We start from the raw sequence: 144,179 nt of genomic DNA on the forward strand, positions 1-144,179 counted from the left end.
ATTACCGATCTCGTACCTATCAGATACCCGTTAAAAAAATACTTGCGTGTTTTTTAAAACTTGCAAGTATCCATGGATACTCGCAAATATTTAAAAAAATAATAATGTATAAATTTTTAAAATGAAATCTAAATAAAATTATAAAATTATAAAATATAATGTAAATTAAATTAAACATAAATTAAATTTTAATTTTAGTTAAATTTAACATAATAAAATATAAATTAAATCTAAATTTTAATTAAATTTAACCTAATAAAATATAAATTAATTTTTAATTTTAATTTTTTAAAGGTAATGATACCCCTGGATATGGGTACTATGACACTCGTACTCAACTCGTTCATAAGCATATATTAAATTATCTATTACCTGTTTGAAATACCCATATACTCTTTATAGCATATTTTATTCGCAAATATCGCGAGCATGTCCACGACCTTATTATGTCACCCTTTAGGACATCATCACAACCTTATTGCATCAATGACCTCCATCTAAATTCTTTCTAAATTCATTCTCCTTGAGAAACTGGGTAACCATGACCTAAACTTCCTGACCTTTTTTTCTTGCCTTATAATTAATTCCAATTATTGGGTTCTCAAGAATCACAAACAAACAAAAAACAAGAATAAAATTGAAAGAAAGTATTTTGTTAACATTAAAAGGTTTTATGTATAAAGTCTAACACAATGTAATTTATCATTATACCTATAACAATTTTTATATATAGAACCCAAGTTAAGGGAATAACAAGAAACTATTCAACAAAAAACTTAAGACAATTATAATAGGACACATAGACGATTTACCTAATCTCACCACTATTAGAAAATCTCTAGTAAAAAGTCTTTTATTCCCTTCCATCCAATGTTATCGATATCAGATAACGAAAAATATCATAGAACTAAAAATTCTTTATAAAGTTATGGAGGAAACCGTAACGATTTATGATGGAAACATGGGATTAAAAGATATATAATATATGATATAGATAATTTAAAAAAAATATACATAAACATGAAGGGTGACTAGTGGCCAGATGGAAGAAGGTGACAATGGACTACAGTGGACAACAACGAACTAGGGTAAGTAGCAAGGGAAGTATAGTGAGGTTGAAGAAGAAGAGAGATAAGGTGGATAGGGTTATAGGAGTATTAGGGTAAAATAAATTTTATTGGGTAGGTTAACCTAATTTTTAAAAATATCAATTGTGCTTTCTAAACTTTGTAGGTATGAGTTGCCATCCAATTAAGGTTATGCTATATGCACAACTGCCCTCCTAGGTAGGGTTGTTGCCCTCCTAGCTGGGCTTCTTCACTGCCCCACTTCTTCTCCATGTCGCAACCAATCTTTCTTCTTCACATTGTTGCCTTTTTTTTCTTCCCTTCGTTGCCCACCTTTTCTCTTATAGTCGTTATGTGCCTACCACCTATTATGCAAAAAGCGGCCACCATAGAAAACTTGCATCGCCACCACCTTCTTATGACAACAAGCTACAAAACCATCACTGATTTACACAATGATGCCGCCATAACTGAGTTTTGACAACACTACTTTTATCAAACAATTTAATCATCTTATTGAGTTCTTCAATAGATCATCTGCTAAACATGATTTAAAGTCAATCATCACAACTATGTTTGAAATATCTACTAATACTTGTCAATTTTTTTTCATCAAATTTTTGGATTCTCTTTTGTCGATGTTCTTGTAGAAGAAATCACACTACATAAGGAGATCATGTCATTACTCTCCAATGCAAATAATAATAAGAACCAACATTAGAGATGGTTTAAGTTCAAATGTAGGGTAACAGAAAGGGTGGTCAAGTCTCCCACGGTAGAAAATAATAAATCTACAATAACTTTCATGCACGAATACCTAAATCGAAAATGATATTTGAACACCTTTTTTTGACTTACTTTTAACACTGCTGACATGTCACCTCATTTTCACTTTAAATTTGTTTTTTTGTTTTTTTTAAACCATCACAGGTATGATTGGAAAAGAGGCAAAATATTTGGTTTTGGCAGACGAAACCCAAAAGTTGAAACCTTTAGTAGAGAGAACTAATTTTGAAGAACAGAAAACCAGGGCATGTGGTTTGCATTCTCCAGGAAAATCGATGGTTTTTTAGTGTGCTTGTGTGTTCGGTCCTTTCCTACAAGCACAGACGATTCTTCCATTCCGTCGTTTCACCTTCTTCACGACATTCAATGTTCTTAAAAGGAAGTTGTGTGTTTGTTCACTTGCTGCAAGCATTGGTGAATCGTCTTCTACCTTCATCTTCGTTCACAAATTTGTAAGGCATTTGTGCGTTGATTGCATCTTTCAATTGGTGGGCAACGATTTCGTGTTTTCCCTTTAGTTGTTGTTGGTGTGTGTGTTTTAGGGTGTGATGTTTTGTTTTTACGAGTTAGGTTCGAAATGTGTTGTGGATCTATTTGTTATTCTTTATTTGAAAGTGTGTTTAGTGATTTGAACGTGTTACTGATTGGTGTTTGGTTTTTTTTGTCGTCAATAGGATATCTACAACGATGGTTGATTATTGTGCATATAATTAAAAGGTAATTTGAATGTCATGTTGATTTCGGTTGTGCATTTTGTACAGTTTTAAGCATCAATCTCCTTTATTGTGACTAAAGAATATTTCTTTGTGCAGAAAGAACTTCAACATACTAGACAATAATATATATGTCAATGGGTACTAGATGGAAACAACAGCCACAAACAAAAAGTTCTTGAAGACTATGACTTATTACTTAGAAGTTAGAAGATGTATAGGCTATAGAAAATATAATTGGAAGTTGAAATCAATTGTATTTTTGGAATTAATTTTAAATGACATAAGTACAGGATGAACAAATGTTGTGACTATAGAATGCATTGTAAACAGATATTGTATATCAAATATCTTTAAGAATATGTTTTTGTACAAAATGTGCACAAATTCCTTGTTTGCCTTTTATTTACACATTTGTAGCAACACACTTTGATATGCATTGTGGGATTTAGTTGGATTAAATGAGGTTTCTTAAAGTAGTACAAAAAATATGCTATAGTGATTTGGAATTTATGTTAAACTTGTACAAAAATTCCAACACAACTCTCCACTTATTTGCACATGGCTTTCCACATGTGTGTAACAATTGGTGTGACACTTTTTTTCTAAAAAGAGTGCATAAATCCATTATTTTGTTGTTTATAATCGCTTCGAAATTAGTATGGTTCATTCCATGTACACAAAACATGTGTGTAAATTTAAAACCTGTCCAAATATGTACCGCAACTTACTTATTTGCATATGATTCCCCACATGTATGACACTGATGTGACACTTTTTTTCTCAAAAGAGTGAATCCAATCCATTATTTTATTTATAATCACTTCAACATAATTAGTATAAAGCATACTAATTACATAGACCATGATGTGTATAAAAAAATCCCAACGCAATGCTCCACTTTTTTGCACATGACTTCTGACATGTGTGTAAATGTGTCATTTTTTATTCATGAGTAAATCCGATTCATTATCTGATTCATAATCATTTCAACATAATTAATATGGTCCATTTCGCATACACAAAACATGATATATAAATTGGAAACATATCTGGAAAACATATACAAAAACTCCAAAACAACTTCTTACTTGTTTAAACATTACTTCCCACATGTGTGAGACAACTGTTGTGACTTTTTTTTTAAATGAATCCAATTCATTATTTTATTGTTCATAGTCATTTCAACATAATTAATATTTGCCACGTGCCCTAATTCTCTATTTGTCAAAATCAATTATCCTGTCAAAGGATTCAACTTCTAGGTTTCGTTTGCCAAAACCATTGCCTTCTTTTCTACCACACATGTGACTGTTTCAAAGAAAAAATAAACAAAAATTTGAAAAATGAAAATGAGATGACATGTCAACACTATCAAAAGTGAGGAAAAAAAGGGGTTCAAATATCAATTTCGTATCTGAATAGACGTTTGGGCTTATACATATGACAAGAAAAAAGAAACGGCATCGTTTTTACAAGTTTTCATATTTCACCTTTACCCAACGTATTTAAGTATGTATAGATTGTTGCCTCATTTGTGAGCTTGAGCAACTAGCACTGCTCACGAATTTCAACATTGTGCTGGGTTGCTAAACATAATCAATTCTACACACTTACCAATTCCATTCTCCAGTTCAAAAATATTTTTTAAGACAACTCCACCTAACTTTAAAATTAACAAGCTCAAAATAACTTTCTAACATGCTTTTAATATTAACTATTTAGCCTGAGTTTTTAATGACTAAATTGCAGAAGAAATCAAATAGACATTCTAACGTTTTTCTGAGATAAGGACATATCAGGGAGTGATAAATATGAGCTAACTGGATTACCCTGTCACAGATGTTTCATTTCATACAAATACCATACCCTTAGTGACCGTGGGGAAACCTAAAAAAAATTGAGCTAATTCATGAATCCCCCTCCACCAATGTTTGTTGTTCCCTGGGAAGAAACTTGTCCCTGAGAAACCATCTGTGACCGCCCAGGGCCTTGAACATAGGCTTGACCCATTCCTGCCCCAACCATCTGTTGCTGCTGAGGCTGCAGTTGCTGTAATTGTGGAAGCTGCTGCTGTTGCTGTAGTTGTGGAATTTGTTGTTGAAGTTGAGGTAGCTGTTGCTGTTGCTGGATTTGAGGAAGCTGCTGTTGTTGCAACTGAGAAAGCTGCTGCTGTTGGACCGGAGGAAGCTGTTGCTGCTGTTGTAGCTGAGGAAGCTGCTGCTGCTGTTGTTGCATCTGAGGAAGTTGCTGCTGCTGCTGGAGTTGTTGCTGCTGTTGTTGCATCTGAGGAAGCTGCTGTTGCTGCATGTGAGGAAGTTGCTGCTGCTGTTGCAATTGTGGAAGATGCTGCTGTTGTGATTGCATCTGCTGGTGCTGTTGCTGCATTTGTTGCTGCTGCTGGCTGGACAATTGTGGCTTAAATACAACCATATCCTGCCAACATTCAAGGCTTCAAGTAAATAGGCGAGGTATAACAGGCCCATAATTATAATCGAGCCTCAATCAAATCAGCAACTAAATGTTACCCCGGGAAAAAGCATCCCAATCAAGCGAAAGGCTTTGTCAGAAACAGATAGTAGCAACGTCTGTGATGGTAATTGAATGACTGCACACTGAAATCAAACAATAATTTAGCACCACAAAAAATTTCCTCCTGCAAGAAATGAAACCAGTGGTCCACAACCATAGGGTAATTCTTCATATGCAATGTGTTGATAGTAAAGGAAAGCAATCAGAATCATGGGATTTGATCTATGGAAATCAATTAAAATTATTTGATTTATTTGTACATCATCTAATTATTAGGAACTGACTTGATCAGAATCTGTTTTATTTCCCCTTTTGTTTCTTTTAGACATAGCATTTATAGGAAAGGTTATTGCCTAATATTCTAAGGCCTTAGTAATAGTGTACAGAGTTAATCTTCTCTTCCTATTTATACTTCCCCATTGCATCAATTTCAAAGAATTAAAAAATGTTCACTTTTCCTCATAGTATAATGCAAAATCTGAACCTCCACTCTGATATACTAAGTTTCAACCTATCTTGTGTGAATTTCAGGCTTTGAAATTGGAGGAGACGATTAGCATTGCTGAAGAATATGGTGAACTACCTCATTTGGAAAAAAAAACTAACTCTATCCCGTAGCAAGTTTAGGGTAAAGACCCCGAGATGTAGCAATTATATTCCAACCACACAGCAATGAACGGCAAAACTGCAATTCCAAAAATTTCAATCTTCCTTTTTGGCAAACCTTCAAAACAAAGTATCCTCCTCCAAAGTAGAGAAACACATCTGACCATCTCCTAAGGGATTTATTTAGATTTAAATAAAAATTGTCTCAGATCTTTTGCAAACAGCCTAAACCTATAGGTTAATTGACCTTTGACAGGTCATTAAGTCAAATCATTACGAGACAGACATGAATGTAACGCAACATACAATAATATTCCGACTTACAAGTATTATTAATTCAAAATTGTTTGCCAGTAAGTTGTTAAGTTCAAATGCTCATAGTACTAAACCTGAATTACATCCATCTTTCACAAGAAACCAGAATATGCCACCTAAAGATAACATACCAGCTTCTTTTCCTGCAGCTGACCAAGAAATCCATGCGGATTCATTGCCCGAAAAACTAGGAAATCTGCCTTTCCTACATATTGTCTACAAGAAAACATTAAGGACCAATATTAATAAGTCAGTGATTGTGTGTGTGCGTAAGAGGGGATGAGTATGACAACAGTTGAAATAAGGAATTACTTGTTATTCATGTGGTCTTGAGATATAAGCCGGACTATTTGCATTACAGAGGGCCAGTTTGCTGCAAGTCTGACATCAAAATCAATAACATGTGAGAAGATCAACAAATTAATGAAGTTAACAGAAGATACGAAGCATTTCAATCAGATAATAACATCAAAATCAATTCATAGACTCTAACAAACATAACAAAAAATCTAAATTGATAATCAAGAATTGTATATATACATTTGTTTGATGATGACTGTGTCTCAAAAAATAAAACATTCATATCTTTTATACTTAAGCAGAAATCTTAGAATTTCCAGAAGAAAAAAAAAAGTTGAAGCTTTTTCTCTACTAGTGAAGTCTATTACAATCAGAATTGCTCTTACTCTAGCTATCTCCTATGGATGGAAATTGTTTCAACTTGATGTCAATCATGCCTTTTTGAATGGTTTTCTTGATGTCAATCAAAGCTAAGAACAAAGGTAATTCAGAATAGAGAGGATATTGAAGGGTGGGTGCCACTGGAAATAGTATTGGTTGCACAAAATGAAAGGTAGGTGAGTGATGGTTGCACAGTCGGACTGTAGTACTCCCCCCTTTCAAAAATAAAGTTTCAATTTCAAGGGTTTCTTCAAAAAAATCACGCTATAGCTGCCATACTATTATGGATGCAATTGTAGCAACTGTGACCGCTATATGAAAACAATTTTCAGGCTATAGTTGATAGCAGTTCCAAATATTCCAAAATGTGCTGTTTAAGCTAATAAACTTAATCAAGTAATCGAACTTTCTTCAGAAGTTGGTGATGGGGGACTGAGTCAGTGGAAAGGTACATCTATAACTTATTACCTAATACTTGATTTAAACCAATATCAATTCAACCAAAAATAAGAATATTTTGGAAAATTTTTAGTATAAATTTCAAGCACACAATATTTTCTATACTACTGGGAAGAGATAATACAATGTCCTAAACTTACGTTTCAGAGGCCGAAGAATTCCTGTAACCCTGCACAAAAAAATTGAGCATCAGGATTATACAATAAAGAGCTAACGAGTTTCTATAAAATTACATCAATCTCCATTACTAAGAATGAGACCGAAACGGCTATATAGGGCTATGAAAATAGACTGTCCAAATTAAAAACAGAAATAACTGATTAAAGTAAGATTAAAATAATTTTAGCATGCATATGGAACATACTTCTAGCTTGGTGATAAAGACGGGCTGTCCTTGTCTCTGCCCAGACAAGCTTCCCTGTAGAAATTTCAAATTATTATATATATAAAACCAATACAAGCACGCCAGAGTAATCCAAATTATTGCCATCACTTTAAAACTTTCAAATTATTCTTCATTTCAGAATTATATAAATATAATTATAACCAACATACAGTATAAATATGATGTTTTCTATACAGTATTTGACGACTTAAAAAGATAACTTTATGAGATTTTAGAAAAGTTCCTATTGCTAATTTAAGGTATTTGTAAAGAACGAAGGAACTAGAAATCACCTGTTGTGGACCATAAGCTAAGGGAGTATTAGACTAGGTATGGTAGTGTAAATGCAAGAATAGTACAAGTATGTGGAAAGGCACATTACTACCAAACCTTCCATAAGCAGTAATAATCTTCCCACAGCCACTCACTATCAACATGGTAGCAAAGCATTGCATTTAAAAGTTTCTCATTAAAGAACTTTAAAAGAGGTTGATATTTTGTCAGAGGAAAGCTCGTACAAATAATGATTAAGTACTGTAAGGTAATTAGCTGGAACTAGCAGACTTTTGACAACCTCCAATGTTACTCTTACTCATTTTAATCATAAACAGCGGTTGAGAGTTTGTCTGAGGAAAGCTGGTATAAATAATGATTAGTATCATTCATGCAAGTTAGGTAATTAGCTTGAACTAACAGATTTTTCACAACCTTTCAACCACAACACCTGTATACTTCTGCTATATGCTAGGAAACACCAAGACTTCTACAAAATAGAATGCTGTAAAACATAATTTTGACAAGGGAATTTCCATGGAAGAAGGGAACATACCTCCCAGACTTTGACATATTTCGATTGAGCCGACTGCATACCACCTGATGTTTGCTGTGACAAAGGCATATTAGCTGCAGCATTGTTCCCAATGGGCTGCATGCCTGATGGTACTTGTTGAGACATTCCAGGAGTAGGAATCATTGTGCCATTCCCAGAAGAGACAACTGACGGACCAAGACCACTCATTGCATTTTGGCTCATGGGAACTCCACCTTGCACCATTTGGGGCCCTGAAAGGTTTCCTTGGCTCATACCAGATGCCTGTTGTCCCATGCTAACAGCCCCTTGAAGATTACCCAATGGTTGTGAAATCCCAATGTTTGAACTTGAAGACAAATTAGAAGTGTTTGAAGTTAATGAACCGAGACCTGCATTTTGTCCAACCTGTGCAGGAACAGAAAGAGGCCCAGAACTAGTTATTGATGTTATTCCTGGCTGTCCAGATGAAAATACATTTTGAGCCGCAGGTACAGAAGATGTCATCCCACTAGATATCATGTTTGACATGTGCATGGCAACAGGAGTTTGGCCCATTGATGGAAGTCCCATAGAGGTTCCACCACTTAAGGCAGCAGAGCTCATCACCTGCCGGGCTTGAGAAAGATTATTCAATATGCTCACATTTGCTTGAGTGGGATTCACTGGACGAAGGGGCTGCAGCATTGACACTGTAGGCTTTGTATCCTGTGTATTTTCATTATTTGTTATAATATCTTGAGAAACTGAAGATGGAGAAGACGTCTGCAAGCTTGGAACTCCTTGACTAGTACTGGTAGCACGAGGAACAGATGAATTATGAGGAAAGGAAGGCCCAGATACCATGGAGGTTACAGGAACTTGCTCCTAAAGATTTATTACACAGAGTCAAGGATCATGTGAAAAATTGAGTCAGAAAAAAACTAAAACCAGTCCCATAGTTTAGACACGCTAGTGTATAGTCTCAAGGATCTTAGGTTTACCACTTTTACAGTAGCAGGAGGAGCCACATTTCCAGCAGGAACTGGTTGCCGGTTCGCAATAGATCCATTAGCTAAAAATCCATAAAAAAGTCATGTTAAATGTATAACAAATCCTCAACCAGAACATAGAAAAATAATAAACCACTTATGTATATTGTAAACTGCTGACCAGTGACCAACTAAAAATGACAAACTAGTAACGTAAAGAAACTATCTGATTCTGAATTCTACAAATTAGTACCCTAAAACAATGTATTATAAACATAGATCCACAATGAAGTTTCTAAAATTAAATTTTCCACGCAAAAAGTGAAGATAAAAAAGAGATATAAACTAACCAAGCAAACAAGAAAGATTGCAGTACATGAAAATGCCTTGATTAAAGGAAGCATACACAGAATGTAAAAATGACCTGATGGCATAGAAGTTGGGGGTGCCCCAGTAACCGGCGTTACAGAAACAGAGTCTACTTTAACCGGACTTTGATTTGAAGGCAAACTAGTGATCCCAGAACGACTCAGAGCACTGCGAGCTTCCCTGAAACCTTCTGATATTAAAATAAGAAAATGAGGGGTTTTAGCCTCAAGTGGTGGATCAGCTGCTCTATTACTTCGTTTTCCCTAAAATTCCAAAGGAATATAATCAATATTATAACATCTCCGTACAAGTAAAAAGTAGGTAGTCTCTCTTTGAATATTTGCAAAATATTTCATAATATATGCATTATATCTTCAAATAGATTAGCAATTTATAATATCCGTTGCAATGTATAGAATATATTGTCATTTAGATTTTTTTCAGTAGCAACCTTTCCTTGTGAAAATTATTAAATGACAATTGTTCATTTTAGTATATATAAATTAACTTACTATTTTTTTCAATTTACAGATCCATAACTTAAAATGAAAATTATTTCAAACATTACAACCTTACATCATAATTTTTTTTTAACTAAAAATTCAGTGATGAATTTTCAATACTGAACCAAACACATTTTAGTAGAAGAGTGAGATGTCATCCTTACCGCATTGTAGATGGCTTTAATTTTGGGAAGTTGTTTTGGGCAAATAACTGACAGGGAAATAGAAAACTGCATGGACAAGATTTCATACCATTAATCAAAGTGTAAATGCTTTCATCACTGACACAAAGCATTAAAACTGACAGATATTAAATTCACAGTTCCATTAAAATAAATAAACAAAGAATACCTGAGGAAAAGCTTTGGCCACAGCTTCAGCATCATATAAACGGTTCCCTGAGTCAGAGTCAATGGTTTCACTCTGCTCTAGGTTCTGTGGTCTTGGAACATAAACTGGTGTCTGCAACGGATAGGGATTACTAGCTGCAATAAGGATACAATGTTTGTGCATATCCACACTCTGCTGATTAGGGCCTCCACTTTGAGAATTTGGGAACATCTAAGCATTCCAACATTAGGTGTGAGGATCTAAACAAATCTTTTCAGGTCGAAGAGATACGCATAAAGTTTACACTATCTAAATAACAAGTTTAAATTATGTACTTCACTCTAGAAAAACCTACCACAGATTATGAATAGTGGTGTGTATCACACTAGAAATGCAGACCTTACAAACAAAAATGCATTCTAGCTATCATAAGATCATAAGATATCCAAAAGAAGTGTACAGAGAGCCAGTTATATGTGTACTAATGACCTGTGTAGTAACACAAGGAAAGGCATTTAAACAAATAAATAGAATCCCTACACACTAGACTATCCATAACTGGAAAAGAAAAGCACAAATTCAAGAAAACTGTAGCCTCAAGCCCTCAAACAAAGTACTAGCCTCAAAGAACAAATCTTCCGACCTTCAGTTTAATTAAACTCTCTCACTTTAGGTTGTTTAACATTTGTTTTAGATTGTAATGATTGTAATGAAGTTTTTCTTCTCTAATAGGAAAAGACATTGGATGGCTTTCATGCATTGTTTTAGATTAAAAACAAATTCAAGAGAAAGAAAGAGACAGAATTAAAAAAGGTTGAAAGATAAGAAATCCACAATGACAGCAAAAGGAGGGGGAAAGGATAGAGTTAGACTAGGTGCTAAGACCTTGGGGGAGGGGGGGGGGGGGGGGAGGACAGAGAATAGAACAGAGGGTGTCTGAGAGTTAGGGACTCACAACAGAGAGAAGAGTGAAGGGTGGTTTCCACTAGAAAACTGCACAAAATGGTGCAGCTTCAAGGGTCAAAAAGGGTTTTCAAAACCCCCCACTATAGTACCACTGCAAAACCATGCAGGACTGCTCTTGGGCCACTCAATGTGGCCAGATGCTCGTGCACACAGCCACTCCACCATGATAACACTGCAAAACTGCTACTTTCAGCTATTGTGAAAATTCCAACTCAGCTTGTTAACTCAAATAATACGTATTAAGGAGCAAATTGGCATAAATGAGCCAATATGAACCGATCAAGCCATTTAGCTCCTGAACATGTTAATTCGATCAGCCTCGTGAAATTAATTAGTTCAAAATGCATTCATCCAACCAATAAAAGTGCACAGAAATATCACTATCACTGTTATCCACCATTAATGTACTGAAATACTTGAATTTATCAGGGATGTTATATGCACTTATAAGTATAATTAAACATGGGGGAATTTCCAAGTACAAAAAATTTCAGTGTATCTGTCATGTATCCCCCAAATGTCAACCCACATTCAATCCATCGCATAACAATATTTTGATCAAAATAAATAAATCCAAGACAGAGTAAGAGAGCAAAGAACAAGTGTGTTTCTGTAGAAAGAGAAACAAAATATGTAGAGGGAAACAACAAACAGGAATGATCCAGATGAGATACATAGACATCAAATGAACACTGAAAGAATACAGGCAAACAAGAATCTAAATGTAGACAACATGCATACCATCAGGGCTTCAGAAAGCCCTTCAGCAATTGCTGCATCATTAAAACCACCACCATTGAATGGTATAGAAGATAGCCACAGGAAGAAAACATCTGGGTCTCTAGTCCAACCTGTCCGTTGCACAAGGCAACCTGCATGCAATGATGCTCAACTAAGTGAATATACTCAATAGACTAGTCAATTGAATATAAATGCACCAGTGTAATAGCCAGAGCTCAAGCAGCATATTTCAAGAGATTATATTTTCAATAAAAAGTGGGTAGATAAACTTTGTAAACTTTCTAGTTTAACTTCCAATTAAGAAAAAAAACCACACACAATGTACAAATTCTATATTTAGAAACTATTTGTCCTTCCAGACAAACAAAATCAGCGGAAACTTTAAATTTAGAAATTATTTTACCTTTTCTGTTTTTTTTTTAATATGTAAGGTAAGAAGTTATTTAAAATAGGAGCAAATTAAAAAGAAAATGAACTGGCAAGGGATAGATGCAACAATTAGCTTAAAAATTTTGTAAACAATCTAAATAAACAGCCAACATGTAACATGAAAAAAGAAAACTAGCAGAACTATACCAGAATAACATCCATGAGTATTATAGGTGATTAGAGCAAACTCAACATTGGGAGCCGATAACTTCTGCAAAAACAAAAGGGGGAAATGTAAGATTAATAGATAAAACCATATGATCATCATTCAGTAAGATAGAAATAATATCACATCTACAGGTATATCATCAAATTCAGTGCTGACCTCTCTAAACAATCAATAATGACATAACAAAACCATTTTACTGTTCGTAACTAATAATACTAATATACATAACCACATCACAAGGAACTTTAGACTTGAAGCATGGCTCCTACTGCTGGCAGCCATAAGGAAAGAATAAATTTTTTAAGTTAATGAAAATGGCCAATACATTCAATAAATATGATATAAGACAACTAAATCATAAGTGTGCAATGACAAGTTAGATACTGGTATATTCTTTTACTTTTGTCAAAAGATTATGAAATTTTCCGGAAAGAAAATGTGTATTACCTGCCCAGTTGGATCATTTCCACCGAAAGACCTGCACAAATACCATAACTGGTTAAGATAGGCGATGACGGTATAGAACCTTTAAAATAACCTCATTAGTAAGACAACATGAGAAAACTGAAATTTACATATAAACAAAAAATGGAAACTTTTGGCATAGTGGCCAATGCATGGCAATGCATGGTTTACCAAAGTCCAAAGTAGGTGAGGAACATGACTATCTATTTTTAGCTAAGACTTCTGTTGGATTCCAGTTCAACAAATATTATTTATATGTACAGGACTAATAAATATATTGTCCTACACTTTGGTACTTGATCAGAAACCTTTACCTACTTACCATTGCAGAGCAGTCGCATTGATTCGTTAAAAAGAAATTGGATTTTTTAATTCTTGGTGAATTCAGTTTTGTAATTTGTCAGAGTTGAGCAGGTTCTTTCAGGCCTTCGTGCCCACATGTACCTATTGGTGTATTTTAAGTGTTCTACCCTATCTTCAGGTTTCTTGTACTACAGGATATTTTGACCTTCTTTTGAAATATCTGCTCATGGCCGCTAAGGGTCAGGATCAGAGAGCACTAGAGTATTCTTATTTTGGTAGAATTTGGTACGAAAAGGAAATATTTTAACAGTGAAATATGAAGAAGAAAAAAAACAGGTTCAGATAAGAAATCCTCCAACTGAACAACCGACAAGACAACACAAAGACATAAAAAAAACTTAAGGATATAATCAGTCTTTCTAAGTCTTAGTGACAGCAACATCCTTGGAACAACCATGACCTTAAGCAACAATAAGGAAAATAGAATCTAAACCATGACAATGGAAAAATGTGAATCATAAATAAGTGATCATTCTGCTCCAAGTGAATAAGCATAAACAGCAGCTTCCTTTTACATGTTCTTTTTATATCTCTATCTATGTCTCTATGTAGGAGGGTATATTGTCATCAACAAAAAGAGGAAAGGTGTTATTGGTCACCTATGGTCGGAGAGAAATTTTTTCTAGCTGAGTACATCATTTTATATATTTGTACAGCCAATGAAAATATTAAATTCGAACAACGACCCTGAAAGTTCATCTTTATAAAATTCTGACAATGTTTTGGTTTATAAACTTTTAATATATGCTTGACAGGGTTTTGTTTTCACAGTATGATTAGGAACCATAATTGGTATCCCACTTGTTTTAAATATTCCTTTGAGCAAGGAAAACTTGTAATGACTACCATTAAGGATTAGCTCAACTGCTAGCATCAAATAGCGTCGACAAAAAGGCATGGTGTTGGATTCAATATGCCGATCCCATAGGTCGTCTATAAGTCGTTATGTCCTATGGTAAGCATGCCCTAACTCTGGAACTAGGCGACCTCCACTTTCCCCAATCTAACCCAGTGCAAGCGGGAGAAGATCAACCCCAAAATCAAAAGTATTGTACTCCTAGAAACTAAAATGACACAATTAAGAAAGAAAGACGGTTCCTCAAGGACCTGCAAAGGATTATCAGTTTACCGAGTAGACATCTCGTACTCAAATAAACCCAAATAAAGACATTAGTAGTTTATTGCCACTAAAAGCTAAAACATCTCTCAAACCAGAAATTCGAACCGTGGTTAAAGTAAACGCTATATTACATCTTGATAAAAAAAATCAGTAATAATATTAAGAGCAGGGTTTCACCAAGAGCAACAAATGTGTTCTTCTTTCTGTAGTTCAAAATCAATTAACAACCAACCAGAACAAACCCCACTCTGAGCAGCGCACGATTAAAACCAAACTCAGAACCTCCACAGACACACCAAAAGAATAAGAAAAACAGTAATCCCTAAATTTTATCCAAATGAAACGAAAAAAAAAATACCGAAATTAATATTAAAATTGGTGGAAAAAGAGAGAAGTGAAACGAAACCTGATCATCTTATCGAGATAATCCATGAGAACAGTCTCCCAATAAGGTCCCATAGCAGCGGTACTTTCAACGACAACGATGAGTTGGAACTCCGCCATCTCCAAAACTCTAGGTTTCGATTTGGTCGCGTGGGGAAAGTTTGGGTCTCGAATCTTAATTTACGTCAGAAATTGATCATGTTACAGAATTTGTGTAGGAAATTCAATACTCGAGTCAGAGAACTGTAAAGTAGAAGGGCGCGTTCAATCTTTCAAAAAATAATGAATATTCACACTTGTTCTTACCGACCTATGGAACTATGGAAGACACAGGCAACAAGATTGGAGATCAATTCAGCAAGGAAAGTTTGAATCTTTTTACAGTAAAAAAGAATTGACTATGAAAGGTATGTATTTCCTGATAAAATACTATTTGTATTTATATAAAGTTTTTGAACTCTTATTTATGCGATAAAAACGAAAAATATCGAATAATATAAATAAATACAATAATTTACTTTTATTTTTATGTTTAAAATTGGCGATAATAATATAATACATTATCTAATATATTAAATATTTTATAAATATATATATTAAAAAATATGATTAAATATGTTTTTATCTTTGTAAAAATTAGAATTAGGTTCTTTTTCTAATTTTAGATCAATTTAGTTTTCATATTTAGAAATTTATATTTTTTAATCAAATTTTGCTAAGTTTTATTTGACATTTCAAATATATCTTTCATAATTATATTTTAAGTTGTTTATTATGTTTAACATATTTTTACTTTAATAATAAAATAAATATTAACATAAAATATATTTAAAATTTCAAATAATATTAATATAATTTGATTAAAATAATTAAATCTATCATATCCTTAAAAACTAAATTAAATCAAAATACAACTAATTTCAATTTTTAGTTAAAAAAACCATATTTAACTAAAAGTATTATAAAATAATCAAATTATTTAAATTTAGTCACTTATATTATTAAAATATAAATATTTTATACTAATAAATATATTTCAAAATATCTTTGGATTTTATTTTATTTTATTTATAAGAGTATATTTCGATTTTCAGGTTAATAAATCTAAAAGATTTTATTAGATCGCATCACTCCTCATATTTATTACATTATTTCTTGATAATTTCGGAACTGGCCAATGCAGTGAGCAGCAAGAAAAGTCTTAGGTTTTGACTGCTTTTGAATCTGATTCCTTCAGATTAACTACGATGCGCCAAAGATAAAAAAGCTAGAGTCGTTTGTTCTTGACGCATGTCGTTGGTAACTATTTTTTAAACATTTTTAACCAGTGGGGTAGAAATTTATTAAGAAACATAGTGTTTCGAGTCATGGAGCATACAAAAATAGGATAGTAGGAGCTGCTCTGAATTCTAAAGGGGCAAACATAGTCTATATTAAAATTGAAATATGAAAGAGTTAGAAAAAAAAAAAGTGCGCATATTAGAGTGGAAGATCGTGTCATCTATGTATCACGAAAGACACTTTTACACCATTAAATAAATTATATTTTTAACTCGTAAGAATGGATAAATATGTTTATTTTTTTCTTTGTATTTTTTTCGAACTTAATTTTGATTCTTATATTTTAAACTTGGACAAATAATCTTCAAATTCCAACAACATGTGTATTTAGTTTCTTTATTAATTTTATGATGGTAAAAAGTTATTACTAAAATGTAAAGATAGAAAAATGCACATCTTTATTCCTATTTTTTTTCCATTTAGTTCTATCCCATATAAAAATTAGTTGAGAGTGTGTTTGGATAGGGTAATTTAATGAGTCAATTCATTTTTTTAAAGAATTTAAATTTTTTTATAATAAAATGTGTTGTTTGGACAGAGAAATTAAAAGGCATTTGAAATGCAAGTATTTTTTTAAAGAATTTTAATTAACTAAAACAATAGTAATTGAAATGCCCTCAAAATAGTTAGAATTTAAAATTTTTCACCTCATACTTTGGACTTTCCTTGCTCACGAGACAATCCTAGTACTCTCTCTGTCTTAGTGGTACTCTCTATGCTCCTTTCTCACTGGCTCAGCCCCCTCACTGCTCCTCTCTCACCGGCTCAACCCATTCTACTCCTCTGCAAGTACACACCATTCTTCCTCTTTCACCACATTTTTGTTTCCTTCACACCATCACAGCTTGTTCTCTCCCTTTTCTTCTCTACTTTTTGTTTTATCTTCATTGTTCTTCCTTTTTTGGTTGTTGCTTTTGGGATTTAGGTTTCAATGTTAGTTTAATATTTGTTGTTTATCATTTTTTCTCATATGCCTACTACATATTTGATGAAATTTTCAAGTCAAAAAAAATTGTGAAACCATTTTAATAATAGCTATAACTTCTTGCTTTTTCTCTTTCTCTTTCATCAAAATTTATGGACTGTGTGCATAATGTAACGGGAAATAATTGTGAAACCATTCCAATGCTATTTATCAATTGATATGTCTGATATTGTAGGCATGTCTACGTATAATGGGTAGGACTCACCCTCAATTCTATTTTGGTTCCTGAAAATGTAGTAGTTTGCAGGAAAAAAAAGTGAATTTGAACAAGTTTTCTTTTTTCTCACATATCCCAGTTGAATAGGTTAGCTACTTTTTTCTAGTGTTAAACTTAAGCAAGCAACATCAGGTACACAATATATTCACATAGTGAAAAGAAGATTGGATGACCAGCCATTGCTAGAGTCTAAGTCATAACAGGGTAGACATGTTAAAGTGAGCCAACTCGGCTCATACGGGTTGGCTCACCACGAGCCGGGTTGAAAATGAGTGAACCCAACCCGACTCACTTTATGGTGAGCCAGAAATTTTGCAACCCGGCTCAACCCACCACGGGTTGGTGGGTTAAGTGGGTTGGCTCACTAACCCACATAAAAAAAATTATTTATGTATTTATTTTTAAGTATTCAAATATTTAAATATTTTTTTAGGCAACCCATGAGATGACAATCACAGTAAAATCAAGAACCAATATTTTCATCATGCACACCACCAATATATGATTAATTGTTTCCAAAAAAGTGTTCATATAGTCAAAAAAACATGGCTAATATTACACATTTGCTATCATGCTATTCAACAAAATATAAATAAAAAAATTACACATTTTTATCATGCTAATTTAGAAAAAATTATTTATAAGACAGTTGTTTGAGTAATTTACTATAAAGATTATAGTTAAAGATTAAAGTATCAACGTATATAACTTACATCAAATTAATTAAATATTCAAATTATTCATATATTATTGGACAACATTCTAGCATTTAAAAATATGAAATTGTGAACATATATAATTAATAGTAGTAAATAAAATTATTTAAAAAAAATTGTAAAAAAATGTTGGTGGGTTAAGTGGGTCAACCCACCTTTAACCCGTGGGTTAAGTGAGCTGGGTTGAATTCAACCCACTTTTGAAAAAACTGATTTTTTCTCAACCCAACCTGGCTTGAACCCGTGGTGAGCCTTGGCTCACAGGTTGAAACTCATTTTAACATCTCTATAACAGGGTATCTAGTCATATGAACACCATAGTTTTCAAAATGCTAATATTCACTTCGATGAGTTAAAATATAATATTGATACACATTAAGTACCTATCAGTTGGTTTTGATTCATCATTGTTACAATTATCATACTTCAAATAATCAATACCCTACAAAAAAACAAACCAAAACAACCAATTGTCTGATTGCACTGAATACGATTATTCCAAGGAAAAAGAAGAAGAAAAGAGCACAATGTGCAATACCCGTGATGCAAAAGTCTTGGCATCTTGAAACTCGTGACCAAGAGAACCAGACATCAATTTGCTACAAGTAAAATACCTGCAAAATTGACCATCTTAAAAGCTTAGTTAAGAATGTTACAAAGAAGTACATGGGACTGCATTGGCTAGTTGTTTAGTTAAGTCTATGTACCCAACATCTGAATAAATTCCAAGTTTAAGACCTTTGCTGTGAACATAATCTGCAAGAGCTTTGATTCTAGAAGGAAATGTTGACTTTTTTGTTACCAGATTACCTTACAACAATACAACAAACAACAATAGCCTATGTAAAAAATGTTCCAAAAACAAAAATTAATTGAATGTGAGAACTTTCAGGTATAAAAACCATAACAACTTTACATGAGCATCCCAGTTTAATTCAGGCCAACAATCATCTGCAATAATAAAAAATTGTTGATTAAGTTTAACTGCTTGTGCTTATGACATTTTGCAAAGTAAAGAAGCACAATGTTAATTAATTAATAAGAAGAAGAAACTTTAAAAAAATAGATGTTTCCATGTACCTATGTTTGACATATGTGTATCCAGGCTTAGAAAGACTAGTAGAAACAAGGGCATCAGTTGTAAACCCATATGAAAAATTCACAATCAAACTGAATTCTCAACCAAGTGAATCTTTTCTAGAAAAACTAAAATAAAAGCCAAAAGCTAGTTTAATTTCAGTTGTACACATAATACTATATGTAATCATAAACTGATGACAATAGATAGATACAAAATTCACATAACACACATACAACTTTTAGATACTATATTCAATATGGATTTTGATTCACAAAACACACACATTCATTCAACCCAGCTTCTAGATTATGATTGACTGAATTTTGATGTTGTCACATGGTTAATCTCATGAGTTGGGTTCCACGAGTACATACTTAACTAACTGTTGTTTCTTTTTACTCTTTCAGTGCCAACATATTGTTAAGAAATGGATACTAGTATAAATGATGATGCAATTATTTCAAGGAAACGTAAAAGAGAGGAATTTAAGAAAGTTATTATGATTGTTGCTGCTTATGTCGTTTATATGTTTATGAGTGTAGCAGTATGGTATCACAATAATTACTTAGATAAGGAACCTGCTCATAATTGGGAATTAGAATGACGTAATTTCCTTAATCGTCTTTATAGAGGGACAGAAAAAGATTGTATTGAACAACTAAGAGTTAGTAAAAGTGCATTTCTCAAACTTCGTAAAATTTTACAAGAGAGAGGTGGATTGGTAAGAACAAAAAATGTTCCAATAACTGAGGCAGTGGCAATGTTTTTACGTATCCTGGCTCACAATCTTAAGTACAGGGTGATACAATTTAGTTATTATAGATCAAAAGAAACAATAAGTAGATAATTCAATAATGTCTTAAGAGCGATAATGAAAGTGAGCAAGGATTATTTGAAGTTTCATACTTATAACCTGGAAGGTCTTGATGCAAGTAGATGGAGATTGTTTGAGATATGTTTATTGATAATTATACTAGATTAATTAACTTTACAATTTGTATAGACATATATATTAATAAATGTATGTTGCTTGTAGAAATGTGTTGGAGCACTTGATAGGACTCATATTCCGATAATAGTTTCTCCATAAGATAGGCCTAAATATCGTAATAGAAAGGGTGATGTCTCTACAAATGTGTTGGCAGTTTGTGGTCCAGATTTAAGGTTTATTTATGTGTTACCTGGGTGGGAAGGTTCTGCAGGAGATTCTCGAGTATTACGAGATGCTTTACATCGTCAAAATAAACTTAAAATCCCAACTGGTAATATCTTTTAAAAATAATATTTAATTTAATTTTAATTGAAGCCTATGATTTTACTTTAAATTGTTGTAGGTAAGTACCTTCTTGTGGATGCGGGATATACTAATGGTCCTGGATTTTTAGCACCATATCGTGGGACTAGATATCATCTCAATGAGTGGATTGGGAACACCCCTCAAACTTACAAGGAGTTGTTTAATCTTTGTCATGCAAGTGCATGAAATACAATAGAAAGGTCATTTGGGATATTGAAAAAACGATGGAGCATATTAAGAACTCTTTCATTTTTTGATATAAAGACACAAATAAGGATTATCAATGCTTGTTTTGTGTTACACAACTTCATCATAAATGAGGGACTAACTAATAAAGTTTTAGAAGTTCAAGACCTAGAGCTTTTAGCTAATGTAGATGAAGAGTTAACAAAATCAAGGGAAATAGTTCAAAACAATATCACAGATTAAGTTGCAACTATTCAAGTCACCGAAGAATGGATAAGATTTTGAGACACATTAGCAATGAATATGTTTGCTAGTTATCAAAGATGAAGTCACCTTTTATGTCATTAGTTGGCTTATTTCATTATGTGATTATTTCATTAGGTTGTCTTGTGGCTTATTTCATTAGGTGATTACTATAAACACCATTTCTTTATCTGAGATTCAGAATGTAGTTTTTGAGAACAATTTGTTAATTTCAGGAAATGATTCTTGCTTTGAATTACATAAATGTTATGCTAATATGATCTTTTGGTTATAATGATTGTTGTGGTTTATATAACATTATTATGATTGATATGTGACTTGGGAAAACCATAATATCAATGCTCAATAATTGGTATGCAGAACTGTGAATTGAATGCTTGTATAATGCTCATAGTGCTCCATTAAGCTGATGAAATGCTATTTCCATTTTTCTATTAATTTTGTAGAAGGGTTGCCCCATCTCTTGAAACGGTGAGAAAATGATGTCACATCAGTACGTTTTAATGAAAATATTTTATGATACTTAAATTCAAACTTATGATCTTAAGTATAGTTTTTGAAATAAAAATGTGCTAAAGTTTTTCTTTGAGATTCTATTCAATAAATAATCACATAAGATGATAACATGATCTTTTTCTTGATCCATTGCCTTTCCTACACATTATTATGCTAAGAGGAAGTTTTTGAGACATTCCCAATAAGACTCTGATTATTTGTTTTATTGATTTTGTTTTCTTTACGTGGCCGCACATGAATTAGTGGTGCTACATTATTATTTTAGTACAAGAAATTGTTACACATGTGGCATATGCAATATTAATCTAAGTATATGTACATTTGAGCATTGATAAGTAATTGTAGATTATTAGTGTTAGATTTAGTAAGCAAAAATTATTGTCTTTATGATAATCACAGTAAATTGAGAATTCTACTTGAATTGATAAGTTTTGTAAATTTCTTGCTTATCTTTTAGAATCACTTCTGCAAGTTATTTGTTATGTGTAGGTTAAGAAAATATGAAGCGTAAAAAAAAACATGACAGAAAGAAGCAATGATGAAATAAGAAGTTATTTTTCATGGAATTTGGAGATGGAACGTGTGTTAGCTGAAGTATTAAGAGATCAAAGAAACATGTGCAATAAGAGTGACGGAGCTTGGAAAAGGGTTGCATATAATGCTGCAGTTGTAGTGGTATCCAACAACTTCAAAGTCCAAGTCACTTGGGAGAATGTTAAAAATCGAATCAAACTTTGGAGATCATGGTATGGAGTTGTTAGTGACATCCTTGGTCAGAGTGGATTTGATTGGGATGGAACCAAACACATGATTACAGTTGGTGATGAAAATGTATGGAATGAATATGTCAATGTAAGTACTCTTTTACATGCAATCTTGTAGCAATTATTTTTTGTATATGCCATTATATCTTTGAGTAAGTAGTGATTGTACAGTCTAATTCCTTTCTATGGAATTGTAGTTGTGTTATTATTAACTTCTTCCTTTTTATTTTCAAGTCGCATAAGGAGGCTAGACATATTCGATTCAAAGCAATTCCAAATTGGGATGATATAGTGGATTTATGTGCTAAAGATAAAGCTACTGGTCATGGAGCTGAAACTGCTATGGATGTTGATGAAGTCATGAATAGAGAGGTAAATGAAGTAAATTTTGTGGGTTTGGAGGACTTGAATGCTACTATAGATTTGGAGGAACCGTACTCTAACTTAAAAAGAAAAGCATAATCTACTTCAAGTTCTACTAGTACACAATCTCAAAGGAGAAAGATTAATGAAAAAGAGCTAATGGCTGCTTCAATGAAAGATGTGGTCGAGTCTTTTAATCGATTGACACATGTATATGGTGAAAAGGTTGATGAAAATGAAATCAAAGAAGTGTTAGATAAGGTGCGTTTAATGCCAAATCTTACTAAGGAACAATGGGCTAAAGCTGTTAAATGGTTAGCTGACATGCCAAAACAATTAGCTATTGTGAAAGCCATTCCAATTGAACAAAAGTAAGATTATATTTTAATACATATTTCTACAACTTAAATCATGGTATGTAATATATATTTTCTTGTGATTGATTAATTTCATGGTATTTGGTTAAGTCTGTTGCATATTCACATTAATTGTACAAAACTATGATTGATAAATTTTCTTGCACTTTTGTAGGTCAAGCAAATGTTGAAGAGGACTGTAACAGGATGTTGAAGAGAACTGAAGAGGGTGTTGAAAGACTTATTAGTTGGATGAGGAAAAATTATAAAACAAACATATTAAATAAGAAAACACTTGTTTTAACATGTTATTTAGTTTTCCTTTCTAATGGTAAAATGCTTGACATCATAACTTTAGATAATGAGTTTAGTTAATTGCGATATCAATTTATGGATTTATGTTATATTTGTTGTAAGACCCGAGAAAATTAAATAGTTAATTAAATAATTATTTAATAAATGCAGGTAAAAGGAGCCTTTAAGGCATTTAATGCAGAGTGCTATGATGTGGAAAAGTACTAGCTTAAGTGATTGAGAGTACTTTATTGTGTGAGAGGACTTGGGTTCGAGTCCTATGTGTGCTAATTGTATGTTATTTAATTGTGCATTATTTTATTGATATATTTGAATGTGAGTCGTGATAATGTAATCCTAAAATTATAGGAATTATCACGAAACATGATTGGTTGAATAGGTTGAGCACTTGCCTTTTGATTGATGGATTGTGGGTTCAAACCTTGCTAAGAACAAAAATAAAATTTATTTTTGCCTACTTTTATTTTTGGCATGGAATTGAAGAGACAAAATAACCCTAGCTGCCAAGGGAGGCAGCCTATGGGGCTGAATGATACAGAGTAATGGTTAATGAATAACCATTAAGCCACATTTTTAACTAAAATTCATTTTAGTAAATTAAATGGGTAATTAAGAGGGCATTAAGATTGAGAGAGGGAGAAATTAGAGAGAGTGAGGTCTGGAACTACGTGTGAACTAGGCAGAGGAGTTCTAGTGAATTGGTACTTGTTGCAGAAAGGATTGGAAGTGAAGCCATTGTTGGAGGAGAAACAAAGCTTAAGAGAGTCATTGGGTTAGATACACACATCAATCTCAAATTTGGAGTGAGGAATCCAGGTAAAGGGAGTTGTTTGTTTATGTTTTAAATTCGCACATGTTGTATTGGACATTGCTTGAGATAATTATATGAAATTCCTGTGTATTCATGCTGTTTTTCGAGGTTTCTAGGTTTTTGCCCAGAAACTGCCCGGCGGCAAGGCCTGAACTGCCAGGTGGCATAACAGATTTTTACTACGTTCTTGGTTTTGGCATGAATCGCCTAGCGGCGATGAATATCTGCCAGGCGGTGCGACAGTATTCGCGTTTTCTTGGTTGTTTTGGGATTTCTCGTGTGGGAGTCAGTGTGACTTCTGAATTGTATTGCATGCATTGTTTGGGTGAATTACTATTATGTACTTTATGATAATTACGTATGTGGGATACATAGTCAATAATCTTGTATGATAAATCCTTATTATAGGTTTGAGTTCTTGGAAGGGAAGGAGTGATACATTGATGTTAATTATTCTAATAATTATAATACGTGAAAGGGATGATATTGGACTGTGTGACCTTGGAAAATTGTAAGTGAATTGGTGTGGCTTTGTGTAATTTCATTGTGGGTCAAAACATGGTAGTAAAGATTTCTGGGCAGGTGTGGAAATCTGGCTTGTGCCAATTACTGATGCACCGCCTGGCGGCACCTTGCTAGCCGCTAGGCGACGCCTAAAACATGGGCAGTTGTGTGTTTTGACTGGATGGTTGGGAGAGAGGCTGGTTGGAGTGAATTGGGACAGAAAAATTGGTCAAAAAAATAGGAAGAATTGGTGCCAGGAAGTTATGGTGATTAAGGCTAGGGAAGGAGTTGGATGGTATGCTATGCTAAGAGTGGTTTGGTAATGAGTGTGGAAATTTATCCTGATGGTTTAATTAGTTAAGTGATAAGAAGGAAAGAGATAGAGCACAAAATAGTAAGGGGTTGAGAATTCATATATCGATATGTGGGGATTGGGGACTTTTTGGCCTATAAATAAAAGAGTGAATGGGAAAGTTAGATAAGAAGGAAATAAGAAATAACTAATTTTAGTGCTGAATCATAAACTATGATTTCAGATTAGTATAGAGGTCATGGAGTGTGGTCAGTGGTGATGATTCAATGTGGATAGGGGGCAACTGGAATTAGTGGTATAAACATGGGAAACAAGTATATACTATTGAAGGATTATAGAGGTGTTTATGAGTAGAGAGTGTGATATTAGGCATAGTAATGGAATATGGAAAGGATGCATAACTAATTGGTTAAGTCTAGGATTGTAATGAGCTGAACATGGTACAGGGACTGAGCAAGACTTGTTCGGTTCTAAGTTGTTTAGTAATTGTGTATCTAAAGTGTTGTGGGTAAAACACCTAGTTTGAGATGGTTGAGCGATGAATTTGAATTATAAGGAATTAGATCCCGTTGTGATGGATAGGAGATTAGAACCAAGTTCTGATACGAGAGTATGCCATTTCGATTTAGGAAGCAACTGGATTAAAGGACAATCTAGTGAGTGCCAAAAACCAGTAGGTTTTGCCACTGTCATGGCGCCTGGCGGCTTGAGTAGGTGCACCAGGCGATAGGACCTCCAGGGGAGTCCTTGCCCCGTGTGGTGCCTGGCGGCAAGGTACGGTTCGCCAGGCGGAAGACCTTCATACAGAGACTCTGAATTGACCTGGCGCTTGGCGGTAGAGATGTCCCGCCAGGCGGTCTAGGCAGATTTCACCTAACGGCGCTTAGGCTGCGCTAGGCGATAACGCTGTTGTCAATGACTTGTTTGTGTATTGTTTTACACAATGATGCTATACTTGGATCAGGAGATGTTGTGCCATGAACGGGTAGGTTCATGGATGGTGGTGAACATGTGATGATATGAATGGGAAGGTTCATATCTAGTTACTCTCGTGTGGGGATACGAGTGAGGAGGTACGTAGCTGGTGGATCACATGTGTTGGATTATGAGCAGGTAGGTCCGTAGAGCAGGACTACGAGCGGGGAGGTTTGTAGAGTAGGACTACAACAGGGAGGTTCGTAGAGGCAGGACCACGAGCGGGTAGGTTCGTGTGAGCATCATGAATCTTGAATTTGAGGCTAACTATATGTGTGATGTGAAGGTTGAAAAGCCTAGGGGGTTAAGGTCTTGGCCAAGAACTAAGTAGAATGAATAAGATGGGTGTCCTATTTATATATTATGTTAATGTATATGTTATTTCTAATTTTATCGCTCACTCTTTCTGTTTGTGATTGGCGATGATCGTGTGATTCGTTACACGGGAGCAGATGATGATACAAGTGATGTTGTGGATGCGCAGACGATAGAGTGAAGGCTGGCTTGGGATTAGAGCTAGGGAATTTTATTATGCTTTCATTTATGATTAATGATTTTGGAAATTGTAATGTTTTATTACGACTATTTTATAAATTTTTGGCGCGTTGTTAAAACATTTTAAATTTTCCCGCGTTGGTAATAATAATGTTGTGACGTTTGAACTTCTTTTTCTTTATTTAATTATTTAATTAAGTAATATTCCTTAGGGATGTTACATTTGCGGGTTAATTATATCACATTAATGATATTTTGTTTTTACGTTATATATTATTGTGATTTTTATACTTAATTATTTTATTGTTTATAAATGAAGTAATTAGTAATTAATAATATATTTCTTTGATAGAGTGAATCAATATTGATATAAAATTATATTATTGTTGATCCAAAATTTTTAATATTAATTAATATTAGAAAGTTGGCTAATATTTTTAAATTGAATTATTAAATATTATTTAAATATTTTAAGTTCATTAATATTTTTAAAATTTAATTTAAAATTTTTATACATAAAAATAAATATTGTTAAAATAAAATTTTATCTTATAAGAAATTCAATTGTCTTATCCAAACAAGAAATTCAAATGTATGGTATTCCAATTACCCTATCCAAACAAGTTATTTAGAAAATGATGAGAATTCAATTGCAAGAATTTCAAATGCTATACATTTCAATTTCTTAGAATTGTTAAATTACCTCATCCAAACACAAGGTGAGGAAGATTGATCTAGTATAACTACAAAGGATAGTCAACTAGAGAAATTGCTTGCAAATTAATCATGTAAATTTTTTCAAGACTCTAGTTACTTAATGAGAGTATACATCATTCAAGGAATAGTTTATTCATGTATAAAAACCATCTTTGAATCTTGTGAGTTTGTTATCTTGAGCATCTTCTTGAGCATCCAATATGATATTGGAGTTATCTTATAAGATCTTTTTTTGTCTAATCTTTTGATGCTTCATGATTAGTCATCTAGTATTTCTTTATAGGCTTAATTACCATTTTGGTACCCTAATTTGTTGGTTTGGTTCATTTTGGTTCCCTTATTATTTTTTGGTTCAATTTGGTCCTCTAATTCTTTAAAACGGTTCAATTTGGTCCCTGTTGTTAAGTCTACGTTAACACTGTCTTTGTACATGCCACGTGTCATTTTGTGGAATTTTCAATTTTTATTTTATTTTATTATTTAAAAAAGTTAAACTGTCATGTGTCACGTCATGGTTATGCCACATGTCAACTTGATAAGTTTTTTTTTTTATTTTTAATTTATTTAATTTAAAAAAAAGGCCACATGGCAGGTCACGATTGTGGCACATGTCAAACTAACATTGGTTGTTTTCAATTTAGTCCCTCTATTTACAATTTTGATTCAATTTAGTCATTCAATTTTTTAAAATGATTCAATTTTGTCATTGATACCAAATTAGTAATTAAGTTTAATTACAACTTATATATACATGTTAAAATAATTTTTATTACATTTATAGATCAAATTACTCCATCTAACTATTCAAATTATTATTTTTTTACATGTGTACAAAATTTCAAGTGAAAAATGTAAGAAATGAAATAACATGAGTATTTAGGGGGTGATTTGATGTATAAATATAATAAAAATTATTTTAACATGAATATATAAATTGTAATTAAGCTTAATTATTAATTTTAGTCTCAAATTGGAGAGGACAAAATTTTATCATTTTTTTAGGACTAAATTGAATCAAAATTTCAAATAGAGGGACTAAATTGAAAATAACCGATATTAGCTTGGCACAATCGGGACCTCCCACATGGCAGTATTTTTTTAAAATAAAAATATCTCAAATTGACGCGTGTCACAACCATAAAGTGACGTGTGGCAGTTTAATTTTTTTTTAAAAATTCAAAAAATTTTAAAAATAAAAATTTCACAAAATGACACGTGCCATGTAAGGACCAAATTGAACCTTTTTAAAGAATTAGAAGACCAAATTGAACCAAAAAATAATAAGGGGACCAAAATGAAGCAAACCAACAAACTACGGGGCCAAAATGTTAATTAAGCCTTCTTTATATTACATTTCAACTTGGGTTATATAAAAATAAGTCAAGAGACTTCTTGTGCCTCTATATGCTTATCCTTAATTTTTGGTTGCTTATTGATTTTTCATAAGACGTCTGATGAATGATAGATTGTCTTTTTTTCTTTCATTTTATTTAAATTTTGTAAATAATTAAATACATATTCTATATATAATAATTTTTATATGTGTTAAAAAAGAAAAATTAATATTAATACATCATTATTCCTGAAATATATATTAAAAAATTAAAATTTAATTTGCTCTTTAATCAATATATGTTAAGATCATTAAAGATGAAAGAAGTATTCAATTGTAAAATTCTAGAAAATGACATTTTATAAGTGATAGTGGTTTAAAAGTAGTGAGACTCGATTATTTTAATATGAAAAGGTTTTAGTATAAATAAAATTGTTATAAACGAGCTTTATTATTTTAAAACACATCATCTCTCTTGAAACCACTTTTCTAGATTTCTGTGACTTTTATCTAAGGGCTTTCGTCCTATGTTCGCTGGATTGAAGATCTGAGGCTGTAGAAGTGATGCTTGCAACGAGCTCTTCAATTTAGATCTATCACTTTCTTCGTTCATGTAAGCTAAGTTTCAACCGCTTTTTCTTGATCTTCTTCTATTTTATGTTGCATGTGAGGCTTTTTCAACTTTTATATGTCTTGTTAGTCTTCTATATAGTCTTTGTTGATCAATGATCATAACGGTACGTCCTGATCGTTCTTGTGATGTTTCTATGTGTAGATTGAGCATCTTGTGGAATTTGATGCGTTTTGGTGTTTTTAGAACTCTTTAAGCTGGATAACAGGAAAGGGAAGCTAGTTTTTGTCTTTGTGTGAGTTTGATCAAATTTGATGTTTGTACATTTGTGGTTGATTGAGCTTGGTAATGATTAGTGTTAGTATGGATGATTTTTGTATGTGAACTCTTTGATGAATTATGTATGATTGGTGGTCTTGCTGAACGCTAGCTTTTACAAGTCGATTGGCATTGAGCGCTAGCCAAGTGGTGTTTAGCACTAGAGACCACTACAGGTTTGAGAGCATTTTAGCTCCATGGAATTGAGTGTTGGCATGTTGGCGCTAAGTGCCCCTTTTATGAGGCAAATGGCGCTAAGCACTAGCATTGAATGCTAGATGTTCTGTTTTGTTTGTTTTCATGTCTAGTTTTTTTAAATGATATGTAGTTGGTACTAAGCATATTTACTACCTTTTATTATTATGGTTTAAGGTGAAAATATTGTTGTAGATATATAGATGATGATTGGTATGGATTGAGTGTAGGGATGTCAAAGTGGGCCAAGCCCGCCAGTCCGCCAATAAATAGGCGAGCTAGGTTGGAATTTCCAACTTGCCAACCACTATAGCTCAGCCCGCCTAGCCCGCCAGCTTGGCAGGCCAAAACGGGCTAGCTCGCCTTGGGCCACCAACTCATTTTTTTTAGGTTTAAAATTCAAAATAATTAAAAAGTAAATCTTTTTTATATTATATATATATATATATAATTATAAACAAAAATTTAAAAAAAATTTAAAAAATTTAAAAAAAGTGCGGGCCAGCCCGTCCTGAGGTAGGATGTGTTGCAATATCCACTTGTTTACTAGTGGCGGGCCAACCCGACCCTTCCCATTTTTGGTGGGCCATGGGGGGTCGGGCCAAAATGGGCCAGGCTGGTCCTTTTGCCACCCCTAATTGAGTGTGAACATGTGAAGTTGTGATGTTTAAAGAGTTTTAAGGGAAATTCTTTGTGATGGTATTATTAGTATATGCCTTAATATAGGAGATGTATGGAAGAAGGTATCGTAAACTCTAGTAATTATTCACACTCAAATAGAGTAAAGTGAGTTATGTGGTGAGAGTAACATGAAATCCTAGCCTTCAAACTTCTTCTATAGTCTTAGGCACGAAGGAGATTAACCTTGTGCATTTAGGTTATTACTCCTCGTGGCTTTGTACTCTGCAAAGTCTAAAAACCATCATAGGTGCACACCTCCAGTGAATCCAATATCAAGTGCATGTATCCGGATAATTGAGTTTAGTGTCAACTACTTTTGTAAATTTAGATAATGATATGATTTATACCATGTTTGCATCCTTTTGACATGAGTTAACTTGTTAAACTACTTGGAGCCATTGCTTTGCAATCATTCCTTCGTTAGTGAAGTTATGGAGATTTGATGGTATTCATGTTTGCCAAGCCTTGAACACGTGCCCTCCACATGGATCAATCATTAGGAAAGTGTGCTTGATGTTTGTAATTAAAGGAAGAAGAAAACATAAAATGGAAAGGAAAGAAATGGTAAAAATGTGAGAAGCACGCCACTACAAGGCTAGGCTAGAAGCCATGACAACCTTGAAGATGAGTGGATGTGTGTCGTCACTTGCTATGCAAGATAAGGCTTAAAAGTATTCACTCCCAAGAGAGGAAACTCTCACAAATGGTTGAGACACAAGAGTGTTTTACTTCAAAATGTTCAACCCTTTTACATGTCTAAGAGCACCCCTTATATAGAAGAGTTTAGGGGCCTCTAAGCAAATAAAAGGATGTCTCTACAAAAACCTAACCCTAGCTTCTAGAAACTAGGTCAAATAAGGTTACAAAAATGAGAGACAAAAGAGCTAACTATCGTGTGTGCAAGGCTAATTTCGTTCTAGCACAAAAGGAGACAAAAAATGTGTCTCATATGTCTCCAAAAAGTGGCCATAGTATGCTAAAAACAAAGGAGACCAAAGGTACATAGGTACACTTGCTTTATGCCTTTTTCTTTATGCTTTATGCCTTTGCTTTACCCTCTCCTCCACATCATTTATGCTCCCCAATCATCATGCGCCACCTAGCATTGATTTCTTACTCCTAATTAACCTACAAAGCAAATAAACATAGATTAGCATGTTGGCTTAAGTCAAGTCAACTATAGTCAACAAGTCAAACCTAGTCAAAGGTCAACAAGTCAACTAAAGTTGATTCAACTAAGTCAACTTAGGGAATCAAAAATAACAAACACAAATGGAAGGGATGAAGGATTAGTGAACTTCCTTTCTAAACATGCTTAGTCTTCTTAAGCATGTGCCTCCTTCCTTGGTTGGGGTCAATCCTTCATCAGAATGCATCCACCAATCATGTTTCTTCACTTGGCCGAGACTTCACTAGCTTTAGGTTTCTAGGGTTTGCTTGTTAGTCCATTCCATGTTTTTGTATTTGCTAAAGGACCCCTATGAACTCCTATTTAAAGGGTGCTCCTTGTCTTGTAAAAGCGTTGATCATTTTGTTTCTAAACTATTGTGTTTCAACCATCAAATTTTCGTGAGCTCTCCTTCCTAAAAGTGAACTCACCTTTGCCTTATCTTGCTTGCAAGTGGCGGCACCATCACTCATCTCTAGGGTTTGGTTGGCTTAGATCCCCCCTATGAGTGGCGTGCTTCTTCCATGCTTCATCTTCTATGATTTCCATTTTTAATGTTTGTTCTTTCATTTTTCTCTTTAAGTGTTGTTAATGTCGTGTGAGTTTTAAGTTTGAATCCAACTCTCTTCTTCCTTTCATGAGCTTGAGAAATGAACCTTCACATCTAGATAGCTTGCTATCTTAATGTCCAGTGGGAATTTTCAAAAAGCTTTCTTAAACAACTTCACCATATTCATAACTCTAAAAGAAAACAAGATAATCCTTCATCATTTGGTATCAGAGCCTAGATTATCTTGAATATGGTGTTTTTCTTGTGCTAACCTTTGTTTTGGTGGCTTGTTTGGATTGGGGAGCTCTCGGCTTTTTGGTGTTCAAGATGGTGTGCACATAAATTTTCCACTTCACTTGAGGTTAAAGTATCTAAAAACCCTATCTCTTGATATATGTTGCTTGGTGAAGTGAAAACATGAAATTTTGGTGCTTATGTTTCCTTTGGCTGAGAGCTTGCTAAGATGTTACCATGCCAAAATTTTTCTTCAAATGTTAAAAGTCTTCTTAAAATGTTCCTAGCTATTTTTGAGTCTCTTGTCATATGCTTCTTTGAGTTTTCTTGTTCTTGTTTCTAAATTTTTGAGCTATTGCATGAGATCTATGCCTTGTGTTGTTGTATGCTCCTTGAAATTGATTTTGACCTAATTTTAAGGAACTAAGTGTTCAAGACACCCTAAAACATCCTTCTCATCATCTTAAGTACCTAGTTTTGAAAAGAAAAAGTGTTTTCATGACCAAAAACAGTTTGGCCGAGAGCTATTACATTACTTGGTGAATCCATTTGGCCATTTTTACTAGGTGTTATGCTACCAAATTTTATACTTGGATTTTGGGTGATATTGACAAATTAGTTCCATGCTTTAACTTGGTTATGATCTTTCTTGGTGTATGCATAATTTGAGGTATAATCTTGGCTTGTTCAAATGCTTTCCATAGAGTCTTTAAAAGTGATTTTCATTGCTTTAGTCTTGTTCAAGTTTTCTCTTTAAAACAAATTTCCTTAGAAGTTAAACTTTCTTGTTTTTGAGATTTGCTTGCTTGTCTTTAGGTAATCCTTGTTTTGTCTTAGTAGTTTTCTTTTCCTTGTCATCCTAGAAGTGTTGTGGTCGAGCCACTTGTTTTGGCTTTTGAAAGGTTTTCATCTCTTAAAAGGTGTTTACACTTGTTTGGAAGGATTTTGAGTGCTAGCATTGCTTGTGTGCTTTGGGAGTGTGATAAAAAACACTTGGGTGCTTGAGAAGACCACACTTGGTCTCGGGTTTGGCATTGTTTGTTATCTAACCTCTTTCTTGTCTCGGTTTTTTGGTGAGTTTTGGTGTAGGAACATGAATATGGATCCAATCTTGGAGGTAGAAGAGGAGGAGGAATCGGCCTCCCCTTATTCCCCTCCCATGGTGACTCCTATGGCCCAAGAAAGTGAACAAATGACCCTTGCCAACATCTTACGTGAGATGGAAGTGAGTAGGAGAGAAACTTTTGACCAATTGAGGGCGGATAAGAGGCAAAGTGAGATCTTCCTACAAGAGCACATCCATAGACTTGAGCTTTGGGAAGATGAGAGGAAAAGGAGGAGGTCCTCTTCCAAGGACTCTAGCCATGGTGGAAGAAGAAGAAGGCACGACCATGATGGTAGGGGAAGGCATAATCAACTCCCACAAAGACATCCTCCACCAATCAAGATTCCAAAGTTCAAGGGAGAGAATGATCCAAACCTCTACATTGAATGGGAGCAAAAAGTGGACCAAATCTTTAATATTCATTTAGTTATTGATCAAGAACAAGTAGATTTAGTAGTTTTAGAATTTGAGGATTATGCCATGACATGGTGGCATCAATTGTGTATGGACAATATTAACCAAGAGCCACTTGCGGCCTCTTGGATGGACATTAAGACTTTGATGCACGCTAGATTTGTTTCTTCCTACTATAGGAGGGAGACTTTTTTGAAGCTCCAAAGGCTTCAACAAAGGTCTATGTGTGTGAATGAATATTTTAAAATGATGGAGTCCATGCTTCTCAAAGTAGGACTCCAATTTGAAAGTGAAGAGGAAAAGGTAGATAGATTTGTGAGTGGTCTTAGAAGAGAAGTTCAAGATGTAGTTGAGTTGTATGAGTACTCCACTATTGACAAAATTTTACACTTGGCCTTAAAAGTTGAAAGTCAATTGAAAAAGAAACAAGAGGCCAAGAGGAGTACTCCTTACAATGACTACTACTCTAGGACTTGGAAAGGAAAAGAAAGAAAGGATGAGAAACCTCCTTCCAAAGACCACCCACCTAGGACCAATTCATCTAGAACATCCCATGAAAATACAAACTCTTCTCAAGGTTCAAGAACTAGTTCCATCAAATATTTTAAGTGTTTGGGCTATGGTCACATTGCTTCAAATTGCCCAACAAAAAGGAACATGATCTTGAACCCAAAAGGAGAGATTGAAAGTGAACATTCTTCTCCCCCCTCCCCAAAAAGTTCTTCCTCCCACACTTCTTCCCAATCTTCAAGTGAGGATGAAATCAAACCTAATGAAGGAGGTTTGTTGGTGGTTAGACGCATGCTAGGCCAAGTGCCAAAAGAATTTGAAAACCAAAGAGAAAATATTTTTCACTCAAGGTGCCAAATCAACAACAAAACTTGCTCCCTCATAATTGATAGTGGAAGTTGTGTTAATGTGGCTAGCACAAGGGTGGTGGACAAGCTTGACTTGAAAACCATCCCTCATGCCAAGCCTTATAAGCTTTCTTGGCTTAGTGAGGAAGGTGAGATCAAAGTGGACAAACAAGTCCTTATTAACTTCTCCATTGGAAACTACAAGGATGAGGTGTTATGTGACTTAGTGCCTATGGAAGCAACTCACATTTTATTAGGAAGGCCATGACAATTTGATAGAAAAGTTTTTCATGATGGTCATGCCAACAAGTTTACCTTTAGCTTCCAAGGCAAAAAGATCACATTACTACCTCTTTCACCAAGAGAAGTCAATGAGGACCAATTGTAAATGCTAAAGAAAAGAAAAGAAGAGAAGGCGCAAAAGAAGGTGCAAGGGCATGGCAATGAGCCCAAGAAGAGCATGATCACCCTCAAAGGGGTGAAGAAGGTAATGCTTGCCCAAAAACCCATCTTCTTAGCTTATCCTAGTGAATCTTCCCCCTCCTTCCAAAACCCTCACTCTAGATGTCCCTTAGACTTGTCATTAGTCTTAGATGAGTTCAAAGATGTTTTTCAAGAACCTCCAAAGGGTCTACCACCCCTAAGAAGTATAGAACACCAAATTGATTTCATACAAGGCTCATCTTTGCCTAATAGGCCAGCCTATAGGACTAGTCCCGAGGAGGCTAAGGAAATTCAAAAATAACTGAATGAGTTGTTAGAAAAGGGGTGGGTGCAACATAGCATGAGTCCTTGTGCAATGCTCGTGATTCTTGTCCCCAAAAAGGATGGAACATGGAGAATGTGCATAGATTGTAGGGCTATCAATAACATAACCATGAAGTATAGGCATCCCATTCTTAGGCTAGATGAGTTACATGGTGCAACCATATTTTCCAAAATAGACTTGAAGAATGGGTACAATCGAATTAGAATCAAAGAAGGTTATGAATGGAAAACCTCTTTCAAGACTAAGTTTGGATTATATGAGTGGTTAGTCATGCCTTTTGGCTTGACCAATGCACCTAGTACATTCATGAGACTCATGCACCATGTTCTTAGAGAGTTCTTAGGGAAGTTTGTTGTGGTGTACTTTGATGACATTCTCATTTATAGTATGTCTCAAGATGACCACTTGCATCATTTAAGGAGTGTGTTAGAGACCTTGAGGAAGGACTCCTTGTATGCTAACATGGAGAAATGTGTGTTTGGGATGGATCATGTGATCTTCCTAGGTTTCAAAATAAATCAACATGGGGTTCATGTGGACCAAGAAAAGGTGATGGTCATCAAGGATTGGCCTCCCCCAAAGAATGTAAGTAAGCTTATATCTTTCCATGGGTTGGCTAGTTTTTATAGGAGATTTGTGCCAAACTTTAGCACCATAGTTGCCCCTCTCAATGAATTGGTCAAGAAAGGTGTGGTCTATAAGTGGGGCAAAGATCAAGAAAAGGCTTTTGAAACTTTAAAACAAAAATTGATCAGTGCACCACTCTTAGCCCTCCCTAACTTCTCAAAAACTTTTGAAATTGAGTGTGATGCATCCAATGTAGGCATTAGGGTCGTGCTTCTCCAAGAAGGACACCCCATAACCTATTTTAGTGAGAAACTCAAGGGGAGTCACATCAACTACTCCACCTATGACAAAGAGCTTTATGCTCTTGTGAGGACTTTGCAAACTTGGCAACACTATCTTCTTTTAAATGAGTTTGTGATACATAGTGACCACGAGTCACTCAAATTTTTGAAAAGCCAAGGCAAGTTAAACAAGAGACATGCTAGGTGGGTAGAGTTCTTAGAGCAATTCCCATATGTGATCAAACTTAAGCAAGGAAAGGCTAACATTGTGGTGGATGCACTTTCAAGAAGGCATTCCCTCCTTTCCATTCTTGAAACCAAATTTCTTAGTTTTGATCATATTAAGGAATTGTATCCAAAGGAGGTTGATTTCTCCCCCATTTTTAGTGAGTGCCACCAAGGGGCTTACAAAGAATTTTACCTTCTCAATCAATATCTTTTCAAAGGTAAGAGACTTTGCATTCCCCAAGGTTCCTTAAGAGCCTCACTCATTAGAGAGGCACATGGGGGAGGATTAATGGGGCATTTTGGGCCAAACAAGACTTTGGAAGTCTTAAAGGAACACTTTTATTGACCTCACATGAGGAAGCATGTAGATAGGCATTGCAAGAGTTGCATAGCATGCATGAAAGCCAAGTCTAGAGTCCAACCCCATGGTCTTTATACTCCCTTGCCCATCCCTTCCAAACCTTGGGTTGACATTTCTATGGATTTTGTCTTAGGCCTCCCAAGGACAAAAAAGGTAGGGATTCCATTTTTGTAGTGGTGGATAGGTTCTCTAAGATGGCCCATTTCATTCCTTTCCATAAGATTGATGATGCAACTTATATTGCAAATCTTTTCTTCAAGGAAGTGGTAAGACTACATGGCCTACCTAGGTCCATTGTGAGTGATAGGGACTCCAAGTTCCTAAGCCATTTTTGGAGAACCTTGTGTGGGTAAACTTGGCACCAAGCTTCTTTTCTCCACCACTTGCCATCCCCGAGGTGATGGCCAAACTGAGGTGGTTAATAGAACCCTAGGGCAAATGTTAAGATGTATGATAGTGCAAAACATTAGAGAGTGGGAGGAACTTCTTCCCTACATAGAGTTTGCCTACAATAGGGTTGTGCATTCCACTACTTCTCATTCCCCTTTTGAGGTTGTGTATGGGTTCAATCCCCTAACTCCTTTATACCTCCTTCCCCTACCCACTCATGAGGCATGAATTTGCCAAGATGGTGAGGCCAAAGCCAAGTACATCCAAGACTTGCATTCACAAGTCAAGGAAACCATTGAGAGGAGAGTTAAGAAACAACAAGAGGATGGTAATAAGGGAACAAAGGAAGTCATCTTCCTAGAGGGAGATTGGGTTTGGCTTCACTTGAGAAAGGAGAGATTCCCTACTCAAAGGAAGTCTAAGCTCCTCCCTAGAGGGGATGGCCCCTTTCAAGTTATTAGGAGAATTAACAACAATGCTTATGAGTTAGACTTACCCCCAAGCTACAACATAAGTAACTCATTCAATGTTTGTGACCTTTCTCCTTTTGATGTAGGGCTTAAGACTTCTTGGTCGAATTCTCTTCAAGGAGGGGAGGATGATGAAGGCGTGATCACCACCACCTCCTTAGAAGCTCCCTCAAGAAGGATCACTAGAACCATGTCTAGAGGGGAGTCTTCTATTCCATCATCTTTATCTTTGTTTTGCATCACTTTAGTTTAAATTCCCTAAGTTGGTTTCTAGTTGACTTATTTTGGTTGACTTGTTGACTTTGACCTCAAAGTTGACCTTTGACCAAGATTAGATTAACTTAAACCAACATGCTAATCCTTGTTTGTCTTGTTTTGTAGGTAATTAAGAAGAAGTAGAGCATGGCAGGTGGCACATGGTGATTGGAGCACATGGATGATATGGAAGAAAGAGGAAAGCAAAAAGCATAAAGCAAAAGCAAAAGTAGACATGTACCTTGTCTCCTTTTGCCTTTTTGGTTTATTCCTTTGAAGGCTACTTGGTCTCCTTCCTCTTTTGGCCTAGAATCCTCATGGGAATGCATCCACCAATCATGTTTCTTCACTTGGTCGAGACTTCACTAGCTTTAAGTTTCTAGGGTTTGCTTGTTAGTCCATTCCATGTTTTTGTATTTGCTAAAGGACCCCTATGAACTCCTATTTAAAGGGTGCTCCTTGTCTTGTAAAAGCGTTGATCATTTTGTTTCTAAACTATTGTGTTTCAACCATCAAATTTTCGTGAGCTTGCCTTCCTAGAAGTGAACTCACATTTGCCTTATCTTGCTTGCAAGTGGCGGCACCATCACTCATCTGTAGGGTTTGGTTGGCTTAGATCCCCCCTATGAGTGGCGTGCTTCTTCCATGCTTCATCTTCTAAGCTTTCCATTTTTAATGCTTCTTCTTTCATTTTTCTCTTTAAGTGTTGTTAATGCCGTGTGAGTTTTAAGTTTGAATCCAACTCTCTTCTTCCTTTCATGAGCTTGAGAAATGAACCTTCAAATCTAGATAGTTTGCTATCTTAATGTCCAGTGGGAATTTTCAAAAATCTTTCTTAAACAACTTCACCATATTCATAACTCTAAAAGAAAACAAGATAATCCTTCATCAGAGAAGGTGTTTGTGGTAGGCAGGGTTATGCTACAACTGAGGTTTGATCTTTCTCAAGCTTTGTGTGTGTGCCTGATGGTTTTCCAGGTCTACAAAAGAGTTCTTGTTGTGCTGTTGTGATTCTTGTGTGATTAAACAGTCTTTGGTGTGTGTTTTGCTTATTTAAAAAGTGTAAGAGTGTAAACTTTGTAAATCTTTTGAAATAGTGCAAAGTTAGGCTCAGGTTGCCTTGAAAAAACTAGATGTAGCTCAGGTTTGAGTGAACCAGTATAAAAATCTTGTGCTCCAATATTTTCTTTAACCTTTCTCTCTTGCATAATCATTTAAAGTTTAAAGAACTTGAATCTAAATAATCTTTTTCATTTTCTTGAGTGTTTTGATGGCATCTGCAACATAAAGCATGTTTGCATAATCAATTAGAACATGTCTTGATTGTTCTTGGTTCAAATCTCGAATATGCATTTCTTCATTTTTCACAGTATTTTAGTCGATTGTTTTTCTGTTTCAATCGGTTGATTATACCAGTACAAAATCTATTTAGTAAAATCAATCGACTAACTCTATTTTTTACTGATCGAAAGTATATTGTCTAGTAGTGTTTGCATCCTAACTTGGTGATTGAATTGATTCAATTAAAGAAGGTTTTTAGCTTTTAAAGATAGCCTAAATTTTTAACTAGCCAATTCAACCCCCCTTCTTGGCATTTCAACCATTTCAAAACTAACATTAGCTATCTCTGTCTCTCTCTCTCTCTCTCTCTCTCTCTCTATATATATATATATATATATATGATCTTTTTGATACGCTAGCTTAACCTGTTTTGTGGTTGAGTTGTTTGGTTTTGTTTTATTGTTTGCATTGATCACCTTATCTGTGTGAGCAGATAAAGTTGTAGGTTTATATGTGCCTCTAGAGGATGAGGAGTCATCAATTAGTTTAGTAAAAGGTCTTTGGGAGTTTTAATATTTTATTAATTTTGTATAGAACTTGTTGGTTTAGTTGAGTGTATAAACATTATATTTTATAGTCTTATCTCTTGTAAGACTATACTGATATACTTTATACGCTAGATTACTTGTTTTGAATATTATGATGAAGGGTCCTATTTTATTAGTTTTAAGCTGGTAGAATGGGATGTTACATTTATGGTATTAGAGTAGTTCATTCTTAAGATGGTTAGAGGGTTGTGGGTTTGTCATGTCTTGCTGGTATTAGATTTCAAGTTTAGTAGGGTCTTTTTTTTATGAAACTGGAAGTATTAAGAACAAAAATTTTCTTGATAAAGCACTAAGGATGCACACTTATGACTATATTAGAGACAATTTTATTTTCTTAATTCTAATGGTTTGGGGAGTGAAGAATGGCAGACAACAGGTAGTTGAGATAGTACGTAAGAAAGAGTTAGGTTTGTTAGAGGGAGAGTTAGAGTTGTAGATTGAGTTTCTTTTTCTATCTATACCTTTTATCGTCCTATTTGTGCCTCTGTGGTTTGTGTTCAATGTCTACAGTGATAGAGGAATGCAGATTCAAGGTCAACTTGACGTGCTCACCTTTACAAGGGTTGGGTAAAGCCTTTGAGATATTCTCTTGCCTTGAAGATATGAAGTTATAATAGGTTGTATATCGGTGGGCGAGGAAATTTAAGTTTTGGTTTAAAGGGCCGAGAAACGATATTGGAGTTCAGATGCAACGCTTTGGACTGAGGAAACTCAAGAACAGGTTTTGAAATCGTATACCACAAGTTTTATGAGAAGAGTTGACTTTAGAGGTTAGAATAAGAGGAGATATTGGAGCGTGCTTGTGTAGCAAGGTTTGAGAAATCAATTTGGTTCTACATACCGATAATGTCTGATGTGGAAAGTTGTGGAAGGTTTTAGGTTAAGGCTAAAATGGGTAGAGACAATGAAGTGTAAGGTAAATCTCTAGTGGGAGGCTAAGATGTGACAAAGCTTGAAGAACAATTAGGAAGGATGTGTTAGATTATTGATAAGTGTCTAAAATACGTAAAATTTTCATATAAACTTGATACTTATCATGCTTTAATTGATCATATTTTTTAAGTAAACAACTCATTTTATCTTATAATTATAGAATGGGGTACTAAAAAGAAGAAAAATAAGAAATTGAGAAATTTTTTATGATTTTGCAGCAATTTCTTAGGAATTAAAAATGATGCAGCTGAATCCTAAAATTCACGGCTCAGCTCCAATAAGGCAGTTAAGGAAGGATCCAAAATTTGACTTTCGGAGCTGAGCCACAACAAAATGGTGCTCAACACTAAAGGCGGTGCATGGTTGAGCCACGAGAGATATGCTTAACACTTAAGGCAGTGCATGGCTGAGCCACAAGAGAATGTGCTCAACACTTAAAGCGGTGCATGGCTAAGCCACAAGAGAATGTGCTCAACACTTAAAGCGGTGCATGACTAAGCCACAAGAAAATGTGCTTAGCACTTAAGGTGGTGCATGACTGAGCACCAAAAGTTGGGTTGAGCACCGCCCAAAAATTTCTATAAATCAATTCATAACCCCTACTCCACTCAATCTATCTAATTACTACTATTTATTTTTACCCGCACTCTTTATGACAAACCAGAAAAACCCAAAAATCAAACTACCAATATACTTGTTAAGTCCTTGTAGATACGAAACTTGTTGATATAACTACATACTAGTACACTTGCTGGGAAATTGTTGTTGAGAAAAATCATCAATTATGCATAAAAAATATCAATCATAAAAGATCAACAAACCCTAAATTAATTGAGTAGTTCCCAACACCAAATAAAAAAAACAGAACGTAGAAGCGTACTTGATCATTGGAAGAGTAGCTGAAAGATTGGTACTTGTAGACCACCCAAAATCAATGAAGGATCCATCTTTTCTATATGTGTGTATGAGACGATGCTGCTCTCTTTCTGGTAGGTTATTCTATAACGTATCTCACAATTATATTTTTACATTGCTCTAATTAAGATTGACTAATGGGGTATTAGTTTTATATCCTTAGCAGCAAAGATCGGGAACATCTCAACAAGTTCCTGAATACTTAAGTCCATCACAGACTATTCATTAAACAAACAAACCCATCACGAAATGTTCATCAGAAACCCAATATCTATTATCCATAATTTAATAACAATTGTGCAATATCATTGATACTAACAAATAATTTAATTTATTGATTAATGTTAATCCATAACAATAACAAAATCCAGAATAATAATTTTATATAATGAAGTTATATAAAATACAACAATATCCCACTTGGATAACATTAATAAATTAATTAATTATATCAATTACTACACAAGCACAACTACCAATTAAAAAATATAAATATGAATCACAAAGATAATATCTGACAAGGATACATATCATATGCTTAGATTTCATAAATAATTGATAATAAATAAAATAAAAACAAACATAAAATATATGTGATCCCAAAATGATTCATACATTTTATATGCGAAAATAGATGTAATGAAAATGACGTCCTTGATACATTTAATCTCATGAAAACCAAAATGATATAAAGTATAAATTTCATACTCCCACTAACCCAATACATCAAAAGACTTAAGCACACCCATATGAGTTACACTATTTTGAAAAAACTCCAATAGCTAAGTTTTTAGCCAATGGATGTACTAACATATTTTTGTAGTAGTATGCTCAATCTAAGTGTGAAAATCCAAAACTTTCTCTCTAACAAACAAAATTTTATATAATATTGCTTTGAGTGAGTAGAATTTATGTTGTTTTGAGAGAAATGCACAACAACAATACTATCACAATATATTACAAGTGACCTATAAATACTTTCAATAATTTGAAAGTCAGAAATCAAAATTTTTCAGTCACTCAGTTTGACAAGTGCTTCCTAACAAGCAACATATTGCCTCGATGGTAGGAGTAGTTGTAAGAGTTTGCTTAACACTCTTCCTAGGAATAACTTCTCCTGCCATCATAAAACCAAAATTGGAAGTAGATTTTCGGTCGTCAGGGCAACTAGTAAAAGCATAATCAGACTAACCAATGACCTGAAGTTGATCATACTTCTTATATGTCAACATGTCAACATATGATCCTTGGTTCCTTACAAATATCTAAGACCATTTTAACGGCTTTCCAATGACCTAAAATTGGGTCGCTCAAGTATCTCCCTAAAGCATTAATAGCATTGCAAAAGCAATATTGGGACGAGTACAAACTTGAGCATACATTAAACTACCAACATTGGAAGCAATTATACTACTAATAGTGGAAGCATATGGAACTTTTTTCATTTCAACTATATCATTGTATGTCATTTTGAGGACATCGAAATTTAGAACGTTTGTCACCTTTTGAACAGGTGCAAGCAAGAATGCATGTTAAACATTTTGAGGTATGAGACAATCCAAGAATGTCACGTGACCTGTCACGAAAAAATTGAATGCCTAGAATAACATAGACATCACCAAGGTTCATCATATCAAAGTGACTAATTTTATATTTGTCACAAATAATATTAACAATAGTAACAAAATTAAAAAGTTGTCACAATAAATATAAAATTAATAGTGATAAATATTAAATTTGTCACTAATTATATATAGTATATGTAATCATTTGCAGTTTATCATAATTTTTTTAAATGATAAAATGTACATGTCACAAATAACTATTTAATAATTAAAAATGTCATGCGATAGAATTATTTTTATTTTGAAAAATATAATTAATAAAAAAGTATGAATGTTTAATAATTAATAATAATATAATATTAATTTTTATTATAATGATAATATTCCAACTGTTAAAAAAAATAAATTATTTTTATTTTATATTATAACAACATAATTAATAGTCGTGAATATAAAATTTGTAACTATTTATATATAAATTGTCATTATTTTTTAATTTATTAAAAGTGACAAAATATACTTGTCACAAATGATTACTTATTAATATAAATATGATAAAAGTATTTTTTTATAAAAATATAATTAATAATAAATTTATTTACTTTTTGTAAATTAAGAATGATCATATAATATTAATTTTTATTGTTATTTCTATATTATTAATTTTTGTTAAAAAAGAAAAAAGAAAAACATGTTTCACAATATGAGTTGAACCCAGGTTTTTTCACTAGATAATTTATTTCCACTATGCCACTTTATAATCACCAATTTTGTTATCGTAATGTATTAAAGTATCTACTAATTCATATTTTTATACTTTTTATTATTATTTAATAAATTACATATCCACTTCAAATTAAATTTAACATTTAAATAGTTAAATAGGTAAATGGATAAAAATAAATAAATACATAACATTTATTAATCTAGATAATCAAAATAATAAACATAACTAATAAGAAAGTTTGTTTTACAAAAGGTATAAAATAATAATCAATTATCATCACTATCATCTTTCTCAATAATATTATTTTCTTCATCCTCTGATAAATCAATACTTTCATCATCACTTTCTTCGTCGTCGTCAGAAATAACCTTCACAGATATCATTGGATTTTCATTAGTTGTGGATTGAACTAAGTCATTTCTGTGCAATGGAAAATCATGCTCGTGTGACACATTAGATATCAATGAGATTGAGCCAATGTCTTCATTTTCTTGACACACCTCATTTGTAGATTCCATTGGCATATCATACCAATCTTGTGGTTTTGTTTTTACTACTACTAGCCAATTAGGATATTTGGTGTCTTTAACATAATACACTTGTTGAGCTTGACTAGCTAAGACATATGGCTCATTGGTCCTCAATTTACGCTTACTATTAATGAGAATAAATCCATATTTGTCTTCCTTGTATCCTCTCCCCTTAGAATGCACATCCCACCAATCACATTTAAATAAAATGACATTATTTCCATTTAAGTAACTTAATTCAATAATATCTATCAAGACACCAAAGTAGTCTAAATTACCAGTATTCTCGTCACCTCTAACTAAAACTCCACTATTTTGTGATTTCAATGACATGTCTCGATCTTTGACATTGAATCTCCAGTCATTTATCAAATAACTTGTGTATCAAAAACACGTGAATCTGGTCCATAAGCCAAGTGGAATAACGACTCATTCATTCTTGTGTCACATTCTCTTCTCAAAAGTGCAACCTGTGAAACAAAAAATAGTTAAATGTGCTCAATCTATGTAATAATAGTAAACATTTATTTAATTAATTCTTACATATTTTTTGAACCATTCGAAAAATTCTCTTTGATGCCTTTGTTCCACATTTTGTGAATTTGCTTTCTCCAATTCTTGTTTGTGTAATCTGATAATAAATACATTGTTATAAATATATTTTATACGGTTATGTTGTTTAAATATTTAATGATTTTTTCACTAATATAATTATATTTATTACGTTTTTATTAATGAAAATTATATAAAATTGATTGTCATTTACAAAATATATATTATATGGTTAAGTTGTTTAAATAATTAATAATTTTTTTATTAACAGTATAATTATACTTATTAAGTTTTTATTAATGAAAATTATATGGATATAAAACTAATTTGGTTAAATATTAAATTTTTATATATGAAATTAATTTTTAGTAATTCAATAAGGCGCTTGTATTTGCCGCTTTTGAGAGCAGTTACTTTCATAAAATTTTTACGATAGTTCTGCAGATTGTTTATCGCTTTCACAGGACTCCACTTTCTGGTTTCACCTCCTTCCACGTCTCACCTTCATCGCCATTTTATTTTCATCTGCGTGTTCTGCTCACGGTGCTTCAACTCCAACGAATTTCATCTCCAACGAAAGTCCATCTCATGCTGCATTTGATTCTAATATAGGTTTGTCTGATATATATATATATATATATATATATATATATATATATATATATATATATATATATTCCAGATTTTGATAAAATTGTTTATATATGGTTTCTACTGTGCTGTTTTCAAATTTGTTATCTATCACGCTCCAACCATATATCTTATTTTCAAATTTGTTCTATCACCTCCTACTTGCTTATGTTGCCGTTTGTTTTACTTCACTGTTATTGTCGTTCAATGTCTAATTTTTTATTGCTCCTATAATTTGTGTAATATGAGTCAATTGCAATGTAAATGCCAATTAGCATAAGAAGTTCCGAAGAGGGTGCTTGCAATTGGGTTTATTAGGTAAACGTTTTCCTTTTTTTTTTCCTTTACTGATTGTTGCCGTTCAATGCCTAATTTTTTATTGCTCCTATAATTTGTGTAATATGAATCAATTGTAATGTGAATGCCTTAGCATAAGAAGTTCCGAAGAGGGTGCTTGCAATTGAGTTTATTAGACAAACGTTTTTCTTTTTTCCAGAATGTCGTATGGCTTAAACTGGCAGACCGAATCATGATGTTTTCTCTACATTAATATATGAAATAAAGACATTTTAAATGCACATAAAAGACTAACCATTTTTCTATTGTGATTTATTTTAAATATGTTTTAGTTTTATTCAAGTGATAGGAAAGTATGTCTAAGTATGAAGAAGAAAGACTAAAAAGAATTGCAGAGAATAAAGCAAGATTAGAGGCTTTGGGATTACCATGTTTAGCTTATCCTTTCAAATCTTTAACCCAAAATATCAAAAAGAAGAAGGAAAAAGAAAGAGGTGAAGAGGATGATGAAGAGTATAGACCTGAAGAGTTCAAAGAGTATTAATCTTCAAGTGAACAAGATGAAAGTTACAATAAAAAGAAGGTATTTAATGATATTCTTAGAGTAATGTAAATGCTTTGTTTAATTTGAACACAAATGTAGCATTTATGTTAAATTCATATTAAAAGTGTAAAAACATAATATTTTGTTGATCGTTTCGTTTTGAAGAACTAATTTATATTTTTCTTTAATTATTGTTTAATTTTTATTCTTACATGTGATAGATTACGAGACCATTCAAATTAAATTCTAAAAGGGTTAATGCCTCCAAGTCCATTAATGTTGGACAACTTGAAGCAAGTACAGGTATATATGTAACATGCTTTTTTAAAATTAAATGATCATTATGAACATTGTTATTGATTGACTTTTACTCTTTTTTTGTAGTTGAACATGTTGTTAAGAAAAGACGTGGACATACTATTAATTCCAAATTTCCAAAGAAAAGGGAAAAGTTAATGGTATTGGGGAAATGTTTTGACATCCAATTCCCTCCCCCATACTTTAAGCTTTGCGGAAAACATGCAAAGTATTTTAAAGCGGTATGTTTACGTCAAAAAGCTCCATTACAAGTTATGACTTGGAAAGATATATGTGATGATGATTTAATTGCAATGTGGAAGCATATGAAGGTTAGTATAGTTTCATTAATTTAAGTGTAAATTTGAATTTATATATTTACATATTTGTAATGTGTTATAAAACTTATTTAGCAATTACTATTTCATAAATTTATGACTTTTAGGATGCATTTGGTTTGGTGGAAGAAAATAAAGAGTATGCAATGAAACAATTGCAAAAGCAATTTAGAAATAAGCACCATCATCTTTATCAAGCATACCTTCAAAAGAAAGGTAGACCACATGATGTACCTCCTGAAGATTGGAATTGGTTAATACATAACAAATGGAATGATTCTAAATTTAAGGTAAAGTTATTTTTTATTATATATCTTAAATTTGAGATTTATTTTTTATTTACTTTTATAGTATAACATTAAATTATTTTTTTATCTATACAGGAAAGGAGTTTGAAAAACAAAGCTAGTCGGAGTAAGCAAGAAATTAAGTCAGTTATTGGAACAAAATCAATTATTCAAAAAGCATATGAAATGGTAATTATACTAATTTATATGTTTTTATTTTATTTAATCAACTTAGTTTCTTCATTATTTAATCTAAGTTTGTGTCATTTTATTTTATTTATTTTTAATAGAAAGAAGAATTAGGAAGTGATGAATGGCCAAGTGCAATAGACGTGTGGAAGGCTACCCGTATGAGAGTTGATGGAACTTGGTGCATTCCAAATGGAGAAGAAATCATGGTAAGTAAAAAAATACTTTTAATTTTTATGTCAATTTTCTTCTATTAGGGGTTATAATTGTTGTAATATTGTTATTAGGGGTTAAAAAAGTTTTTTTTTTTATGGTAGGAAGAGTACATATATTATGAGAACTAGTATCTCGAGTGATTGGTTATTTGTGTTGTAATATTGTTACTAATTGGAAACTAAGTAAATGTATTAAAGTGTTATGCATAACTATTTTATGATGTGACTTTTAGAGTGTCATTGTATCATTTAAATTGCTTTATTATTTGAATCTCTATTTATTTTGTTTACTAATATTCATAACAATTTTATGTTGACGTTATGACATTTATAGTGTTAATTATTTTGAAAACATTTTGTAGGATAATTTGAAGAATGTGGGTGAAGTGTATGGTGAAGAAATTGAAAAGGCGCATATCCCAATGGTAAAGCATTTTCAATTTGTGCTAGGAACAAAACCAAGTCATTCCCAAGGTCAGGGTAATATATCATTGGCAAAAAGGCATGTGGACAAACAATTATTTCAAAGTCAAATTCATAATGCACAAGATTTAGAATTAGAAGTGCTCAAGTTGAGTAACATCATACAAAAGCAAGAAGAAACTAATATGCAATTGCAAGGAGAATTACAATCTCAACGTGAGTTACTTCAAGTTCAAGAGCTTACTATGAAAAGTCAACAAGATAAAATGAAACAAGAAATTGAAGTGGAGATGAAGCAACAAATGAATACTTTGTTGGGAGGCTTATCATTTAGTGGAGTGTCTAACCCTTTAAGTATTTCATTCAATAAAGTAAGTTGTTTTAATTTAAAATTTATCATTAATAAGTATATAATTTACATCTTTACATTTCTAGATATTAATTATTTCTTCTTTTTTTTTTCAGGATCAAAATCTTTGAAGATATCACTATTTATTGTTATTTGTTAAATTCTTATTTCATTTAAATGTTTTGAAGTAGATGTAGCTACAATGGATATCATGTTTGGAGTCATCTAATAGTTATTTTTTTTTGCCATTTACAATGTAATGGATATTTTATATTTCTTTATTCTAATTGATATTTATTTCAACGTCTTAAAATAATTTGTTTATTTATTATGGCATGGAAGGGATGTGTAATTACACAAACATGATTCATAATGATAATAATAAAATATTTTTTATAAAAATAATTAATAATTATCGTAGAATATTTGAAATTGTAATGAGATTTTAAAATATTGTACAAATATAATAGTGAATAAAATACAATAGTGACAATTAAATATTACTACTATTAAATAATGATGATTATTAATTTTTCATTATTACCTTGTGTGTGTGATGGATTCTTGTCACTATCAATAGAATTACTAGTGACAATTATTATTGTTACAATAAAGCTTAATTTTAGTGATATTATATTTTTGTCACAATTACACAAAATTATTAGTGACAATTATTTTTGTCACAACATAGTTTAATATTAGTGACACTCAAAAACATTGTCACAAGTGCAACAGTGTCAAAACTTATAGTGACAAATTAATTATTGTCACAGGATATTATTAGTGATAAATTTATAAATTTTGGTGACAAATATTTATATCACTAGAACTGATTTTTCTTGTAGTGCTTGCAAGAAGAATATCATCAACATATAAGACAATAATGATGAATTGACTTTCCCTAGTCTTCAAGTAAATGCACTAATTTGAGGAATTTTCCTTGAAGCCAAAAGAAGTGACCATCCGATCAAATTTCAAATTCCATTGTCTAGAAGCTTGTCTCAACCGATAAATAGACTTTTTCAACCTGCAAACCAAAAGCTCTTTGCCTTATTTAGCAAAAGTCATTAGGTTGAACCATATAGACTTCCTCATGGTGTATTTCAACACTATCAAACACACTTTGTTTGAGTGTTCATTCCAATTTCTTACAAAAAGATCTTTGGACAGTAATGGTCTTAGGAGTAAGAGCTGGAGGCTCTTCTTCCCTCAAAGAAGAGTCCATATTGGTAATTGTCATATACAAGTCCAACGATTCTTTCCAGTCCTCAAAATTTGTCTCATTCAAAGTTTTGACCGAAGTCAATTGCATAGGCAAAAAATTGATATCAAAATGACAAAGAAAATCTAATATGCACAATTATTGTGCAATAAAATTTTAATGTTTCTAAATACACAGTCAAACATGCATGCCTACAATACCAAATTTCTCATCCATTAGATCCCACCTAAGGGTCTCAAATCATAATAAATAAGAAATATAAGTAAGAAATAAAATACAATGTTCAACTCATGACATAAAAATATCTAATATCTATAGGGTACAAGACAAATAATTGACATTAGATAAAATTCAAAGTACATTATATCAAGAAATAAAATAAAATACAAGCGTGATTGACATTAATGTAACATAAAATTAATTAATGAGATAATTAAATTATCTCATTCACACAAAGTTTCATATAAATGGGCTAACGATAAGTGAGTTCATAATCATATAAAATTATATTAATCATGATTAACAAAATATAATAAAAGCATATTATGCTTGAGAACCATTTAAATATAACTTTTACAAATAAGGGTCAAAAAATTTAATTCAAGTATAAACATGCTACCAAAGAGAGCATAACACAAAATTAAATTTTATTTATGAAATAATTAGAATAAATTATTTCATTCACACAAAATTTCGTACGACTGTATCCATGATAGGCGAGTTCACAATCGTATGAAATTATATTATTCATACTTAAACAAAACATAATAAAATTATATCGTGCATGAATAACACATTAAATAACCACAAAACATGTAAATATTGATAATAAAAGGTTATTATTTATTTCGTTTATTTCTTTATTTAATCACCAGCAACCTAACACATGAGGTCCAAACTAGAAATGGGCTCAATGCCCACACAACAATAGTTTTGGGATTCCACTTTTAATGCCCTGCCCGAAACAGCCTATTCAAAAGTAGGTATTACTTGGTCATTCAAAGTGTGTAAGAGGATTGTCTACAAAACTAGAGATGTAGAGCCTAAAAATAGGCCATAATTGAGAGCACTTAATATTCTTGAATCTTAGCATTTGGTAGTAATGTCCATTGGCAATATCAAAATGAAGCAGTACAACAAGAAGTGTGACATAAAGGATATAACTAAGAACTATTTTAAGGCAGACAAGGAATTAGTTTTTCAACCAATTGTTTTAGTAAGGAGTGGTTAATTATAGTGAATTAATAATTATAGTGAATTCAGTTGAAAACAAGTATACATAAACAAGTTGCATGGGAACACATTGTGGTATGGTGAAAAAGCATATTGTATCACTCTTAATTTTATTATGAGAGTGGAACTAAACAATGGCCTTACAGGATGGTGTACAGTTGAAAACAAGTATACATAAACAAGTTGCATGGGAACACATTGTGGTATGGTGAAAAAGCATATTGTATCACTCTTAATTTTATTATAAGAGTGGAACTAAACAATGGCCTTACAAGATGGTGTACAAGCGTAGTAAATGCATAAAAGAGTACCAAAAAACCAAAACCACAAGGAGTTGATACTTACATGCAAAAAGGGTTTTCAAGAAATATATTTCTTTTACCTTATAGCAGTTTAATTCATATACCCCTTGTTGTTGCTAGTATGGTATATAAATCATGGTTGTCTACATAAGGGAGTTGAATTTGAGTTGATGGTTTTACTATAGTTGTGACCAAGTGAAGATTTTTTTGGTGAGTGGTATGTCTTATGGTGATCAAATGATTTAAATTCAAAATCAATTTAAATTGTTTCCTTTGCAAGGTTGGGACATAATCTCAAGGGTGAATTGATTGTTTACCAATCTCATCCCTATGGGATGTGATACCTAATAGAGCGGTGTTCTTTGATTCAAAAAGATAAGTCAGTGGTTGTGTATCAAGTGTGGATCAAGCTAGAAGGCGGGGCAGAGTGTCATATGAATCAAAGTTGTACGACAAAAGCAAGTGAAAAATAGACGCAAAGGATCTCAATTATGGAAAAGTTTTCTAGAGTGTTCTGAAGCAAGTACTAGAATTTTCACCAAGGAGTGGTGGGGTTCACTATTGCATTGTTGTTTGAAGCAGAACTAGTGGGAATAATTCCTAATTAGATGGTTACTATTGAGAATGTGAAGTAAAAGAAGTAAGTGGAGAAGCAATTAGAGATATAGTAGTTTAGACTCAGTGTAATCATAGGAATAACTACAAGTTTAGTAGATCTTGAAGAAGTAGTGGTATGTTAAATTATTCAATAGTAGGTCTTGGCTAAGGAATGAGTGGTTATTAGGACATATGGTTCTAAAGAGTGGAGACAATGTTGAGGGAATGAAATGTTAAGGCTATCAATGAAAAAAGGGAGTTCCAAGGGTCTTGTTGGTTTTATAGAAGTTTAGAGGGAGGTTTCTCAAGGGTGGTCGTCTTCTTGTCACAATAAACATGAAAGAATCATCCTTTTGAGTAAACAAAGAAATCGGTTTGTGTATGGATCAGAGTAGCACAATAGAATGGTGGTAGGTCATGTTTCTCAATAATAGGAGGTGCATGAGAAGAACTATCTTATCATGACCTGGTGGTTGATGCAGTAAGGAGTTCTCTACAACAGTAGAGGTGTCATTATTATAAGGATTTGGTAAAGGTGTTCAGTGATCTTTCAAAGCTAGAAGTGTGGAGTTGCACAAAGGAAGTTGGAAAGGAGAAGTAGGAGATGAACAAAGCTATGGTTTCAAGTTGGGGTGTCAACCTAGAATGAGAAAGTGAGAGGAGGTGCTTAACCAGAAAAGGGAATTCGAGTCCTTGGTTTGACGAGGTAAGAGTAAGAGTTGATAGAGAAGTATGAGTATCTTGTTGGGAAGTGAAGTTGTGAGAAGATTTCATTAGTATAGTCACCTAACTAGAACTAGTGAGTTTCTAAAAAAGGTTGGAAAAAAGGCAAATTGGACAATCTTAGTTTGAGATGTATCATAAAGTTGTGACGTACTAATCAAACTAGTGATTTCAAATTGAGAAAATATGTGGTTTTAAGGTTATGGTGAGGAGATGTTTATAGGTTAGTAGTCTAAGAGATGCTAAGGGAGTGTCAAAATTGGGTTTTGTCGTTGTAGTAGTTAAAGGTTTTAGTTTGGAAGTAAGATAGCATTTTTATGAGCTTTGTTAACCATTTGCCCAATTCAGTAAAGAGAGTATGATGTAATGAAGATGGTAGTGGATAGAGTGACCAAAAATGTTCATTTCTTATTGGTATGCTAGGAGACATGTGCGATCAAGTCAGTTGAGGGATACTTCAATGTGGGAATAAGGTGGTGTGAAGTGATAACTAACATGTTTTAGATTGAGGCATGAAGTTATCTTTAGAGTTTGGTAAAAAAAACTACAAAAGGTAGTTGAAAGCATATGGAAGGTGAGTTCACTATATCAAATACCAATTGGTTGGTCAGGCGTAAAGGATCATTCAAGCTTTAGGTTTGAGGTTGAGAAGTTGCTTTGGGATAGTGGCTAAACCAATCTACTCTATTGAACATTGTATCACTTAGCGTAGAGGCAAAGTTTTCAGTTAGTTAAGGTGTTGGGGATGATAAGTTGGTCAAGTCTAGGTTGTTGCTGTAAGAGAAAATGAAGATAACATAGGTTTCTTTCTACTTGATGAGTGAATTTTCGAGGACAAAAATTTTCTTGTTGGGGAGAATGTAAAACCCTAGAAAATGACATTTTAGAAATGATAATGGTTTAAAAATAGTGAGACCCAATTATTTTAATATTATAAGATTTTAGTGTAAATAGAATTGTTATAAACAAATTGTATTATTTTAAAACACACCATTTCTCTAGAGTTCTCTGACTTCTATCTAAGGGTTCTTGTCCTCTGTTCGCCTGATTGAAGATCTAAGACAATAAGAGCGATCATCGTGGCGAGCTCTTCAATTTGGACCGATCAGTTTCCATGTTAGTGTAAGTTAAGTTTCAACCCCTTTTTCTTGGTTTTCTTCTATTTTTGTTGCATGTGAGGCTTTTTTCACTTGCATGTGTCTTTTTAGTCTTCTATATGAGTATTTATTGATCAATGATCATAACGGTATGTCCTGATTGTTCTTGACATGTTTCTATGTGTAGATAGAGCATATTGTGGAGTTTGAAGTGTTTTGGTGTTTTAAGCTGGATAACAAGTAAGGGAAACTAGTTTTTGTCTCTATGTGTGAGTTTGATAAAAATTGATCTTTGCACATTTGTGGTTTATTGAACTTGGTAATGATTAGTGTTAGTATGGATGATTTTGGTATGTGAATTGTTTGAATTATGTATGATTGATGGATTGATTTTTTTTTTTTTTGTAATTGGAGAATGTAGGATTTGAGTTATTGATCAAATTGGTACTAACTCTAATGATTTAAAGACTATTTTAGACCAATACCTAAAGAAAGAGTACCAATTTGAGCTATGAAATATGTCCAAATTGCCCAAAAACCTCAAATTGCATTTGTTGATATCCGATGTAGCATTGAGTCCCATAATAGTGTCGCTGAGCGGTAGCTCTTACGAGTAGTTTGACATTGAGTGTTGGCCAAGTGATGTTGAGAGGTTTGAAAGTGTTTTAGCTCCATGGCACCAAACGCCGACATGTCAGAGTATTTTCTCGGGTTAATATAAATTTTCGTTGTAGACATATTTTTTACAATTTTATTCTTAATTGCAATATTCTAATAATTAAAATTTTCAGTAAAAATTAATTATTCAATTGTTATTTTTATTTTGATAATAACCATAAAAAACAAGCTTAAGACGCAAACGCGTATTGTTAAGAACGGGTCTAAGTCATCCCGTCCCTTTCTTCATCCTTAGAGCCTAAGGAAACCAGATCTGAAAGTGCAAGAAATTATACCAGAAAACGACCTTCAAATAAAAATGCTTAAATAATTCAACTGTTATAGTGACATGTGTATACATAAAATAAATATTTATTTTATACCATAAAAATAAGCAAATATTTTTAAATACAACTTTTTTCGATAATTATCAATTAAGATGAAAACTAATCTTACTTATAATATATATATATATATATATATGTAAAATAAACTTTTAATCTAAAGTTTCTTGATCAGTTATGTATGTGTTAAGAAATAATATACTTAGTCCTCTAATCTTGGAATAACATAAATAGAATACATGATGAACTTCACTTCCACCTCCTCAATTTTGTATTCTATATTTGTCTGATGAATTTTTGGCTTCTGGGTTTTCACTGATTTGTTCTGAAAAGTTTCAGACTCTGTTAGAATGCTAATGCAGTGGGGACTCTAACCATGCTCTAGCATTGTTTTCGCTGCAGTATTTTTTTCTTTTTTTTAATTACTTAAAATTTTCGCCTTTTTTATTTATTTCTTTGTTTTGACTCATAAATGCGGTTAGAGAATTTAGGAAAGCCAAGTGCTGGCGGAAATTCAACAATTTTTCGAGTTTTCTTTATTGATTGTGCTTTGTTGTGCCGATTGGATCACTGTGGTGGTGTACAGGGTTTAAGGGGTTGAAAATGATGCTGCATTTTGCACAACCATCAAAGCTGAAAACTAAGAAGGTATTTTATACAGGTCTTTGTATAGTTAGAAACTCTGTTATTTCCGTTTTCTTGGTTACGTTTCCGTTATTGGGAACTGTTGTTTAGTCACTGCCTTTAAATAAGAAAATCCGAGTCTGAAATGGGCATTCGGATCAGACTCAATTGTAAAGAATTCTCAATTCCCTCTTAATTTAATCCAATTTCGGGTTTCATTCTTTGATTGGAGTTCCTATTTCCTGCAATTATATATATTTTTTGTCCATGAATTGTCTATATCAGTATTTTGGCCAATGGTTTGGAGTTTCCCTTTGTTTGATTGCTGGGTAAGTGATATTGGTTTTTGATTGTTTGATCAGTATGTAGTTTATTAAGTACTGGATAATTGGAAAAATGAAAGGAGAGGTTTTTGGGGTATTTTTTGTCTTTTGAAATTAGTGGTTTATGTCTATCATCAGGAATAATGACTTCATCACTGTTACATAGTAGCACTAATTGTAGATTTTCATGTTTCCAGATAGTGTTTGAGAATGTATATCCTTCCTGTGATCTTGTAACACTTGAACATCTTAAGGAATTAAGCTCTAAGCGTAAAGCGATTGAAGATTCTATTAATGAGAGCAGCTTCATTACAGAAGCTATTGCAAAAGAAATGTCTGGAGGGTTGGAATCTCGCTTTGAACAGGTAACGGTTTATGATGTGCTGAACATTTTTCTTTGCACAGTATGCAAATGTCTGTATCTTCTACTTTAATTTTGTTAAATTTTCTTTTTTCTTTTGGTAAGTGAATGTTAACATGAACCGTGTCGAAAGGGAAGGAAAAAATAGATGTCTAGTTGTCTGAACTTTCTTTATGTGTATTTTATTAGGTCAATATGAAATGACTCAAGTATAGTCCTATTATAGAACTGATATTTTCTGAGCATTCTCTTTCTGGAAATGGGGCCAGTGTGAAATGAATTCTGAAGTGTTATTTTTGTTTGTGAGCAATTAAGGTTTATATATACCCATTATTTGGTAAATCATCAAATTTCAATTAATACTGACAAATTGTTTTCATTTTCTTTCAATATTTTATTTTATCTTTTTATGTCTGCCTCAGGATATTCAAAAAATAGAGCAGTATCTTCCATTACTGGAAAATTTGATTTCCTGTGCTGATGTATTAAGCACCTTTAGCGAAACCTACATGGCTCAATTGACAGTGGCTCTTAAGATACGCTGGAGTAGTACCCTCATCACATCTTCTTTCTTCAATTTCAAGGGCTCTAAATTTTTCCAAGTTGATAATTTGCAGTTTGAGCTTGGTATGACCCTTTTTCTTTGTGGTGGTATCCTGCGTGAGAGGGCCTTGGAAGTTCTATCAACTGGTACGTGTTGAGAAACTCAAAATACCATCTCATATCATGAACTAGTCCAGTTGAATATGTTTGTAAATGCCATCATTTTTGTTCTGCAGATTTGGTTCAATCCACCACCATTTTCAGACAAGCTGCTGGCATTTATCATCATCTAGCGCAAGAGGTTCTCCCCCCTTAGAGCCTGAATTGCCACCGCAAAAGCCCCCGGAAGCTCTTGCTGAAGTATCCACCATTATGAGTCTCATTTGCTTAGCTGAGGCCCAGGTTGGCTTTCTTTTTTTTTTTTTTTTATCGACAAATGTTAATTGTTAGAGTTTTGTTAGTGAGGGTATTGAATTCACATACTCTCTCACCCTCTCTTTCAGGTTGGTTTTATGTACTTTTGTGTGTTGTTTCATTTTGTCTCAAGTTGCATACTGTCATATCATGAAACTTAGCTGCATTACTTCTGACAGAAATCATAGTGTATGTCCCAGTTTCTAGATATGAAGTTCATTAAGTTCTTTGGTTGTAAATAACGAATTGTAGCAACTGTATAGGCAATAACTACAAGGAAGGCTGAAGAGAAAGGTACTTCTTCAAGTCTCTTGGCAAAGTTGCATCATGGTGTCACACTTTTTCTTGAAGAAGCTATTGGAATTTTTCATGAAGTTGTCACACAGTACAAAGACATTTCACCGCAGTTACTGGTATGCAAAGCTAGCCTAAGCTTATTGTGTTCCTTATATCTCATCAGTTGATGCAAATTCTGACCTAGGGTCTGTTTGAAAGCAATCTAAAAGAGCTTTTGAGAGATTCTCACTTGTATCCAAACAGACCTAGTATCTTTAACTATGTCAAAACAACAGTATGCAGTATGTGTAATTGCTTACACATGGTCTGTTTTCCCTTTATCTTGAATTCATTTTAAACTCTGTTTTCCCCTTATCCTTACTCAGGGCAGAAAGAATAAAAGGGGAATATAACTAGTGAACCTTGATGTTCTTATAATGGTGACAAAGAAGAAGATTGTATATGTAGTAGTGAAATAGTAATGTTACTTGTCAAGCATAACCTATCTCAGATACCATGCTAATACTTTTGGGTTAAATAAGTTTTTAATCTCTAAACTTTAGTATGAAATTGAAATTAATTCTTGTTCGGAGTATTGATGCAATTTGGTCCCAAACTTTAAAAAAGAATGAATATAGTTCTTCTAAAAAATTGCGTTAATTGTTTTTGACATGTCAGGTGACATTTTAGGTTGGTATTTGAGTTATTTACACTGTTTAACACATTCTAACTCAAATGTTAGTCTCGAAGGTTGTTTAACACGTAAAAACAAAATTAACACATCTTGGTTAACATGATTATATCCATTTATTTTTAAAGTTAGGAAAATAAAATGTATTAAAATTTCGAACAAGGACAAATTTCAATTTCACGTACAAGTTTAGAGACTAAAAACTTGTTTAACTCAATATTTGTGATGAACAATTTCATATTAAGGTGGCTGTTTTTCTTATTTTAATTAATCATTTTGTTTGTTTTTACATTTTGATCTTCCATAATGGTATTGATGAATTGTCAAGGTGCCCTTATGTATACAGGACTTTATGTATTTCTGCAAGTGTTTACATGAGTTGAAAGGTCAGCAACATCTTGCAGAAAACCTGAAGGTCTCTGGTCAGATAGGAGTTGCTATTGGTGTTCTTTGTTCTGTGTTGACTAACGCTAAAAGGAAGATACCAGGAGAAGAGCCTTGGAAATCCCTTTACCAGAAGCAGATTCAAGATGCTTCTGAAGTGCTCAGAAAGTTTGTACATGAGAATGATTTTGTATGGCATGAGAAGATCCCTTCAGGAGATGAGTTACCCTTGCCAGAGGGTAATAAAATAGTCAATTTTATACCATATATTCCCAAAAAATGGGAAAGAAGACTTCTTTTCAAGGTAAGAATAAGAACGTAGAGAGAAAAAAAAAAGAAAAAGAAAAATGTTTGTTTGAGATGACAAAAGGGAAGAGGTTCTTTTCCAATGAATGTGAAAGTGGGTTTGAACAAATGTGATGTGAAATAATTATTTGTGGAGAAAAAAAATCACCTGAATCATATGTGAACATACTTTTAGGTAATTTCGAAGAAAGACATCAATTCTTTTTTTTGTATCTTTTATTTTAACCGTATTTTTAATCTTTTATATTTTATTATGGACATATTTTGGGGATGGGGTGTCATAAATTAGAGTTAGCAAAATAAGTTTGGCCAGACCGAGAGGTCTGAAAAAGCCCCAACAAATCAAGTCAAGACGAATTAAAAGATTATGACCCAAATTGATAAGAATCCATGAACTTGCTTAATTATTCTAAGAATTTAAGTATTCAACAATGCCAAAAAAAATTCAATGTTAATTACGGAATATGAATTTAATCTATAAAACTAAGTAACTGTGGAAATTTGCATTTATGACTAGAATAAGAATGGAAAATATGTCACTTAGGAGATAAAGAATAATGTACCACTTGTAAGAGAATAAGAAACTTTCATGCTGTTTCATGTGAAAAAACCTTACTCGATTCTTTGAAATTAAGATAAACTACAAGAATTCTTTTCACACACTAAATGTCGAAAATATATTTTTCAAATTCAATATATCAAAATTGTCTTACATGATAAGAAATATGTATATTTATAGGAGTCATCTTCGTATACAATTGCAATACATGAAAAAATAAATTCAAATTCCTAAAAATATAACTTAGTCGAGAAATTGAAGAAATTACAAATACATTCCACATTCAAATTTTAGTACTTATTTTCGACCCTCGTTGCACTTATTTTCCTACTTAGACACTGATTGGGGGTATGATCTTGACGATAGACCGTCCATTACTGGTTATTGTGCATATCTTGGGCAGAATCTCATTTCGTAGTCATAAAGAAGAAACATGTTATGTCAAGAAGCAACATTGAATACAAGGGGTTAGCAATTGTTACAACTAAAGTTAAGTGGATTCAATCTCTTTTAAGTGAACTACGGGTGCCACATTCCATCCCCAAGACTTAATATTTTGTTACATTTTATTATTATTATTATTATTATTATTATTATATATATATATATATATATATATATATATATATATATATATATATATATATATATATATATATATATATACTGTATAGATAAATAGAGAAAGTATTTGAATAAAATAACATGTTCCTCTTACAACATATTTTGTATATCTATCATATATCTTATCTCTCTCATACTTTTACAATCTCTAAAAATTTTCAACACTCATAATATTTCATATTGTAATTATATAACACCTAGTATTTTATATTGTAATCAAACTCTCAAGATAAAATATAGATTTAAGTGAATATTTACTGTACCAATTTGTAAATATTCTTACTAAATGTTCAGAAAGTCAAGAAAATATTCAGAATTAAACTAATATTGTTTAGTCTTGAAGTCCTTAACAAGTCCAGAGCTACTAACCTATTTGCACCTATAACTGCTCACATATTTTATACGATTAGGGGAAAATCCCAAATAACATACCAATAAAACATCATGGTGAACTAATACATTTAAAAGAAGTGTAGGAAAAGAATAAATCATATCATAAAAGATATGAGCAAAATTTAAATGTCAAACATGAAATAAAAAAATAGTTCAAACAAATAATTTACATAGGCCACACATTCATTTTCATTCTCAATTCTCTCACCATCTTTAATTATAATATATATATATATATATATATATATATATATATATATATATATATAAATGTCAAACTCTATATATCTTGTTACCACTTAGGAGAGTCTTGTGTTTTTAATAAACAGTCGCTATCCTCCGGTATGTGTCGCTCTCCTTATCAAAAGATAGGAGAGCACCCCTTCTCCCAAAGTTACAGGATCATTTTGCTGAATTCCTTCAATATGATTCTCTCAAGCGCCCTAATATACTCTACTTATTCACCTGTATCGGTTTGGGGTACGGTCAGTTTATCGGGAGGGTTGCCCTCCCAATTCAACGTTTTAACTTTGTTAACCATACAACGGTCGTGACTATGGTAGGGCGATATGCTACGCGACCCCTACTAATATATATATATATATATATATATATATATATATATTGACATAGCCTTTCAGAAAATTAGTGTATTTGAATGAATTCGTGAAACTTTGTCCCTATCATGCTTGTGACAAAATCTTTGATTTGATGTTCCATCACTTAATTTAAATAAAATCAAATAAATACGAAAATCAATTTTTATTCAATGTAGAAAAGATTATTTTTAGGAAAAGATATAATCAAATAATACTTGATTAAAAAAAAAACAGTTTCAATTCAAAAGATATTGTTATTTTCGAAAAACTGTAGAAACATAATTTAATTATGTTTTAACCTTATTTGATTATGTGCGTGAAAAAATGATTTCACTTGTGAAGAGAGGTGATTTGACTGATAATTCCTCATATGCTTCCTCTTTATCTAGAGTGACTTGACATCCTAAATACTTTATATCTTTATCTTGAGCTTTCCTTAATCTTGTGGTATTTTTGTTTGAGTATCCATCAAAATCTTTAACTTTCAAAGAGGTAGTAGTGACATCCTTTTTTGCTAACAAGGAGGTCTCAAGTTCGAATCTTGTGTATGCCATTAGTGTGATATTTTAATTATTTATTTTATTATGCATCTTATGTATGGTTGCGTGATGTGGTATTATATTTGTGTAAGTGTGTGAAATGTCATGAAACATGTGATGACTTGTTGGTTATGTGTATGCTTGGTAATTGCGTGGATGAAAGTTTGAGCCTTGGCTAGCGTTAAATAATTATTTTACTTCTTATTATTTTTGCTACATTGGTGGATGATCGGAACCTTAGCCGTCTTTAGAGGAGCTATAGGAGTAGGGGTGGGCATGAATTGGATATTTAGATATCCGATCCAGATCCAATCTGAATCCAAATATATAGATCAAATTTTGATCATATCCTTTTTTTTTTGTGAAAAAACAATTTGAATATTTTAAAATTTATATCCAAATATTAGGATCAAGTTGGATATCCATATCTAAATATTTGGATCAACTAAAATCTAGATCCATTTCTAAATCCATGTTTAATGAAACTTAACTTTTTATAAATTTAATTTTAAATTTATATTTTAAAAATTAAATAATTATTTCATCCAATACATTTTTTTTAAAAGTAAAATACTATATAAAATAATAAAAATATAATAATATTATAAATTTAATAGTATTAAAGATTGAAGATAATATATTATTTAAATTCTTAAAATTAAAAAAATTAAAATCATATAAATGTCCATATAAAGTCATTTAATCATTTGGTAATGAAAATGTTCATAAAGTCATTACATCCTCACATAAAGTCATTAACATTAAACAATAACAAATCCAAAACACAACAGAGTTCATGGCAATTTTAACAGGTTCTACCAATAGAATGCACTAGCACCCATTCGATTACAAAGTTCAAAATCTCTTCCATGGCTCATTAACTCAAACCCATTAGCAACATCTTCACAACCATCTATATATGAAGCAATTGGAGTTGACATCAATCCACTTACTTGATTTGTGATTTATATGAAACATGAATGAATTATTAAAAAATTTAAATAATCTATTCTCATGACAGGTATTAAGAAATTCAGATTAATAAAATCATGCTTTAATTTTCATTATTACAATTAAAGCTATCAAAATAGTTCAGAAAACATTTGTTCAAAACACCAAATGAAAAAGAGTAAACCAGCTTAAAATATTAAAAACTAAAGAAATTGTAATGAAAAAGTTGGACTAAAAACAATAAAGTGTATCTAAATATAGAAAATTAGAGAAATAATTAGAAAGCCAAATATTAGTGACAGTAAGCAAAGTTAGTAACAGAAACAATTAAATGAAAATGAGTAAAAATCAGTGGAATTCATTAAAAATAAGAAAACACAACTACAATGAAAAAGTTGGTCTAAAAAAAATAAAGTGTATCTAAAAGCAGAAAATCGGGGAAGCAAGTAGAAAGCCAAAAGTTAGTGACAATCAGCAAAGTTAGTAATAGAAACAGTTAAATGAAAATGAGTAAAAATCAGTGGAATTCGTTAAAAATAAGAAAGCACAACTAAAAACATTACACCAAAACAAAATTAGTAATAGCAAAACAAGTAAATCATTACAGAAAACAAGATGAGAACAAATAAACTGAACAACAAATGAAAAGTAATAATAAAAAAAGTAAATCAGAGTAGGCTACAAACTATATTTGAAAACAGTAAACTATTTAAGAATCAACAATAAAACAAAACTAAAAATAAGTGTATTCAGATTTAAAATCAATAACTACTGAAAACGGCAAACCTAATGTTCTATCATTTATAAAACGAAACAAAACAGCAAATAACTAAATTCAAAAAAATGTACTAATAGATTACAGTTATTAAACTAAAGAAAAGCTCCATTTGCCTCCAAAATTTGCTGGAAAAAGAATGAGTTGCAGTAATAAGAAAATACAGAACTAGTCCATCAGATCAAAAGTATATAGGGTACACAATTAGATAATAATTAGGAAGATTCATAACAGAGTTGATAACATAACACTCCAATAGAAAATACAGAACTAGTCTATTAAATAAAAAGTATATAGGGAAGTCCATTCATTACTTACTGATTATAAGAGGCATGAAACGTGAGCTTTAACTCAAAGAAATTATATTATGGTCAACACCTTGTTGAGAAACTAACTCTTTAAGAAATGAAAAAATATATATCATTAGTTAATACATATTTAATTATAATATTATTACATAATTTAAACATCAACATACCTTGGTCAACAAATTGGAGCTCTTCAAAATCGTTGTCTAACAATGATGGTGAATGTGTGCCTTTTAACCAATCCTGTGTACATATAAGTGCCTCCACCTTTTGTTCTGAAATGGATCAAGCACTCTTCCTCCTGTGCTAAATGCAGACTCAAATGCTATCGTAGAAACAAGCATAGCTAATAGCTCCCGTGCCATGTTTGGCAAGATTGGAAATCTACATGAACTTATTTTCCACCAATCAAGAATGTTCAAAGTTGTTGTACCAAGCTCTTCCCCTAAATACAAGGATAGACTTGCATTGAGCCCTCTTATTCGATTTTGGTTCTAGCTGAATCAAATGATTTCAAGCTTCTGATCGATTTTTCCATCCCTCATGAGAATGGGGTCTCATATTTGTAGAGCTATTAACAATTGATGGAGTAGAAAATGCATGCTCAATTGGTTTTGAGTTAGAACAATCATCTTCATGCATTATTGACATTTTTAGAACAATGTTGCAATATTGACTTACCAAGAACCACTACTAGAATTTAATGTTTTAGCGATCGAAATTAGCGACCGAAAAATATAGGTTACTATTTGCAACCGAATTAGCCACTGAATAATTTTTGTTGCAATCTGCGATCACTATAGCGACAAAATATTATTGTACTTACATTAATTTAATCAGCGACTGAAATAGCGACCTTAACATATAGTTGCTACAATTTAGTCACTAAATCGGTGACTATATTTCTACAAATGAATGTAGACTTTTTAGCAACCACATTAGCGATCGAATAAATTTTCCATTAGCGACCGATATCATGGTGGTCGCTAAATACGTTTTAGCGACTGAAAAGTAGTTGGTCGCTAATTAAAATATTTTTAATGCATGAATCAGTGACCGAAAGTATGGTGGTCACTAAATTTGTATAATTTAATAGTTAGCGACCAAAAACTTGGTGGTCGCTAAATATTTATTACATAGTAATTAGCGACTGAAAATTACTTGGTCGCTGAATATAATGTTTTTAACGTAGCAATTTGTGACCGATATGCAGTGGTCGCTAAATGGCGAACACATCATTTAGCGACCAAATTATGTTGGTCGCTAAATTCAATATTTTTAAAATTGCATTAGATATGTGTGTTTAGAGTTTGGGATTTAAGGGTTACGGTTTTAAGACTTAGGGTTAGGGTTTATGGTTAAATGTTATATTAAGATCCTAAAATTTAATGGTTGCTAAATGTTTATTGTTTTTAGTTGAAAAAATAAAATTTAATATTTAATTGGGTCACTAAACATTGACATGTAAAATAATATTAGTTACGAGCTAGTTCGTCATTGATTTTTTTTCATACAATAGGTATTGATAATTTCAAATTTAATACACTACGAGAATGTATTAAATTAGCTGCCATGTTAAAGCGTCAATTAATTTTTGGATGCTTTTAAGAGTGGGTCCACCGTAGTTGGTTACACCGTAGTTGATCTCTGTATTTCTTTTTCTTGGATATCTTATGCATTATTCATGAGAACTCCTTTGTAAATAATATGTATATGGCTAATGATGGGCTTTACTTTCATCTTGATATATATATATATATATATATATATATATATATATATATATATATATTAATAAAACAATATTATTTTCAAATTTTAAAAAGAATAATTATTATTTTAAAAGATTTATGGCTATTGTAATTTGAGTTAGACCATTCCAAATCCATTTAATTTCAAACAAAAATACCGGATTTAAAATAATTTAATTCTATCGAGCTCATGTTTCTAACTTGTTTTTACAAACTATGTAGAGAGACTCAATCTGTATATCTAATAGTTAAATAGACCTATGACGTCTTTGGATGAGACAATTTAAGAGAATAATTTATTTATTTAAAGAATTTAAAGTTTTTTAAAGAAAAATGACAAGTTTGGATAAAGAAATTAAAAAGAAAATTGAAATTGAAGAATTTTTTAAGGACGCATTTTAAATAACAAAAATAGTAGAATATGAAATTCCCTCAAAAATTAAGGAATTCTCTCAATTCGAAGGTTGAGCCGAGTCGGAATAGGTCGAAGGTCAAGCCAAGTCAGTTCGGACTAAAGGTCGACACGAGTCGATCCAAGCCCTAAGTCGAGTCAAGTCGATCTGAGCCCTAGGTCGAGCCGAGTCGATCTAGACTGAAGGTTTAAATCCTTCATCCAAACACAAGATTAATCTTGAAACAAGGTATGAAACATGACCTAATCTTTTTGTTTCTTGAAATGTTTCGTCAATGTTTTTCTTAGATATTGATTTAAGCATCATCTTCCTTTTTTCAGTGCTTAACTTTGAAATCCAAAACGTATTTAGCCATAATTTTTTTTTCATCTTATTTAATTTCTAAGACTTAGTTTTAGTAAGGTTTTATTTTAGTAGTTAAAATTGGTCGAATGATTTTGAACATTTGTTTTTATTAACAATGATAAATATTAAAATAAATAATTAAGGTAAAATATTTAATATTAAATAATAACATTCTATTTTTTTTAGTTTTAATTAGTAACTAAAAAATATTAAATAATCAATTTAAACATGTGTATTTATTGATTAATTTTCAAATTATATTTTTTCTACAAATACTTATTATTAATTTATTCCAATAATTAAATTTTGGTAGAATAAAATTAGAATTTTTTTTTAAAGAATACTTAAATTTGTAGTCATTATTACTTAGAGATAAAAATGACTAATTTTAAAATGAAATTACCTTTTGTCTGAAATTTTAGTTTCCCTCTACCATGCCACACGCAGCTTTCACTTCCATTTCCCTAAATTTTCTTTTCTCCCGGTACATTCTCTTTCACCAAAACCTTGTCCTCCAAACCCTTCTCCTTTAAGTTTTGTTCTTCATTGCCAATCTTCTTTGACCAAGCATTCATCTTTGCAATCCATGAGGAGCTATAAAAAGTTTCAGGAGTTGAAAACTTGGAGATTCAACTACAGAAAAGGAGCTCTTTCAACTATTGCAAGCTCAAAGTGCCCTAAAAACAACTTAGTCCTTCAATAATTTGGGTAACTTCTCAAAATCCTTGGAATTTATTGATAAAGTTGTTATTGTTTTCTCTCTAGACTGCACTAAGTTAACTTTGTCCTTCTCTTTTAGTTTTATAAATATACATTTTGTTTTTGTCTCTGAATAGTTATAATGTCCTATTAAAGTGAATGAATAAATAGGCATTAGGTTTGTTCTCAACATTTCTTTAACTTGGTGTAAATGGCTTTGCCGCAAATGTAGTTTGGGCGTAATAATTATTGATTTTTATTTTTTTATGAGAATTAATTTTCTTGTTATTATGCATAAAGCACTTGCTGTTGAAACAATATAAACAACACTAAGAAAAAGTCCAATAACAACACATGCATGAAGGCTCATCTTCACAAAACTATTATGTTTGTAACATCCCGTCAGGATATTACGGATTTATAAATAAATAAGAGCAATAATTTAAAATACGCATCATTTAATAATACCTCGTTTTCCCAAAACGCGGGAAAATTTGAAATTTATTAATTAACCGGCAAAAGTTTAAGTCCATAATCACTAAACACATGTTTATAAAAAAAATCCCGTAAGGGTTTACAACTTATTTCAAAAGCCAAAGGAAAATAAACCAAAAGTTGTTTCCCCAGTCAATCCCCTCTCCGCAGCTAAGCTTCACCTGAGCCACCTGCATCAACAACATCTGCTCCCGTGTATCGCGTACACGATCATCGCCAACCACAAGCAGATAAGGTGAGCTTAAAAAACATAACATATAAAATTAACACATCAATTATAACACATACATATTTAATCACGCCCAACATCCTTAGAATACCATGTATTATAATCACACCATAACTTTTTGTGTTCTACCTCTCCTAGTGATTACTTCAAGATGACTTGCTGCCATACCTATCGGCCACAACCGATAGAGCATGTGCGGGAAACTATGTTACGGATCGTACACCATAACGCCAGGTGGAGTTCCCAAATACGAACATAGTTCGCATCGTCCCAAGACTACCAAACTCGTCAGCCAACTACTGAAGAGGACAATCTATCTGGAACCGTCCGTATTGGCCACAACCAACACACTCACACCGGCAACACTCGCCAACCCGAGCTACAACTCAAGGGTTCCTCGTGTTCATCCGCCATTCCGAGCCACAACTCAAGAGATGCTATTCCGAGCCACATCTCAATGAATACCACGTGCTTAACCCCTATCTCGAGCCACAACTCAAGGGGTACGTTCCGAGCCACAACTCAAGGAATCCAGCAATCCCACCTTTAATGCATCACTAGAAGCCTCGTAGATCGTAGCAATACAAATCGCCTAGCGGGGGACACGTGCCACCAGGCGCTGCCAGCTCCTAGACCGTCTGGCGGGTGTCGCGTACCGCCAGGCGCCTCAGCACCTCTAATTCAATATTACCGTCGTAACCGCCTGGCGGGAAGGCCCCTACCGCCAGGCGCCCCAGAATACATACCCCTCTATTATCACGCTTCTGCCTGGCGGAACGTAGCTCGTCGCCAGGCGACGTATTAGTATAAGCACACTGCTGGTTTTCCTCAGATTCTACAGTCCCTTATCTACTTATTGATCAGCTAGTAAATTACGGGTAGGCTTACCTCTCTCTAGTGAATGCAATTTGATGATCATAGCAACTTCCTACTTACCATAACTCTAACCACGTTATGGCACCCTACACTCCGTTCCCATCTTCTTTTCACAAGAGTGTGTATCTTCTCAAATAGATTCAAGACATCCATTCTGTTCGCTCATTCACACACACTTAAAGTCAGAGGTTTTACTATTAATCTCACTGCCACTGTTCACATCAAAATTCTTATAGTTCGTCTCCATCATTCTTTCCTTTTCAACATTACCTCAACGTCACTCCGCTCCTATCTATCACCCTTCACTTCCATAAAACTATACGTCTGCTACAAAATTCCCAACTCCTAAAACTTCTACTTCATATAAGGTAGATAAACATCCTGACTCCCCTCTTCACTAAGTCCAAAAACCCCATTTTCTGGTATAGCGCCTGGCGACAGTCTCGGTACCGCTAGGCGGCACATAGCAGTTCTGGGAAACTCCCAGCGTTGCTGCACCTAGAAACGCTCCTCATCTTTATTTTAACAAGTTCATCAATTCTCGCACCTCAGACAGTTCTTAGTACAATATCACACGTAACATGCAACCCAATTCACAATGTCAATAATTCCAATCTTTTATCCCAAACTCGTAAACCCTAACTCACGTCCATGCAATTTCATATAACTTACCCTTTCAATCACGCATAATTTCAACAAGATATTACCTCAATTCACTCACAACAACTGGAACGGTATTTTCATCCGATTAGAATCACCCTAGCGACCCCAAAATACCAAAAACGAATCTAATAGTCTCACGTCGCCTGGCGGTTATTCACCCCCGCCAGGCAGTGCATCAAATAGAAACCTAGAACACTGTTTTAGCATTGCATCGCCTAGCGGCCGGGACCTTGCCACCAGGCGGTTCTTACCTAGAGACCACAAATTGGCTTAACAGAGATGACGTAAACAGTAATACACTCATGCACAACATAATTATATATCAGGCAAATATACTAATTACACAACTTAACGCGAAACTCCCCTAAGTTTTGCAAAACTCTAACTATAAGCCAAATCCTTCTTTTTAAAGGGTGTCTAAAAACTAGGTTAATTACCTACACGAAAATTAAGTCTTAATTGAGTTGTTAATGCAATTTACCACCTCCTTATGGCCATTTTCCAACCACCTCTCTGCCCCCTCTAGGGTTTTCTCCCCAACCTTTCATATTCAATTCAAAGCCAAAATACCAAAAAATTAAGGTTTTAGTTTGGGTTCTCCAAGGTTTGAATCTATGACCACTCAATCACAATTTCAGAGTACAACCAATTCAACTAATCATATTTCATGCTTAACAAATCCAATTCAGACATCATATCATTCCATAACATGATTAACATAGATTTAAATAATAAAAACAATAACACAAAAATTAGCATACATAGGACTCAAACCCAAGTCCTTTCACACAAATCAAGTACTCTCAACCACTTGAGCTAGTACTTTTCCACATCATACCAACCATAATTTAATGTCATAAAGGATTTTTCCCACCCGCATTTATTAATTAATTATTTATTTAATTAATTAAATACCACGGGTCTTACAATGTTCCCTCTATTGATGACAATGAAATATACTTTAGTGTTGTTGGAGGTGAAAGTAAGAAAAGGAATGTGTATGGACTTGGTACATTAAGCAAAAATTTTTATAATTCTGTAGGTGCTCACTCTTCTACTAGCCAAGCTCTAGTAGTACATCAAATAGAAGAAATGCGTGAGACTATTCAAAAGTTGAATGCTGAACTTATGGCAAAGAATGCCAAGGAGAATACACTTGAAGAAAAGGTTGAACACTTGCTGAAAGATCATGCCGAACAAAGTGAACGTATGCATGAACAAAATGAACGTATGCGCCAACAAGATGAACAAATGAAACTTATTTTGCAACATATTCATTTGAAGAATGTTGTGCCAGGTCCTAGTGATCCTCTTAATATTGGAGAGGATAGAGTAGACCATATCAGTGATAGTAGACCAGGCGATCATTAGTTTCATGTTTAGTTATTTGGTGTGTTTCAATGTTGCACACTTTCAAACTTTTTTTGTTTTGTTCTTTTGGATCATGTTATATATTTACCACTTGTGATGTATGTACTACACTTTACTATATTATGTAATGTAGTTTGTTATTACTTAGCTAGATCAAATTTTATCATTCATAAATAGGTAAAAATATTGTTTTTAACCAGGTAAAAATTGTAAATAATACAAAAAAAAATCATTTTTTTGCTAATCAGCGCCGATTTTATGGGTCGCTGTTAGTCTTCGAACTTTGCCACCAATTTAGCGACCAACCAATATTAGTCCCTGTTCACAAAAAATTTTGCCACCATTTCAGCGACCAAAAAAATTGTATATCACTAAAACAATCATACTTTAGCGACCGATTTAATTGGTCGCTGTTTGTCTCATAACTTTGCCACCAATTTAGCGACAAAAAAAGTGTACATAAATATAATAATCATACTTTAGCGACCGAAATAGTTGGTCGCTAACTACTTACCTTCTGCAACCAAACTAGCAACCGAATTTAATATCACTTATGGTTGCTAAATTGGTCTCTTATGCTTAGGAAAATGACCAACTTTTAGGGATCAAATAGTGACCGATGTTTCAGTAGCTATTTAGCGACTAAATGAAAATTGATCGCTATTGTTTTTGCCACCAAGGTTTTAGTTAACCCCATAAATTCGGTCGCTAATTCAGTCGCAGATGATATTAACGACTGATTTATGTTATTTAGCGACCGAATAATCGCTAAAATACATTTTTTTTGTAGTGAACACAATCTCACAGATATCATATCATATGAAATCAAATACAATACTTTTAAAATGACTTTTATATCATATGAAGGACCAACTCTCCTAAACTTACAAGTTATTATACCATCATTAATAAATCTTATAAACATAAAAAGATAGAATTATACCATCATCAATAAATAAATATTTATATTTACTGCTATGAACAAGGTCTCGTATTGCAAACCTACATTTAAATTTCCACTCTTACACCTACTGGCTACTAGTAGGAAAATATGAAAGCTACAACACCTACATCATGCCATATTTTCAATGTTGATTATCTTAAATCTTTTGACAGTTTATTTAAATTCTACTCTTGCAGAAACTGCTTTTCTAACTATTAACCTAGATGATAAAGTTTCCAAGTTCATTGATAAAATATGAAATTACTATACTTAGAACTTAATTCAACTTCATTAGAAAACTACGCATTCACAGAAGTAAATACACATAATGGAATGCTCCCACTATTTATCATTCACTTATGATTCACATTTTATGGTTCGCAAACACGTGAAAATGTACAAACAATAAAATAAAAAGATTAAATACGAAAATTCACTTTTTTTCACTTGATTTTCTTTGCATAGTAGGAGATTCTGAAACCATTTTTCTCATATTTTTATCTTTGTATTTCTGCACAAATAAATGAAAACAAATAAATTTGATCCATCATTTTTCATATCAACGAATAGAAGAGAATTGATATTTTACTTAAATGAATTATGTTTAAGAATACCTTTAAACTTATATCTCTTATCATAACAATAGATAAATTTTGTATTATATGGTGATAGATAAATTTAATTTATTATAACATTTTTATGATTAATTTTGGAAAAATGATAGGATGGTGGAGATGAAAACTTAAAACAAACCAAGTATATTAATTAAGTATCCAGATTCTAGTTCTAACCACATTTAAAGGTAGAGATATTAATGCATTTTGTTATTTCAAATGACATGTATTTTAGAAAAACTTACCCTTAGGATAAAATTTCCTGCATTAAACACACTCAAGAGCTTTTTAACATGTTAGATGAAAACTTACCATTTTTCACATTCACATACTATAGAAATCTTACCCTTGGAATAAAAAACAATTAATTTATCATTTTTCATTGTGAAACAGACAACAAGCCGAAGCACACAAAAATTGAGTTACCAATAAAATGAAATCTCATTATTTTATGGGAATAAGGCAGCACACAAAAACCCTAAACACACTGTATACACTTGTCCAGTTCTACAAGTCTGTGAACATAAAGTTTAAAACAATTTGAAGAGTTTGTTGTCTGTAAACGTAAAAAATCTCTGAGAATATCCTTACTATGGAAAAGTAAAACAAAATCTGCAACTACTATATTACAAAAGTGTTCCAGAGAATCACGCACATTTATTAATTTATTACTTATTGCACCTTGTTTCTACCACAATTATTCTCTTATAATCAATCCTCCAAGCCCCAACTGGCTCATACAAATAAAAATAGGAATAGCTATATATCAAACTCAGATCACACTATTTTGGTTGAACACACAAGCCTCGTAGTAGAAATCCTTCTTTGGCAAACCATAACATTACGATTAAATGCCTCAAAATCAAAGTATGGCTTCACCTATTGTAACTTGAGTGACTGAAAGAAGCCATGTTCTCTTAATTTTGTCATGAGGACTGAGAATTATTGGATGAGGTGTTATTTGTCTAGATCATATGTATGTACCCTGTGGTTGGTAAGACTAAGTACTAAAATTTCTAATACTTTGTGGCCACAATTTCAGTTTTCAGTATCAATTTGTGTTTCTTGAATCTTGAAATGATGATGTTAAACCTAAAAACAATTTTAAACAGAGAGTTTGCCTTCCTCCTTTCGATATCTGCCATAAATGTAATCTGGATTAATCGTGTCTCCAACTCAATCATGATATCTATGGAATATCTAAAGATGAAACTGGCTTAGACGAGATTTCACACCCCTAAACATAAAAGAAAAAAAGAAAACTAAAGGAGAGAAGAAAAAACAAAACAGACTTGAGGCTAGTAGCAACGTTGGCATTGGTGTTGGTGTCGATCTCAATCTCCATGAACCGCTAAACACATCCACTAGTGCAGTTCGTTCTCTAAAAAAAAAACAAACGAATAAATAAAAAAATACCACGATGCCAGAAAAAACACACCATACGTTTCGCTCCAGCAAAATCCAACTAAAAACCTTAAAAGTAGAAAAAAATGAACGGGAGTAGAAACGAGAAACATCGTTTATGTTCTTGTATGGTCGGAACCAAGCGATCTCAAGAGCCTTCAACCTTTTTTCTCCTTATCTCCTCTCCCTATCACTGACTCTGATCTACCGCTAGGAGTGGGGTACCTGCAAGCACTATGATGTTTAAGTCAGAAATAACCCAATATTCTCTATGCACTATATGAGTTCAAGATTAGATACCCCTGTCAGTCATTGAATCGTCCTTTATATTACCTGACATCACTCCCGACTTTATTACCTACAGGGCAGTTTTCTTCTTTCATTAAGCACTAAGGAATCTAATCAATGTTGTAACTGCCCCAGGCCTTAACGGTAACATTTCCAAATTCTCATTGATGTTTAGCCTTTGAGTTCTTGGACTTGTATGTTCTCACTGGAAAAGATCTGCCCCTCTACGCTGCCAGTCCATTATGTACCAGGCCCCTTAAGCTGAGATGTACCCGACCCTTTAGGCCTCGATGTGCCTGCTGCCTTGCTGGGCCATGGAACGCACATTGCCCCCAGTGGCCGAGGTGTACATGGATACTGGGCCGAGGTGTACACAGACACTGGGCCGAGGTATACGCATCCATCCACACCAAGCTGGGTCCATCCTCTTTTCTCCCTATCTTCCTTTGATGACTGTGCCTTAACTTGAACAACATCCTCTCCCACTGTGCACGTGTCCGGGTACATCCCTCCCACGCTTCCCTACTGTACTAATTAGTGGGACGTACACAAACAACCTATACAGTTTGTATTAGCCATTAAACTTACCTTGGATAATCAACCATAAGAAAAGAAGAGAGAAAATATTTAGAGTTCAGAGGATTGTATTTTGGAATAGAGAATTTGGGATGTTTGCGATTCAGATAAACCTTGGATACAAGTGTGATCCAATTTTAAAGTTTGGATTTCCCATATTTTAAAATTTATATAAATAAAATAAAATATGATCTGAAAAATATATAAATATGGATAAAAAGTAGAAAATAGAATTTATAAAATGGTTATTTACTGGACTAGTTCAATTCAAAATTGGACCAAATCTAGTAAACCAAATATTTTGCCCACCCTTAAGTAGGAGTTGTGGAATTCGATGGGTTGGTACGAGGGACTAGCTAAAAAGGACTATTGCAGGTATTGTATTGGTTAGTTTATAATTTTAAATGAGTGGAATCCTTTGATAAAATTCATGTTTGACCTATGCACCAACCATTCAAAGTGGTGAATGTATGTAGGGATATAAGATTGATGAAGGTGATGTGTGGTTGTGTACTTTGAGTCATGTTAAGCCATAATAATATGTGTTTTGTATTCTGGAACTGTATATTGGATGGTTGGTGCATAGGAAAGCTTTTTTGTGGTATAAACAAGGCTGTTTGACTCTGTTGATATAGCGCTTGGCGGCGCTGTTTGACCGCCAAGTGAGATGTGGGACAGGGAGGCCCTGGAGGGGGTGGCGCTCGACGACATTTTTGAACCGCCAGGCGGTCTACAATAGAAACCGCCAGGCGGTTTGCAAAAGAAACCGCCAAGCGACATTTTTGTTCCACCAGGCAATTTTCCAAGGGCTGGTTGCGGGTTTTATTTGGTATGGATGCATGAGTGTGATGGTTAGGTGATCTGTTTTCACTGAGAAATTAAGGTTGTTGTATGCAAAATGTGAGTATGTGTGGTAGGGTGATGAAGTATGAATCCTATGGGTTCCTCGTATTAGGTTATGGATATGCTATGCTTGGATGTCTTATGAGTGGGGAGGTTCGTAAGTGAGATTTTGGACACGTGATAAATACGAACGGGGAGGTTTGTAATGGTGGTAATCCTATGTGAGAATTAGGAGCGGGAAGGTTCGTATGAATTGCGCTTACACTGGATTGTTTTTCGAGCGGGGAGGTTTATAAATAGTGGTAATTCACGTGTGTTGAACTACGAGCGGGGAGGTCCGTAGAGGTTAGACTATGAACAGACAGGTTCGTAGATGGGTTGTGGTATCCTTATGACTCTAGCTAGTTAGAGTAATGATGTGTAATTACTTTGTGATGTAAGGTCTCTTAATACGGGTATAATGTCATGTTAAGTTGTAGGGTGAGGTGATTATGTTATATGTATATGTGTCTCTTAATATGGGTATAATGTCGTGTAAGGTAAGGGGTGAGGTGATTATGTTATATGTATATGTTTATCTTGTTAAGCTCATTGTTTCTGTTTTTGGTTGTGCGATAATCGTGTGGCCTTGTCACACAAGAGCATATGTGGTTTCAGGTGATGTTGGCGAGGCATAGTGAGGAGATGTGGGCTAGCTTTGAGGGCTTTTAAAGAACTTTATTTTTGAATGTTTTTACTTTAAAGTTGGTTTTAAATTTCGAAACTTGTAATGGATGGTGAAAATTATTATTTTTTGACCGTTGTTAAAGATTTAAATTTCACGTTTTTTTTTGGGAATGGTATTAGATTCTTATTTTAATTATATTTTATTGTTATACCAAGTAATATCCGTCTAGGGTGTTACACATAGCTTTCACACCACCATCTTCCTTGGAGGTCTCCATATTGGCTTGAGTCATATAGCTTGGAAGGAGCTCCTATATCATTTGGTATCAAAGCTTTGTATCTATAAAAGCTAAGTTTCTTGGTCCTACCTATCTTATTTCTTTTATGCTTTTTTCATGTATTTTTCTTTCTTGTGTTGTTTCCAAATCAACCTCCCATACACACAAAATAGTGCTGGCAGTAAACGTTTATGATTTTCAAAATCAAACTGCATCTAGCTTAGAGCTCCAAAAAATATGTTCTTATAGTCAAAAGAAAGCCCTTAGAGTCTAGTTTCCAACCAAAAAAAGAAGCAACACATTTGGAGTTCTATGGAGAGAGTTATGAGAAAAATAGTTAGCAAAGGTCAAAGCTGCTAGAATCATCCTTTTTCATGATTCTGTTTTCTACCCATCTTGAACCATTCGACTTATGTGCTTAGGCTTCCATATTTTTGTGTTGTTTGTATGTTTTTATGTTTGTTGAGTCTTGTTTCATGTTACCATTTAGTCATATCATGTTTGTTGGGTCATTTTTATTTGGAATCCATTCATGTTGTCTCGAGTCATGTTAGTCCTTTACTTGTCATCTTCTCTTAGTCTAGTTTTTGAAAAATTCATAAAAATATATGCTCAACTTGGTTTTCAAAACTGCACTACATACATCCATTTGAGTGATTTTACTTTGCAATTTTAAGTTCATACTTGTCATTAGACCATTGGCAAGTTCTTAAAGTTAAATTTCCATTATGTCTTGTTGAGTTTCATGCTCTATTCTGATTCTAGTAGGTTTTTCTTCCAATTGTGTCTCTTGAACTTTTGAGCTTCCAAAAGAGTTTTTCAAATCAGATTTGTAGTGTTTATGTGTGCTGAAAATAATAGAAAAGAGAAGAGACAAAAGGTACAAAAGAAAAAAAAAACAAGTACAAAAATAAAAGGCAAAAGTAAACAAAAAGTCAAGCGCCTTCATCCCATTTCCATAACCTCAAACCAAGAGCAATCTCTCCCACTTCCATAGCTTGTGCAAACTCACCACCTCCATAGCTTCATCTTCTAACTTTGACCTAACCTAGCTTAAGAAGGAGGTTATTGTCTCTCTCACAATTATGCATATTATCATCTTTTTACACCAAATTTCCATTATAGAGTCATAACAATTTACAAAAATACATCATGATTATCAACATTCCATATTTTCTGCCTCGTTGTTCACATCGCTCACACGACATCAAAACCCACTCTACAACACAAAAAGTAAAATCTCCAAAATTTAATTCCACAAACACCAATACTCAACGGTTTCACAACTTTTGAAAAATCATTCAAATCAAATGAAGGGAAAAACTTTAAAATGATTAACTCCCTTTGCCTAAATGAAGGAACCTACTAATGTTCTCATTGAGTACCACTAAATTGTTTCAAGTTTGACCTATATACACAATAAAACCTAAGGAAAATCATATTGAAATTCCATGACAACTAAGGAATGACAATTCATCCAAAGTACTGAAAAGTGCATACAACCCAAAAAATTGCATGCAGTAGAAATTGGAAGGGTTCCTAGAAAAGTGCAGAATTACACTTACCTAAATATATACTGGTAGAAACAAATAGTAGAGTTTAATGTAGAGACTACTTTATTGCTTCAATCTTCTAAAAGATAATGGAGAGTGTTAGCTTATAGGAGAAGTAGGGAAGAGAACAAAAGACTCCTGGATAACGATGCTTGCCTAGTGTTTTGAAGATTTTAGATAATCCTTTCCTTCTCCACAACTTTTTACTTCTTTATTTATATATATATATATATATATATATATATATATATATATATATATATATACTAATACTAGGTTCTTGATCATTTATTTATATGACAAAGTTATAAACAATAATATTTACTTCCAAATTTTCTCTTTAAAGCCTTTCATAAATAAATTAGGAATTTTGAATGTTTATCAAAATCTATAATCTTAAGAATTCCATACATTTCGACTGTTTTCTTAAAGAAGAAATTTACAATACATCATGCATCATTTATTTATGACATGGAATAAAATAGTCATTCCTGAAATTGATCAATTAGTACACGTATTAATTATTGTCCCATTTTTCACTTTAGAAATCTAAAAAGAAAATTAATTGAAATATTCATTCAAAATAAATTAGGAATATGAAAAAAGGTATAAAGTAGATGAAGTTAAATCTTATATTAGATTTCTTTTACATGTAATACACGTAAGACAATAGAAAATGACATTTTAAAAATGATATTGGTTTAAAAATAATGAGACTAAATTATTTTAATATTAAAAGGTTTTACTATAATTAGTGTGACATCCCATTTAAATAGAATAATTCCACTAAATAGAAACGTCGCATAATTATAATAGTGAAAGAGCAATCAGATGAACATCATAAACCAAGAACGCATTGTTACAGTCATCCATAAAGGTACTTGAATGTACTAAGGCATGCCAAACATAATGCCATGAGCCAGACATGAATATAAAAGTTAACTGCTTTGCAAAAGAAATTGCTCATGAAGCAGGGAATTACAAAAGCATTAGAGCCTTAAAACTGCTCAGAAGAGCCACATACAACACGCCATCTAAACTGCACCGCTACCACCATCAGGCCCATCTCCAAAATTTCCTCCATCTGCTCCCACCATACGGTGATCATCGCAAAAGAGAAAGCAAGACAAGAACATACACAAAAATGAAAGGGTAAGCTAGTGCAAATTAAGTTTAACATATTATCGTAGACCAATACTTAAAACAGTCCAAACATGCAACACAGTAAGCACAAAGAATCATGTTATAGCAAACAAACAGGACACTAAGACTCAATTATCCAGATAAATATATTAAAATCGGATTCACTGGACGCTTGCACTTGTGGTGGCCTCTACTGCTCTGCAGAGCCATTGCCAATGGGTTTCATCCTACCACACACAAGGTTAGCCTTCAAGCGTCTAAGGCCATTATCCTGCCAGAGACTAGGGCTTGCCGCTACTCTCACCACTTGGATCAATTTGCTCTACATGAGACTCACTGACCCTTTAGAGTTTCGGGATACGGTCCTTCCTTGAATCATTATCTTAATATATACAATACACACCACCATGAGATCTTCCCATGAGACTCATGGAATTACGCCTATCTCACAACCAAAATCATGTTTTTCATACCATTTCCATCGCTTTTATTTCATTCATCCAACTCTCATGTTAAAACACCACCAACCCACAATTCCATGATCAATCTCATACCAAGCATGCCAATTTCGTTCATAGGATTCTAACAACCAAGCATATTCACGTATATCATGTTTAGGAAGAATAATCTAGACAAAACATGCAACAAATCATCCAACCATTCAAGAAAACAGTGTTAGAACGCACCACTGCACTAGCCTCGCTTAAGCTAGGAGCCCTCGCTCAAGCGAGGGAAGTTGCTTCGCTTAAGTTGTAGGCTCTCGCTTAGGCGAGACTGCAACAGTGGCCCTTGGGAGATTTCACGAGCTCTCGCTTAGACGAGGCCTTCTCGTTTGAGCGAGACGAGGTGTCACTCAAAACACGAATGGGCCGCCTAGGCGAGCGCTCGAGGCAAAACCTTAGGCGAGCTTATGCTATTCTCGCCTAGGCGAGGCGAGCTCGCTTGGGCGAGAATATCAGTTCTCCCCCACTGTTTTTTGCACACAACCACATCCAAAGAATTCCAGCCAGTTATTTGCACACGATTTAAAACACCATTCAAGCACCCACAACATAGAACAGAACATAAACATGAAAGAATAACTTTAAACTTAAAAATCTAGCTTCCCTTACCTTGCTTAGATGCTAACAAAACGCAACAGACCCGCGACTAAGGAGTACCACAGCTCCAAGGGCTAGAGCAGTGTTGAAACATAGAACCAAGACAAACCAGGGTATGAGACTAAACCCTAACCAGACCAACACACTTAAACGACGTAAAGAGGAGGAAAAAAGATCCAAAACTCTAAGGTTCAACTTACTTGAAGGTGAAATGGTTCTTGCTAGCTTGGAGACGGAAGAATATTGTGCCCTAGCAGAGCACCTTGCTGGAGATATGAGAAGGAGAGGAAGTAGTTGTTTCTGAAAATGAGACAAGTGAAATCTGAGTAAGCTGGAAGGGTATTGGGGAGTCCCTAGTGGGCTGGCCTTGGGCCAACGAAAAGGCCAGACCCAACTCTTATAAGCTGAAAATGGGGCTTACAATTAGAATTGTTATGAATGAGTTTCATTATTTTAAAATATACAATCTCTCTAGAAACGACTTTTCTATAGTTTTTTGACTTCTATCTAAGGGTTCTTCCCTTTTGTTTGTTTGATTTAAGATTTGAGACAGTAGGAGTGATCCTTACGATGAGCTCTTCAATTTGGACCAATTAATTTCTTCGTTCGTGTAAGTTGAGTTTCAAATTTTTTTCCTTAGTTTTCTCCTAGTATCTGACACATATGAGGCTTTTCTACTTGCACATGTTCTTTTAATATTTTATATGAGTCTCTATTGATCAGTGATAGTAACGGTAGATCCTAATCGTTCTTGTGTTGTTCTTAGGTATAGATAAAGCATCCTGTGGAGCTAAAGGTGTTGAGTGGTCTTAGGGCTGTTTGTGTAGTTTAGTCAGATAAGAGAAGCTAATTTTCTATTGAATTGATCATCTTGATAGTTAATTGTGATGTGGTTAATGAGTTGTATGTTGAACTGTTGATGTGGTTTGTTGAACTAACGAGTTGTGTGGTGAACTGTTGATTTTGATTTGTGTTTGGTCTTGATTTGGGGAAAAGTCTAACATGTGTTTTGAGTGATTGAATATCATTTTTAACTCTCTAAAACCATTTGGAATCAAAAACACTAAAGGAATGGTGTCCAATCAATCAATTGCATAGGATCAATTTTTCCATAAATTGTTATTTCTAATACAACATTGGGCCCCGTTATAATGTTGTCGGGCGCTAGGCCCTTGACTTGGTATTGTCGGCCACTAGGCCCTTGACTTGGTATTTTTGGGCGATAATTTTGGACTGTGGCGCAACTTTGCCAGCGTCTGACACCACCCTATTTTTCTGATTTGTGTTGCTTTGGTAAAATGAAGATTCCCGTTTTGTTAACCATCATATCAAGCTGAAATTTTGACAACCTATCCTAGACATATGTTTCTTCACTTTGGTAAGATATTTTATTTGAGGTCTGTAATTAGATAATTTAATTTCTCATGTTTGTGTTATACTTTGGGTTTCTCTGTTATGAAGGGTATTCCTATTTGATGAGTTAGTAGATTCTTATGTAGTGTTGTGGTCTTAGGTTGATCTTGATATTAAAGTATGTGTTTTAAGAATGATAAATGTGTATGATATGTAGAGTAAGGCATGCTAATGTGATGAAATGATTTAATTTATTATTTGTGGAATCTTATTATGGTATTCGTAAACTTAATTGGGGAAAGTTATATTATGATAATTAGAAGTGTATGAAGTGGAAATATTGGTGAAAAGAGTTGTGAATTATGTTCTAAGGAAGTGTGATGGTTTTAAGAGAGTGAAAGTGGAACTTAATCGAATAGAATGAGGAAAGTTGATTTGAGTTGTTTGTTGTATACGGATTGTGCTTCTAAGGAAGAAGTGCAAATCCTTTCTAGTATATTGTTATGCATTGGTTAGGGACTTTCTAGTATATTGTTATGCATTGGTTAGGGATATGTGTTGGTTAGAAGCTATCATATACTCTACTAGGTTTACAAACTCATATAGAGTGTCGAGGCCTAGGTGGTGAGATTTGAAAGAGGTTCTTATGGCGGGATTAGGAGTGGGATCCTTAATCTGGCGATGCCATAAGTAACTTACCCAGTCTAAAGGAAATTGATTCATGTTGGTTAGGCCAAGTGGAGCCAGGGCCTTTGCCGCAATCAACTTTTATGACATGTGGACAACTTCTTATATTTGAGTCGATGCATAAATCCAGATAATTGAGTTTAAAGAGTTTGTAATTGTATGATTGGTAATTTTTTTATGAATGTTTGAGATATACTATTTTATGATGTAATAAGTTTAATTTTTGTATGATTATTTCTTTTATAAATTGGCTTACCCTCTTTTATTGTTGTTTGTTTGTGTTGTGTTCTTCTTTTGCAATAATCACCTTCTTGGTGTGAACTGTGAGTAGATAAAGATATAGGTGTAGAAGCACCTCTTGATGTTAAGGAGTCTGATGTTTGGACGATGAGACGACTTTAAATCATGTTAGGTATAATATTGTAACAAGGTCATAGTATAGTAGCTTGAGAATGTATATAAGTGATTTTACTACAGTCTTATCTTGTAAGGCTATATTAATGTAAGATATATATTGGTTTATCTGTTTTCTGAATATTCATAATAAAATTTTATTTTAGTAGTATTAAGATATTAAAATGAGATGTTACAATACACTTTTTACAAAATATCTCATGTACCACAAAAAAAAGTTTTAAATATTTGTCATTTTCTTTTTTATTTTACAAATAAACTTGTTATGATAAATACTATTGATGAATATTATTAAATTTGAATATGATTGCATATTTTATTTAAATTTTATAAATGTTTTAAATATTAAATGTTTTAAATATTAGAAATGTATACATTTATGTTTTATGTTTTATATAAATTTGACTATTTGCGGTGTTACGCATGTTTAATATTATTTTGTATGTTTTTTAATTATTAAACTAGATTTATCAATACGGCTGCCATTAAATTTTGAATCAGACCGGTTTTAAACGTATAAATGTTTTAATATTTAGTTTATATTTTTCTTTTTTTTTTCACTTCCATGCACCATATATGAACCACGAATGAAGTAGAGATTAGTCGACAGAAGAGGCAGCAGCTAGAGTACGGTGTTACCATGTGACACGTGGCATACTTAGGATCATATATTACACGTTTGATTATTTAACTGTTCTAAAATAAAATAAAGTTGAAAATTTATCTTCTTATCAATTAAAAATTTACTTATTAATGTTGTATAAAAATAACTACATATTTAATTATTTATATATAAAATTATCCCTCACTTTATAATTCTAAAATTAATTTCTTACTCTACAGAAAAACTAGTACTCCTTTGTTTCGTTTTTACTTGTACTGTTTAATAAAATTATCCTACTTTAATCAGCAATTTTGATTTTATCTCTCACAACACAAGTAATTATATTAAATTATCGAGTTGAATGGAGAGTTTTATTATTTACAATAATTTTATGTATAAAAACTCGTGGAGTTCAGTTACAATTACGAACAAATTTAACTCAAATATTTAACTGTTATCATTAATTTAATGTAAAGAATATATTAACTCAAAATCTTTGAAAGTTTGAAAAAATTGTAAATAACTATGATGATAATAATAGAAAGAAAAAAAAAAAAAACTATTGAACCAAAAAAATAGTAACTAAATATAATTAATAACGGACAAACGTAGTGGCTTGGTGGGTGAGCGAAGCAACAACGGTTCAACAATGGCCACGTTACAGTGCAACTGCAATTCTCTTGCGCTCAACAAACCCTGTTACCCCAGAAGAAGAAGAAGACTCTTATTACAACCGTTTTCTTCATCTACGCGCTTGGTTCCAAGAACTTCAATCTGCACAGGTTACAATGCCTCAACTTCAAGGTAAGTTTTTTCTTCCTAATCAGTTTTTGCTCTGTCTTTGTAGTTTTTGATTGGAGGAATATTCAATCAATGATGAGGTTTGTTTGCAGGTGGGGTAGTGTTGTTTCTGCTGTTGTCTCAGAAGAGAACGCAGTTGGCTCCTCATTCTCTGCCGCTGATGTCTTCAAACTCACATATTTAGAGGTGAAATTTTTAACCTATGTTCGCACAGCTAGAAAGAAAAGTAGTTGCAAAAAGTTTATATTATGGAAAAATTATGATTTTTAATTTAAGTTGTTCTGCACTCAACCTGGTCGAATGGTTGAGCACATACAACACACCTGCTTATTACAATACCATTATGGGTCCCAGGTTCGAGGCAATACAATTCCTTCACTTATCCCAGAAGAATGTGTTTGATTTCTTTTTTAAAGACTGTTTTTAAGTTTTCAAAATGCTGCCAAGTAAAGTTGTTAAGGCGGTTGGTGGAGGATGGTGCTGGGCACAGAGTAGAGTGTGGAATTGAGAGAGAAATTTGACAAGATGGAAACATGGGAAAATGAAAAGACTTGTATCAGTTTTTTTTTTTTTTTTTTTTTTAAATACTTGTTTTAGAAATAATTTTCACATCTTAAAAGATGTTGGATGAGAAGTTGATTGTTGAGTAATGAGGAATTTTTTTAAAACCAAAAAGTTGTAAGAGATTCGAACATGCTCTACATTATTGTTTCTAGAATTTCCTGTTTAAATCTTTGAATAGAAGAAATAAATTGAAAATAATGTAGTATTTTGTAGTTATTATGATACTGATTTGCCTTTTCAAATTTAAAATTTTTTTTGGCTTGTTTTACTCTTTCCTTTGACATGGGTTAAGTGTTGGATTTAGGGAAACAGTTGGCTCTGGAATGTGGGTGGGACAAACATATTGGTTGATCCAATTTTGGTTGGTAACTTGGATTTTGGAATTCCTTGGCTATATGATGCTGCTAAGAAAATGTTAAAGCAATTCCAGGTATCTTTTGATGGATTCTAACTAGTTACTAGTTGATTGTGTAACCTCTATGTAATGCCTGTGGGTTCTTTTGTCATGTTCTTTTGTAGTGCAGCTCAGTGATCTTCCGGAAATCAGTTGCTTACTCATTACTCAAAGCCTTGATGATCACTGCCACTTGAAGACCTTAAAGCCCTTCTCTCAGAAATTCCCAAATATTAAAGTTATAGCAACCCCTAATGCTAAAGGCTTGTTGGATCCTCTTTTCAGAAATGTAAGTATATTTTCTTTTTCTTCTTTACTTTTCTTTTCTTCGGATCATGAAAACTCCATTGTGTGTGTATTTGAATTTGAACCTTTGGCTTAGTTACTTCATATTAATATATCTAATGTATATACTTTGATTGCTCATAGATGTTGGTTAAAGGTTTTGAATGATACAGTTATTTTATGTAACTAATGAAATTATTATTCTGTACTGAAGTGGTTTAAATTGTTCCAAATGAGAGCCTACACTGATATGTCCACCATTTATTACACTTTGGAGGACTGGTATAAGAACATTTGATACAGAAGCTCTCCCTTAGTATTCATTATTCAATACCAAGACAAATTGTTGGAACCTTGACCTTGCACATTTGAATGAAAAACATTTTGTTTCAGATCTTCAATTATTTCATAACAAAGCATATATCCCTTGTTTGAATATTTAACCAACTTGAAAATAAATTAGGCCTTTTTGCACCTTTTTTCTCATTTTATATCTCAGACACACTAGAGAGAATCCCAGAAAGAATTTCTATCCTTTTGTGATAGTTTGAGTATCCTAGAAAAGTGCACTCATAAGACTTGTTTTGAAGTTCTTGTTTATTGTATAGTCTAAGAAAGGGAAACAAGAACAGCCAAAGTTCTTGAGAAAATTATAATCTGGTGACTGTTTAAATAGAACAAAATAAGGGACATCAAAGTTAAGAGAGGCTGTAGAAGTCTATTAAGGAGATATACTGCTGTGACAAATGCAAAGTCCTAAAACTGTCTAGGCAGAGGCATGATTAAGAAGAGTTAGACCAAGTTCAACTACATGTCTATATTTTGTTTCCACTACTCCATTTTTGGTGATAAGTATGGGGACAAATAATTATAATTAATGCCATGACTGGTAAGATACGAGTTTAAAGGTCTAAACTTGTCTCCACAATCTGCTTGTAAATTATTTATTTTAGCATTGAACTGAAGATTAGCCATAGCCGTGAATTGCTGAATTAGTTAGATATAAAGTTTTAGTAAGTATCTACAAATGTTATGTGATAAAGGTAACCATTTGTAGAAGGAATACATATATGTGAGGGTCCTGAAAAGTCACGAGACACCAATTCCAAAGGATGAGTATAAACAGTATTAGACAGAGAAGAAGGAAGTCTATAAGACTTTCGAACACAATAAGCAAAAGAAAACTCTTGCACTTTTATTAGAAATGGGTATATTACAGTGTTGCGTAACCATTTTTAAAACATGAGGATTATGATGGCCAAGTCTAGCATGGAAGAGTTTGAGAACTAGATGTACAACAAGAATTAACATTTGTAGAATTATTTGAATCAGTATTGAAACAAGATGTAGGTCCAGCAGAAGAGTGTTGTAGATGAATATTTGGCAAGAAATGCAAACCATCAAGACCAACACAACCTTGCACCAAGACTTCATTGGTAACCTATCATTTAACATTACAATGCTTATGATGCAATTCAGAGAATACATAGTTGTCTTTAACAAGTTTACTTACACTAATAAGCACCTTAATCTGGAATCCATGTTGATGCAATGTAAGATTGAGTGCTTCAATTAACTATCATAGCAATAGGTTGTGATGAATCCTAGAGGAGGTCAGGTCTGATTTGCATTATAGTCCAAGTATTAGCATGAAGAAAATTATTACGGTGAATAAAGCTGGTAGGAGAGTTATTCTGCAAATTTTGGTTATTCTGATAATTGTTACTAGCACTGAAAATTAGAAAAGTCCTCCGCAGCCTTGAGCACCACCTTGTTGCCTACTGCAACCAAAGCGACCACTACATCCAGAATCACTCTGTGAATTGAACTGCGACTAAATTTTCAAAGTGTTCTTACTTTGGTCTATGGAGCACGCACACACATTTGTAGATGAAAGTAATCGTGTATTTTCTCCAATACCTTGTAGGAATGAATGCTGCCTAAGATACAAGAAAGAGTTGATGAAGAAATCATCAACAGAAGCCAGGTTAGAAGCAATTGATCTTGTTGTTCCAGACAAAATCTGCGGGATTTTCTGTTCTGGTTGCATGATCTTCTTCTGTGAGAAATCATTATGGAATCAAAAGATTCACAATGAAACGATGTTGAAGGTGTGATTTGGTAACTGGTTCTACTTGTTGCTTTCATAACATGAAATTGGAATCATCAAGCTTTTCCAGTATAGGGTAAGGAAAGGTTTCGGGAGTGGAAGAGGTGGGAAATGGATTGGACTTGGGCATATTTGGGTCTTACTGAGCTCTAAATACCATATTAGAAATCCTTTATAAAAGACTATTCAGAAGAACAAGAAAAGAGAGAGAAATTGAATCATTTTTTTTTTTGTTAATGAAAGATAGGTACAATTAAGAATGTATATAGTGGATAGATGTTACAAACTGGTAATGACAGCTGGCATATTGTAACTCTTAGCTGTCACCAGTAACTATACAACTGACAAGAATAACAAACTACCAAGTGGATGCAGTTGAGATCTGATGCAGTTGAGATCTGCATCTCTTCAGCACTACTCTCATTCTAAAATGATTCAGCACTACCAAGCGGAAACTTCAACTGATAGGCCTCTGTTCCTAACATCTTCTCATCTTGGTGAGGCTCATAAAATTCAGCAGCCAATTTGGGATATTTGTGCCACACTGTTTTCTGTGGAGTCTTATACCTCAAGAGAGACTTAATCATCCACCTCATAGGATTGAAAGCTCCTCTTCCTGTCTGTGCATACTTCTTAACCTGTCTTGTGTGTCAATGAATTTATTAACTGTGCTCAGAGGTGGTTTTTTCCTCTTTCCATCCACTGCTTCTATAGTTGTTACTTCTTTCCTGCTTACCTACCTTAATTCTGCTCTTAACTATATCTTGTCAACAAATACCATGCACTAATGTGGTTATAATTGAATAATTGGTTTACCACTTAAGTTTTCACATTGTTTCAGTTATTTTCAGGTTACGTATTTAGAACCTGGGCAGAGCTTTGATATTGAAACAAATTATGGTTCGATGATCAATATTAAGGCTACAGCAGGACCAGTTCTTGGACCTCCTTGGCAACGTCCTGAGAATGGGTAAATACTATCAAACCTTTTCCATCATATTTTTCTTTTATCTGTGTTGTAGGTTTTGTATCCACCTTATTTATTGACGCACTAACCTTTTGTATTTTCGTTGAAATGCAATTTAATAGACTTTAATGGCTTTGTGCTGTTTGTCTCATAGGTATCTTGTTACATCCCCACAAGGCCAATTGTCTCTCTACTACGAACCCCACTGTGTATATAATCAAAGTTACATTGAGAAGGAAAAGGCAGATATTGTGATAACGCCGGTCATAAAACAGCTTTTGCCCAATTTTACCTTGGTTTCAGGACAAGAAGATGCAGTGAAACTTGCAAAGCTGCTTCAAGCCAAGTAAACTTTTGAATTTACAGGCAGCATCACAATAAAAAAAGCTCTTAATTTTATTTTGTCATTATAACAAACCCAAAACAATTCATTCACAAAATATACTGAAATGGGAAAAATTGTTAACTGTGAGAAAATGTGCTGGCAGAAGGCAATAATTGTGGAATTATTCTCTTTGATTCCAAAGCAAAAGAATACATTGTATTTAAAGGAAAAACGTAATCCTAATTAAAGGAAATAAATCTCCTGAAATAAAAGAAATAAATCTCTTGAAATAAAGACTCTAGATTAGGAGCAAATCTAGTAAATAAACTCCTAACCCCAAGCCCCTTGATTTTAGGGATTTCATACAACCAAATCAGTATTTATTATACTATAAATGTACAAATTTGCATCCATATTTTGACACCCCCTCAAGCTAAGGAATAGATATCCTCAATTCCCTGCTTGCTTGAGTTTGTGGAAGCTTAAGCTATTGAATCTCTTTATTATCACATCAGCCACCTGCAGCTCGAAAGAAATGGTGACATGCATACTAGACCTTCTAATTTTCCCTTATTGAAGTGTCCCTATTTCAATATGTTTTATCTCGTCTTGCTGAATGGGACTATGTGCAATATCTATTGTTACCTTATTGTCATAGTAGAGCTTCATGGCCCTCCAAATTAATCTTGCCACCACATTTTGTTTTTTTGTTTCTCCATGTCACTAAGTTCCCACCTAAGAAAGTACAATATTCAGTTGTTGATCTCTTATCAACAAGAGACCTGTTTAATCAAATCGGTGTAGGCTTCAATATTCCGTCTTCCATTCCTTTTGAACAATATTCCCTTTCCATGGTTTCCCTCCAAGGTACTACAAAATTTTAAAGCAACTTGAAAACGAGATTCCTTCAGTTCATGCATGAATTGGCTTATGACACTCATTGAAGGGGCAAAGTCTGGTTAGGTGTGGGTATATTAGTTTTTCGACCAGTCTATGGTAAATCCTTTTTGTCTAGTGTTGGTTCCTCTTCAACTTAACATAATTTGTGATTAGGATTCATTGGAGTTCATATTGGTTTGAATATAATTTTCCCAGTTTCTGCTAGCAAATCAGTTGTATTGTTTTGCTAATGTATGAAAATTCCTTCGCAAGAGTATGCTATTTCAATCCCTAGGAAGTACTTTAGTCTTCCAAGCTTTATTAGTCCAAGTTCTTGGACTAGTCTTTGTTTCAAGTATTCCTTCTCTGTGTCATAATTTTCAATCACTATAATATAGTCAACATCAACTAGAAAGACTGTTACCCCTCTTTCCCTGAATGCTTAACAAACAAAATGTGGTCTCCTTGGCTTTGTTTGAAGCCCAAATCTATCATAACTATAGTAAACCATGCCTGTGGTGATTGTTTTTGTCCATACAATACCCTTTTTAGTTTGCACACAGTACTGGCAGCAATTTTCTCACTTATCCATAGGACACCTTCTTTTGATTGTACCACTTCAATACCAAGAAAATATTTTAGATGGCCTCGATTTTAGATCTGAAAGTGCTGAATAAATGCTTTTTTAGTTGGGTATTTTTGGTGATATTATGTTTGGTAATAACAATATCTTCAACATAGGGCATAAGATAAACACACTTGTCAGGAGAACTATGACAATAAAACACTGAATGATCTGCCTCACTTTGTTTCAATTTAGAAATCTGCACTATATGAATAAATTTACTAAATCAAGTTTAGGGTGATTGCTTCAAGCCATAGAGTGAACGATGTAGTTTACAAACCAACCTAGATTGCCCCCTAAGCAACAAAGCTAGGAGTTTACTCCATATAAACTCCATCCTCCAGATCACTATGAAAAAAGACATTTTTAATGTCTTGTTGCTAAAGAGACCATTGGCAAATAGCAGCCATAACAAGGATGTAACACTCCAATTTTTTTTTTCTTTCTTAAGTTTTATTATTACACAAATAATCCTATTTTAAATAATTACTCTTTAATAAAGTTTGAATAAAGAACAGAAGCAGTCGTGTGGATGTGTAAATAATTATGTTTAAGTGTGAAAAGGATACAACAATATGCAGTTCTGCCGGGAAGAACTTAAGAGAGGAAAAGAGAAGTTATGAGTAGTTACAGATGGTTACAAACCAGTGTAACCTCCAAGAATTTTAGGGATTCCCTGCAACCAAGTCTATATTTATGATGCAATAAATGTACAATATTTACATCCATATCTCCTTGATAACTTCTAATACTAGAACTGAAAAGATTACATTTACATAGAAGTAGCAACATTCAAACAAAGTATTTGCATGAATAAACTTTTGGGAGCTGGGAAGCAGGAAATTCTATTCTAGTTAAAAGGTACATCCAATTTAGCGACAATAAATCACTAATGCAAATTACGTCAGTTAGTATTTTCTTCTTAACCCCTTCTTGAATATCGTTAGCTAGTTAAGTGGTTAATTATTGCTAAATCGAAAACATATTTAAAAGTCATTTTGGTAACTTTCCCTATAATTTTGTTTCCTTTGGAAGAATACATTTGAAGTTTAGCTCAATTTAGTAATTTTGACATTTTATATTTTCTTGTTAGAACTGTAACAGTATTTCATATTCTTCTTAATATAAATGTTCTTTCCCTTTTCGATAGGTTCATTGTGCCAATGAAAAATGGAGATCTAGATAGCAAAGGGCTTCTTGCCAGCTTAGTTAGTGGTGAAGGAACAGTCGAATCATTCAAGGTTAACTTCTTTTAGAAATAGAAAAAATATTTTACTCTTCTCAAGTATTCAGAATAATAGTGCATACGGTATTTATGCAGAATTAAATGATTGATTATGCTACAAATATAGAAATAAATAGAAAAAACAAAGAAAAAACAAATCTCCAAAAGATCAGGAGACAATAAAATAAATAAATAAATTCACCTAGTTCTAAACATATATGAACTGGTTTAATTCAAATTTTTAGCTCTAGAAAAGTTGCAATGATTTGAGACAGATTCTTCTACCAAATCCGGCACCCTCCTCAATTTAGTGAATAGATATGTTTCATGCAAAACTTGCTCACAAGAAGCTAATGCTTACATCTAAGTATCCCTTTGGCGAGAAAATCAGCCACTTATTGTGCAGTTGGAATGAACGGCATATAAATAACTCTTTCATTGTCCTTCTATTTGAAAAAATTCCAATCAACTTCCGCATGTTTAGTGTGGTCTGAGCTAAATTTTGTGTTATGCTTATTGCTGCCTTATTGTGGCAACATAGCTTAAACAGTAGACAAATAGGGGTTCATCACTCCTCAAGGATTCTTGTCAGCCACAACATTTCACAAACTCCTTTAGCATATCCGTATAACACTACAACTTTCCACTACGTTTTGATTTTAACTACACCATGTAACTAAGTTACCCTAAACTAATGTACAATACCACACGTAGATCTTCTATTAGTAATTGATGATGCCCAATCAGCATTAGTGTAAGCCTTTGTGGTGTGTAAGACTAGGGATATGCTCAAATCATAATAAGTAGGGTACAAGCCTCACCTTACAAGTCAATTTTCTGAGATTAAGTATAAATCCACTTACTAATATGTTATTAAAGCCTATCTTAGTAAGGTTTGTTGGGCCTGTCATGCTACCTGCTATCGAGCCGTTATTGGACCATCCAAAAAATATCTAGTCCCACACATGATAATGTCAACTTATATTATATAAGTGGGGATAAACTTCATCTTACAAGTTGATTTTTGTGAAGTTGAGTTAGCCATAAACTCACAATAAAACCTATGCCAAGTGCACTCTTCACATATCTTAGGATCTAATAGACAACTTCAATGTATTCCTCATAGGATGAATGCATGAATTGACTTACTAGGATGACTGCAAATGCAATTTGTTGTTGAGTATGTGACATGTGTATTGGTTTTCCTACCAACCTTCATTAGCTAGAAGTGTGCATAGGTTCCCTACTTATTGGGAGATGGGTACTTTGTAAATTTTGGGTTTGGATTTTGAAATGAGTTGGGTGAAGTTTGAAGTATGTTGGTCTGCATCCAATCATACTTGTTTCTTTGAGAAGATCAAGAAATATACTTACTTTGAGAAACTTCAATCCCTTTTTTAGCATGTTGTTTCCATTCCCAATAACTATCTTAAGAATCTATTTATCTCAAATTTTGGAACAAGAGCCTCTTTCAACCTATTCATTTTTTCTAAGCCATCTCCTAGGGCAATTATGTCATCCACTCCACATATTGGCACTTCATCCCCATCAAACATCCTTACTCTACAAGAGCTATTGCTGAAATTTGTTAGAGAGGTGGTAAGTTGCATAGTATTCCATATGCTAAGGTTAGAGATAGAGACCCAACCTTTTTTAGCCTTTTTTGGAAGGATTTGTTCAGATCGCAGGGTACAATACTGAAAATGAGTATTGCTTACCATTCATCCACTGATGGGCAAACTGGGGTTCTAGACAAGACGTTGAAAATGTATTTACAATGTCTCAGCTAAGAGCAACCTAAAAATGGGTTAATTTCATTCTTTGGGCAGAATACTACTGATACAACACTAGTTTTCAAGGGGAAGCTAAGTGCAGACCGTTTGAAATTGTGTGTGGTAGAGCTCCACCTTCTTTGGCCAGATTTGTACCAGTGGAAATGGTTGTGGAAACTGTAACACAAGATTTTATGATAAGAGATGAAGCCATCAAGAAGCTAAAATTTCATATGGGTTGAGCTGAAGGACAAATGGTTAAATTTGCCAATCATCACAGGTTATAGTTGCTTGGGTGTACCTAGAAATTTACTCTTATAGGCAAATTTGTATGCTTATACGGTTACACCCAAAGCTGTTGGCAAACGATTACGAACCATATGTTGTCCTCAAACAAGTGGGATCCTTGGCTTATTGATTACAACTTCCTAGGACTTCCCACATACATCCAGTTTTCCATGCATCTCAATTGAAATTAGCTATAGGAGCCCATCAAGTAGAGAAAAAACTACCAAATGAACAGCAGGCACAAGTTTTTGTTTGTTTTGCGAGCCAGCTTTTGGATAAGGAGGAGCCAATACAACAAGTGATGGTGCAATGGCAGGAGGGACCTCTAGAAGCAGCAATATGGGAAGACATTTCCACCGTACAAGACCAAATTCCAGAATTTAACCTTAAGGACAAGGTTGTTGCAGCAGCTGCAGATAATGATAGGCAGAAAAGTAATGAGAAGGGTTGGAAAGTGTATTATAGGTAGAAAGAAATTTAAAAGTAAGAATAGTTAGTAGTTACAGGGGGGTGAGACTTTTTGAGAAAGTCTTCATATTCTTATCTTGCTGGGTGTTGAGATGGGAAGGAATTTTTTGTCCTAGTAATCTGCCCTTTACAACATTGATATATATATATATATATACCATTTCTAGAAAGTCCATAAAATATTTATCACCTTTTGGATCTAACAATAAACCTATATTAGAGCCTGGAAAGAATGCGGGCTGAGTGAACAATGATAGAGAAATTGCTTGAGCAGGAATCTGTTCTGGATTTTGAGAATAGAATGAAAATGTCACTTTTTCCATTCCTTCTAGCATGAACGTGGGATGGGTGCTGTCAAAATTACTTATTTGTGGGGATAACTTTGAAGAGACCTCTTAACTTTCTAGATTTTGTTCAATCGTCTACTAGCTTGATCATCTTTACCTTCTCCTTTCCCGCTAGTTCATTTCCCCATGAAATAAAAAACTTGTTTGTGAGTGATTGTTTTTGGTTGTTTGGTTCTATACAAGTCCTTTGGAGGAAGCCTTAGACAATGGATATTGTCACACTTTGATCATTTATCTTTCTAGCTCTTCTGTTCAATTGTCAACTGGCTTTATCTACTTAAGTTTTTTCATGATGCTCGATCATTGCTAGAAACAGAAGCCAGATTGGGGTAATGTTTATAGTGAACTGGATCTATAAGAAACTTTTGGAATGAATTTCTTTTATTGTCTAGAGAGGGTGAATATGAGAAGGGTTATCTTACTAACAGGAACAATGTCATCTTCTAATAAAACAGAAAGAAGATAGTGTTTCTCATATACAACTAACAATGAAATTTTGTTACTTTGGAAAATAAAGTAATTGATTAAGAATTTGTTTGAATAAAATTTTCTTTTAAGTACGGAAGAAAAATAGAATAAGTTTATGTAAAAGTTATTCAAACAAACACTATTCTATCTTTTGGATCAATTATGAATGCAGGAACTTTTATCAAAAGAATTACCAGATGCAAAGGTTGTAGAACCTACTCCAGGAGTACCAGTGGAAATTTCAGCAAATTAAAGTTTCAGTAATTCTGGTCCCCATTCCCCTTTCTGTATTGGGTCCCAAATGGAACAACAGTTTTTTCAAGAAAAGGATACATTTTTTCATCCCTGTGATTACTTCTTCCCCTATATGTGTGTGGTAGCTTATATGTTATATATGTGACATGTTGATAGAATCTACTTGCTTATTTTATAAGAATATATATTCAAATGGTTTATTGGTATATCTCTGAACTGCACTCCTGCTAATACATTACTCAAGGCATTATTGCATGGGAGAATGATATTTTGACTATTAAATTTTGACAACTTTTTTTTACAACATGAGGTGACATCTTCTAAGTGGTTTTGGAATATTGAGAATGAGAAAATAGAAAATTGAAAAACCACTTAAAAAATGACATCTAAGATTGTAAAAGAAAGTTGTCAAAATTTAGTAATAAAAAAAATGGTATGTATATAAAAGAAGAGACAAGTAGTAAAATACACTGTTTTAGTTATGAAACACTGTTAATTACTTGTTAGGACTTAACCGAAACCTTGTAATGGGAGAGAACAAATCGACAGAAAGATTTTTGGAATCTGATGATTGATATGTGGAATAAATTGGAACAACTAGAATGACCACTTTAGTGGCCATATCTTTTCCAACGTAGTTTTAGATTATTTCTTTCCAAAATACAATTAAAATTAACATTGTATCACAATAAATGTTGTTAAATGCAGATATAGTTATTCCTTTTGAATCTTCATCAATTCTGTCTTTTGGTTAAATCATAATAATTGACCAACATGCATTTTAGTTTAAACTTTTTCTATAACTTTTTGGAGGTTTACATTTAAGTACCGGATTAGCCTATCTGGCATGCATTACCGGGATTAGGAAATGCATACTGAATTAGTCGATCCAATTTGTAAATTTATATCATTGATTGGATAATTTGATATATATTTCCGGATTCGTTAATATATATGGGATTGGCCAATCTGAAATTTTGTTTTGAATTGAATAATCCGGTATGTATTACTCGATTCAAGAATGTATTATTGTCAATTCAAAAATCATTATGTGAAGATGACGAAGATAAAATTGGTGACGGTGAAAAAGATGATAGATGGGGCGAGAGGGTCAAGAGGGACATATGTGTGAAGAAATTTAAGATTTTTAGTATATTTTATTTAGGGTAAGATGGGATAAAACATTTTATCTGGGTGCAGGATGTAAAACCGGGGTGCAGGAAAGAAATGTTTGAAGAAAAAACTTCCAGTTTTCCTCCCTCTTTTGGACATGGGCTCTTCAGATTTCCTTTTTGATTTATTGCATTGCATACTGCACTCGCACAATTATTAACTGCACCCCACATTAATAAAAAGAACTAAAATATCTTTTTCACTGTATCACACCACCGCTACTGTCACCTTCTACCATCATTGCCTCTGTTGAAGGGAGGAGGGAGAATGCTGCATACGAAGAAGACGAGTGAGAACGTGGAAGAAGGCTCGTTCTAGAATGTTCTTTCTAACACATAATCAAAAAGTTTGTTTTAGAAACCTTGTTCCAGAAAAATCATTCCAGAAGGCATTACATGTTCTGGAAAAGTTTGCCATGAAAATTTTATTCCATAATTGTTTCAAAATGCATAAAATATGTTCTAGAAATTCCATTATAAAATTCTAGTTCCAATTTCTTTCTGTTTTTAAATTTCATTCTGATTTGAAAATTTTGAAATCTTTATTCTGAAATAGTTCAAGAAAGAGCAGATAATCTGGAGTCACTTTTGTGACAAATTAATTAGAAATTCTAAAATTTTATCATTTAATTTTAGCGCGGGATTAGCAAGATATTAGAAATGAATTAGTTCAAGAACAGCGAGAGATTATATCCTTATCTAATTATCTACCTGAATTTTATTACGGAATATTTCTTAATAATTTAATAATTAATCTGTTGAAAAATTTGTTAGCAAGGGATTAACTATGCAATTTTTTCGTAGTTAATATGAAATTTTTTGTAGTGTTAAAATCATGGGTTCTTCGTTTTTAAATGAACACTAATAATGTAGACACTTTTCCTTTGGTCTAGGCTTTTAATTTTCTATAAAAAAGTGTTTATTGAAACTATATAGGAGATATGTATCTTTTTATTATTTTTCATGGCACTAATCAAATAAATAAAAGGAAGGTGAGAAGAAAAAGTGATTATTCAACTTCATATGTGGCACTTGTCCTAATCACCGTTTATTAGGGAAAACTTTATTTACTCTTACCATTAAATGTCCTTCCGAGGGTTTTAAATAACAAGTTAAACAATTTGAACTTAGTACTATATAAGTTAAAGTAAGCCATCATGTTTAGTTCAACATTTAAGGTTATTTAGTTTTGCACAACTAATTAAATTCTAAAATTTATTTTTGATGTCATTATAGGAACATTCACCCTTGATTACTAAATAAAAGAAAAATTAGGAAAATAATTAAAAATAAAAGTTAGGAAAAAACACATTAAATTAAAAACATAGAAATGTTTAATAATTTTAAAATAATACTAATGTGTAGTACTATATAAAATTCTTTACAAGACATATCTAATATTAACTATCAGGTTAATTTTTTTTATGTTTATTTTTTATCCTTTTGGTATAATTTCGTACAAAAATATTATAATGGAAAAAATTAGAAAACATTGTAGTAACGGATAAGTTGTGTTTGGGGCTCATAATTTTGTATTAAAGAAATCGTATTTAAGAAATATGATTTCAACTTTATCATATAGAAATCGTACGCAAAAGAAACGACTTTGGTTTAATTTTTTCTTATACAGACATCGTACATGTTGAAGATAACTTTTATTTGATTATTTTTTTACGTATGTATTAAAGTCGTCCATGCTTAAAAATATTTCCAGTTTGTTTAAAAGTAAATTTTTGTATGACAAACACAACTTCAATTGTTTTATTTTTGAATTGAAGTCATGCATGACAAACAACTTTATTTGCTTTACTTTTATACCGAAGTCCTATAGTCCTATATAACAAACACAACTTCTAAATTTTATGCATAACTTTAATTAAAAAAATAACTCAAGTCATGTTTGTCATGTACACCCTCACTTTAAAAATGATTAGAAATCATTTGTGTGTGTATATATATATATATATATATATATATATATATATATATATATATATATATATATATATATATATATATATATATATATATATATATATATATATATATTAAATTGAAATTGAAAATGAAAGATAAACTGACATATGTAGCAGTGAACAGAAATGGACTCATTGATAGATTTATATAAAATTATATTATAATTTTCATTAAAACTGATATATTGTTTTGCTACCTTGAATGATGAAGAGAATATTTTTCTAAGCTAAATTCTTAAAATGGAAAGATTGATACCTAAGAATTATGTTGACCTATGTAGCTAATCGTAATAACAAGTTGTGCTAAAGAATATACACGAATATATCACCAACTAAAAAAGCTTTACAAAGTTGATCCTAGCACAAATACACTATACCTACTAATTGATATTTGATCACTTTGTAATGAAAATTAATTGCATGTTTCGTGAAGATAAGTTTAACACGTGAACGTTAAACCTTTCAAAATTGAAAAATATTTTGACTTTAATGCTCGTTAGGATATTCATTGTCCATTATCGTGTCTGAGATGTTGAGTTTTAAAGTTTAATAATCACAATTACCAATTTAAATGTCTTGATTACCCAAACTAGTAAGAGACTCGAATTGAATGGGGAATAAACTAAGTTTATGAACTAAATTAGTTATAGGGGTGATTAGGAAAACCGCAAATTTAATGGCTCATAAGGAAAGAAGGGTTCACAAAGAGACACGAATTTGCATGATTCTCGTCGCACGTTTACGTGTCTTTTAACTCAAGGAAGAAGAATATTCCTTATCATTACATTATATTGTGCTCCTCATTATCATCAAGTGAAGATTAATATTTATTATCAGAAGGAATCAACCAAATAAACCCAAAGACTTTCCTATATCTTATGCACTAGTGGACCCATTTAGTGGTCCTTAAGTTTATTGGTTATAGTTCGTTTCTTTCAATTGTTTCAATTTTTACATATTTAAAATAGTAACATTATCTAAGATTTTCATTAAACTTAATTATGTTTAAATTTATAATTTGAAGCAATGTGGTTTGTGAAACCCTAGAAATTGATTTAAGAGAGAAAGAGGGTTTTATTAAAGGGAATACTCGAATATATTATTATTAAAGAAAAAAATATAAATAGAACTTAGTTAGAACCAAATTTATTTTTAAAGAACTTCTAGTGAGAAGGCCAACAATTCAAACGGATCAATTTCTTCTACCGAGCAAGTTCATTTTATGTCCGATTCTAGAGTTAAAGTTGTTGTATTAGCTTACAAAATCATGAACAAAAATATTTCTCGAGACATGTATATTCATTACTTTTAAGATTTATTCACAATACGTTACGCAAGTCCCCCATAGTACAATAGAAACTTTTCGAATTTTCTGAGGATCTTAGAATCTTGCAAGAAATACTCTTTAAAAAGAGCAAAATTAACCCAAAATAGATAAAAGAATAAGAAAAGGGAGTAGAAGCAGAGATAAGATGCTATGGAGTTGTGTGATTTTAGATGAAGAATGAACCCATATTTATAAATGGAAAGGAGGTACAGTGATGGGCCAAAATCCTATGAATTTAGGAGAAAAGTTAGCAACAAATCCAATGTCACAATGTCCATGGCTTACGAAAGAAAAACGCACCTTGCGGCTAAATATCTCTAACAGATTAGCATTGTTTGGTTTTTCAATGGTAGCAATGTTCACCTAGGAAAGCTCATGCAGTAACTGTAAATGGTTTCTCCTTTTACAATACCCTATATATATATATAACAATCCCCCACATATTGTAAAAGGGTAAGAAAAGAAAGAAAAAAGAAAATCATGGGTCTCATATAAGACGTAATGCATCAAAATTGATATAACAAGCTATATGAACCAGTCCTAGATTGAGAAACCTAACACACAGTGCAGTTGGTATAACAAGCTATATGAACCAAAAACACTTAGTGTGTGTTAGCAGTTTATCAATCACAATACACCCCCGCAATCTTTGTTGTTATCATTGTGCTACGCTTACTAGTCCATGCATATGCATAATATTCATGAGTGCTCTAGAGATCATGCAAATATCTCATGCAAGCGGTCCCACTTGACACTCGTATAGGTGATTTCATTAAGTGTATGCTGCAAATCATACACCAACCATAGGGTATATGAAAAACATTAAAAACTTTGTTTAAGCTGAAATTCTTTCACAACATAGAATTTTAATTACAAAGTTTAACCTTCTAATAATTTAGTCTCTATAATTTTCATACACCATAGGAATGCACATAATGGATTTAAAATCAATTTAGTGTTATCGGAACTAACAAGTGACTTGCTCTTACCTATATTAACCTTATTCATAATATCTCTAATCACAAAGGTTGAGTTACCATAACTTGTTTGTTTCCAAGTGGCTTAAGTCTCATTACCCTTAATGTTTCTAAAATCATCTTTCTTCCTAAGGGTTTAGTTAGAGGATCTGCTAGATTCCGCTTTGACCTTACAATCAATGAAAATAGTTCCACTCTTTAGTTATAGATATTGCCGATTGGCAATCACAGTGTATATTAAAGTAGATGAGGTTGGTTTCATTCCTAGTGGAATGTTCGCTAAGAAGTTTGTCAACTATTCAACTTCACTACAAACCATTTCAAGAGCAATAAACTCATATTTCATTATTGACATAACAATAATTGTTTGCCTGACTGATTTCCATGTAATCACACTAACCTCAAGTGCGAATACATAATCACTAGTTTATTTTTGTCTCATCTAAATTAGAGTTCCAGTTAGCATCACTGTACCCTTTTAATTCAATTTGAAACCCACTATATTTAATGGCATAATCCATTGAACCTCTCAAGTATCCCATAAGTCTTGTAACTACATCCTAACGCTTCTGATTAAGACATTGAGTATACATAAATAGTCTACCTATTGCATAAGCAATATCAGGTCTAGAAAAGTTGATTAAATGTAGTAAGCTCCCAATTATTTGGGCATACCGAGATTGAAAAATAGATTCTCTCCTATTTTTCATTATCTTACAGTTAGCATCATGATGGGTACTCACTTGTTTGAAGTCATAGTATTCAAACTTCCTAAGATGTTTCTCAATGTATTGTTCTAGGGATAGTAATATATTATATATCTCCCTTCCTTATGATTCTAACTTATAAAATCTCATTGGCTTCACCTAGAAACATCTTACATTTAAAAAATAAACCCTAGAAACAATTGAGTTATAGAAACTATCTCATTGCATTACCAATCATTAACATGTCATCCACACATATAAACATATAATGACATATTCTCTATTTTTAGATTTAGAGTACACATGTAACATCCCATTCAGATATTACTAATTTTAAATAATATAAAATAAAATAAATAATAGTCACATTTATTTAAATGTATTTCCCAAAACACGGGAAATTGAAATCCTTCTTAATCATCATTCATAATAAATATAATTTATTTTCAAGTGTTTACATTTCCAAAACTGGGAAATCAAATCTGATTTACAAAGTAAATCAAGAAAACAATAAAATCAAATCCCCAAGCATCCCCGCTCTGGTTATATGCCTCACCAGCACCACCTGTAACATCATCTGCTCTCGTGTAACGCATTACACGATCATCATGAAACACAAGCAGATAGGGTAAGCTAACATATATCAAATTATATATACAATTCAAATATATATTCATACACTCATCAAAGGAAATCTATTATTTGATTCCATACCGCACGACCACCACCATGTTATCCATGTTCTATGTCTTTAGATGATAACCTCAAGATACCATTTGTTGCCTCCACCTACAAGCCACAACTTGTAGAACACGTGCGGGAAACCTACTACGAACCACACTCTGTAACGCTGGGTGGAGTTCCCAATACAAACCATAGTTCGTATTTGTCTCAAGACTACCAAACTCGTCGACTAACGCTAAAGAGGGCAATCTTCCTAGATCCATCCATATGAGCCACAACTCGCACACTCACACCGATAACACTCGCCAATCCGAGCCACAACTTAAAGAATCCTCGTGTCCATCCGTCATCCCGAGCCACAACTCAAGGGATGCCATTTCAAGCCACAACTCAAGGAATGCCACGTGTTTACCCTCTGTCTTGAGCCACACCTCAAGGGATACCACAACAAATTCCATTCTTAAGGTATCACCCAAAGCCTCGTAAATCACGCACATCCAAAGAAACAAGCCACAAGTCGTGTAAAACACCATACCAATACTCGACCATAGGCCCATGACACACATGATTCAACAGCTATGAACCTTCCCGCACGTAACAACCCTTAATTATGAGCACGAAACACACGAACCTCCCCACTCGTATCCTCACATGAGAGCATCATAATATGAACCTCCCCGTTCATATTATCATGTGTTCATCACCAGCCTTGAACCTACTCGCTCATGACACAATTAATCATCTCCTGGTCCAAGCCCAACATCACAAACACGCAAAACACAAGCCAATAGTGCACACTGCTCTCTGCGTTATCGCCTGACACTGCCTAAGCGCCGCCAAGTGACATTCTAGCGCACACCGCTTGGCGGAGCCCTCTCGTCGCCAAGTGTCAAACACAAATAGAGCCATTGTCTTATTGGCTATCACCTAGCGGTTCACTCCTCACCGCTAGGCGCCACACGCTCTAGGAACTTTCCTGGTACTCTTATCGCTTGTCGGCCACCACTATGCTACCAAGCACTATACTAGTAACGACCCGTTGTTGGTTTAGCAACCAAAAATAGGTTACATTCAATTCTACTCTTATAATTATGCATGTCCACAATCAAGAATATATATATTTCTATAAATCACATGACTCAAATGCACAGTCTTAACTTATATAGCTTTAACATACTTGTACACAAATATCACATATTAAACATGTATTTCACCAACCATCACTCATATCCATGGAACCACTTTAAATAGTAGACACATTCATGCTCCTTAAAAACATCACAGTCTAATCCAACACGCACATTATTTTCCCCTTCTCATTTTCCCAACACTTTGCATGCTTACAATTTACATACACCACATAAGACACAATCAAAGCTATATACTTATTTTGCATGCCCCCGCAATTCTATTACATTTAACGTATGATTATCATGCAACACTCGGTCATAGTGATATCATCAATAGTTGCCTTTTGCACACACTTATAACATCATACATTCGAGCTAACATATATAGATTTATATATTCAACATGGCTCAACAAGCACTGCCAAAAACATACTCATCAATCACACATCTACATATTTATATATATACATTCACCAATCAAGGCCATGCCAGCACTTAAGCACACGTAATCATCCATTAATAATCATACTCTTAGGAAATCCAAACAACCAATTATGAGTGATGTATATCTCCAACTGTAGATATCCAATTCAAATCTCCACCGTTCAAAGTGAATAACAACATGTTATAAATCATTTGTCAAAATGTCACCTAAATTGGACGGTTAATGAATCGAGAAAAATGCTAGAGTCCTCTTGCACCACAATTGATCAAACTCGTATTCCTTCCCTCACCCTTATAGAAACGACCCCACGTGTCCTTGGTTCATCATATTTATGTGCAAAATACTCTTTTCCAGTCCTCACAAGTTTACAGTGTCAAAAGCTCAATTTTAATTGATGAACATTCAGGGCCATTAACAAGTAGTTTCCTAAGCCTTCCATCTGCTCCTCAAGACGGTTAGGGTTTATGACCCTTCCCATCCATGCCAAAATAAATTTTAGCAAAAAGGAACCTTATTTTGCTTAAGTTAAGGTTTGAACACACAACTACCCCATTGTCAAGTCAATCCACAACCATTCAACTAATTTGTGTTTCATGATAATTTCTATACATATAGGAATTTATAATCACTCATCATGATCAAGCATATCATTAAAAATAATAAACTATTAAAATAACATACCTAAGACTCAAACCCAAATCCTCTCACGTAACTAAGTACTCTCAACCACTTGAGCTAATATTATTCCACATCATAAACACTAACATTAAATGCCATAAAGGTTCCCACTACTCGCATTTATTAAATAATTATTTATTTAATTACTTAAATTTCTTGGGTCTTACAACACACATTTATCAACATTATTAGGTGAAAAAGCATCACAAAGAAACACGTTATCAAGCTTTTCATGCCATTGTTTGGGAGCTTCTTTCAATCCATACAAAGATTTTAAAAGTTTCCATACTTTATTTTATTGACTAGAAAAACACATCCTTTAGGTTGATTCATATAAATTTCCTCCTCTAATTCACCATTTAAAAAAGTGGTCTTAACATCCATTAATTTTCTCGTCTACTTTCTTATCGTGCATATTAATTAATCATAGTCGTTGTAATTCCATAACACATAAGTGGTTCACATGTCCTAATCTAGAATGCCACATATCATACAAGTCAACAAAGTAAGCATAAGAACTTGATTTATTGAAAATTTCATAAATATTGAGCACAAAGAGACCTTGATCACAATATTCCTTCTCCCACAAAAACATTATTTTTTGTCCTAACAATCTTGTGAGATTCAAAAGATACTTAACCCCTATTTTTCCCAATAGTGCTACAAAGATTAAATTAACTCTAATAGAGGGCACATATAGCACATTACTCAAGGCCAAAGTCTTCCTAGATGTGAGTTTTAGAAGAACCTTTCCCATTCCTATGACATGATTTGTCCTAGAATCACTAATATGTTCTTCTTCATTCCTACACTAGTGTAGGAGGTAAAGAAGTTTGCAAATATGTGCCTAGTAGCACGAGAGTCTACCATCCACTTGCTCACATTGGTATCAAATTTTTTGAAAACGTATGCAATAATAGTATTTTACCATTCAACTATATTTTCCCTAGGATGATTGTCATTTCTTGCTCTACGCATACACTATGGTGCATGATGGTCTGACTTTCCACATACGAAGCAATTTCCATTCTTAAATATGCGGTTAAATCCTCTGGGATGAGAATTTCAGAAAAAAAAAATTTCTTATTGTGATCAGGTTTATTCTCATACATTTTTGGAGTAGTTTGTCTTTTGCCACATTTGCTTTTTTAGATAACGCTCTAGCCGTTGTAGTAGCACACTCCTTCAATGATGATGTGTGTTATGATTTATGGAAGTGAAATATACTTATGTCGTGTTTCATATATTGTTTATTGTTAGTCTAAGATGACAGTAGTTTCTCGATTAGAAGTTCTGAGATGAACTCATATTGTAGAATTATGTTCTTTGCTTTGATATATCCTAATAATTTGTGGTACTCATTGATTTTGATCTTGATGTCCTTATCTTCAATCATGTTCCAGTGGTAGTTGTTCCCTATTATGAATCTTTGTCCGACGATATCTTTGGCAATAAATTTGAGAATTAACGAATCTCAAATGTCTTTCGCTTCCTTATAGGAAAAATAAACATCGAACAAGTCATTAGACAAAGTACTTAGTAAAGTGTGTCAGCATACCTTGTAAGCTCGAAGAATTTAAATAATTAAATAAATAACTATTTAATAAATGCGGGTAAAAGAGCCTTTATGGAAATTAATGCTAGCCTTTATGATGTGAAAAAGTACTAGCTTAAGTGGTTGGGTGTTCTTGGCAATTGTGTGTTATTTTAATTGTTTATTATTTTGGTAATATGCTTAATCATGAGGAGCGATATTATAATCCTAGATTTATAAGATTATCACAAAATAGGAATTGGTTGGTTGGTTGTGCATTGTCTTGCTAATTGTATGATTGTGTGCTTGAACCTTGGTAGACATGAATTAAACTTTCTTTTTGCTAAAATTACATTTGGCATGAATGGGAAGAGCCAGAAACCCTAGCTGGCAAAGGGGTAGCCAAGAGGGCTGGAAAAACAACTAATAATGATTCTTGAATGGCAATTAAAATTATTTTCAATGCATTTTCGTTTTTTTAGCCATTAAGTGTAGTTAAGGTATAATTAATAGGCAAATTAAGGGAGAAAGAGTGGGTTTTTCGAGGCTGCCATTGTAGAGTATTGTGAGGAGAGAAATTTCATAGCAACGTGTGTTTAAAGGAGTGAGAGGGAGAGCTAAATTGAGGAAGAGCCAAGGAGGCCATTGGTGATCAAGGAAGGAACTCTAAAGTAATCAAGGTTGAGCTAGGAATCCAAGTTAGGCGAATTGCATTCATGTTTCAATAATATGATTTTGTGATGTATGAAATGTTTGTGAACCCTCACCTCTACTAACTCTTGGGACTTGAGATTGATGGGAAATCTTGAATTCACATTATGAATTGAATTATTATTGTGACAAATAAAATGTATTAAAGTTGGAATTACAATTGTATGGTTAAATTGTGAAATTGCATGAATGTGTATGATTATGAGGGGGGTGTAGTGACTCACATCTGTGTAGGGAAGCCTGAGAATTTCCAGGTTTGCAGGCCCCACCTAGCGGTACTCGAGCAGCTGCTAGGCAACGTACCAATGCAGAACTGAACTATGGTTCTGTTCTTTCTCGTAGGTTCTAAAAAATTTATCTGGAATATTCGTATGCATAATATGGAGTATTGGACAGGGAGTATCAGAAGGGGAACTTTTGTAAGAAAGGTTGATTAATTATAGATGAATATGGGATACTTGGGGTAAAAGAGAGTAAATGGTGTAGCCATTGTTTGGACAATATTAGTGAACCTACCTTGTTTTGGAATTCATTTATGTGCTACCTATAATTTGGCTTTATTTAATAAGCTATGCATTATTTTGGTGAAAAGAATAATGTGGAATAGAAACATGGTACAACATGTGTGATTCATGATTCGAGCTTATGAATTCATGAGGTAACTGTTGTGTTATTTTGAAAATGATGCGGTAATATGGTCTGTTTGAGTATTGTGCGTATGCGCAAGTTGTGATGTGGCAGGAATTTTCATGGCATGCTTTACAATAAATTGTGTAATGACTCCATAATGCTTGTGAGTGTGTGGACTCTATACCAATCATTTTATTATGATGGAATAAGTATTTATGGTGATGCTTGATTTTTTGTGGAGTGTTGGGTTCCTTGGAACCAGTTCCAAAATTTCAAAAACCAGTAGTAGTGACGCTACTGGTGTGGCGCTTGGCGGTTCATCCCGTGAGCCGCCAAGCGACAAGGAGAAAATTAGAAAATACTAGGCGCGTGGTGCCTGGCGAAAGAGATGATTTCACCAAGCGGAAACAATCTGGTAGAGACTTGGAAGGCACGTGGCGCCTGGCGACGTGAGGTGCCCGCTAGGCGACCTAGAGCGCGAGTGCGCCTAGCGACGCAGTGTTTGGCGCCAGGCAGTTCCAGATGCAGCGATGGATTGCGCGAGTGATTTTATATAGCTTTGGATGGATGTCTTGATGCAATGCTTTATTGGGGGCCTAGTTACGAGTGTAGCTTGTATTGGGGTAACACGTGGCCACTCGAAGTTATAACTTAGTGGTTTTGGAAGTCCAATGGAGTGTGCGAGATCGTGACTTGTACAGATGGGTTCCAAATGATTGCCCTCCTTGGTGTTATCCGACGAGTTTGGTAGTCTTGAGACAAATACGAACTGCGATTCGTATTGGCGAACTTGACTTGGTGTTGTGGATTGTGGTTGTGACAAGATTATTCCAATGTGTGGAATATTGGTGGTGGCTAGTAGTCGGAGGGGCGAGTAGACACTCATGGCAGCAAGGATCGATCAATGTTATCATCAAAGGGGGTAGAATCAAGAGGCGTTCAAAGGAAAATGTGAATGTAGGGTGTGACGGTTGGGATTGTCATTGGAATTATGGGCTTAAAATTATTGTGTTATTGTATATTGTATCTATTTTATTTGAGCTCACCCTATCTGCTTGTGTTGGACGATGATCATGTAACTTGTTACATGAAAGCAGATGATGTTGCAGGAGGTGCTGGTGAGACTTAGCGTTGGAGCGGAGTAGCTTGGGAATATTTTTATTTCTACAATTTTTCATTAATTGTTTAATCTGGATTTAAAATTTTGGAATTGGAGATGTAAGCTTAAGTTTAATTCATACTTTCGAATTTTTGGCGCTTATAATAAAGTTTAATTTTCTCGCAATTTTGGAAAGAGTTTATTTAATGCGACTATATTGCTTTTATTATTTTTATTTTATTTAAATAAGTAATATCCGGCTAGGATGTTACATACCTTGTTCCCATGAATCTAACCTTAAAACGTTTTTGAAGGGATACTGGTATTGGGTTTTGAAGATGTGAGAGTAGTAACAACTCCATCATGTCTAAAAGGATAGACACACATTCTTGCCATCACCAAAAGTTCTATTTAGAGAAAACCTCAATTTTTGACACATCAGGGAACAATTTCACAAATACTATATTAGTTTGGGAAACAATGTTTTGGTTCTCCAAATTTTGGTTGTTAATGCTAGTCATAAGTCCTTAAGATTGTTGTATTAGCTGACGAAATCATGAACAAAAATATTTCCTAAGGCATGTATATTCACCACCCTTAAGGACTTATTCGCAATGTGTTGTGCAAGTCTCCAATTATACAACTAGAATGTCTCAAATTTTAAGAGGATCTCAGAATCTAGCAAGAAAAACTCTTTAAAGAGCAAAATTAACCCATGATAGATAAAAAAAATAAGAAATAAGAGTAGAAGCAAAGAGAAAATGTTATGAAGTTGTGCATTTTGGATGAAGAATGAAGCCATATTTGTAAATGGAGAGGAGGTATGATGATGAGCCAAAATCCCATGGATTTAGGATAAAAATCAACAACAAATCCAACATCACATTGTCCATGGCTTGTGGAAGAAAAGCGCACCTTGTTACTAAATATCTCCAACAAATTAGCACTCTTTGCATTTTCAACGGCAACAATGTTCACCGAGAAGAGATCATGAGGTAGCTATATATGGTTTCCCCTTTTACAATACCACGTATATATATATATATATAACAAAATTTTGATCTTGATGTATGTAGGAAATTTCTATATGCATGTTGTCTTAGGAAATTTTATCGTTTGTCTTGATTTGTTGTGAATTAACAGATGTGCTTAGATCATTAATCTAAGATCTCTTTTGTTTTTTTAGATCATCCTATGAGACATAGAGATTAGGAGAAATTCTAAGCCAAGAACTTGAAAGGAGGTAAGGAAAACTAGTCTTGGTTTTTCTCTTGATTTTTATATTGTTGAAAACTGTAAACTTTTTGAATGTGTTTGATTATGTGATGATAACTGAGTTGTTGGAATGGTTTGAGGTGTGAATTTGATGTGTATAAAAATCTATGTGAATGAGCTTTGCTAGATAGAATTAGGCTTAGTTTTTTTATTTATTTAAAAGTGTGAAAAATTGAAATGAGAGCTTTTAGTTTTGAACAATGTATATTTGTTAGTACTCTTAAGAAAATTGATTTGGCTTTAAGAATTGAATTTGTAAAGGGGTAAAGTAACAATCAGAACAAATTGAGCAAGCTCAGATGCTAAAAAATATTTGTTTTCTGAGATGACAATGGGCGGTGGGTGCATGGTATTGGCCAATAGTCATAAAATCAAAGTCAGAGAACTCTAAGGGCTAGGGCATCAGGCACTATGTTTGCATCACTAGGTGTTCATCTTCCACTGAACTTGCGGGTCCTCAGTCTTGGACATTGGTATGGTACTGTTGGGCGCTCACTTTACAATGAGCCCCTAAGATGTGGACATTGAGCGCCCTTCATGTACCATTGGGCTTCGCCCTTCTTGGTATGATGATTACAAATGAAAATATATATGATTAAATCATAAGGTAGTTATTCCTAAGTTGGGATTCTACCATGTTTGGTTTCATTTTGAGGTGTAATGATGATAAATGCAGAGGTGAGGTTATCTTGACTCTACTAGTCATTTGAGTAAAATAAAAAACAATGACTAGTTGTGTGAGTCGAGGGAGGTTTGTATCTAGAATGTTGGCAGTAGTCACACTCAAAAGGGATATTGAATTTACCCTATCATGCTTATTGAATCACGGAAGTTGTCCATGCACATTATAACTATAACTGTTGAGATGCAAGAGTGATATGTGTATGATCTCATAACACTAGTCAGTACACCAACCCTCCAAAGGTCGGGTCTGTAGTTATAAATGTATGTTTGTGCTTGATCAACCTTGGTGTAATGTTTGATGGTAGATGGTACGGTATATCATTATATTCAAAATTTTAGAATACTCTATTTTTATTTAAAACTTATAAGTTTTAAATCATCTTTAGCTTACCTTGTTTATTTCCATGTTGATCTTACCTATTTGCTGTGAATGTGAATTTCACGAGAGCAAAAGATAATGTAGGATCTAAAGAGCAGTAACATTGAGTCTTTATGGGTGTTGAAGTTGAGAACCAGTTTAGAGTTTTTATATCTATAGTTTGTGATATTATATATGAGCCACTCCTATTAGTTTTATTTTGAATTCTCTTTGAATGTTAAGTTTTGTTATAAAAAGAGGACTATGCTTAAAGTTATGAATTATATTTTATGAATTATGCTTTGATATAATCATGTAAATTTCACTAGATAGAAAACATTGAACTTCTATGTTTGAGATGTTACATGGTCCCAAAAAATTTTAAAACTTAATTCAATTCTTTGAATTAATATATATATATATATATATATATATATTACCTATTTACTATCAAGGAATGATATAAATTTTGAAAAATATTATTTAATCTTTTAAATTTTTTTACCATTAAATGCATATGTTTTGCCTATTTTCACATGTAATCATGAAGTGTTAGAGTACTATCTTGTTTTATTGTGTAAGGTTGTATTGCCATTAATCCATTAGTTACATGGATTTCAAATATGGCTCTCTACATTGCAAGTGAAGAATAGGTGACTAGTTATTCCTTTTAAGAGTCCACACATAGTAAATATAATGTTTGTCCAAAGTGGGCTAGTGGTTGGGTTTTACAGTTCTAATATTGGTTATAAAATTCTTCATGTTGTCCTCCCTTATAACCTTGTAGTTTATTGTTGCTTCACTTTACTATGTAAGTATGTGTTTTCTTATCGTCTTATGTCAACTTGTCTTCCCATGTTCTTATGGGTGGATTCCATACTATCTCATGTATCATTAAAGTAAAAAAAAAAAAAAGGAAGTTTTCATTAAAACTACTATCTTCTCCATTCAAGTCCCACTACTAAATAGTATCATTTCATCATCTTATTTCTCTTGTTTGGCCTTTTTAAAGTTAGAATTGTTATATAACCTCAAAAACATGTATGATAAGTCTCTCTCACCAAGCTACTTATCCTTTGAGAACCCAACTCTTCCACTATTACCTACCTTCCATGAAATACTTTTGCCAAACCAATTCCACTTTTCCCTTTCCTGCTGATGAAGGATTGACCCCAACCAAGGGTGAAGGCACATGCTTAAGAAGACTAAGCATGTTTAGAAAGGAAGTTCACTAATCCTTCATCCCTTTCATTTGTGTTTGTTATTTTTTATTCCCTAAGTTGACTTAGTTGAATCAACTTTAGTTGACTTGTTGACCTTTGACTAGGTTTGACTTGTTGACTATAGTTGACTTGACTTAAGCCAACATGCTAATCTATGTTTATTTGCTTTGTAGGTTAATTAGGAGTAAGAAACCAATGCTAGGTGGCGCATGGTGATTGGGGAGCATAAATGATGTGGAGGAGAGAGTAAAGCAAAGGCATAAAGCATAAAGTAAAAGGCATGAAGCAAGTGTACCTATGTACCTTTGGTCTCCTTTGTTTTTAGCACACTTTGACCACTTTTTGGAGACATATGAGACACATTCTTTGTCTCCTTTTGTGGTAGAACGAAATTAGCCTTGCACACACCATAGTTAGCTCTTTTGTCTCTCATTTTTGTAACCTTATTTGACCTAGTTTCTAGAAGCTAGGGTTAGGTTTTTGTAGAGACATCCTTAGGTATCTTTTATTTTCTTAGAGGCCCCTAAACTCTTCTATATAAGGGGTGCTCCTAGACATGTAAAAGGGTTGAACATTTTGAAGTAAAAACACTCTTGTGTCTCAACCATTTGTGAGAGTTTCCTCCCTTGGGAGTGAATACTTTTAAGCCTTATCTTGCATAGCAAGTGGCGGCACACATCCACTCATCTTCAAGGTTGTCATGGCTTCTAGCCTAGCCTTGTAGTGGCGTGCTTCTCACATTTTTACCATTTCTTTCCTTTCCATTTTATGTTTTCTTCTTCCTTTAATTGTTCTTAGTTTTCTATGGTTTATGTGCTTTCCATTTCCTTTTTGTTTGAATCAATCCATCATCTTCTTCTCTTGAGCTTTGTGAAAGGAACCTTCACATCTAGATAGCATGCTATCTTAATGTCCAGTGGGGATTTCACTTAGCTTTCTTAATCAACTCACACCATATTCAATAATGTTAAAAATAAACAAGATAATCCTTCATCACCTGCGTACATTTCTCATGTCCTCCCCCTACCGCGTTGAGTCAAATGATGTTCTATGGGGCTGAGCAAGGTGGGTTTGAGCTTGAACTCCCTAGGGTTGGGTGCCACTTTGATGCTTCTTATTTTGTCCTTTGTCTCCACCTCTCTTAAAAGCACTTTATCTCGAACTCCCTAGTGGTAGATGACTAGATAAATTATTTGAGTTTAGTTTTAACTATTATATGACTACATATATGTTTCTTTACTATTTTTATGTTTCTAACATTATTCTGTAGTTTTTAGTAGAGGTGTCAATTTGCTCCAGCCCACAAGGCTTGGCCCTGGCCCATGTGGGCTAAGGCCATCAAAGAAGCCCACAGGGCCAAAAACCCTGCAAAAGCTCTGTGGGTCAAGTTGTTACTTAATGTATGGACCCTTATGCTGTCGAAGAAATTGAGGCTCTTGAAGATCAAGTTGATATTATTCTTGATGAAGTATTTGAAAATTATGATATCATTTTATTATCTATGTTACTTCATGTCTGGATTCTTATACGGTTTAAAAAATTGAGCTTATGCTGCTATGACAAGTTCTTTGTAAAAGAGGTCTAATACCAGCTTGAAGAATATTTGAATGTAACAATGTTTTTTTGAATTTGCCATGATATCCTGTGCTTGTTTTGAAACAAACTTGCATTGAGTTTTTTCCAAAGAACTCAACAAGCCACCAAAACTATGATTAGTCTTCATTTCTAGCTATTATGGTGTTTCTAAAGTCTTAAAAAATCACACACCATAATGAAAGAAGTCACAGACCCCCTCAAGTGTGAATCATGGATGTCGACATGTGAATCCTTGAAAGCTTGATGTTACTCTTTGTAGTTTACATTATAGTGTAGTTATTATCTTAACACATCATGAGTGGATTTCTCATTTTTTTTTATTTGAAGCTCCAAGTTTTTTCATTAGTCTTATAATTCATTTGTCCAATAAATTATAATTCATCTTATAATTATGTTCTTTCATATCAGTAAATTCACCTTCTCTTCATTTCTCTATTATTTCAATGCTTTCTATAATTTATAGTGTTTCACATGCTACTTTGCAGTATTCTGTGTCAAGAAATTGACTATATACATGAAGGAAAGAATGCAGATTGGCTCTGACGAGATTTTATAAACATAAAGTGGATTCGATTACTTGTAAGTTTGAATACCTCATCTCATTATGCTACTAGTATGTGTTCATCCCTCATGTGATTTAAATTAAGTTCACTAAAGTCTTAATCATGTCATTACATTTTCATTGAGAAGCAAAGTAATTTTTATAAATGTTGGTTAATGAAATTCATTCTATGAACCTTGCAGATTTCCAATTTAAGTCTAGCAGCCTTTTAAACTTGTTAGGGGAATCCCATGATGCATGTCTCAAAATGTTTCAACAGTAACAATATAAAAAGTAGGAGAAATTAGAGTTTTAGTTCTCTTTTAACAATATAACAGGAAGCATGTTTATAGATCTGTGGGAGTCATAGTAACTTAATGAGGAATAATAGGCTGTTGTGAGTAACTTTATTAAATGTGCCCTGACAACCCTTTTATTGAACCACATCATGTAGATGACAAAATAAAGTTTTATCATTTTCTTATTACCATGTTAAAATTGAAGTGTATTTTCTCTAGTAGTTTGTGAGGTTAGACAAGTTTATCAAACTCAAGACAAGATTTTGAGAAACTCTAGACAAGTTTAGATACTCTATCATTTTGGTATTGTATTGTATTTTAGCATTCTAAACATGAGCGGGTTGAGACATTCACAAAAACTGGACAAGGGGAAAAGGCTGGTGATGCTAAACAATAGAGTATTAAATTTGAAAATTTAAATAAAAACGCCACTCTGAGTTCTCCTATTCCTCTTCCAGCATGTCCTCAAAGAATTGGTACCAGAAGGGAATTATTCTACCAGTAACTAAAATTTACCGGAAGGTTCTACTATTTTCATAGGTAGGTTTTCTCACTTTTTCTTTGATTTTCATTTTCAGTTGTGGTTTAATTGTATTTCTTTTTTGTGTAACTCTCTCGCATACATATTATAATCCTTTACACAACAATCCTTGTTGTAATTTTATAGGTTAACTTTTTTGGTATCTTTTCATTTTGGGACATCCTCATCTTGTCCTTCTTATTCAGAATTGCAAAATCACGTTATTGATTTGGATTGTCATGTGTAGCAATATGATGTTGTTTGCTTTGGATTGTCATGCAAAGGTTGTAAATGTTGTTGTGTTGAATATTATTGGACACTATTAATGTTGTTGTTGTGTTGCTTTGGATTGTTTTCTATAAGTAGGAGTAAGAAATGTAGTATATTTTTTGTTGATAGATTGAGTGTTTTATAATGTTTATGTGTTTTTTACGATTTTAATAATAGATTGTGTTCTAATATAGGTCATTGCATTAAAGTCACAATTGGATGAACAAAATAAACGAAATGAAGAATGTGACAAAAGACATGATGCAATCATGAACTTCTTTTCTCAAAATTATCAAGGTCAATTGCCTCCTTAGTTGACTATGTTCAATCCTGCACCGGTAATGTTTAAGACTGCATAACTTCTTTTATTTTTCAGAGTTTACATTTGTAATTATGATTCACATTTATATTGTAGGTTTATGATCAAGGAAGTGTGCCAACTAATACAACAAGTTCTGGACATGAGGAAAATCATATGTGATAGTTGAAGAATACAATATAATGTGGAAGTTAATTGAATCATTTTATGTTTTGAGAACCATTGTAGTACTTCATGATAGTTTTTGCTGACTAATATTGTACTTGAATTTGAATTTGAATTCGTATATTTGTTGTACTTTGATATACATTTAGTCATCTATAAATAATTTGTCAATTTGATGAGTTTATATCTATTTAGGTATAATTTCATTAAATATAGATTAAAAAATAGAATAAATGTAAATAATTATGATTGAAAAAATATATATGAATACATAAATGATAAATGAGTAAAAAAATATAATAATAATAATTTAAAAATTTATGGTACTTTACGGAGGTTTTGAAACCTATAGTATTTTACGGAGGTTTTGAAGCCCAGGGTATTTTAGGGGGTTTTGAAACCCATGGTATTTTATGGGGGTTCTGAAACCTATGTTATTTTATGGAGGTTCTAAAACCCATAATATTTTATGGAGGTTTCAAAATCTATGATATTTTACGAAAGTTTCAAAATTCATGGTAATTAACCGGGGGTTTTAAACCCACAAAACTTAACTGAGATTTTAAAATCTATGTTAAATACAAAAGGATAAAAAACCTCCGTTATTGATTGGTGATTCCTGGGGTTCGTAAAAACCTCGACTAACACATTCTCCAGGGATGGTTTAGCGGGAGAAATCGAAACTCCGGGTAAAGAACTTACTAGAAGTTTTAACCCTGGGTAATGTAAAAATAAACCTCCGTTAAAAATATTTTTTCTTGTAGTGCACCAAGCATAACAATTAAATAGATATCTAAAATAATAAAGGATTCATAGTCTTAGTATAAAATATGGAGGTGAATATATAATTATAATAAATGTTTAGTCCTCATGCATGATCAATGACATAAAGAAGTTAAGGGAAGATTTAATTATTATTATGAAGTCATAAGGAAATATCATAGTGTATGTTAGATAATTTTAAGGCAATAAGAGATCCTGAGGAAAGAAATTGATTGGACAATGATAGTAAAACTAGATAGAAAATAAAAGGGTTTAACAAGTTTTCACATAATGTAAAAATATACACACACCACTAATAGAGGAAAAAATACACTTAATATAATGGTACAACAAAATACAGGTTCAAGTAATGATATTACAAGAGTAATTGCACATATGGTCAATTTGTAAATAGTATACATTATATGGCACAACATTGGATTATTGTGTCTTAGTACTCAATAGCATGGATTAACCTTAGTACTCAATATTGGATTTGTTGTGTTGATACGTCATAACATTGTTGTTATCTTGGTTGTTGGTTTATGTTAGAGCGGTTGTTCATGGTCTCTCTCGTCCATGCTCTCGCTCTTGTTCTTACTTGCGTTTGACCAAAACCTATTGCTTTTATTTTATTTTTTATTTTTAATCGCTCTTTGCTTCATTGTCTCACCAACCGAAGTGTATTCTTGATGTGTAGGCTTCAGTTAGGAATCAAAACCTAAACTCCCGTTTTTTATCTTACCTAGATATGTTTCAGTTGTATTGTTGAAGTATAATAGAAAAAAAGTCTTCGGTGCCAAAACCCTTCACTATACTACACTAGGAAAATTTTATATACTAAACTCTCTAATTAGACTCTTCTAACTAGAGTGTCTAGTACATATTGTTTGCCTGGAAGACCTATCTTCTAACATGGTTTAGAAAGTTGATTTTAGTACATAAATTCATTTAAAACTCATTTTATCCCAATTAAAAAAAATACCAACTAAAATATGGATTTAAAATCAATTATACTTCAAGATAGCTTAAATTAAATATAAATAAAAGTGTATAAAAGTACATTTTCAATATATTTCTACATCATACAAAAACTCGTTAAACTCTCTATTTCTCTTCTCATTATACTTTCGTTGTCCAATCTCATCCCACCTGGACTCTTGAGTACCAAGGCACAATAATCCAATAGTATAATATATTATTTACAACTTGACCATATGTACAATTATTCTTGTACTATTAATGTCCTACTGAACCTATTTTTTGTTGTACCATTATATTTATATTAAGTGTATTTTTTCTTTACTATTGGTATGTATGTATATTTCTATATTATCTTAAAACTTGTTAAACCTTTTATTTCCCATCTAGTTCTACGGTCATTCTCTAACCCCTTTCTTTCTTCCTAATCTCTTATTGCCTTAAAATCCTCTATCATGCACTATATATTACCTCATTACTTCCTAATATTAGTTAAATCTTCCCCCTAACTTCTTTTTGTCATTGATCACGCAAGAGAACTATATGAACCCTCCATGTTTTCTACCTAAGACTATTATTTTATACATCCTTACATTTGAACCTATCTCTTTTCAAAATGCTTCATATATTCTTCTGCACTGTTTATTATCAATTATTTTCCTCTTTGTTTATTAAATGCATGCCACCTCTACTATCCCAAGGACTAAAACTATGGCTTTGACTAACAATCACTTAGGAATTCCTTCCCAAACAGTAATTCAATAAATGTGTAAGCAATTGTTTCTGACATGCTCGTCTTGCAATGTTTTTCCTTTTTGCCTTTTCATAAGGTAACTTTCATTCATTAATGGAAGATATTGATTCCTTTTACAATTATTCAACTATGGGAATCAATTAACTACATTTAGATAAGAACGAAAATGAGTCAAGTGCCATTTATTGTTCAACACGCTTAATTTATTTCTTCCATGTCAGATTTGATCTGACATTTTACTGAATACTTTTAAAAAGTCTTGTTGATTTGAATGGTGAGTCATTTTAATTTAAAAATATATATAAATTTGTCTTTTTTATTTAAAGAAGACATGAAAGGAAAGATTTTAATAGGTTGAAAGGAGTTGTTCATTTGACTTAGTTAAAAAGGGAAAAAATATTAATAACTAACATGGTTTTATAATTTTATGGGTAGTAGATGGAATAAAGAAAAAAAATGTCGAAATATTGAAAAATCATCTCTAAATTGGACAAAAGACTCCAGATAAAAATGGAGTAGTTCTCATTATAACTCTACATTCCCTTCTTATTCACATTTTCGAACCAAATGGCATATTTAAAAAATAAAAGATCATTTATATCCTACACATTTCAATACGTTAAAAACATAGTTATAGTGAATCATGCAAAAATCTGCATCTTGAAAATACACGTATTTCTCAAACTCTTTTATGAAGACTATTTATGTCATTGATAGGAAGTACTCTTTAAAAGAAAAAAAAAATCAAGAAAAGAATTTCATCAACCGTTTCAAATATTTAAATAATAAATGTTAAATATAAAATCATAATGACAAACCAATTCGTTATCTAATTAAGAATTATTTAATATAAGAAAAAACTAATAACCCAATGTATGCAATAAATAAATATAGAATTCCCATCTTTATGGAATCATAAAGGTCACATGTCCATATGTTCACTGAAGGGGCAAATTTCAACTGATCTCCCCAATTTTATAGTATCTAAAATTCACAATCCCTTGCAACAGTCCATGTACAAAGAAACCAAGTAATTAATATTCTTATATAACACCACCAACTTTCCAAACAAAACGTGGACCAACTAATTATTAGAATATGTATCATTCACTCCCTTCATATAATTCAGAACCCAGAAGTATATATATATATATATATATATATATATATATATATATATATATATATATATATATGGTCATTGTAATTAACATACATCTAGGTTCAAACAAGATTTTTATATGGAATAAGAAAATAATTATGAACAAGAAATCATATGCTATAGTAGAACTTTTTTATATATTGTTCTTAAAACCAATATAGACACGAATAATATAAAAAATTAACTTTTTTTAGATTCACTAAATTACTGTTATGAAAATCCCAATTACATATTAGTTTTAGAGATATTATAGAAAAAAATTTACAAGATATCATATAAATACTTTTATTAAGAATTTAAGTTTGGATGAAATATCCTACATTAAGTAACAAGAATGATAAATTTAAGTAATATATAAGAAAAAAAAATGACCCACATACACGAATTTTAGATATGTTGAATTGAAAATGATATTATGATTTTTCATATGATTTTTCCATGACTCATTAATGTTAAATCCCTTTATAGAAAAAAATTCAAAAAATTTCACTTACAATTTCTATATATGATGGTTATAATATAATGCAAAAGCTTAACAATATATAAATGATGATTTGGAAGATCCGTCCTTGTGCCCCTACAACTTTAAGATGGATCGTGATTAGTGATTGGCTAGATCATGCATGAACAAAGTATAGAAGAGAAAAAGAAGAAAAATTCAATGGAATTTGCATTGGGAATATCCTTTAGTTAATTATTATACATCATATATTATGTATATGTGGATGCTAAGTAATTGGTAGGTCCCAGTATCACATGCACCAAAATTGTGGCACTATTAAACTTGTAGTTTAAGTTGTATTTGTTGAGGCTATGTGGAATCTTGGAGAAGGTTAGGTCCATGCACACAAGAAGATAAGATAAAGAAAAGAGAATATACTAGCACATTGCTCATAGATAAGTTAGAGAAGAATAAAAGAATGTGGCCCTTTCTTCTGGAATATTCGGATGGATCGTGATGCTTGCCTTTCCTCAATAGACACCTAGCTATGGATATGAGGCAATAAATTATAAGCACAAAGCTCCAACTTCAACTTTTCTCATTTCATTTCTAACTTTTTTAAATAGTGTATCAACTAGCTTAGGTTGAATGTGGAGCGGGTGAATAATTAATGTTTGAAGTTAAAGAAATTGTTGGTCATCTAAATTTGATATTTTTCAACATTTTTAGTGTTTTTGATACTTAACATACATCGGCCTATTTAGATATGATGGGTCCAAATCATAATCAAGTGGTTATTAAGACTTCTCTCATCACTTAAGATCATGCGTTAATGAACAATATCTCGATAGATTAGATATATCTTAAATATAGGTAGGTATTTATTATCATAATCACTACAGCTTAATCACATTATTAACATGTAGACCCTTCTATTAATATTGACATTATTTTAACACGAAGACATCCACAATTCTTACTGACATGAATATCGGAGTGTTTTTTGTAAATGGATCCCCTCTCTCGATCAACCACGAACATTACCTATAAGACCCTTCAGCTACACCCGTCTTAAAATTCAGGTAAGAAGAAATAGTAATTATGTTATGTTAAGTTATGGGATTCACATACAATCATCATTTTGATTGAGTAGACATAAATGTATTGATATTATTTAAGTCAACTATACTGTTACTTCAAAAGAAAAGAGTCAAGATCAAATGAGTAGATTTATTCAATTTTGAAGATTTTGTTTCCAGCGCTTGGGATGGAAATTTAACAAGCGAAAAAATATAAAAGAAATATAACATTAAAAAAATAGTATATGCGTCAAACTTTGGTTAAACTACTCTTTTGATCTCTTTATTTGTCAAAATATTTCAGTTTAGTCCTCAAGTTTTTCGTCGTCTCAATTTGGTCCTTATTTTCTTAAAAATCATTCAATTTGATTCTCGCCGTTAATTTTGACCAGATAGTGTTAAAGTCAACGCCACTTGTAAAGCCCGTTAAGATTATTCTTTATCTTCCTGTCCTAAACTAAAGGGCTGCCCTTGTAAATGGACCTAAGGGTTGGCCCAATAGATAAAATCATTCTTAGTTGCCCTAAGTCACATTTTCCATTCATTTCAGAGAACCTAAAACTGCAGCCGTCAACCCCTCCGCTAGGGTTTGCTTCAACTGTCACGTTGAGCTAAGAGAACTTATGCTCCATGTAATTATCTCTTCTAGCCGTGCTGGTTCCCTTTTACCATCTTTTCGTAATTTCGGTTAAAAGCCTCTGTTAACTTCATTTTCTGGTTCTGTCCCACCCCTATTTCAGCCCATAGTTCATCCTTAGAGCTGCTACGCTCGTGGTTGTGTCGTCGGGGTCTTAGCTAAACTTTTTCCAGGTACGAGGAAGTTAGAGCCTGAGTCCTGATTGTTTTATGGTTGAGTTAGAGTTTGTTAGATGTTGTATGCACTATATGATTATGTTGAATGCGTGAACTGCCATGTACTGTCTTTTGGGTGCGAGCATGTGATTGTTGCAGGAGGAGCAGTGGTGGGATCTGTCAATCTCGCCCAGGCGAGAGTAACTCGTCCAGGCGAGACTTGTAGGAGTAAACTAAGGGTTCGTGAAACCTCGCCCAGGCGGAGGACTCTGGTTTTGAGCGAGGCCCAGTCTCGCTCAGGCGAGAGCCACTCCCCTAAGCGAGGAGGAGTGAAGGCCTGGAATGCTGTTGTGGTCTAGCCTAGGCGAGGGACGTCACTGTTGGGCGAGAGGTTGTCTCGCCCAGGCGAGCCAGGACTCGCCTAAGCGAGCCTGCGAGAAAGTCCCAACACAAGTTGCGATCTCGCCCAAGTGAGAGTCTATCGCGCGAGAGTACCCCTCTCACCTGAGCGAGGGCTCTTGACTTGAGCGAGATGCGTTGCGGGTTGGGGGAACTTTGCTAAATTGTAAATTGTATTGTTGGTTTATGATGTGTTTGTGTGATGTATGAAATCTGTGAAATGAAAGGCATGGTATGTTCTGTATTATAAATTGGATACATGTAATTGAAGAATCTTGGCATGTGAAATCAATGAATGGGTTGGAATTAAAGGGGGCATGATATTGTTATTAGATGAGACCCTATAGTCATGGGGTGGAAATGACCAGTGGTATGGATTCAACATGGGATTCGAATGAGGATTCATTTTCAGGGGTTGGTACGAAATTGTAAGCATGATTAATGTTCTCTTATTGTTGATGTATGATTTTTAGTCCGTGTCAGTGTGTAATTCCTTGGAGTCTCTAGGTGAGACCTCCGGGGTTGCGCTTCAGTGGTCGGGACGTAATTCCATGACCCCTGTTAGTGGGTGTTCATGGTGGTGCCCCATCTGTATGGTCTAGTAAGGATTCAAGGTAAGGTTGCATCCTGACACTCTAAGGAGTCAGTTAGTCTCACTTAGAGCGGACTGATTCTTGTGGTGAGAGTAGCAGGAGGCCCAAAATTCATTAAGGGCTAACCTTGTGGTGAGGGATTGATTCATTGTAACACTTGTGACACATAGCTCGGGGGTGAGCAGAGGTATCCACCACAAGTGCGAGCATCCGCTGAATCCGACCAGACTATACGTATCTGGATGAGTCGAGTCAGGGTCTAGTGTATTGTTTGTGAAGTCAGAACATGTTTAGGTGATATATATAAAATGTTGGATTGTGCATTGATGTGTGGCTACTTGATGAACTGTTTTACTCTAGCTTACCCTGTTTGTTGTCTGGTTATCTTGTATGTGGTTCTTCTTCTTGCGATGATCATCGATTAAATTGATGGGAGTAGATGGGCGAGGTCCTCGTGGTCAACAAAGGAATGGTGACTCCGCTGCTTAGCCATTTGGGCTGAATTTTCCTTTTGTTTTAAGCTTTCTTTTGGGGGCCACAGCCCATGTATTTGGCTACCCGCTAAACTTCTATTTCTGTTTGGTTTCCCGTATTTGCTTAGTTAACGTCTTGGTATGCCTTGTTTCATCGTGAGGCGTTTTGTGGAAAACATATAAGACTGCGCTGCTATCCTATTATGTTGTGACGTTTCCTTTAATTTCTACTATTAATTAAATGGGAGTGTTACACCACTTGTCAATTTCTGTTTTTTTTTTGAATTTTTTGAATTTTTTTGAATTTTTTGAATTTTTTACACATATCAAAGTGACTCAATTTGGTCCCAATATTTATTTTTAGTTGCAATTTAGTCCCAATTTTTGTAAAAATGAAGTAATATTGTCCTTCTTTAAATTGACACTAAATTTATTCTTTTATAAATCTTATGGTGATATTCTTACTAAAATTAACGTTTTTATTAAATATTTCTATAAATATTATAAATTAACTTTAAATTTTGTACAAAGCATTAGACTTTGGTTTTGTTTTGAACTTTAAATTTAGTTCCTAAACTTATGTGTGACAAGTTATTTGATTTTTAATTTTCACTAAGTTTGTATAATATAATGCATTTGATGTCTTTATATATGATGACAAAATTGTTAATTTTTGAAATTAAGTTTCGGGTTTAACTTTATTTAATAATAAAATTAAAAAAAAACTTGTTTAAAAATATTTCTACAAATATTTAATAAAAATGTCAATTTTATTAAGAATATCATCATAAGTTGTATACAAAAATTAAATTGAGTGTCAATCTAAGGAGGGACAATATTGATTCATTTTTACAAAAATGGGACTAAGTTGAAACTAAAAACAAATATAGGGACCAAATTGAGTCGTTTTGACATGTGACACAACTGTGAAGTGACACGTGTAAAAAATAAAAAAAATTCAAAAAAAATTCAAAAAATTCAAAAAATTCAAAAAATTAAAAAAAACCAGAAATTGACACGTGACGTTGAGTTTAACACCGTCTGGTGAAAATTAACGGCGATGACCAAATTGAATTATTTTTCAGAAAATGAAGACCAAATTGAGAGAACGAAAAACTTAAGGACCAAACTGAAATTTCTTGACAAATAGAAAAACCAAAGAGTAATTTAATCTCAAACTTTCGATACTTATATGCGGAGGAAATCATTGTTTCTTTAAAGTTTATATTAACTTTCACTTATAAAATCATGTGACGGTCATTACAAAAATTTAATAGATTAAAATTAAATAAACTATAAAACACATTTATTTTTTCATTCTAACATAATAAATAATTAAAAAATATAAATATATGTTAAAATAATAATTAAAATAAATTTAATATTTTTTTAATATATTTTTATATTAAAATAAATAAATAAAATATTAAAATAATAAAAATTATATTAACCAATTTAAATTTTGATACTTTTAATATATTTTTATTCGAAATATAATGTTTTTATTGAAATTTTATATTTTAATCTAAATGTAATTTTAACTTTAAATTACATTTTTGAAATTTTATTTTTTATGTTAAATTATTTTATAAATGATTCTTCAAATATATTAATATACTTCTAATTTTATTCTAGCATACTAATCAAATTTACTAAAAAACTTTACTCACATGTCACTATCTTTCACATAATTTAAACAATCCTACTTTCACTCTTTTTCTCTTCATTTCTCTAAGAATCTAGAAAAGATGGTAAAGAGTCGTAGATATAATTTTTAAAATATGATATTCAATTATTTTATTATTAAAATGTTGAACTATAAATATTCTTTTAATAATCGACTTTCAAAATTCTTTTACTTTCTCTTTAAGTTTCTGACTCAGTCGTTTATATGTTTGAAGATCAAGAACCACTAGTGAATTCACATTAGAAAACTCTACATATATGCTTGATTAGAATTGAAAACAAGGTAAGTTCAGTTTTGCTCTATTTTTAGAAGAATTTTAGCATTTTGAGGTGCATATGGCTATAAGGACCATGCATGTACCTCAAATTAACTCAAAGTGATTATCTGTATAGTGGTATGCTCAATTCTTTGATATGATATTTGTGTAGGTAGTTAGAGTATCTTGTGAGTTATAGAGTTATAGAAGCAACTTTGACTCAAGGGTGTTTTCTACACTAGGTCAGGAAAGCTAATTTAGATATAAACACTAATGTTATGCGATGATATTGAATTGTGTGGTGGTGGAATAAGATGCTTTATTATGTTGAAATATGATTTAAAATTATGTTTAGTATGTATTTTGAGCTTTTTCTGCACTAATGGTGATTATGATTGGTTGTGCAACCTGGCTAGATTTGTTTGAGGCATTGATAGAATTTTAACGTGCGTATTTTCCTCTTAAAAATGAGTGGAATACCTCGATAGATTTGTTAGGAACACAACTTATCAAAACTAGTTTTGTAAAATTATGCAGACTCGTTGGACAAGTATGCGACTCATTGATAGAGAAGACAATTTTACTCACTAGGCGAACTACCACTCATTGGGAAAACTTGTTAAAAATGGTGCTAATACATATGTTTGTTGAGAGAGTAAAAGACTAGTTGAGCGAAAATGAAAATATAAAAAACTTGAGAGCGAGACATGTGCTTGACTCATTGATCGAGAGGATATACATTGGGTGATTTTTCAAAGAATTTAGTCTTAGTACTCTCTCACCAGGCAAACATGTAGTTCACTAAGCTAGAAAGGTTTATGATAAGATAGAGAGCATCAGGGACATATATTTATCGTATGAGCGATGCCACCAATGGGCAAGTCTCATTCCAATGGGGACTCACTAGTGAGACATTCATTCGTTGAGTGAGAATCATATTTTTGAATGTGTAAATCTAATCTTCAACTTATATGTTGTATGGTGCGATTTGATATGAATTATGTGCAAATGTGAGTGTAGTAATTCCTAAGGTGGAATACTACTATGTAGTAATGTGTGAAGTGTAGTGCCAACAAAATTAGTGATTTTGAAACATATTCTTTTCTTTTGAAACTACTACCATCATGAGGAGCAATCCAGTCGTATACAATAGCACATGGGATTTTGAGGTGTTATAATGGGACATCTTATCATCCACAATAGTAGCAGGCTAGAGGGGTGTCATATTTTCAGTGTGATGGAGCTTATTTGAGGAAAGATTGTCCCCAAAACATGAGTTTAGTTTAGCGTTTCACCTATAAAAGAAAATGGAATTTTGCTAAAGATTGCCCTAACAATAGAGGATCTGCCATTATTGCCATATCACCACAACAAAAATAGTAGCAAGGAAAAAGATTATGAGATCACCCAAGACATCTAGAAGAGTGTATGTTTTGTCAAGAATGGAGGTTGTTAGATAAGCTAATTTGATTCTTGGTGTATGTTGTATAGTTGATTAAAAGTTTAAAATGCTATATAATTCCAGTGAGACACTTTTTTGTGCCAAGAGCTTTTTTGGAAGAGTTGAGTCTAATAGTTAGATAGTTGTAGTTTGATTTAATATTGACAATTCCAACCCTTGGTCAAGTGTCTACCTCAAAAGTTTGCTTTGAGTGTCCTATTGCGGTAGAGGGATGTAGATTTTGTTAGAACCATGCAGTAGAATGTTCGCATGTAGACAAAACCCAAGAGGGGGGTGAATTGGTTTGTTAATAAAAATTGTGCTTTTAAAATTTTCCCAAAATTTAACATTTCAATTAAAAATTCTTCTCTTTAATGTAACTGCAAATGATAAAATAAAGTAAGGAAAGAGAAGATTGACACAATGCATTTATATTGTTCGGATCAAAAGACCATACATCTAGTTACTAATCTCTCAAAAATGAGATTAACTCAATCACTAAAAATAGACTCATTATAAATAAAAATATGAATAGTTTAGGATAGAAAGCACATCTCTTGAATCCACAAGAGATGAATGACACCTCCCTTAAAATCCACAAAGGGGTGACACCTCCTTTGAATCCCACAAAGGATGAAGACACCTCTCTTGAGTCACATAAGAGATGAACAAACACCTTTCATGAATCCATAAGAAATGACCACCTCCTCTGAATCATACAAAGGATTAACGACATCTCCTAGCAACAACAACAATACTCAATCACACAAGAACCCACTTGATGAAAGTTCTTGCTCTACCCACACTAGGTTTTTCAAAGTATTCTTATAAAGAGTTCTCAAGTACTAAAACTTCTCTAACTTCTATATTTTCTAAAAAGAACTTTCAACTTATTTATAGAAGCCACTTTCAAAATTAGGTTAAGAATATGAAAAGTCAGATCACAACTACCGTTGATAATCGATTATCATAAGTGATAATCGATTATCACAATGGCTTTTCTCGAAAATCATTTTTTTTACTGAGATAATCGATTATTCCATTGAGTTTTGATAAAATTAAAACTCTCTTAGTGCTCTACTACTTAGGTTCTGCCTTTTGACTCTTGACCTACTAATTTAACTATTTTAAATAAGATACCCAAATTACAAAACTTCAACAACTAAACTATTAAAATCTTAAGTTTTTAATGTATCTCTTAAATCCAAGCATTCTTTAAGTCTTCAACACTTTTCCATGAATCATCATTAAATCTTCCATAGTTCTTCATAAGTCATCATCATCAAAATTCTTTATTGAAGCAAGATGTTCATCTTCTTCTTTTGTCAACAATCTCCCTTTTTTTATGATGATCAAATTTTTTTGAAGGCTTGTGATAGTTCTTAATCAACAACTTAAGAGAAAATAGTAGTTAATCCAGAAGAGAGATAAATTACTTTTCTCCCCCTTTTTAAAACACAATGTATTACAAGATATCAATAAACATATATCTTCCCCTAAAAAAGGTACAAGTTATCACAAGATATCAACGAAAATATATCTCCCCCTTTTTTATCATAATAAAAAAAAGGAATTCTTAAGATAGCTTCCCCTAAAATAGATAACTTATTAAAATTGAACTCCCTCTTAATTGAGACTTTTATAATAAAAATTTCAATTTTCTCCCCCTTTTTATGGTAAAAAAAATTAAAGAGATAAACTCCCCTTAAATCAAAAGTGATTCTAAAGATTAAAGAAGAAAACAATAATTGTTTATTTAAAGAAGGGAAAGTTATATTAACAAAATGAGCTCCAACGTACTAATTTGCATGTATGAAGTACCTAGTTGTTGGTCATGGTCTAAATTTTTGAAAAGCTCACTCAATCGATCAATAATTTTGAAAATGCGCATCCTACTTTGCAAGATAATTGATAATCAGCTCAGGATAATTGATTATTGTTTCATACCCAAGAATAGAAATTTTCAAATTTGCTGATAATCGATTATCAGGATAGGATAATCGATTATTCCAAATGAATGATTTTTACCTCTTTAGACTAATGATAATTGATTATTGTTTCATACCAAAGAAAACATTAACTTTTGTATTTTCTAAAAGCAACTCTCACCTTCATTTAAAGAAGCAACTTTCGAAATTAGGTTAAGAATATGAAAAGTCAAGTCACAACTATCGTTGATAATATCAATTATCATAAGTGATAATCGATTATCATAATGACTTTTCTCGAAAATCATTTTTTACTGACATAATCGATTATCACTTGAGATAATCGATTATTCCCTTGACTCTCTCAATGCCCTACTGTTTCGGTTCTGCCTTTTGACTTTTGACTTACTAATTTAACTATTTTAAATAAGATACACTGTAAGACCCGTGGAATTTAATTAATTAAAAAAATAATGAATTAATAAATGCTGATGGGAAGAGTATTTATGACATTAAATTCTGATTGGTATGATGTGGAAAAGTACTAGCTTAAATGGTTGAGAATGCTTTGATTGTGTGAGAGGACTTTAGATTCAAGTCCTATGTGTGCCAATTTTGTGTTATTGTTTTAAATATATGTTAATCAAGCTGTGAAATAATATGATATTTGGATTATATTTGTTAGCATGAAACATGAATTGGCAAGATGGTTTGACATTGATTTGGCATTTGCATAGTTGTGGGTTCAACCCTTGGAGAACCCAAATTAAACACTCTTTTTTCTATTTTTGGCTTTGGCTTGAATGTGAAGGGTTAACGTAAAACCTAGAGGAACTAACAGCCAAGAGTGGCTGTAAAACAGTCCATAATGGGACAATGAATGGCCATTAACACTCAAATTAAGTTGCAGTTTCGTTTTTGATCCTCTCCCTAGCTCTAAGTCACCATTTAAAAGGCAAAAGTGAGGTTTTGGAAAAGGTTTTGCAAGGCTAAAATTGGTTCCAGAAACAGAGCACGAAAATTGTTGAGATTAGTGAGTTTTGAGTGAGGTTTGGGGCTGGATTGAGTGGAAGCCAAAAGGAAGGCCATTGGTGATCGTTGGGAGCTCTCAAGCAATCCATTTATAGGCAAAAAGTATCCAGGTTAGGGGAGTTTTACTCGCTAATGTATATGTGCTTAAATATATGTATGATTGAATGTTTATTTGGATGCCTCTATTGGATTAAAAAAAAACTTTACAATTTCACTTTTCTGGAAATTTTCCAGAAACAGCTTGGCGGGCCTTCAAAGCCGCTAGGCGGCTCATACCATTTTGTGCAATTCTGAGTTCCTGGAGAAGGAACAGCCTGGCGGCACATACCCAGCCGCCAGGCGACACATAGCGAATCACTCAATTTTTCTACTTTTGGATGAAGCGCTTGGTGGTAGCCAGTGACCCACCAGGCGATGTGAGCAAGTTTTGGCTCGAATCAATATTTTTGTGACCTGGGTTGTTTCTGATAGGTGAGAAAGCTAACTGTAGTGAATAACGAATGATTTTGATATCGTATGATGTACATTTTTAAGCATTAGTAGGCATAAGTGAATGAAACAGTGGCTAAGTGCCCTATGGTCGGGAATTGGGGTACAATTGAGGGGTAATTGTTGTGATCCTTGCTAGGTACAATTAGTATTGAATTGGAGGGCTGTATTGTTGGATTTATTGTGCCAAGATGGGAGAGAATGGACCGAGAGAGGCAAATAAGAGTGAACGGGAATGTTGGCAGGCGTAACAGAAACTGGTTTTTTTTCCAGGTCTGATACACCGCCTAGCGGAAGACAGGTTACCGCCAAGCGGCAGCGTTGCACCAGTGGCGTTTTGGGGTTTTGGTTGGGTTGGTTCGGGCTGGTTGTTCTGATAGTTCGTGGACATGAAGAGGTGTGAAGAAATTGGTGGAAAAAGATGAATTGGATACTTAGAAGAGTGGAGAGTAAAGTTTGGTTAATGAGATAAGATTTGAAGTATAGGGTAAATAGGGAAAGAAATCTGTCAGATAAGGTTTATGGTTGAAATACGCAAGCAGTGGTGTTGGTACAATTTAATCAGGTTAAGTATTAAATAGGGTCACATGCCTGTGAGGGCTTAATGGATGAATTACTCATAATACGGTCAGGGTATGATATATAATGTATATGAGTTGTATTTGGTTGCTTGGTGAATTGTTATTTAATCTTAAGTAAAGTAATTCACTAGTATGATAGGATAAGAGGGCTCATACTGGTATAAACAAATTTTGGTGTTATAATATCCATTGGAAAAGTGTACTATAGGGTGTGTAAATGCATGAATTGAGACTTAACTGAGGGGAGTGTAGAGAAATCAGTACCTGACGAGGTCCTGGTATGGCGCCTGGCGGCGGGGTTCAACCCGCCAGGCGATAGCAACAGAACAGGGAGTTCGCATGGCGTGAGGCGCCTGGCGATGCGATGCATTCCGCCAAGCGGTAGTGACAACATCAGTGAGGTCTAAAGCGTTGGCGCCTGGCGGTGGGGGCTGACCCGCCAGGCGGTGGCTGTTATGTTTGCGTGTTTTGAGGCGCTTGGCGCCTGGCAGGACACGTCCCCCGCCAGGCGGTCTAGAAGCTGTAGCGCCTAGCAGTACGTGTCCCTTGCTAGGCGATTTGGTTCTTGTAAGTTCTAATTGTTGGACTTTTTAGGTGTGATCTATAAGGCTTTTTGTGATGCTTCAAAGGTAAGATTACTGGGTTCCTTGAGTTGAGCTCGGAACTTATCCCTTGAGTTGAGCTCGGGATAGGGGTTAAGCACGTAGCATTCCTCGAGTTGAGCTCGGAATGGCATCCCTCGAGTTGAGCTCGGGATGGCAGATGAACACGAGGAACCTTTGAGTTGAGCTCAGGTTGGCGAGTGTTGTCGATGTGAGTGTGCTGGTTGTGGCCAGTACGGATGGGTCCGAATAGATTGCCCTCCTCAGTAAATAGCTGGCGAGTTTGGTAGTCTTGGGACAATGCGATTTATGTTGTATTTGGGAACTCCACCTGGCGTTACGGTGTGTGATCCGTAGCAATGGTTTCCCGCACATGCTCTATCGGTTGTGGCCGATAGGTTTGACAGCAAATTACCTTGAAGTAGTCTCTAAGAGAGGTAGAACACGAAGATCTGGTGGTGGCCAAGTGATGAGATTTAAAAGAATGAAAACACTCTTGGATGTTTGTGTGGTTTATATATATATATATATATATATATATATATATATATATATATATATATTTGTTGTATATGTGTATGCCATTTTATATGTATTATTTGTTAAAGTCACCCTATCTGCTTGTGTTTGGCAATGATCGTGTGCACGATACACGTGAGCAGAGGATGTTGATGCAGGTGGTGCCAGTGATGCTTAGATACGGAGCGGGGGATAACATGGGAGACTTTATGTTATTTATATTTTGGAAATAAAGTGTAAAATTTTATGAGACTGTTTTGGATTATTCAACTTTTGTAATCATGGATTTTGGTTTTATCTATTGAATTTATAAAAGTTTAAATTTTCCGCGCTTTTGGGAAATAAGGTTTATTCATAAATGCGACGTCTTTATGAATTTATTTATTTTATTTATTTTAAATCCATAATATCATGACGGGATGTTACATACGCAAATTACAAGACTTCAACAACTAAACTACTAAAATCTTAAGTCATCAATGTATCTGTTGAATCCAAGCATTTTTTAAGTCTTCAACATTTTTCCATGAATCATTATTAAATCTTCCATACTTCTTCATAAGTCATCATTATCAAAACTCTTTATTGAAGTAAGATATGCATCTTCTTCTTTTGTCAACAGATTCAAAGTTAACCTAATTTGCCTATCTCTACAAGTGTTAGATGTAATCTTAGAAATGGATTAGTTATCTTCCAATCACATTTCTATTGGTTGCAGCCAGAAGAATATGAGGTTTCTCAAAGATGCAGAGTTGCATATGTTGTCAACTCAACGAGTTTGTAGTGAGTTAAAGGGAGGAGCCCAATGTTTGGTGATACTCTTGTATATGGAGACATGAGATAGAGATCATAGGAAATTTATGCATGTGGTGAAGGAGTTCATGGATGTGTTTCAAAAGAAGATACATGGATTATCTCATGCAAGAGAAGTAGAGTTTTCTATTGATCTAATGCATGGAATTGGACTAGTATCAATAACTTCATATAGAATAAATCTAGTAGAGTTTGTAGCTTACGAATAACTCAACAAGCTCACTATTAAAAACAAGTATCCTTTACAAAAAGATAGATGTTTTGCTAGAATAACTACATGGCACTGTAGTGTTTTCAAAGATTGATTTGAGATCTAGCTACCATTAAGTCTTGGTGAAGGTTTGAGATGGGCAAAAAATGTAACATCCCAAAAACTGGATAACCTCAAATTAATAAAACATCACATACATGAATATTTAGAGAGTACGGAGTTTAGGGTATAAAGGTATACAATACGTCAGATATACCCAGATTACATGAAAAGGGCTCTACACGGCCCAAACAAAAATACACTGGAAAAACAAATAATTATACTAGGTATTGTTCAGACAAGAGAATCATAACTAATAAAATCCTTCAGAGATGGGCTCCACAGTGGGCCCAAATCCATCCAATCCATCAAGCCGCAGCATTCCTATTATCATTACCATTGCCAGGGCTTCTCACATCTGCTCACATCAACAAGGTTGATGATCATCGCAAAGGAAGAGACCACACATAACACACAAGCAAGCGAAAGGGTAAGCCAGCAAAGAAGCCATCATATCATACACTCAACATACAATTTCATATTCAAACATACATAGCAGACATCCACATATAAGGTACCAATCCATATATAACACTAAGACTTGACTATCCGGATACGCTTAATGAGGCACCACCACGTGGCAGTGAAATTATGTCCTAGCAGTGAGGCGTCACCGCGAGGCCTTCGCGGAATTACACCCTTACAAGAGGCACCACTATGTGGCCTTCGTGGAATTACGTCTTGGCCGTGAGGCACCACCACGTTACCCTCGTGGAGTTACGTCCTAATCTCGAGGCACCACCGTGAACCCTCACCTCGAGGTTCATGAAATTAGGTCCTATTGCTGAGGTACCACCGGGGACTCCTCCTAGAAGGGCCCACGGAATTACGTCCGTAAGATGAGGCACCACCACGAGCCCCGCTACAAGGGTCATGGAATTATGTCCTACACAACCCTTACTCATACATTATCAAACAATCATGAAGTCCCTATGCATACCCTTAACATGTCATTTAGTATGAGTGATCAACCATCAAATACATCTCATGCCAAGCTCATTTCCAATTCATTTGTTCTCACCCATAACATACATAGTACATGCATATCCACCCCTTTTATATATAATAAGTCAATGAACCAGCCAATCAAACAACCATCAACATTCATGAAACAAAGCATAGCAAAAACCCAAAAGAGGTCTCGCTCAAGCTGGAGTCCTTGCTCAGGCGAGAAGAGTGCTCTCGCTCAAGCAGCAGACTCTCGCTTAGGCGAGACTGCAATAGTGGCTCTTGGATAATTTCGCGAGCTCTCGCTTAGGCGAGGCCGTCTCGCCTGAGCAAGACAGTTCGTCGCTCAAAACACAGCTCCTCGCCTGGGCGAGCGCTCGAGCAGAAAAACTGGGCGAGTTCCTGTTATTCTCGCTTGGGCGAGATGAGCTCGCCTGGGCGAGTATATCAGTACTCACCACTGTACCACGCCTGTTCAATCAGGGACTCGCTCACAACAACACCCAAAGCATTTTCACACCATCAGAGACAACATACTATCACCAAAACATGAAACATGACCAAAGCACACCAAACAGTGAATCAAAAGCGTGAAGTCTAGCTTCCCTTACCTAGAATGAGCTAGCAAATTACTTTGACACCTAAGCCCACCACTGCAATAGCTCCACGACTAGATTGAAGAGCTGGAGATAATGGCACAGAAGGAAGATTGGGTTTACTACAGTGAATCCCAACATAGAACACGAAAATAACCTAGAAAGGGTTTAAGGTTATGGAACAAACTTACGTGCAGGAGTAACGGGGTTGAACTAACTCGAACGGGACGGAGGAGCAAACCCTAGCAGAGACGGCAACAGCAGCTCAAGGAATGCGGAAATTTGTTTTATGCAAATGAGCACAAGGATTAGGGTTTGGGCAGATTTAGGTTTGTTTTCCCCACTCTGGGCCAGCCCTAAAGCCCAATGGTTAGGGGCAGCCTTAAGAAAGAAGGGCAGCACGAAAAGTGGGCCTTACAAAAAATGGCCTTTCGATGGACAATACAACTATGAGATGTCGTTCGAGATGACCAATGCTCATGTCATTTTCATAGATTACATGAATAGGATATTTAGGCTTTTCTTAGATAAGTTTGTTGTTGTCTGCATGAAGGACATCCTTATCTTCTCCAAAATCTTAGAGGACCATGTAGAACATTCAAGAAAAGTGTTGAGTTTTCTAAGAAAAAAGTAGTTATATACCAAACTATCCAAATGTTAGTTTTTCTTGATTGACGTAGAATTCGTAGGACATGTCATCTCAGTCCAAGAGATTTCAATAGATTTCGCAAAGGTAGAGGCAGTGCTTAAGTGGGAGTGTCTGATAAGTGTCTAATTTTAGTATAATTGCATATCATTTAGACACTTATATTGCATGATTTTGATATAAATCTTAGTAAACCAAATTATTTTTACCTTCAATTACAAAATGAGGAGTAGAAAAGTTATAAAAAGTGGAAATTAATATGATTGTGTTGTTTTTGTAAGTAAAATGAAGGAGATTGTGACTGATGCGACTGAGTGGTAGAAATGGCCTGAGCACCACTACCCTACTCTTTACTTGGAATTGGAAGTAGTGATGTTTGTCTTGAAGATATGAAGACACTATCTTTATGGTGCAAAATTTCATATTTTTTTGTGAGCATAAAAGAGTGAAATACCTATTTGATCGGAAGGAGATATTATTAAACAAATTTGATTAAATGTTTTCAATAAATTATTCTACTATTTAAATTATATAATTATGATATTGTATTTACTTTTCATTTGTTATTTAAATGGAAATAATAAATTGTAGGTTGTGTCTACTTATAAAACATAAAAGTAGTAAGTAGTCAATTAGTTAATACAAAATTAGTAGTTACAAATTTGAATTTAAATATATAATTATATTAAGTACTCAAAATGAGAATTTTATCATCCATAATTGATCCTATCTGATTTAAGTAAATATGTTTTTGTTGGACTAATGGCTTCTAGTTTGGAAATAAGAAAAACCAGTGACTCGTAAACAGACAAAAATTCAAAAACTTATTTTTATTCTTAGTTTAACCAACTAATTAACGTAAATGTGAGTTATAACTTTAGAAATTAAATTCACAACTCACTCTAAGAAAACACAAATTTCTTCCTAGTACAACAAAAACATAAACACAGTCAAGCTTTTTTGGTAAAATAAGTTCAATATATATACATGAATCCGACGATATTGCTACTTGACACTACCAATCTAAAAAGGTCGACCATTTCGAATGAAAACAAAAACATCTATATATGAACATAATATTAAAAAATAAAAAATAAATATTAGAAATGAAAAGTATTTGGCCATTCATGCACTGCAAAATAAAATTTCAATATTTGACGTCCACTTATTTAGATACTCATTTTTCAGTGCTTTCTTCAGCTTTCTGTTCACTAATTATTACCAACCAGTATCTGAATCTACTCAGCATAGTCTATTCATCACGTAAATTTCTCAAAGTGAAATCAATCAATTAATTATTAACCCCTCGAAGCCAAAATGGTCATAATGAAAAACCTGTTTAACAAAACCACTTAACCTCATTGTAAAATTACTTCTATTTATACAATTAATTCCTCAAACACTACCTGTAATATATAATAATATTCTTATTATTATTTCTAAATTATTATTGTTATTATTTGAGGGAGTCGAAGTTTACTGTATGTATGAAAAAGGTTTATTTGCAAGGGGTTAATCTCCAAGTACTATGACTAAAAATATAATGTTTGTAAATTGAAATTGGGGGGGCAGGTGGAATAATTGCAAAAGTCTAAAGATCACGTTTTTGTAAATAAAACCTTTTATTAATACTAGAAATTGACATTAATGGAATAAGTAATAAATCAAGTGGAGAAAATTTAGGTTTATCCATGTGATAAGAGGAAATATTAATATTGTTTTTCAGGGTTAACACATGGGACTATAATTTAAAAGGGAATATCCCACAAGTAACCAAACCTAACACGCAAAATATTAAGAGAGATGTAGGCTAAATTGAAAGTTTTGATTGTATTCGTTGGGTTGATTTTAAGAACATTTGATTTCTTGTGCTTTTGGAATAAAGTATAGTGTGTGCAAAGAGTGGTGAGATGGAAAAGGGAAAGTTAAAAAGAGGGTATACAAAACAAGGTAACCCTGCAAAATGTTCTAGGGGTGAATGATTTTTTGTGCACTTTTTCAAAGACAATCTTTAATGTTGTGACTTTCCATACCTTATTCATTACTTGAGTTGTTTAAAAAAAAATGAGATATGTGGTTTAACTATTTATTTTTATAAGAAAAAGCATTTTTTTTTTAGGTTGAGAACTGGTAAAAGTAATTTAAAATAATTAAGTCAAATTTTCATTTTAAAAATCTTAATATTAGAATCACGTTTTTATAAAAACAATTATGGGTTAAATATATCTTTAATTTTTAAATTTCGACACGAAATTAAAATTTGTCATTATTTAAATTTTAATATATTTTATTTTCCAAACTTTAAAAATAAATTAATATAATATTTTTAACCTAACGATGTTAAAAACTTTTTTTTTACGTGTTAAACGGTATTTTAGGTTGACATTTAACTTATAACTTGATAAATTGTGTAAACAATTCAAATGTCCACATGGAATATCATTCAACACTTAAAAACCAAAAAGTTACCATTATTGAGTTAAAAAAATACTATATTCATTCATTTTTTAAAGTTTGAGGACTAAAATATAACCAAAATTTTAAATATGGATGAATTCAAATTTTAAATCCAATTTTAAGGAGTACAAATATATTTAACCCAAAAATCATCATACAAATTTAAGATAAATAGTTTATTTAGTCAAATAAATATATTTTTTAAGATTTTAAAAAATTATGACATTGTACAAATTTAATATAAACACCTTATTCAACCAAATGTATTTATTGTAGACGGGACATATTATTTAATTAAATATCTCTTAATGTGAAAAATAGGAGATAACATTGGAAGGAAACACTGAATTGTGTTTTTGAAAATTTTATAGTTTTTCAGATGTATGGGTTAAAGATTTTCAATCAAATGATACAATTATTTGGGTAAGATGAGTTTTAATTATTTATTTTTGTCTTAGTTATTTTAACAAATATAACATGTAAGTTAATAGATTTTACTTCCAAATTATTAATACATTTGCAACCTTCGTGACCATTTTATAATCGTTCGGACTTGGGGCCTATGTACAGTATGTATTAGTAAAGTAAGGAACCAGAATGGTCAAGTTGGAAGGTTAACCGAACGGTCTAGTGGGATCAAGCTTGCTCCATTAAGACCATCACTATAGTAAGCGAACGGTCTAGCGGGATCAAACAGACTCTACTAAGACCATCACCATAGTAATCGAACGATCTAGTGGGATTAAACATGATTCATTAAGACCTCCACTATGGTAGTCGAATGACGAGGTTAGCCCAATTAAACTAACTAATCAAGGAAGGAAGTATATTAAGCAAGACAATAAACATGATTAGGAAGGATGAAGTGGAAGAATATTATAAATAGAGGTCAAAATGGTTGTTGGTACTAGAGATGTCAACGGAGCGGGTAGGGTATGGGTAGTAGCTCTTAAGTATCCTACCTGCTAGATAAATATGTGTCCCGTACCCATATCCATATCTGTCGGGTATCCGCATAATTTTTAATATCCACATGTATCCGCGGGTATTGACAAAAAAAAATATTTAACAACATATTTTAATCGTAAATTCAAATAAAATACAATACATAACATTCATAAATTTTAAACAAAGTCCAAATAACCTATTTAAATAGTGTTGAATGACAATTTACAAAGAAATAATTTTTTTTTAAAACTAATTGATAAAAAAATAGCTCATTCAAAATTAATATGTTAATACTTTAATCAAGTTATTTTCATTTTTTTTATTTAAATTAGTATAACGGTTACGAGTATCCACGGGTACGGATACTATGATACATAGAGTTGTCAAAATGGGTTAGAACCCGCGAGCCAACTCGACTCACCACAGGTTCGGGTCGAGTTGGGTTGAAATATTTTTACAAATTTTTAGGCTCACCCAGGTTGAACCCATGGTGAGACGGATTGGCTCACCAACCTGCAAATAAATGGTCCCATAATATTTTTTATTAAGTTGGGTTTTGCATAGATAATTTGTATTTTTGTGATTTTAGTTTGTATTTAGATTGTATTACAATTTATTTAGATTTTAATTAGAATTATAATTTAGTTTTGACTGAAAAAAAGTAAAATTTATTTATTTTAATTAAGTGAACCCGTGAGCCAACCTTTTTAATCCACCAACCCGTGGTGGGCCGGGCCGGGTTCAAATTTGTTTGGCTCGCTAATAAGTGAGCCAGGTTGGGTTGGCTCACTAAGTAATCAACCCGTGGTGGGTCGAGTCGGGTCGGACCAGGTTACCCGTTTTGACAGCTCTAATGATACTCGTACCCGCCCTGTTAACATGAGGTATAAAAAATACACATATCCGTTACCTGTGGATATCCATTTACAATATCTATTTCTACTCGTTGCAGGTTTTATCCACAGATACCTACAAGTACGAATTTTTTTGATATCCCTAATTTGTATATTTAATATGCATTTAAGACTATCTTAATCTACTTAATCGTTCAATACCAAACTAACAACCAGTTTGGACAAACAGAACAAACACCTTTACTAGAAGAGAAAAGTGTAATGTATAGAAACTTACAAATTATTTAGGAGGACGTTTGACCCGTACACCCAAAACATATTGCATTTTTTTATTATTTAGCTAACATTTTTGGATGTAAGTTACCCTTCATACAATTGTTTTTAAAAGAACTTTTAATGTCTCATACGTTATTCGATAATATAATTAACTACCACGGTTTACATGTATGAATGAACTTTTATTTATTCTAAACAACTAACGTTTAATATAATCTTTTTGGGGGTAAGTTAGGAATATATTTAAAGTAATTGAATCTCTCATTAACAAAAAAAAAAAACTATTTATTTTTATAAATATGTTCTACTTCTATTTTAAGGTTTTGTCTTTAATTAATCTTACTCAACAAAAAAATTATGAAGCTCAAATAATATCTAAAAATAATATTGCAAAACATCTAAACTGAAGGATATACCAAAATATACTTTTTAAAACTACACCAACTATATAATTGCCTTTGGATGGTGTTAATCACTACGTAAAAAAAAAAAAAAAAACTAATCTTTATTGCTACCTTTAACATGATGCTATTATTTGGTAGCATCTTAGTGATAAATTATGCTTCACTTGTGTATGTGCAAAATGTCTTTATCCTATTCATGCAATCGTCATTTGTGAAGTGTGAAATCGGATTTTGGTGAGTAAGCATGTTGCATATTCTGTGGGATATTCTCAGATTCTCTCCTTAGAATCATCAAATCACTAGAATCCTGTCAACCCAATCACACTCACTACATAACCAAACAGCCATGACAACAAAAATTTGGACCACCCTCACAAATTACAAGAGCAATAGTTTAAACGTGCTCGATTAGAATTAGTTATAAATATTTATTGGTATGATATTTTTAAAAGGTCTTTTTAGTTTCCAAAAATATAAATTGCTATCAATTTTGTTATTTTCTAAAAGTACGAAATTCTATATTGTAGATAACTCTGACAATTTTATTTTGGTGTTAAGCTTTATGAGACAAGTTTAGCATCAAGTTGTAATGTCTAAAGACCAATTTGACACTACCGTGTATTTTTTAAGTAGCGGTATTACATTAAATTGCAAAGTTTAGGAACTATAATTCGTACTTTTTATAGGAGCTAAATCAAAATTATTTTTCTTTTAAAGATAGTAAATTGCCGCTAGTTTTCTACCTTTAGGAACAAAAACTTTCGTTCACCTATTTATGTTATATACTCAGGTTTTGTGCAAACTATTTCGTGAAGGAAAAATTGTCTAATTACTTTTAGGGTTCTTTCAATCCCTTCAATTTTTATTTAAATGAATTAAACATGTGATATTCTAAGAACCTTTTCTTTCAGAGGTATTAAAAGATATATTTAAAGTTAATAAAAATAAAATAATATTTTATTTTAAGTTAGAAAGGATATATATATATATATATATATATATTACAAATTATCATATTCTAAAAAGTTAAATTTTCTTAATTTTTTATATTCTTACAAACCGAAATACCCTCTACAAGAAACTGTTGACACTTTTCAATTTTCACATCGAGAAGTTCCTCCTTCACTTCTAGGTAATTCGAGATGGAGTGTGTCTACAAAAGACACTCTGATGCTCAAGTTAGATACGTGCATCAAATGGTAATAAATGTTATAATGAATCCGTAGTATTTACCTCATAAAAAGTATTTATAGGGATTCATGGGATTTTATCTAGTTTGGTCTAGGTTGCTTAGGTGATTACTTTTGTTGAGCTTTTTAAGGTTTTATCGAGATGTTTAATCCTTATTACCCTTAGTCGAGATAGTGTCACACTATAGTATCCGAAATATTTTCGATCATATATTGTACACTTTATAAACCAAACATCATAATCTTTTAACTTTTTTTTTCTTTTGGAAATTAAAGGTTAGGAGACACTTCAGTAAACTTGTAAGGATCCATCTAGATAATATGTTTACGAATAGATGATCTAGATAAACTAGTTTTAACAAAAAATAAAAGCTAGTTATGTCATTTTTCTATAGTACCTTAGGATATATGATCTAAATACGAGGATGACATGGAATGTTTGATTTTCATGTAATGATTTTGTCTTGTTTGAATATATTAATTGTTTGAATTTAGAGATGAAAGCTATATAAGTTGATAAATGTTTCTTGTAAGAAAATGTTGGATAACTATATATGGTATGCTTAGGATAGTAAGGGGATGAAACTGATTGACATAAAAATTTTATACTTTTAGTGAATATATTTTCATGAGATAGATACCATATATTATAGTAGTATTTCAATTGAGTCAAATGGATTGAAGTTATTGTTATTTTTTTAACAAAATATTTCATGTTAGGCATAGAAGGTAAAGAAAAAACTTAGCTTTGAACAAATTGGACCACTTGTTATTTCATGGAATTTCTAAATTATGCAAAGTCATTTAGCAAAATAAATTGAAAGCTTAAGATCTATGGTGGATGAGTGAATCAAATTCATTAGGCAATTTGTTTAAATAACAACTCATAGTTATTTGGTCATTGAGAGAATCGAATCTTGCTAGGAAAAAATATATTAATTGAAAACTTAAGAGTTTCGGTTATTGGGTGAGTAATAAAATCTCACTAAGCAAGTTATTTTTATGAAAAATCCTAATGGTGTAGTTGTTGGGAAATTACTTTGGTGATTGGGCGAGCAGAGTTTTCATTAGGTAACTAAGTTTTGTTGTGAAAGTTGGACCTTTTGATTGAGCGATCATAATAGGGGTTGGACAAATTACAACATGTGCTTAATTCGTTGAATGAGTTAGTTGGCTAAGTGAGAGCATTTTCTAAACTTTGAAAAAACTTGTTTTAAAATGTTTTGGAATTACAACACGTGCTTAATTCGTTGAGCGAATAAGATAGCTAAACAGAGTGTTTTCTAAACTTTCAAAAACATATTTTTAAATGTTTCAAACTGATAAAAAATTGTATGTTTCACTTAATTTTTATATTTGATATATATAAATGTATATTGTACTTGAATATTACTAAAATGTAATGGATCATGAATTTTAATTTATTAGCATTTAAACTGAGGTGTGTGTGTGTGTAATTCGTTGAGCGCATAAGATAGCTAAGGGAAAGTGTTTTCTAAACTTTCAAAAAACATATTTTTAAATGTTTAAAAATGATAAAAAATTAATTTAAACTGAGTTGTGTACGTTTCACTTAATTTTTATATTTGATCTATATATTGTACTTGAATATTATTGAAATGTAATGGATGATGAATTGTAATTTATTAGCATTTAAACTAAGTTTGTGTGTGTATGCGTGAGTTTTGTGTGTTTCACTTAATTGAAATGTAATGGATGATGAATTGTAATCTATTAGCATTTAAATTGAGTCGTGTGTGTGTGGGTGTAAGTTGTGTACGTTTCACTTAGTGTGAGTTGTGTACGTTTCACTTAATTGAAGTGTAATGGTTGTAATTTATTAGCATTTAAATTGAGTTGTGTGTGTGTGTGTGTGTGTGTGTATGTGTGGATGTTGAGTGGATGCCCTATATACCAAATTTAGGTTGTTTTGGAATTGAATTAATGTGGAATTGTTTGATATATTGATACTTTAGTAAGAATATTTAAGTGTTTAGGGATCTAGGCGGATTTTTTAATATACAGAACTAATTTTCCTTAGAACTAATTCCTAGAAAAGTAACCTCTTATACAATGTAAAACAACTTCCAAAATACTGGAATGAAAAAGAAAATAATTTTACATCTAATGATTTATTTAGGCCTAAGATGGGAAAAGGTTGCCCAAATGCAGAAGTGCATTGCCTCCCTAACATAAGTCCGATTCTATTTTACATTTAATGTTTAATGGGGTTATATCTTCCACCAGGCAACGTGTACGTCAATGAAGGGACACAACCTCTTAGCCCTGAGTTGAATATGCAAAAAGTTTTAAGAAGAGGTAGGTTTATTCAAAAATATTCTCCTTATATGCAACAATATTCAACAAGACTATTTAGAAAAGTTTCTATTGATAGTCTTGTTAAGAATGACAATTGAATATTTCAACAAATGAAATTAGAGCCTTTAGAAATATTCAAGCCCTTAACAAAATAAAAGAGAACGATACGACAATACAAGCATATGGTAAAGGGGAACTAATTTTGCAGAGATGAAATATATGTTGTTCAGGGTAAATTTTTATTTTTTATGACCCTATTTTGCATAAATAAGGATTTGGTTTACATACTTTTGGAAAAGGAACTTTGATCATAATGAATCTTGTCCCAATTGTTTCATCGAAAATGTTAGATTTTTATTTAAGTAATTCATATCCTCTACAAACACTTGAACGTTGTGTAAACATCGACACATGTTTATTTTGTTAAAGTACTTAGAAGTCACAAGCTTCATTTAGTGAAGTTAGTGGTAAGGGAGTCTTGTCATTCTATCAATTCTAACATTTCAAAGGTCAAATTTTCAAGTTCTTACCGACAATCGTACTTTATTAAAGGGATAAATTTGCTCTTTATTAGTATAATGTTTTTTCATTTAATGCACTTTAAATAATCTAATATGGATTCAAAATATATACTTTGTATAGAATCAACATTACTAACATTGATCCAAACCATATCTAACTTGTGTTTGATTAAGTGTTATTTATCAATTATCACGTGTTAAGAATTTTAACACTTTATTTGAATTTTAGTTCTTTTCTGTACTTTTAACAAAAGTGTGTTTTGCTAAAACGTTCCTAAAGAATAATGATAGAAATTGTAAAATGTTGATTGCAAAGCACACAAACAAGAGACATAAAACAAAAAGCATAAAAGTGAGATAAAGATCAACAATTGTCTTATTTATGAAGCAAATAAGCATTACAATTTTGTCTTCTTTGTATTTACGAAACTACAAGCTACCATTGTGAAAGGTTATAATATGGTTACATGTTAGTTAGTAGTATACAACAACCACTAATTAATATATCAGAGCATGCAGAACAAATAATTGATTCATCAAACAATGTAACATTGAGTCATTAGATTATCATATTATCAAATGACATCTACAACTATTAGACGACCCTACTAGTAAACAATAAGTGGAAAACAAGAGAAACATAAGAAGGGAGGGTTGAATTGTGTTTTAATATACTTTTAAGACTTTTTCACAAAGTATCATATGATATTTTGTAGTTAAACAATGCCTTGTATGATAGACAATCTGTTAGTGACTTCTCGAAATTCTTTTTCACATGTGCTCTCCTTCTTTAGTTAACATAGGCAAAAATAACAGGCAATGCAATAGATTTGGGAAGGAAAGATTACTTAATATTTTTATATTGGTTTGTCTG

The 144,179-nt window shown here is 33.0% G+C and overlaps 4 protein-coding genes and 1 pseudogene across 6 annotated transcripts; 4 read left to right on the forward strand and 1 right to left on the reverse strand.

Annotated features, from left to right (window-relative positions):
* Positions 1 to 4,209: 4,209 nt before the first annotated feature.
* On the reverse strand, positions 4,210 to 15,562 carry LOC114173641 (mediator of RNA polymerase II transcription subunit 25). Of its 2 annotated transcripts, none has more exons than XM_028058142.1 (16): positions 15,473 to 15,562; positions 15,185 to 15,336; positions 13,278 to 13,308; positions 12,809 to 12,872; positions 12,233 to 12,363; positions 10,547 to 10,756; positions 10,360 to 10,425; positions 9,748 to 9,955; positions 9,336 to 9,406; positions 8,374 to 9,219; positions 7,524 to 7,577; positions 7,300 to 7,328; positions 6,332 to 6,400; positions 6,151 to 6,235; positions 5,095 to 5,181; positions 4,210 to 5,002 (listed from the first exon to the last, which is right to left on the reverse strand). In XM_028058142.1, exons 2-16 carry the CDS (start codon positions 15,280 to 15,282, stop codon positions 4,472 to 4,474), a joined length of 2,580 nt encoding a protein of 859 aa, XP_027913943.1. In that variant the 5' UTR covers positions 15,283 to 15,336; positions 15,473 to 15,562; the 3' UTR covers positions 4,210 to 4,471. The 2 variants fall into 2 exon arrangements, with proteins under 2 accessions (XP_027913943.1, XP_027913944.1); XM_028058143.1 differs by having other exon boundaries at positions 15,469 to 15,552.
* A 4,700-nt stretch (positions 15,563 to 20,262) lies between these two features.
* On the forward strand, positions 20,263 to 20,985 carry LOC114174512 (annotated as a pseudogene).
* Positions 20,986 to 22,284: 1,299 nt separating this feature from the next.
* On the forward strand, positions 22,285 to 24,810 carry LOC114174513. The gene is made up of 5 exons (XM_028059349.1): positions 22,285 to 22,617; positions 22,764 to 22,963; positions 23,027 to 23,263; positions 24,491 to 24,679; positions 24,783 to 24,810. Exons 1-5 carry the CDS (start codon positions 22,285 to 22,287, stop codon positions 24,808 to 24,810), a joined length of 987 nt encoding a protein of 328 aa, XP_027915150.1.
* Positions 24,811 to 55,151: 30,341 nt separating this feature from the next.
* Positions 55,152 to 59,114, forward strand: LOC114168579 (BRO1 domain-containing protein BROX). Its single transcript, XM_028053466.1, is given in 8 exon segments — positions 55,152 to 55,341; positions 55,567 to 55,628; positions 56,125 to 56,292; positions 56,711 to 56,978; positions 57,068 to 57,139; positions 57,142 to 57,233; positions 57,509 to 57,658; positions 58,559 to 59,114. Coding segments are annotated over 7 exon segments (1,155 nt in total). The 5' UTR covers positions 55,152 to 55,341; positions 55,567 to 55,583; the 3' UTR covers positions 58,919 to 59,114.
* Positions 59,115 to 83,564: 24,450 nt separating this feature from the next.
* On the forward strand, positions 83,565 to 94,941 carry LOC114174035. 2 transcript variants are annotated; one of them, XM_028058773.1, is made up of 8 exons: positions 83,565 to 83,762; positions 83,852 to 83,945; positions 84,628 to 84,753; positions 84,848 to 85,006; positions 87,964 to 88,082; positions 88,234 to 88,425; positions 91,059 to 91,149; positions 94,649 to 94,941. In XM_028058773.1, exons 1-8 carry the CDS (start codon positions 83,608 to 83,610, stop codon positions 94,727 to 94,729), a joined length of 1,017 nt encoding a protein of 338 aa, XP_027914574.1. In that variant the 5' UTR covers positions 83,565 to 83,607; the 3' UTR covers positions 94,730 to 94,941. The 2 variants fall into 2 exon arrangements, with proteins under 2 accessions (XP_027914574.1, XP_027914575.1); XM_028058774.1 differs by lacking the exon at positions 91,059 to 91,149.
* Positions 94,942 to 144,179: the final 49,238 nt, after the last annotated feature.

This window comes from Vigna unguiculata, chromosome 2 (assembly GCF_004118075.2).
Source record: "Vigna unguiculata cultivar IT97K-499-35 chromosome 2, ASM411807v1, whole genome shotgun sequence".
Classification (NCBI taxonomy): domain Eukaryota; kingdom Viridiplantae; phylum Streptophyta; class Magnoliopsida; order Fabales; family Fabaceae; genus Vigna; species Vigna unguiculata.

Excerpts from the sequence above, each read along its gene's own strand:
- LOC114173641 (XM_028058142.1), bottom strand. The coding sequence starts at position 15,282 with ATGGCGGAGTTCCAACTCATCGTTGTCGTTGAAAGTACCGCTGCTATG. Across the intron at positions 9,407-9,747 it reads CCCAACTTCTATGCCATCAG|CTAATGGATCTATTGCGAAC; the intron begins GTCATTTTTACA and ends ATGGATTTTTAG. Across the intron at positions 7,329-7,523 it reads TCTTTATCACCAAGCTAGAA|GGTTACAGGAATTCTTCGGC; the intron begins GTATGTTCCATA and ends TTTTTTGTGCAG.
- LOC114174513 (XM_028059349.1), top strand. The coding sequence starts at position 22,285 with ATGACAGAAAGAAGCAATGATGAAATAAGAAGTTATTTTTCATGGAAT. Across the intron at positions 23,264-24,490 it reads GCCATTCCAATTGAACAAAA|GTTTTTGCCCAGAAACTGCC; the intron begins GTAAGATTATAT and ends CGAGGTTTCTAG. Across the intron at positions 24,680-24,782 it reads GTCAGTGTGACTTCTGAATT|GTTTGAGTTCTTGGAAGGGA; the intron begins GTATTGCATGCA and ends TCCTTATTATAG.
- LOC114174035 (XM_028058773.1), top strand. The coding sequence starts at position 83,608 with ATGGCCACGTTACAGTGCAACTGCAATTCTCTTGCGCTCAACAAACCC. Across the intron at positions 83,946-84,627 it reads TCAAACTCACATATTTAGAG|GGAAACAGTTGGCTCTGGAA; the intron begins GTGAAATTTTTA and ends TGTTGGATTTAG. Across the intron at positions 85,007-87,963 it reads TGGATCCTCTTTTCAGAAAT|GTTACGTATTTAGAACCTGG; the intron begins GTAAGTATATTT and ends AGTTATTTTCAG.